This window comes from Ranitomeya imitator, chromosome 2 (genome assembly GCF_032444005.1).
Source record: "Ranitomeya imitator isolate aRanImi1 chromosome 2, aRanImi1.pri, whole genome shotgun sequence".
Lineage (NCBI taxonomy): Eukaryota > Metazoa > Chordata > Amphibia > Anura > Dendrobatidae > Ranitomeya > Ranitomeya imitator.
Window position 1 is genome coordinate 425,858,886 of NC_091283.1, and position 144,179 is coordinate 426,003,064.

The 144,179-nt window shown below is 45.3% G+C and overlaps 1 protein-coding gene across 9 annotated transcripts; it reads left to right on the forward strand.

Annotated features, from left to right (window-relative positions):
• The first annotated feature begins 11,376 nt into the window (after positions 1–11,376).
• Positions 11,377–121,525, forward strand: SULF2 (sulfatase 2). Of its 9 annotated transcripts, XM_069750831.1 has the most exons (24): positions 11,385–11,513; positions 49,501–49,564; positions 56,020–56,207; positions 72,631–72,681; positions 90,046–90,268; positions 93,792–94,031; positions 103,751–103,902; positions 104,651–104,820; positions 104,901–105,051; positions 106,193–106,368; positions 106,539–106,667; positions 108,810–108,866; positions 109,027–109,156; positions 111,248–111,455; positions 113,423–113,675; positions 113,765–113,861; positions 117,447–117,541; positions 117,679–117,741; positions 117,819–117,988; positions 118,144–118,286; positions 119,200–119,323; positions 119,447–119,477; positions 119,768–119,821; positions 120,977–121,525. In XM_069750831.1, the coding sequence occupies exons 5-24, from the start codon at positions 90,088–90,090 to the stop codon at positions 121,005–121,007; spliced, it is 2,655 nt and encodes an 884-aa protein (XP_069606932.1). In that variant the 5' UTR covers positions 11,385–11,513; positions 49,501–49,564; positions 56,020–56,207; positions 72,631–72,681; positions 90,046–90,087; the 3' UTR covers positions 121,008–121,525. The 9 variants fall into 9 exon arrangements, with proteins under 9 accessions (XP_069606931.1, XP_069606937.1, XP_069606932.1 ...); XM_069750830.1 differs by lacking the exon at positions 56,020–56,207 and having other exon boundaries at positions 11,377–11,513; XM_069750836.1 differs by lacking the exons at positions 56,020–56,207; positions 119,768–119,821 and having other exon boundaries at positions 11,377–11,513.
• Positions 121,526–144,179: the final 22,654 nt, after the last annotated feature.

Below are 144,179 nucleotides of genomic sequence, written 5' to 3' on the forward strand. Positions count from 1 at the left end.
GTCAAAAGGTTCCCAATAAAAGCTTCAACTCAACCCAAAAACAAAGCAAGTCCCCACTCAGGTCCATCATCTGTTAATAGAAATTAAGGGGGCTTCCACGTTACTGGTAGCACAGAGGCTTTCGAAAAGCTAAATGGCTCCTCACCCCTCAAAAAAATTCAACAAATTCTATGTTCCCAAATCCAAAATGCCTCTCTCCCTTCTGAGCCCCAGTGTGTCTAACCCACATTTAATCACCCACATGTTTGGCTTTTCTGTAGTGATGAGAGCCTGCCTCATCTCCAGAAGCATGAGCTGGTCATAATGTACTGGTCACTACAACAGCAGTTTGCAATTTTCACTCAGCGACATCCACTACTGCTGGATTCTAGATAACACCCATGGAGTCAAAACCGTCACACCTGTAGATAAATTCCAAAATGGGGTCACATGAGGGGATTCTGCTTTTCTAGAATTTAAGGGCTTTTTTATATGTAGTCCACGAACTACTCTAGCTAAATCTGTGCTCCAGGAGGCAAATAGAGCTCCATAGAGACTCATAGTGTGGCTAAGCAGTACTGTACAGCAGCTGCATATGGGGCATTTCTACATTCAGAAAAATTGTGGGCCACATTTTGGTGCCATTTTTACTAATTTCCCAGTATGAAAATGTAAAATTTGGGTTTAAAACACAATCTTGTTCGTAAAAAATGGAAATTATTTTTTCTTCATTGCCCAATGGTATGAAATTCTGGGACACTACTTTGGAATCAATATGATCACTGCACCCCTAGATGAATTCATTGAGACGTTTAGTTTGTAAAATGGGGTCACTCTTGGGGGTGGGAGGGAGAAATTGTACAACAAATTTTGGGGCCCATTTTCTCCTGTTACCCTTGTGAAAATACAAAATTTGTGTGACAAATGTGATTTTTTTTATTTTAACGGCTCAACGGTATAAACTTCTGTGAAGCACCTGGGGGTTCAAGGTGTTCATGACACATCTAGATAAGTTCCATGAGGGGTCTAGTTTCCAAAATGGCACCACCGGTGGGGGGGGGGGGTCCACTGTTTTGTGGCACATCAGATGTCTGCAAAAGGGACATGGCATCTGCTATTTATTCCAGCCAATTTTGCATTCAAAAAGTCAAATTGCGCTCCTTCCCTTCCAAGCCCTGCACCCAAAAAGTAGTTTTCCTCCACATATCGGGTATCGGCCTGCTCAGGAGAAATTGCACAACAAATTGTATGGTCCATTTTCTCCTGCTACCATTGTGAAAGTAAAAATAATTGGGTCTAAAGAAAAAAAAATTGTGAAAAAAAGTATTTTCTTCCATATATTCATGTGAAGCACCTGAATAATAATAATCTTTATTTTTATATAGCGCTAACATATTCCGCAGCGCTTTACATTTTGCACACATTATCACTGCTGTCCCCAATGGGGCTCACAATCTAAATTCCCTATCAGTATGTCTTTGGAATGTGGGAGGAAACCGGAGTGCCCGGAGGAAACCCACGCAAACACGGAGAGAACATACAAACTCTTTGCAGATGTTGTCTTTGGTGGGGTTTGAACCCAGGACTCCAGCGCTGCAAGGCTGCTGTGCTAACCACTGCGCCACCGTGCCGCCCATGAATGGTTAATAAACTTCTTGAATGTGGTTTTGAGCACCTTGAGGGGTGCAGCTTTAAGAATGGTGTCACTTTCGGGTATTTTCTGTCATATAGTCCCCTCAAAGTCACTTAAAATAAGAAAAAAAACGGTTTCGTAAATTTTGTTGTAAAATGAAAAATCGCTGGTCAACGTTTAACCCTTATAACTTCCTAACAAAATATTTTGTTTCAAAAATTGAGCTGATGTAAAGTGGTCTTGTGGGAAATATTATTTGTCAACCATTTTGTGTGATATGACGCTCTAATTTAAGGGCATAAGAATTCAAAGCTTGAAAATTGCAAACTTTTCTAAATTTTTGACTAATTTTGTTTTTTTGTTTTTTTAGAAATAAACTTAAGTCATATCAGAGAAATTTACTAGTTATGACCTCATAAAGTGACAGTGGTCAGGAAGGTGAAAACAGGCTTCATGGTTAAAGACCTGTGATAGTTGGTGGCCTCGTTGCAGCTTTTGCATTGAGGCCCACAAGCTTTAAGTTATGCAATTGGTAACAGATTCTAATAGGTCCTATACAGTATTGTGACAGCAATACGATGTGATGATCGGGGTCTGGTGTAGATTTTACAGCTATTTAGCAGACTGATAACAGTGGAAAAGTCTTCTGAGAAATAGAAAATTTACAACCACCAACCTGCTTTGTCACTGAACAATCACCACCATTCCATTTATTTTCCATTTAGGGATTTCTCTCTAGTAGAAAGCTGTGTGCCCCTGAAGCACACCCTACATATTAGAGGAACCTGGTGTCTCCGTGAAACAAATGAGATCCATAAATGAATAGCGTGTACTTCATCGGGCGCAGGCGAGGAGGGGGATGGGGAAGGCAGCGCAACAATTTCACAATTTAGTTTTGAAGTGGAACAATTCTGCTTTAGATAGACGATCCTGTTTCCCAGCAGAGGATTCCTGCAACAGACTGAACACGACTAATGAAAAGAGGCTGGAGTGAGCACAGGAAATGAACCCACAGGAGGAGAATAACTGGTGTAGCAGAGCTCAGCTCTTGCAGCACAGACAGAGCATCCCAGCAATGCCCAGGAATGGTATCATTTCTCACTCTCCAGTCATAATTATAGCAAGACTTATTTATACGCCAGTCACATCATCCAAAGCTGAACTCAAATTTACAAATTCTGCGACTGAAAAATCAGTTCCATAAATCTAAAGAGGTCTTCGCAGCAAATCTATGGATTGAGCCATGCCTCCAATCATAGAAGCAAAAGACCTTGATAAGACACGACCCTGTATGACTGGCGTATAATTTGTTGCATGATGGGAGAATTATTGCATAACAAGTTAATGACCGAATTGTAAATGTAGCTCTGGATATCACTGCAATATTTCTCACGTAAAAGCAGAATAGTGATTGCAGCTCTGGAAGCGAGAGGAGTCTATCACACAATTTGTGTATTCATTTGAGGGAAATCTGCTGCATTTTACTGTGTAAGCATAACACAGAAGATTTCTTTTTTCTTTAAATCTTCAGTTTCAGATCTGCAGCAGATGAATTTGTGTTGTGAGTGATGTTTGCAAAAAGTGAGATGTATGGCTTCCTGCTGCTTTTCCCCAATGATATCAACTGTGGTAAATACTTCTGTGGGAGGTCTTCTACAGGAAGTTTACACAAATGACATCAAGAAGATCACATTGTCACATTGCGACATGTCATGTAATGGGGCAGAGTTGCAACCAGTGACCAATTGCAATAATGTCTATCGCAAAAAAAAAATCTATCTCAAGTCAGTTGAATTTTCAACCGCTTGCAAAGTTGCTGACAAGTTGTGAGAGACTGTCACATGCAGTCTTGGCCTAAAGCCAAGGAGTTGCTATCCTGCCAGCAGCTTTGAGCTCTAGATTGAGGAATTTATATTATATGGATACACTGAGCACTTGGGAACATGACGGTACTAATATTCCCACTGGAGCTCCATACCTCCCATCTGCCTGCTGTACGAGTGGCACAGAATGCTGTCCCTGCAGATCTCATGAGCATGCAGATATGTTTTGTGATGCTCAGTAAATCTGCATCTTTTCATTCTAAGCCCAGGCGTGATCCGTTGTATAACAGAGACAACGTTCTGTGGCTTCCCTGGCAGCGCAGCCGCCAACTTCCCAGTAAATACATAAGTCCTTCTGCCTGCGGTGTCTCGTGAATCACTGAGTAGAAGTCGTCTTGTTGGGCTGAAGATAAAGTAATCTGTGCCTTGTAATGTGTCTACAGAGACTCCTGCCAGCGCTGGCGGTATAAATGGCGGTACTTTCCTGTAGATCTCAGGCCTGACATTTATGTGGCGGCTATGGCGGGACATCAACGTTCATCTCCTGCAGGGACATCCATCAGGTCGGATATTTCTGCTCAGCTCTGAAAATAGATTTTTTTTCTCATAAGCAGTTTTCCTGCGCTGGGAGGATTGATGCGACAGCCACGGCTTCCGGAGAACATACAGCGCTTACTGTATTTTTAGTAAGATGATATATAAAAAGGTTGATCACAGATCATGGAGGACGTGGAGCCCGATGAGGATACAAATCATAAAAAACTGCAATTTATACATTGATGGAGAGAATGCAAAACAGACAGAGGGGGCCGGACGGGCAGTTATCCAGAGAGACAGCCTTACGTAGCGCAGTCACATGAGCAATAAGGTGGCAAAAACTTGTGCTCAAAAGCGTGTCAAATCCTCCAGAAGTCTTGTTTCCTGAAAAAAAAAAAAAAAACGTAGTATGAAACATAAGTCAAAGGAGTCTGTCGGCGCTGCAGGTGGCAGTCATACGATAGAGCGGCGCTATGTCATTTCCAGTTTTCTGAAGTGATAATGCAGTTGTTTAAAGGGAACCTGTCACCCCGAAAATCGCGGGTGAGGTAAGCCCACCGGCATCAGGGGCTTATCTGCAGCATTCTGTAATGCTGTAGATAAGCCCCCGATGTTACCTGAAAAAGGAGAAAAAGACGTTAGATTATACTCACCCAGGGCAGGTTGAGGGCAGGCAAAGTACTGCAGTGCGCAGGCGCCGGGCCTCTGACCTTTCCGGCGCCTGCGCACTGCAGTACTATCCTCTGCCCTCAAGAGGGCAGAGCAAAGTACGCCTGCGCCGGAGCCGTGGCTGAAGATCAGAAGAGGACGTCATGGAAAGAAGAGAGGAGGTGCCGCAGCAGACCGGAGACACCCATCCGACCTGACCAGCAGCGGGACCGCCCCTGGGTGAGTATAATCTAACGTCTTTTTCTCCTTTTTCAGGTAACATCGGGGGCTTATCTACAGCATTACAGAAAGCTGCAGATAAGCCCCTGATGCCGGTGGGATTACCTCACCCGCGATTTTCGGGGTGACAGGTTCCCTTTGGATGGAATTACCGAAATTTTGGTGCTATGGAGCATTTTCATTTGTTTGTTTTCAGTATTAATTGTTTTCATCCATTTGTCATCCTTTTTTTCTTGACATGGAAGTTTCACAGGTGTCTTTAAGTAACAGGTAGGTTTCTTTCCGCAGTCCCATTCACTTGCATGGGAAATTCTACCTGCACAACGAATCAAAGTAGAAGACTTGTATCCTAAAAATACTCTGTGCTGCTTGGATACTACAACCCTTTCAATGACTGAAAGTCCCCATACATATTACCGAGACATCACCCAAGCAATGGTTTGCCCTACAGCCATAGCTCCTCCCCACCCCATACAAACGTTCATATATTTTCTATGGATCGAGCTCTAACAGCAACTTATTTCCTGAATGACAAAAGGATCAGTCTTTAGATCACCCAAAAACATATTTTTAGGAAAGAGACAGGAGGCTCCTCTATACACACTAGTGTGTTGGTCTATTATGCTAATATTGGTGAAATTGGCTGACTTTAGTCTCCAAGATCCTATCCCAATATGTAATTAGTGCAATAAGGGTATGTGCACACGATGTGGATTTTGCTGGGGATCCGCAGCGTTTCCGCAGCTGCGGATCCGCAGCAGTTTCCCATGAGTTTATAGTTCACTGTAAACCTATGAGAAACCAAAAACACTGCGCACATGCTACGGAAAAAAAACGCGCGGAAACGTGGCGATTTACATTCCGCAGCATGTCATTTCTTTCTGCGGATTCCGCAGCGGTTTTACAGCTGCTCTAATAAAAATCCACATTTGTAAAACCGCAGTGAAATCCGCAGAAAAACCGCAGAAGTTTTCCTCTGCAGATTTATTAAATCAGCTACAGAAAAATTTGCAGTGGACCTAGAATACGTGTGCACATAGCCTTATAACAGCAAAGACATCCAATTAGAAATGTAGCTCTTCTGATAACACTGCGTAACATATTTCAGGAAAGTTCTTGTCTGCTGAGAAAATGTTATTGTATCTTATAGATTTTGCTATGCTGAACACCAATATGCGCTCCAAAAGTCTGTATCAAGTAAGGTTTTTTTTAACCCTTTCATGACTGGAGCTTTTAAAAAAAATTTTGCTCCTCTTCTTTCAAAAGCCATAACTTTTTTATTTTTCCATCAATATGGCCGTGTGAGGGCTTATTTTTTTGCGGGCCGAGCTGACGTTTTTAATGATATCACTTTTGTGCAGATATGTTCATTTGATTGCCCGTTATTGCATTTAATGCAATATCGCGATGACCAAAAAACATAATTCTGGCATTTTGATTTTTTTATTGCTACGCCGTTTAGCAATCATGTTTTTTTTTTTATTGATAGATCGGGAGATTCTGAACGCGGCGATACTAAATATGTGTAGGTTTGATTTTCTTTTTTTTGTTATATTTTGATTGGGGCGAAAGGGGGGGGATGATTTGAAATTTTATGGTTTTTTTTTTACATTTGGCATGCTTCAATAGCTGCCATAGCGCGATTGACTCTGCTATGTAGAGGTGATGCTCAGATCACCTCTATGCAGCAGAATTACAGGCTTGCTATGAGAGCCGACCACAGGGTGGCGCTCATAACAATCTGCCATTAACAACCATAGAGGTCTCGAGACCTCTTGGTTGTGATGGCAACGCAGCGATGACCCCCAATCATGTGACAGGGTTCGTCGCTGTGCGCATTTCTGGACTGGCGTCTGGAAGTGCATTTAAATGCCCGCTGTCAGTTTGACGGATTGTGACGGGAGCTGAAGGACGGAAGTGTGAAAGAGGCCTAACGGCACCAAGATTGGCTGGAAAAAAGGTCCAAGTGAGAAAGTAGAAAATGCATTTTTAGTGACATATTTCCTTTCATCAAATGATATGCTGTGAGCATGTTGTCCACGAGTTGTTCAAAGTTCAGTGCCCTGCTGTTGCCAAGGACGTGTGGTAAAGGGGTTAAAAACAGTCAGTGAATACCTGACAAAAGAAATCCTCGGTGATCCCCTGCTGTAATGTCAGTATTGTCTTTTGATTCCTCCCCTGCCCAGGAGCTGTGGTATGCTCCGTACACAGTCAGCCGAATGATTCACTGCGCCTGCATAGAATTCGCACAAGGCCGGGATCACACACAGCGAGACACGGCGGAGTCTCGCAGGTTAAAAACAAGCTCTGGCACCGGCACTCCAGAGCGGAGCGTGCGGCTGCACAGCAATACATGGAGCCGCACGCTCCGCTCTGGCCGTATCTTGCAGAAAATATCCGGTTTTCTTCAGGAATTTTCTGCAAGAAATTCTTACGTGTGCACATACCCTAAAAAAGAGAGAATAAAAAGCTGCATGTGAACATACCCTTAGGCGAGGTTCACACAAGTGTATATAAAAAAAAAAAAAATCAGTTTTATCCAGAAAAGTTGGCATTTTTTCCCCCCTCACTTCATCGGTATACAATCCATTTTTTACAGCTGCAGTTATCAATCATTGGATGATACGTTTCCTCAGTTTCTGCGGCAAAATCTAACAAAAAAAAGTTTTTTGGGGGAGATATCTGAAGCAAAAGTTGTTTTTTTAAAATCTTTCCAAGAGGTAACCGCTTAAAGAATGTCTTTAGATTTCCAGAAGAGTTTTTTTTTAAAGAGAATTTAATCTTTTTTCAGCCTATTGGCAAATCTTTTCATCAGATTTTGTTCCCTTCCCCCCCAACAGATTTGAAAACCTTTTAGGCTACGTTTACATTTGCGTTGTGCGGTGCTGCGTCGGCGACACAACGCAAACGCATGCAAAACGCATTGTTTTGTGACGCATGCGTCCTTTTTTGGCATGAATTTGGAAGCCAAAAAAAATGCATCTTGCTGCGTCCTCTGCGCTGACGCGTGCGCCAAAAAAGACGCATGCGTCACAAAACGCAATGCAACGCATGTCCATGCGCCCCCATGTTAAATATAGGGGCGCATGACGCATGCGTCACCGCGGCTGCGCCCGACGCAGCCCGGCAGAACGCAAATGTGAACGTAGCCTAATTAGAACATGACAAACTGTGTTCTCACCCTCCCCCGGTCCACCAATGAGTGACGGGATATAACGCCAATCCATGAGTGCAGCGACTCTGAAGGGGGCGCTCCATCTATGCTCAGCGATTGGCTGCAGCGCTGTCAACGTGACATCAGCGCCCCAGTCAATGACAGAAGGGTAGCGGCACAGACCTAGAGGGGGACCTAAGGATGGTGAAAACAATAGCTCAGGATATTACCTCCTGTAGTCTGGGAGTTGTGGTTCCCTCACAGATGGAGACCCACAGGACTCCTGAAAATACTCTGTGCTGCTGGAACAAGCCCTGCGCCTTCCATTAGGCAAGGACAAGCACACACAGCCTAATGTCGGCCAATAGCACAGGTCAGAGCGTCTCCTGAAACACTCTGTAACGCTGGGAACACCCGGATACTGTCTTAGGCCGGCTTCACACTTGCGAGTTTTACGGACGTAAGAGCGCAGAAACTACGTCCGTAAAACTCGCAAAAAATACGGCACAATTATTCTCTATGCCCCTGCTCCTATCTGCCGTATTTTACTGATCAGTATTATACGGCTTTCTACGGCCGTACAAAATCGCAGCATGCTGCGTTTGTCACCGTACTGCGAAAGAAATACGCCAATGAAAGTCTATGGAAGCGTGAAAAATACGGATTACACACGGACAAGCAGTGTGACTTGCGAGAAATACGCAGCGCTGTTAGAGAGAAAAGCCGGTAATTCAGTGCGGTGTACAGTAAAATCACACTGACAGCTTACAGTCCAATAGGTAGAATAAATGTGTACACATAGAATAGGTATATATATATATATATATATATATATATATATATATATATATATATATGTCAGTGAGACACATATATGTATATATATTAATATTTATTCCAGCGCTATACAGCTTGAAAGCCGGTAATTCAATTACCGGCTTTTTCTTTCTCCTTCCTAAACCCGACATGATTTGAGACATGGTTTACATACAGTAAACCATGTCTTCTCTCCATTTTTTTTGCAGATTCCACACTACTAATGTCAGTAGTGTGTATCTGCAAAATTTGGCCGTTCTAGCTCTTAAAATAAAGGGTTAAATGGTGGAAAAAATTGGCGTGGGCTCCCGCGCAATTTTCTCCGCCAGAGTAGTAAAGCCAGTGACTGAGGGCAGATATTAATAGCCTGGAGAGGGTCCACGGTTATTGGCCCCCCCCGGCTAAAAATATCTGCCCCCAGCCACCCCAGAAAAGGCACATCTGGAAGATGCGCCTATTCTGGCACTTGGCCACTCTCTTCCCATTCCCGTGTAGCGGTGGGATATGGGGTAATGAAGGGTTAATGCCACCTTGCTATTGTAAGATGACATTAAGCCTAATTAATAATGGAGAGGCGTCAATTATGACACCTATCCATTATTAATCCAATTGTAGTAAAGGGTTAAATAAGACACAAACACATTATTTAAAATTATTTTAATGAAATAAAAACAATGGTTGTTGGAGTATTTTATTCTACGCCCAATCCAGTCACTGAAGACCCTCGTTCTGTACGTAAAAAAACATAATAAACCAACAATATACTTACCCTCCGCAGATCTGTAACGTCCAACGATGTAAATCCTTCTGAAGGGGTTAAAACATTTTGCAGCAAGGAGTTCCGCTAATGCAGGCTGCTCCTTGCTGCAAAACCCCGGGGAATGAGGCTAAATATAGATCAATGATCTATATTTAGCTTCATTTGCGGTGAGGCGCCCTCTGCTGGATGTTCATAGATCGTGGGAACTTACCTAGAAAGCTCCCAGGCTTTCTAGGAAAGTTCCCACGATCTATGAACATCCAGCAGAGGGCGCCTCACCGCAAATGAAGCTAAATATAGATCATTGATCTATATTTAGCCTCATTCCCCAGGGTTTTGCAGCAAGGAGCAGCCTGCATTAGCGGAACTCCTTGCTGCAAAATGTTTTAACCCCTTCAGAAGGATTTACATCGTTGGACGTTACAGATCTGCGGAGGGTAAGTATATTGTTGGTTTATTATGTTTTTTTACTTACAGAACGAGGGTCTTCAGTGACTGGATTGGGCGTAGAATAAAATACTCCAACAACCATTGTTTTTATTTCATTAAAATAATGTTTAATAATGTGTTTGTATTTTATTTAACCCTTTACTACAATTGGATTAATAATGGATAGGTGTCATAATTGACGCCTCTCCATTATTAATTAGGCTTAATGTCACCTTACAATAGCAAGGTGGCATTAACCCTTCATTACCCCATATCCCACCGCTACACGGGAATGGGAAGAGAGTGGCCAAGTGCCAGAATAGGCGCATCTTCCAGATGTGCCTTTTCTGGGGTGGCTGGGGGCAGATATTTTTAGCCAGGGGGGGGCAATAACCATGGACCCTCTCCAGGCTATTAATATCTGCCCTCAGTCACTGGCTTTACTACTCTGGCGGAGAAAATTGTGCGGGAGCCCACGCCAATTTTTTCCGCCATTTAACCCTTTATTTTAAGAGCTAGAACGGCCAAATTTTGCAGATACACACTACTGACATTAGTAGTGTGGAATCTGCAAAAAAAATGGAGAGAAGACATGGTTTACTGTATGTAAACCATGTCTCAAATCATGTCGGGTTTTAGGAAGGAGAAAGAAAAAGCCGGTAATTGAATTACCGGCTTTCAAGCTGTATAGCGCTGGAAAAAATATTAATATATATACATATATGTGTCTACTGACATATATATATATATAGACAGTATATATATATATTTTTTTCTTTTTGGGACACATGGATCACTTCTATAGCGGTATGTTGGTTTTGCAAGCCTGCGAGAAAACCACGCAGTACGGATGCCATACGGATTACATACGGAGGATGCCATGCGCAAAAAACAGTGACACACCCTGCCTACGGAGGAGCTACGGACCACTATTTTCGGGACTTTTCAGCGTATTACGGCCGTAATATACGGACCGTATTTTCATACGCTGAGTGTGAAGCCGGCCTTACTACCATGTTTCTTCTCAGGAGTCAGCTCCACTACTGGACAGTCACACATTTCCCTCAGAAAATGACAGAAACGTCGATGGACACCGTTGTAGTCAACTGGGGACTTTTTGGCGCCATTCCAATCACCATGGTGACAGTAACCCCTACGACTCCATAGCATTACCTCACGTATGTGTGAGGCGCCGTGACTGACCTCAGGAACTCCGCTGTCTCTCGCCGCACGCTGTAAGGCGAGGAAAAGCATAGCACCGTGCGGCAGGATCTCCGCTATCACAGGTATGAAGCGCCGGCAGTCCAGCTGTGGGCGGGGCTGCTAGGCTGTAGGCGGTGCCAGGGCGGGGTTAGGCAGGAGGGGCGGAGCTCTAAGCTGTCTGCGCTGACTGCGGATCAGTGGGTGAGGCGGCCGCCGGTGCCACTGCTCGCACCTGCAACCGGGACTGGAGCTTCGGAGTGACCGGGGGGAGCGGCAGCCGGAGCATGACAGGTACGTGAGGACAGGCGGGGTGTCACCAGCGGGATCCCCCATATGTGGAGCGTTTGTCACTGTCCTGAGAGCAGATACACCGGCGGCCCCGGCACCTGCACGGCGCATACACCGGGAGCGAGGCTCGGTGCACAGCCCTGTCATATGTGTAAGGCATACATTGTATACTGTATATACGGTACCTCTATTCCGCAACATTATATCACCAAGAAGGAAAAGTGGCGTCTGGTGGAGACAAGTTACTGGTCTGCAGAGGATGGAACACGTTTTTTTTTTATACATCTAAAATTATTCAATTTTTGGGTCAGAAATCCCGGCATCTACAGCTTTGGCTGCACGCACTTGAGAGATCATCAAAATCCCCTGCTGGCAGCACCATTGTCATTGCCCCTAGATGTTCCTGATAAGTCCGGAGATGCCGCAGGTGGTAACACTAAGGCTAGGTTCACATTGCGCTAGGGGAGTCCGTCTAACGGACACGTTTTTAAGTAGTGAAAATGCAATGTAACGGACATTGTAACGCACCCATAGACTTGCATTGTATGACACATCGTGACGCATGCGTTTGCCACATTCCGTTTTTTTATGACGTACCTTCGAACGCGGCTTGCAGCGGGCAGTAGCGTGAGCAATGTGCAGCCTGGCATCGTCTTATGTAAAAACGGCTTCTGAGACCCTTTCTCGTTCCCTCATGGAGACCTCTTTGTGGGGTTGCACATGTGGTCCACAGCCCAAGCTCCAGCTATTACTGCATCCAAGACAAGAGTGGAACTCGGCTGCAATTTTGTTTCTTAGATCGGACTGAGGAAAAAAAATCACAACATGCTGCGATTGGCCACGTATGTCGGCCGAGGATCACCAAGGCACTCAGACCATGAGTGTGCTGTCTGTTGTTTACGCACCCATGTCCCAGAAAACCCGACATTTCATCAACCAAGTATAGCAAAATTACAACATGACGAGTCAGGATAGAATAGATAGAAAGATGTACGTGTCATATCAGTGCATGTAGTTTAATGTTCAGGTATTTAGCTAATAATTCAATCACCCCCGCAATTTTAATAACCAGCTGGGAGCAGATGTTTATAGCCTGGGAAGGTGATAATAAACATGGAGCTTCCCAGGCTATTAATATCAGCTCATAGCTGTATACTTAGCATTGGCCCCCACCCCCAAAAAAATAAAAATGTGGGGCCCCCTACAATTATAATCAGTACAGAATAGGCAGATGGCTCTCAGTTGCTAACCCCTGGGCTTGATGTCAGCTACCAATACAAAGCTGACATCAACCCCAATACTATTACCCCACTTGTTAACACACTAGGACAAGTGGGAAGAGTGGAGGCTAAACTCCAGAATTGGATGCGCCGTTCCTGGGGTGGCCGAGATCTGATGTTTTTAGTCTGGGAGGGGACCAATATCCATGGCCCCTAACTAGCTTATTAATGTTGGTCCACAGCTGTCTGCCTAGCCTTTGCTGGTTATTAATTATAAGGGCCTCACATCATTTTTTTTTTTTGGGGGGGGTCCCCCATTTAAAAAAAAAACAAACAAACAGTAAAGGCTAAGTATACAGCTGTGAGCTGATATTAATAGCCTCGAAAGATCCATGTTTATTATACCCTCTTCCCAGGCTGTATACATTAGCCACTGCTGTCAGCTTACCCTCAGCTGATTAATAAGATTTGGAGGGACCCCATGCCATTTTTTCTTTTGCGCCATTATTATAAACAACATACGTAAAGCAATGATTATTTATCTCACCCACATTTCTACCTATCCAAATATCTATGTATTGCTGAATATTTTGTTAGAAAACTATCTTTAAACGGCATAGCTTTTATATAGAATAGTTCTCTAATGTTAAAATCGCATTGCATACGGATGCTAGGTGAGAAAAATTGCATTGCACTTGCAAGACACATGTCCGGCTTTTCATGAACAACATCGGACCAATTTTATTAATGCTGATGGATATGAGCTCTTAGTCTCGTTATGAGATGTCTAATGTCACTTGCTGTACAGAATGGATCAATACGGCGCCATTGTCCAAATCTGACAATATCAGGTGGGCAACGCCATGAAGAGGTCTTCACAATGGAACGTCACACTGTTCCTACTCCTAGGATTTTGGTGTACGGTCACAAATTGTACTGTAGCCGGAGCCCTCTTATCTTCATTCCAGGTACACTAAAGGTACGTCACATTAAGCGATGCTGCAGCGATCTAGACAACGATCCCGATCGCTGCAGCGTCGCTGTGTGGTCGCTGGAGAGCTGTCACACAGACAGCTCTCCAGCGACCAACTATGCGAAGTCCCCTGGTAACCAGGGTAAACATCGGGTTACTAAGCGCAGGGCCGCGCTTAGTAACCCGATGTTTACCCTGGTTACCAGCGTAAACGTAAAAAAAACCAAACACTACATACTTACATTCCGGTGTCTGTCCCCCGGCGCTGTGCTTCTCTGCACTGAGCGCCGGCCGGAAAGCAGAGCACAGCGGTGATGTCACCGCTGTGCTTTCCGGCCGCTGCGCTTACACAGTGCAGAGAAGCACAGTTACGGAGAGGACAGACACCGGAATGTAAGTATGTAGTGTTTTTTTTTTCACATTTACGCTGGTAACCAGGGTAAACATCGGGTTACTAAGCGCGGCCCTGCGCTTAGTAACCCGATGTTTACCCTGGTTACCAGTGAAGACATCGCTGAATCGGCGTCACACACGCCGATTCAGCGATGTCTGCGGGAGATCCAGCGACGAAATAAAGTTCTGGACTTTCTGCGCCGACCAACGATGGCACAGCAGGATCCTGATCGCTGCTGCCTGTCAAACTCAACGATATCGCTAGCCAGGACGCTGCAACGTCACGGATCGCTAGCGATATCGTTTAGTGTGAAGGTACCTTAAAGGGAACCTGTCACCTGAATTTGGCGAGACTGGTTTTGGGTCATATGGGCGGAGTTTTCGGGTGTTTGATTCACCCTTTCCTTACCCGCTGGCTGCATGCTGGCTGCAATATTGGATTGAAGTTCATTCTCTGTCCTCCATAGTACACACCTGCACAAGGCAAGATTGCTTTGCGCAGGCGTGTACTATGGAGGACAGAGAATGAACTTCAATCCAATATTGCAGCCAGCATGCAGCCAGCGGGTAAGGAAAGGGTGAATCAAACACCCGAAAACTCCGCCCATCTGACCCAAAACCAGTCCCGCCAAATTCGGGTGACAGAGTCCCTTTAACAGCTCAGTGTCACAATGATTTGGTGGTGGAACCAGTGGTATGGCCATTTCTCTAAAAATGTCCTAGGAGCATGACCATGCAAGGATGTGTGTTCCTGTGTGGCCTAAACTTGCTACCATGTCCTGCAGCATATTCAAACTTGTCTCCTATCGAGCACATCTGGGACGTCATGGGTCGGCAATTGTAAAGGAGCTGCCAGCAGTGGATGTTGCTGATTTGCCAAACTGAATTTCACAAAGTAGAACATTCCTCAGACAACCATTAACCCCTTACCGGCATCGGACGTACTATACCGTCCGATGCCGGCTCCCCTGCTTTGATGCAGGGCTCCGCGGTGAGCCCGCACCAAAGGCGGGACATGTCAGCTGTTTTGAACAGCTGACATGTGCCCGTAATAGGCGCGGGCAGAATCGCGATCTGCCCGCACCTATTAACTAGTTAAATGCCGCTGTCAAACGCAGACAGCGGCATTTAACTACCGCTTCCGGCCGGGCGGCCAGAAATGACGTCATCGCCGACCCCCGTCACATGTCCGGGGGTCGGCGATGCGTCTCCATTGTAGCCATAGAGGTCCTTGAGACCTCTATGGTTACTGATTGCCCGTCGCTGTGAGCGCCACCCTGTGGTCGGCGCTCACAGCACACGTGCAATTCTGCTACATAGCAGCGATCAGCAGATCGCTGCTATGTAGCAGAGCCGATCGTGCTGTCCCTGCTTCTAGCCTCCCATGGAGGCTATTGAAGCATGGCAAAAGTTAAAAAAAAAAGTTTAAAAAAAGTGAAAAAAATAAAAAAAACATAAAAGTTTAAATCACCCCCCTTTCGCCCCAATCAAAATAAATCAATAAAAAAAATATCAAATCTACGCATATTTGGTATCGCCGCGCTCAGAATTGCCCGATCTATCAAATAAAAAAAAGTATTAACCTGATCGCTAAACAGCGTAGCGGGAAAAAAACTCGAAACGCCAGAATTACGTTTTTTTTGGTCGCCGCGACATTGCATTAAAATGCAATAACGGGCGATCAAAAGAACGTATCTGCACCGAAATGCTATCATTAAAAACGTCATCTCGGCACGCAAAAAATAAGCCCTCAACCGACCCCAGATCACGAAAAATGGAGACGCTACGAGTATCGGAAAATGGCGCAATTTTTTTTTTTTTTAGCAAAGTTTGGAATTTTTTTTCACCACTTAGATAAAAAATAACCTAGTCATGTTTGGTGTCTATGAACTCGTAATGACCTGGAGAATCATAATGGCAGGTCATTTTTAGCATTTAGTGAACCTAGCAAAAAAGCCAAACAAAAAACCAATGTGGGATTGCACTTTTTTTGCAATTTCACCGCACTTGGAATTTTTTTCCCGTTTTCTAGTACACGACATGCTAAAACCAATGATGTCGTTCAAAAGTACAACTCGTCCCGCAAAAAATAAGCCCTCACATGGCCAAATTGACGGAAAAATAAAAAAGTTATGGCTCTGGGAAGGAGGGGAGCGAAAAACGAACACGGAAAAACGAAAAATCCCCTGGTCATGAAGGGGTTAATAACCTCACTGATCGCAGCCAAGGCTGTAAGTGCCGGGATTTCATACTCCGTACTGAATAAATCAAGATGTTATAGTAACATAGTAACAGAGTTATTAAGGTTGAAGGAAGACTATAAGTCCATCTAGTTCAACCCATAGCCTAACCTAACATGCCCTAACATGTTGATCCAGAGGAAGGCAAAAAAAAAACATGTGGCAAAGAGTAAGCTCCACATTGGAGAAAAAAAAAAAAAACCTTCCCGACTCCACATACGGCAATCGGACTAGTTCCCTGGATTATCGCCCTATGAAGGAATCTAGTATAATATAACCTGTAACATTATACTTTTCAAGAAAGGTATCCAGTCCCCGCTTAAATTTAAGTAATGAATCACTCATTGCAACATCATACGGCAGAGAGTTCCATAGTCTCACTGCTCTTACAGTAAAGAACCCGGGTCTGTTATTAGGCTGGGTTCACACTGCGTTACAACAGCTCGTTCAACACATACGTTATATGGGCTGCTGAACGCAAGTGCCGACTTTGGCACATCGCTAGCGCAGATAGAGCATCTGCTAGCTCTATCTGCGCTAGCAGTGACGGACCCGGAAACTTTGCAGCCCGCGTCTCAGGGTCCGTCACTCAATGACGGCACATGGCTAGTGGGCGTGCGCTAGCAATGCGTCCGACATTGGAGTCAATGGCGGCGCTAGCGGACTACGTTACACCGCGTTATGCCGCGGTGTAACGTAGTCCGTCTAACGAACTGGGGGAACGCAGTGTGAACCCAGCCTTATGCTTAAACCTTCTTTCCTTCAGACATAGAGGATGCCCCCTTGTCCCTGTCTCAGGTCTATGATTAAAAATATCATCAGAAAGGTCTTTGTACTGTTCCCTCATATATTTATACATTAAAATAAGATCACCCCTTAGCCTACGTTTTTAGAAAATAAATAGCCCCAAGTGTAATAACCTATCTTGGTATTGCAGACCCCCCAGTCCTCTAATAACCTTGGTCGCTCTTCTCTGCACCCGCTCCAGTTCAGCTATGTCTTTCTTATACACCAGAGACCAGAACTGTACACAGTATTCTAACTGTGGTCGAACAAGTGACTTGTATAGAGGTAAAATTATGTTCTCCTCATGAGCATCTATGCCTCTTTTAATGCATCCCATTATTTTATTTGCCTTTGTAGCAGCTGCCTGACACTGGCCACTAAATGTGAGTTTGTCATCCAGCCATACACCCAGGTCTTTTTCATTAACGGTTTTGCCCAGTGTTTTACAATTAAGCACATAATTATACATCTTATTTCTTCTGCCCAAGTGCATGACCTTACATTTATCCCCATTAAAGCTCATTTGCCATTTATCAGCCCAAGCTTCTAGTTTACATAAATCATCCTGTAATATAAAATTGTCCTCCTCTGTATTGATTACCCTGCAGAGTTTAGTGTTATCTGCAAATATTGAAATTCTGCTCTGAATGACCCCTACAAGATCATTAATAAATATGTTAAAAAGAAGAGGGCCCAATACTGACCCCTGTGGTACCCCACTGCTAACCGCGACCCAGTCTGAGTGTGCTCCATTAATAACCACCCTTTGTTTCCTATCCCTGAGCCAGCTCTTAACCCACTTACACATATTTTCCCCTATCCCTATTATTCTCATTTTATGTATCAACCTTTTGTGTGGCACCGTATCAAAAGCTTTTGACAAGTCCATATACACTACATCCACTGGGTTCCCTTGGTCCAATCCGGAACTTACCTCTTCATAGAAGCTGATCAGATTAGTCTGAGATGAACGGTCCTTAGTAAACCCGTGCTGATACTGGGTCATGAGGTTATTCCTCTTCAGATACTCCAGCATAGCATCCCTTAGGCTACGTTCACATTTGCGTTGCGTCGGGCGCAGCCGCGGCGACGCATGCATCATGCGCCCCTATATTTAACATAGGAATCGCATGGACATGCGTTGTGTTGCGTTTTGTGACGCATGCGTCTTTTTTGGCGCAAGCGTCAGGGCACAGAGGACACTGCATGTTGCTTTTTTTTTTGCAACAAAAATCATGCTAAAAATGGACGCATGCGTCACAAAACAATGCGTTTTGCACGACGCAACGCCCAACAACGCAAATGTGAATGTAGCCTTAGAATGCCCTCCAGGATTTTACCCACAGTAGAGGTTAAGCTTACTGGCCTATATATGAAAATTTAGTTTCCATTTTTTTTCATCATCTGCAGATCAATAACCCCATGATTTCCATAATTCCACGTCCTTTTTTTTTTTTTGTCGCAGTTTCAACGTTGAAGAGCATGTAGGTACACTGTGTGATATCCACGCTGATGTGTGTGTAAAAAAAAAAAAAAATCTATATCATACCGACAAGGCGATACACCCCGGGCGATAGCTGTCCTGTCCTGTGTACACCAGGTGATAGTCATCATTTCAACTGATGTCAAGTCGCACATGATGACTCAGCCACCGCTATCTGGAAAACAAACATTCTGCCCACAATGGGGATCATTTATAAAGCAAATATAAAACACATAAAATAAGCTTAAAAAAGGTGCAACTAAAAAAATGTCTAAAACCCCCAAAAACTATAGGAAAAAAAGGTGGAAATAAAACAATGAGTTGAGGCCCTCGGTGCTGTTTTCATCTTTTTGTATATGCACCTTGTTATATCTGTCCTCTCATGTAGACACCTGGTGATGTCTGTCCGTTTGCAAAATAAATAAAAAGGTTATCCAGGACTATTTTTAGGTTACTATTTGACACCATTTTGCTGACACAAAACTGCCTAAAACATCACACATATTTTTGCGCTAATGTTTTGAGATACAATCCCAGCCAGCGCCACCAACTTTTTGAAAAGTGGGTAGAGCTAAGGTGAGGCCTGACCAAATTCATCATATTTTACATATCTTGCTGTAGAAATGTACCCCACTCACCGGCAGGAGTCCATTTCTTGCGGTAGGGAATGGTAGCTCAGGTTACGTCAAATTTATTAAGTGCTCGTCACAATGGATTTGGCGCATTTTACTCCAGAACGCTCTTCATCTAGACTGGTGTCGTAATATATTCGGGATATTCTCCATATAACGTGGATATGGGGCCACGTTGTGATGTATCAGAGGAGATTTCTACATAAGGTTAATTTTCCATGCAGCGTCCTAAAGTTCCAGGAAAGTGGATGGGATTTATAGAAATCTCACGTCCACTGTCCTTTTTTTTTTTTTTTATGTCTGTGTAAGGCTGGTTTCACATTTGCGTTTTTTGGTGCTGCGTTTTAGCGCAAAAAAAGCATGCGTTTTTTTCCCTATATTTAACATTAAAAACGCATGTGTTTTATTGTATGCGTTTTGCCGTGTTTGACGACGCATGCGTCGTTTCTATGCTTGCGTTTTTTTGCGGAAATCCAACATGTAGTAATTTCTAGAGGCGTTTTTTTGCGGCAAAAAAACGTATTGCTGTCTATGTAAACGCATGCGTTTTTAAGCACATGCGTTTGGTTGCGTTTTTAAACGCATGCGTTTCCATAGAAAAAAACAAGTCTACACACTGATAAGCCACCCCCCACCATCAAGGTGATAAAGGGATCCAAACTCTAACCCCCCACCATCAAGGTGATAAAGAGATCCTAACCCTAACCCTAACCCCCCACCATCAAGGTGATAAAGGGATCCAAACCCTAACCCTAACCCTAGGGATCCAAACCATAACCCTAACCCTAGGGATCCAAACCCTAACCCTAGGGATCCAAACCCTAACTCTAGCTATTTCTATTTATAGTGGGTTTTCTAGTTGATTTTGATGATTGGCAGCTGTCACACACTTCTCATCATGTGTTTCAAAAACGCAAACGCAGGAAAAAACGCATGTAAGCCAGCGTTTGCACGCGTTTACATGCGTTTTTTCACCACCTGCGTTTGCGTTTTAAACGCTGCGTTTTTAAACGCAAATGTGAAACTAGCCTAATATGTACTACGGTGCGAGTTTCAAACCCACACCGTGTCAATTTCTCTTTCAAATACAAGAGTTATGTTCGGATTTTCCCCAGAGACTTGCATTAAATGCGGAAAATTTGAAGGTAAAAAACACAAGTAACTCGCACATGACTGTAAGAATAAAGTTTCGTCAAAGCCAAATACCAGGAAATATAAAAAACAAACCAGCTTTATTTTAAAACATGACATGCCAAAAAGAGACAAAAACCGCAAAGTTAAGCACAAACTAAAAATGCCCTCGAATGCAATGAAAAATCACAAGAAACATAAATGAATGCAGCATGTCTATCCTTTTAGCATTTTTGAAGCGTATTTCATCCATAGAAATGAATGGGGGATGCATCAAAAAAGACACTTATTTTGCTCAGCATTTGTGATACCAAGAGATGCGTTTTTAATGCAGAAATGTCTGCTCAATTAACGTGTGCACATATCCTAAAAGCTACAGAAATGCGGCAAAAATGCTACATCAAAACTCATCGTGATAATGTAGCCATAGGTGAATATAAATCTGCAGATTCTGCTGGGATCTTTGTGCTGTATCTGGGAATATTGTTTATATAATGTGGGTATGACTCCGTGTGCCTCATCCTGGGATATTCTGTATATAATGTGGGTATGACTCCGTGTGCCTCATCCTGGGATATTCTGTATATAATGTGGGTATGACTCCGTGTGCCTCATCCTGGGATATTCTGTATATAATGTGGGTATGACTCCGTGTGCCTCATCCTGGGATATTCTGTATATAATGTGGGTATGACTCCGTGTGCCTCATCCTGGGATATTCTGTATATAATGTGGGTATGACTCCGTGTGCCTCATCCTGGGATATTCTGCATATAATGTAGGTATGACTCCGTGTGCCTCATCCTGGGATATTCTGTATATAATGTGGGTATGACTCCGTGTGCCTCATCCTGGGATATTCTGTATATAATGTGGGTATGACACTGTGTGCTTCATCTGGGGATATTCTGCACATAATGTGGGTATGACTTAGTGTGCCTCATCCGGGGATATTCTGTATATAATGTGGGTATGACACCGTGTGCTTCATGTGGGGATATTCTGCACATAATGTGGGTATAAATCTGTGTGCCTCATCCTGGGATATTCCGTATATAATGTGGGTATGACTCCGTGTGCCTCATCCTGGGATATTCTGTATATAATGTGGGTATGACTCCGTGTGCCTCATCCTGGGATATTCTGTATATAATGTGGGTATGACTCTGTGTGCCTCATCCTGGGATATTCTGTATATAATGTGGGTATGACTCCGTGTGCCTCATCCTGGGATATTCTGTATATAATGTGGGTATGACTCCGTGTGCCTCATCCTGGGATATTCCGTATATAATGTGGGTATGACTCCGTGTGCCTCATCCTGGGATATTCTGTATATAATGTGGGTATGACTCCGTGTGCCTCATCCTGGGATATTCTGTATATAATGTGGGTATGACTCCGTGTGCCTCATCCTGGGATATTCTGTGTATAATGTGGGTATGACTCCGTGTGCCTCATCCTGGGATATTCTGTACATAATGTGGGTATGACACAGTGTGCCTCATCCTGGGATATTCTGTACATAATGTGGGTATGACACCGTATGCCTCATCCTGGGATATTCTGTATATAATGTGGGTATGACACCGTGTGCTTCATCCGGGGATATTCTGTATATAATGTGGGTATGACTCCGTGTGCCTCATCCTGGGATATTCTGTATATAATGTGGGTATGACTCCGTGTGCCTCATCCTGGGATATTCTGTATATAATGTGGGTATGACTCCGTGTGCCTCATCCTGGGATATTCTGTATATAATGTGGGTATGACTCCGTGTGCCTCATCCTGGGATATTCTGTATATAATGTGGGTATGACTCCGTGTGCCTCATCCTGGGATATTCTGTATATAATGTGGGTATGACTCCGTGTGCCTCATCCTGGGATATTTTGTATATAATGTGGGTATGACTCCGTGTGCCTCATCCTGGGATATTCTGTATATAATGTGGGTATGACTCCGTGTGCCTCATCCTGGGATATTCTGTATATAATGTGGGTATGACTCTGTGTGCCTCATCCTGGGATATTTTGTATATAATGTGGGTATGACACCGTGTGCTGCATTTGGGGATATTCTGTATGTAATTATATATAATGTGGGTATGACTCCGTGTGCCTCATCCTGGGATATTCTGTATATAATGTGGGTATGACACCGTGTGCTGTATCTGGGGATATTCTATATATAACACGAGTATGATACCGCGTGCTTCATCCAGGGATATTGTGTATAATGAGACTACGACCCTTTGTTATGACAGATCTAGTGATATTTTCTGCATAATGTGGATATGTCTCCGTGATGTGACACATCCGGGAATATTTTCTACGTCTGGACGCTCTGATATATTTAAGGATATTTTCTGTATCAATGAGGTCGTGTGTGGTATATTTAAGGATATTCTCTATGTAATGTGGCTATGATGCCGACTTGTGATGTATCCATGGATTTTTTTTTCTAATGTAATGTGGGAATTTTTAGGTTTTGATCACACAAGGTTTTTGTTTTTACGTGGATCCACTTCAAAAACCCTGTAGCAGGATTGTGGGTTTTTGTTAAGGTCTCCAGAAAGGTATGTTCTGAAACGCGTTGAAGCCGCCAGTGATGGAGCTCCAGTTATGCAGGATTTTTTTTCCTCCGTCTCCACTATAAACGTCTTTTCTCCAGTAATTTCTCTCGTTCAGCAGGAAGGAGTCTGTGAATTGTAGCGCTGCAGCGGGGGCTTATTCTGCGCTGGTTGTCGGGGGGACGCGGTCGGCTCTGAAGATTCTGTTTTGTTTTGCTGATGCTCCAGCAGAGAAGAGCAGAAAGAGCGCGGGATTTCCAATTAACTCCTCGTGTGATCTCTTTTAGGAGGTCGCCGGCGAGGGCTTGTATTATCAGCCTCGCTCCGTGGAAGTCGCCACGCCGCCGCTTGACTTAATTTTAATCGTATAAAACACTTGTTGCGGCCAATATGTAGAGACTGAACCATGTGGAGATAAACCCAACGGGGAGGAGGTCACGTTCTTCTTCATCTCTTACCTCCGAGTTTTACTAAAAACCTTTATAGGGTCGCTGCAGTTCTATGCGAGGACTTTGTAATTCTTGGAAAATAAAAAAGCATGCAACTATCTAAAAGACTATTTTTTTTTTTTCTTTTAGAATTCTAATTTTTCATCATTTTAAGTTCTCAGCTTATGGAAATACAGCTGAGGATTTGTTACAATTATATCCAATATTGGCACAAATGTTTCTCCCATACTGATTGATTGTTACAGTGCATCAGTGTGGTGAATTGTCCCTCATTAAAGGGAGAACCTTAAGGTACCGTCACACTAAGCGACGCTGCAGCGATACCGACAACAATGTCGATCGCTGCAGCGTCGCTGTAGAGCTGTCACACAGACAGCTCTCCAGCGACCAACGATGCCGAAGTCCCTGGGTAACCAGGGTAAACATCGGGTTATTAAGCGCAGGGCCGCGCTTAGTAACCCGATGTTTACCCTGGTTACCAGCGTAAATGTAAAAAAAAAACAAACACTACATACTTACCTTCAGCTGTCTGTCCCCGGCGCTGTGCTTCTCTGCACTCCTCCTGCATCCTGTGTCAGCGCCGGCCAGCCGGAAAGCAGAGCGGTGACGTCACCGCTCTGCTTTCCGGCTGACCGGCGCTGACAGTGCAGAGGAAAGCAGAGCGCCGGAGGACGGACAGCTGAAGGTAAGTATGTAGTGTTTGTTTTTTTAACATTTACGCTGGTAACCATGGTAAACATCGGGTTACAAAGCACGGCCCTGCGCTTAGTAACCCAATGTTTACCATGGTTACCGGGGACCTCGGCATCGTTGGTCGCTGGACCTTCCGTGTCTGTCCTCCAGCGCTCTGCTTTCCTCTGCACTGTCAGCGCCGGCCAGCCGGAAAGCAGAGCGGTGACGTCACCGCTGTGCTTTCCAGCTGGCCGGCGCTCACAGCCATTGCAGGGAAGCACAGCGCCTGGGGACAGACACGGAAGGTAAGTATGTAGTGTTTATTTTTTTTACGTTTACGCTGGTAACCAGGGTAAACATCGGGTTACTAAGCGCGGCCCTGCGCTTAGTAACCCGATGTTTACCCTGGTTACCAGTGAAGACATCGCTGGATCGGCGTCACACACGCCGATTCAGCGATGTCTGCGGGAGATCCAGCGACAAAATAAAGTTCTGAACTTTCCCCAGCGACCAACGATCTCCCAGCAGGGGCCTGATCGTTGGTCGCTGTCACACATAACGGTTTCCTTAACCCCTTCATGACCCAGCCTATTTTGACCTTAAAGACCTTGCCGTTTTTTGCAATTCTGACCAGTGTCCCTTTATGAGGTAATAACTCAGGAACGCTTCAACGGATCCTAGCGGTTCTTAGATTGTTTTTTCGTGACATATTGGGCTTCATGTTAGTGGTAAATTTAGGTCAATAAATTCTGCATTTATTTGTGATAAAAACAGAAATTTGGCGAAAATTTTGAAAATTTCGCAATTTTCACATTTTGAATTTTTATTCTGTTAAACCAGAGAGTTATGTGACACAAAATAGTTAATAAATAACATTTCCCACATGTATACTTTACATCAGCACAATTTTGGAAACAAAATTTTTTTTTGCCAGGAAGTTATAAGGGTTAAAATTTGACCAGCGATTTCTCATTTTTACAACGAAATTTACAAAACCATTTTTTTTAGGGACCACCTCACATTTGAAGTCAGTTTGAGGGGTCTATATGGCTGAAAATACCCAAAAGTGACACCATTCTAAAAACTGCACCCCTCAAGGTACTCAAAACCACATTCAAGAAGTTTATTAACCCTTCAGGTGCTTCACAGCAGCAGAAGCAACATGGAAGGAAAAAATGAACATTTAACTTTTTAGTCACAAAAATTATCTTTTAGCAACAATTTTTTTATTTTCCCAATGGTAAAAGGAGAAACTGAACCACGAAAGTTGTTGTCCAATTTGTCCTGAGTACGCTGATACCTCATATGTGGGGGTAAACCACTGTTTGGGCGCACGGCAGGGCTTGGAAGGGAAGGAGCGCCATTTGACTTTTTGAATGAAAAATTGGCTCCACTCTTTAGCGGACACCATGTCACGTTTGGAGAGCCCCCGTGTGCCTAAAAATTGGAGCTCCCCCACAAGTGACCTCATTTTGGAAACTAGACACCCAAAGGAACTTATCTCGATGCATAGTGAGCACGTTGAACCCCCAGGTGCTTCACAAATTGATCCGTAAGAATGAAAAAGTACTTTTTTTCACAAAAAAATTCTTTAGACTCAATTTTTTCATTTTCACATGGGCAACAGGATAAAATGGATCCTAAAATTTGTTGGGCAAATTCTCTCGAGTACGCCGATACCTCATATGTGGGGGTAAACCACTGTTTGGGCACATGGTAAGGCTCGGAAGGGAAGGAGCGCCATTTGACTTTTTGAATGAAATATTATCTCCATCGTTAGCGGACACCATGTCGCGTTTGGAGAGCCCCTGTGTGCCTAAACATTGGCGCAACCCCACAAGTGACCCCATTTTGGAAACTAGACCCCCCAAGGAACTTATCTAGATGCCTAGTGAGCACTTTAAACCCTCAGGTGCTTCACAAATTGATCTGTAAAAATGAAAAAGTACTTTTTTTCACAAAAAAGTTCTTTTTGCCTCAATTTTTTTCATTTTCACATGGGCAATAGGATAAAATGGATCATAAAATTTGTTGGGCAATTTCTCTCGAGTACGCCGATACCTCATATGTGGGGGTAAACCACTGTTTGGCACTCGGCAGGGCTCGGAAGGGAAGGCGCACCATTTGACTTTTTGAATGGAAAATTAGCTCCAATTGTTAGCGGACACCATGTCGCGTTTGGAGAGCCCCTGTGTGCCTAAACATTGGAGCTCCCCCACAAGTAACCCCATTTTGGAAACTAGACCCCCCCCAAGGAACTTATCTAGATGCATATTGAGCACTTTAAATCCCCAGGTGCTTCACAGAAGTTTATAACGCAGAGCCATGAAAATAAAAAATAATTTTTCTTTCCTCAAAAATGATTTTTTAGCCTGGAATTTCCTATTTTGCCAAGGGTAATAGGAGAAATTGGACCCCAAATTTTGTTGTCCAGTTTGTCCTGAGTACGCTGATACCTCATATGTGGGGGTAAACCACTGTTTGGGCACACGGCAGGGCTCGGAAGGGAAGGCACGCCATTTGGCTTTTTAAATGGAAAATTAGCTCCAATCATTAGCGGACACCATGTCACGTTTGGAGAGCCCCTGTGTGCCTAAACATTGGAGATCCCCCAGAAATGACCCCATTTTGGAAACTAGACCCCCAAAGGAACTAATCTAGATGTGTGGTGAGGACTTTGAACCCCCAAGTGCTTCACAGAAGTTTATAACGCAGAGCCATGAAAATAAAAAAATATATATATTTTCTCAAAAATGATCTTTTAGCCTGCAATTTTCTATTTTCCCAAGGGTAACAGGAGAAATTTGACCCCAAAAGTTGTTGTCCAGTTTCTCCTGAGTACGCTGATACCCCATATGTGGGGGTAAACCACTGTTTGGGCACATGCCGGGGCTCGGAAGTGAAGTAGTGACGTTTTGAAATGCAGACTTTGATGGAATGCTCTGTGGGCGTCACGTTGCGTTTGCAGAGCCCCTGATGTGGCTTAACAGTAGAAACCCCCCACAAGTGACCCCATTTTGGAAACTAGACCCCAAAAGGAACTAATCTAGATGTGTGGTGAGCACTTTGAACCCCCAAGTGCTTCACAGAAGTTTATAATGCAGAGCCGTGAAAATAATAAATACGTTTTCTTTCCTCAAAAATAATTATTTAGCCCAGAATTTTTTAATTTTCCCAAGGGTAACAGGAGAAATTTGACCCCAAAATTTGTTGTCCAGTTTCTCCTGAGTACGGTGATACCCCATATGTGGGGGTAAACTACTGTTTGGGCACATGCCGGGGCTCGGAATTGAAGTAGTGACGTTTTGAAATGCAGACTTTGATGGAATGCTCTGCGGGCGTCACGTTGCGTTTGCAGAGCCCCTGATGTGGCTAAACAGTAGAAACCCCCCACAAGTGACCCCATTTTGGAAACTAGACCCCGAAAGGAACTTATCTAGATGTGTGGTGAGCACTTTGAACCCCCAAGTGCTTCATAGAAGTTTATAATGCAGAGCCGTGAAAATAATAAATACGTTTTCTTTCCTCAAAAATAATTATTTAGCCCAGAATTTTTTATTTTCCCAAGGGTTACAGGAGAAATTGGACCCCAAAAGTTGTTGTCCAGTTTCTCCTGAGTACACTGATACCCCATATGTGGAGGTAAACCACTGTTTGGGCACACGTCGGGGCTCAGAAGGGAAGTAGTGACTTTTGAAATGCAGACTTTGATGGAATGGTCTGCGGGTGTCACGTTGCGTTTGCAGAGCCCCTGGTGTGCCTAAACAGTAGAAACCCCCCACAAGTGACCCCATTTTAGAAACTAGAGCCCCCAAGGGACTTATCTAGATGTGTGGTGAGCACTTTGATCCCCCAAGTGCTTCACAGACGTTTACAACGCAGAGCCGTGAAAATAAAAAATCATTTTTCTTTCCTCAAAAATGATGTTTTAGCAAGCATTTTTTTATTTTCACAAGAGTAACAGGAGATATTGGACCCCAGTAATTGTTGCGCAGTTTATCCTGAGTATGCTGGTACCTCATATGTGGGGGTAGACCACTGTTTGGGCACACGTCGGGGCTCGGAATTGAGGGAGCACCATTTGACTTTTTGAATACGAGATTGGCTGGAATCAATGGTGGCGCCATGTTGCGTTTGGAGACCCCTGATGTGCCTAAACAGTGGAAACCCCTCAATTCTACCTCCAACACTAACCCCAACACACCCCTAACCCTAATCCCAACTGCAGCCATAACCCTAATCACAACCCTAATTCCAACCCTAATTCCAACCCTAACCCTAAGGCTATGTGCCCACATTGCGGATTCCTGTGAGATTTTTTAGCATCATTTTTGAAAAATCCGCGGGTAAAAGGCACTGCGTTTTACCTGCGGATTTTCCGCGGATTTCCAGTGTTTTTTGTGCGGATTTCACCTGCGGATTCCTATTGAGGAACAGGTGTAAAATGCTGCGGAATCCGCACAAAGAATTGACATGCTGCGGAAAATACAACGCAGCGTTTCCGCGCGGTATTTTCCGCAACATGGGCACAGCGGATTTGGTTTTCAATGGTACTGAAAACCTGATGGAACACTGCTGCGAATCCGCACTGGCCAATCCGCTGAGGATCCGCAGCCACATCCGCACCGTGTGCACATGGCCTAATTCTAAAGGTATGTGCAAACGCTGCGGAAAACGCTGCGGATCCGCAGCAGTTTCCCATGAGTTTGCAGTTCAATGTAAACCTATGGGAAACAAAAATCGCTGTACACATGCTGCGGAAAAACTGCACGGAAACGCAACGGTTTACATTCCGCAGCATGTCACTTCTTTGTGCGGATTCCGCAGCGGTTTTACAACTGCTCCAATAGAAAATCGCAGTTGTAAAACCGCAGTGAAATGTGCAGAAAAACGCGGTAAATCCGCCATAAATCCACAGAGGAACAGAATACGTGTGCACATACTGAAACCCTAACCCTAGCTCTAACCCTAGCCGTAACCCTAACCCTACCCCTAACCCTAGCCCTAACCCTAGCCCTACCCCTAACCCTACCCCTAACCCTACCCCTAACCCTATTCTAACATTAGTGGAAAAAAAAAATCTTTATTTTTTTATTGTCCCTACCTATGGGGGTGACAAAGGGGGGGGGGGGGGTCATTTATTATTTTTTTTATTTTGATCACTGAGATAGATTATATCTCAGTGATCAAAATGCACTTTTGAACGAATCTGCCGGCCGGCAGATTCGGCGGGTGCACTGCGCATGCGCCCGCCATTTTGGAAGATGGCAGCGCCCAGGGAGAAGACGGACGGACCCCAGCAGGATCGGTAAGTATGATGGGGTGGGGGGGAGCACCGGGGGGGATCGGAGCATGGGGGGGTGGATCGGAGCGCGGGAGGGGTGGAGCGGAGCACGGGGGGTGGAACGGAGCATGGGGGGGTGGAACGGAGCACGGGGGGTGGAACGGAGCACGGGGGGGTGGATCGGAGTGCGGGGGGGTGATTGGAGCACGGGGAGGGTGATTGGAGCACGGGGGGAGCGGACAAGAGCACGGGGGGAGCGGCACACAGGACGGAGGGGAGCCGGAGCAGTGTACCGGACAGATCGGGGGGCTGGGGGGGCGATGGGTGGGGTGGGGGCACATTAGTGTTTCCAGCCACGGCCGATGATATTGCAGCATCGGCCATGGCTGGATTGTAATATTTCACCAGTTATAATAGGTGAAATATTACAAATCGCTCTGATTGGCAGTTTCACTTTCAACAGCCAATCAGAGCGATCGTAGCCACGGGGGGGTGAAGCCACCCCCCCTGGGCTATACTACCACTCCCCCTGTCCCTGCAGATCGGGTGAAATGGGAGTTAACCCTTTCACCCGATCTGCAGGGACGCGATCTTTCCATGACGCCACATAGGCGTCATGGGTCGGATTGGCACCGACTTTCATGACGCCTACGTGGCGTCATGGGTCGGGAAGGGGTTAATGATATCGTTGCTACGTCACAAAAAGCAACGATATCGTTAACGATATCGTTATGTGTGATGGCACCTTTAGACAAGTAATAAGGCTATGTTCACATGCAGTGTTTTTTTTTCACTCTTAGAAAGCAATGAGAATGTGCAAAAATGCAACAAACAGGTTTTTGCAGCATTTTTGGTGAATAAAACTAGCTTTAATAAACATGTATTGTGGATACATCACACATGTAATCCACACCAAAAAAAAAACCCCTGCATTTTGAACAGAGTTTTTGTTGTCAAGAGAACAGATTTCGGCTGTGGGGAAAAAATGGCGCAAAAAAATGCTGCACGTGACCATAACCCACTTGATGCCGCAGCCCATGCTGACCTTGCATCTCTCCATGTTCACACGCTGCTGCAGAGATCCCATCACTTGACACCACCTGCCATTGTAGCTCTGTCACTGCTGTGGGTTGTCGTCCCCAGGTCCTCTGCGTCTCCCTTTTTTGAACAACCTGGCGAGATTTTCCTATGAGTTATCGGGACAGACTCTCTAGAGAATGACAACACAGTGCTCCGGCTCATCGTGTGATTGACAGCTGAGTCGGCGCTGTCCTCTGTCCCATCTGTCATACAGTCCAATTTCCTTTGCCTGGAGCCATCACCACCAGTGTTTTCCTGTAATGATGTATCATTTTGTTACCAGACAGATTTGCAGGGTAGCTTCCACCTTTGTGGGAACAGTTTGGGGAAGGCCTTTTTCTGTTCCCAATGACTGTACTGTGTACAAGGTCCATAAAGACCTGGTTGGGTTTGGTGTGGAATAAAATCCGCACAGAGCACTGACCTTAACCCATCCGACACCTTTGTGATGAACCGATTAACTAGAACTAAGATGGTAAGCTTGGGCTCTCCTCAACATCATTGTCTGACCTCAGAAATGCTCTACTAGATGAATGGGCAATAATTCCCAGACACCTCCAAAACCTTGTGTAAGACCTTCCCAGAACAATGGAAGTTGTCATAGCTGCAAAGGTTGGACCAACTCCACATTAATGGCTGTGAATTTACAATGGGAAGTCCTAAAAGCCACTTTAGGTGTCCCAATAGTTTTGTCCATACATTGTATGTTTATTATTGCCCAATTTTTAACCGTTCATGGAGTTGAGGTGACTGCTGTGCTATTTGAGTTTGCCGGACTTTTTCTTTGTTTTTACCTTGTTCCCGGGACAGACATCTGGGCAGCTGAAATTCATATAGTGTCCGGGGCGGAGCGACTTCTGCTGGAATTTTGGAAATATTTGTGGTTTTCATGTTGTCGCAGTGAGAAATCATGGAAGGAGGCGGCGACCAGTGCCGGGGAGGAACATGTGGGAAAAGTATGTCTTCTGGAGGTTCATCTCGCATCTGAATCCTATCAGTATTATATCCAGATTTTCTGTTGATGACTGGTGATACGGATAAAGGTCATCAGTGTCTGATCAGCTTTCGTACCTGTTGTGCATCGCTGGGCTCATCCTCCTAGCAGATATTTAGGATCAAATATCTCAAAATTGTGCTCCGATACATTCATCAGATGACGTCACTTTGCCATCCTGCCAACTCTTGTTGTTTGGGATGTGGGTGAGCAGAGGATCCACACTGAGGCCTCCGGTTCACCTCGAGTTCACAGAATTCTTCAGCTCTTAGAATCTGGGTCGACTCGCACTTTATGCTCCACTTTGAACTCCTTCTACTAATGGCGGCTGCTGAAGTCCCTGCAAAAAGGAGCAGAAGTATTAACCCTGAGGCGTGCACCCATTACTGCAGCTCACGGCATCATGAAAGAAAATCGACGGCTCATCTGGGACTATGCACCTGTCCTGAAGTCAGCCATACTTACTTTGTGTTACCTCTGTAGAGAACGAATTCCAACAAATGAACGACGACTCTGCTGGGAGGTAGCAGGGGCTGAGCACATCTAATTTACAGTACTGTCTGGACCCCCCATATCGTTCTGCAGAATGGCAAGATCAGGCCGGCGTAACCCCACATCGTGATGTTGTTCAAACTGTATGGGATCCTGAGTGTCACCTCTAAAAATTGCCATTATGGTCACCTGTGCCATCTCTTATCTGTGGAGGCACCAGACATGGGGAGTTACCTCTGGACTATATGACCCTTTATGATATTCTCTCTGTCTTTTCCAACCAGTCCGAAGGAGAATGTGGTTTTAAGGGAGCAGGGACCACAGAGTCCATAAGATATTTATCGATTTTTACCACATCAAACATGGCCTGTACTATTTCTATTTTGAGATGCAAATAAAAAAATAAGAAAAAAAAAAAACATTGTGGTGGGCGCTGTCACAATGAAGACAAGGATGAGAAGGTGTAGAAAAACAATTAGGGTATGTTCACACGTTCAGGATTTCCATCCTTTTTTTTTCCTGACTGTTTTTTAAAAAACTGCAGCTCTTGGCAGAAAACGCAGGTCCTTTTTTTGGTCCTTTTTTGGTCCGTTTTTGATGCGTTTTTTGATGCGTTTTTTGATGCGTTTTTTTGATGCAGTTTTCTAGCCAGAGTCTGTGTGTTTTCTAGGAATTTTTTTAGGGTTAAAATGGCTGAAAATACCCTAACCCTACCCCTAACCCTACCCCTACCCCTACCCCTACCCCTAACCCTAACCCTACCCTTAACCCTACCCCTAACCCTACCCCTACCCCTAACCCTACCCCTAACCCTACCCCTAACCCTACCCCTACCCCTAACCCTACCCCTAACCCTACCCCTAACCCTAACCCTACCCCTAACCCTACCCCTAACCCTACCCCTAACCCTAACCCTACCCCTAACCCTACCCCTAACCCTACCCCTACCCCTATTCTAACCTTAGTGAAAAAAAAAAAAAAAAAATTCTTTATTTTTTTTATTGTCCCTACCTATGGGGGTGACAAAGGGGGGGGGGGGGTGTCATTTACTATTTTTTTATTTTGATCACTGAGATAGGTTATATCTCAGTGATCAAAATGCACTTTGGAGCGAATCTGCCGGCCGGCAGATTCGGCGGGCGCACTGCGCATGCGCCCGCCATTTTGCAAGATGGCGGCGCCCAGGGAGAAGACGGCCGGACGGACACCGGGACGCCGGGTGAGTATAAGGGGGGGAGATTAGGGCACGGGGGGGGGGCATCAGAGCACTGGGGGGGGCATCGGAGCACTGGGGGGGGGCCATCGGAGCACGGGGGGGCGGGATCGGAACACGGGGGGGGCAGCCACACTCCGCCCACGCACTTCCGCCCGCTCCCCGCACTTCCTGCTGCAGCGGTTCTGCACATCAAACCGCAGTAAAACCCGCAGATATATTTTTGATCTGCGGGTTTTACTGCGGTTTGGACCTCACAATGGAGGTCTATGGGTGCAGAACCGCTGCGGCTCCGGAAAAAGAATTGACATGCTCCTTCTTTTTTCCGGGAGCTATTCAGCGCGTCTTTTTTTTTACAATTTCCGGACCATGTGCACAGTGTGTCCTGTTTTCCATAGGGTACAGTGTACTGTACCCTGCATGGAAAACAGCTGCGGAACCGCAGCGGCAAAACCGCCGCGGTTCCGCGGTAAAAAACGCACTGTGTGAACATGGCCTTAACATTTATTAAGATGGCAAAGCGATTTAAAATCGATCTGATTTCTTCCTCGGGCTATTTAGAGAAGAATATAAAATTAAGAAAAAAAAAAACAAATTCCCCAATTTTTGTGGGGATTTTTTTTTTCTTTCAAAATTTACTCACCGGTACTTTTTCATACAGAGATTGTATATATGATCCTCTATTCCTTTTTTATTTGTATTATGATTATTTAACTATTCGTATGTTTATTGTATGTCCAGGTTTTGATACAGTAAGTAGGTTGGACACGCAATTTCCTTGGATCTCGGCTTCCTTTTATAATTTATTATATAATTCTTTAAATAGTAGCCTGAGGAAGAAATCAGATCGATTTTGAAACGCGTTTGTCTTTTAATTAATATTCATTGTTTTTCTATACCTTCTTATCCTTGTCTTAATTGTGGCAGCGCCCATCGCAATATTTTCTTAGTTTTTTCCTCACATTTGTTTTAATGAGCTGTTTTGTAGGCATCAATTGGTGGAGCAGCAGTCTAGACCAGGAATACCACCTTCCCTACTATCACCAGACTTGTTCCTGACCGGAACAATTCCACCAGGTGAGCAGATTCCATCTACTTTTCTTGGTTTCTTCACCATAGAGCGCTCTAATTTTGTCTTCTACATACCCTTGAGATGGTTGTCAGATGAACGTTCATTGAACAGATCTCTACCGACTTCCTCGTATGAGCGGAGGGCTCTCCCGAGAATATTTTCAGTGACGAAGGGGTAGAGGAGAGAGATTCTTGTGAAAATAAAAGGATCGGGGGTTGAATTCAGCTGTCTGATTTTTCACTTCCCAGATTTTCATCTGTGGGGGAGATTCTAGAAGCCACCATACACATCAGGTCTCATTGAAAGTGTTTTAAAGGGACTGTCCGTCTTCTGCCGAAAAAAAAAAAAAGCTTGACCACCATTTAGAAGATTTAAACTCCGTTTGTTATTCCAAAGTAGTAATTAAATAAGTTTTTACATCAAAAATTTTTTTGTTTTGTTTTTATTGGACCTCCACGTTGGTGCCCATTTGTCTGTAACAATCCAATTCACCTTTTCCTACATTTGTTGGTCACATACAACATACATCTGTTACATGCTCTACCTCTCAAATTTATTCCATCTGAATGGCTCATGCATGGCTTTCATTTAGATATTGATGGTCGCCTGTGTACGCGTCCTTATCAATCATAACACTTGTTCGTGGTAGACTCTGACAAGGACTGATTACGTGTCAGATGACGGCACATTATCCAGTAGGAGATGGGCCAGAAAACAGTATGATTTTCCTTTAAGGAGGTTATATAAGAAAGCACTACGCCTTCAGTCATCGTATAAAGAGCTACAACTTTCTAAAGATGTTTTGTATTTTAATTCCATCTCATTGGGAACTCTGTAGTTTCTGTAGGTGAAGACAGTGTCCTGATCTAGTCTTGCTTGCACAAGTTAGTTTCTTTTTAATGTCTACAGTTGTCTTCTGCCTCAGAAAAAGTAATGGCAAAGGAACAAACATTTCCCCGGATTCAAGGCTGATTCATTACACCTGCATGGATACATTGAAGATTTGGAGTAGTTTTGTGTCGTTGCTGTGTTTAGAGCGATGAATGTGAAAACTGCATGCGGCATCCAGAGCCCCACGATGCTGCACTCTGGAGGCTGAACACTGGTTCCTATGCTTGTGGTTAATTTGCTCTTTTGCGCCTCCTGGCCCTGCCCTTCTGTTTGTTATATCTGCTGCCCCCCTCCTGTTGGGGTAACAAGTCGCAGAGTGGCTTCTTGGCCACCGCCATTGCCTTCGTCTCCCGGATACATCCTTGCTCTAGTAAAAGTCTTGTTTTCCTGCTGTGAGAACCGGCTGCTCGTTTTTGTTCTCGCTTTTTGGTAAAATTGGGATTTAATTAAATGCGCAGTGGACTCCATTGTTTTCCCGCTAATGACCCGTTTAACCCTTGGGTTCAGCCTTTGTGTCCCGGTGTCCTGGGAAAAGGTGCTGAGAGCACCCCCCAAACAACCTTGGCCCCCATTATTATGTGAGGAAAGAGGCAGAGCGCGGCACAGAATGGGAATGAGCCCCTCACCCGCCTCTTGATGCCTTCTAACCATCTCCATGAATGATTTTTTTTGTCACTGTTGATCCTTGCGCTTTGAAAAGAGGAAAAACAGGGAAAAGCGACGCACTGAATGCTTAATGTCCCCGCGTCTCCACCGGGAAAAGACAGAGCAGAGACAGCAAATGTAAGACCCTCTGCCAGAAAGGGTTTTCCGAAATTTTAGGGCAAACTGATAAAGACTTGATACTTAATTATTGGTGCCTTCTGGAACTCAACAGAATGTGTGACACCGACTGCAGAGCCATGGAGCTTCACCCTCAAGGACCATATAACTAAACAGTCTTCGGAGGAGGGTGAAGATTTCTAAAACAAAACTTTTGAATTCTTCCCCATTATGAAGATCTCTCCCTGCAGAATGATATACAGTTCAGAAAAATGGCAACCACCACCCAAAATTGCATTTGAAGGGGTCTTCTCTTAGTGGTGGTTTTCTCAAAGAACACACCCAGTATACATCGTAAATTATGGGAATACACACGACCCTCAGTTGTAAGAGCAAATTGGGTTAAGATTAGTTTCTTAAAAAGCTGCAGACTGTTCTCCGGGGCCGAGCTCCTGTAACCACATATATACTTATAGGTACTCTGTTCTGCCTGGACACTTATCTCCATGGTTCACTGTGAACAATACGATCACTTGTGGTGATACTTTAGGGTTCACGGCCATTTGGATAACCTCAGGTCTGTAGAACAGCGCTTGGGGTGACTCTTAGAGGCAGCAGCTAATCTCGGCAGGAAGGCTTTATATCTAAGAGGATTAGTTCCAGAATGAGCTGCGAGGACCGTCGGGGTGCTTGCTGCGTCCTGCTGCGAAATCCGGATTGTCTTGTCAGGGTCTGTTGGCTTTGGACAGAGTTGGGTGGTCTCCATCAAACCCCCACCTAGAGGTCTTCCAGAAACAAAGCTGAGGGGTCGTCTGTCGCAGAGGCTGAAAACAATGGCAGTGACTGTCACCCTTCGGGGACCCATGGGGGGCTGCACAGGATGTTGTATTGATAGTCACAGATACGTATTTGATACTTCCCATCCCCCATCATCTCTTATATTCACCATGTGATTGGAGTCACTTCTCTCATTATCATTAGAATTGTGCTTTGGAATTGACCAGGGAGATGCGGAGTAGGAATTCAACACCCCCAACAAATAAGTAAAATGACGAAAAGATGAGTGCCCATAATGGAGGTAAAAAATCAGAACTGACCAGTGTGTTATTAGGCATGATGGTGAATGGAAGATGAGCACTGGTGAGGGTTCACATGTGTATCTGCCCCCATATTAATATATTCTGTATATGTCCCATATAATTACAACCTACAACTTGCCATATGCCATCTATTACAACATGCTGTATTATAACCTGACCTATCTGCTGTGCATTATTATAACCTGGAGTAGCTATCCATTATTATACAGCCTAATATATCTGCCCGCATTATTATATTCTAATAATGATGATAATCGTATTTTATATAGCGCTTGCGTATACTGCAGCACTTTACAATTCAGACAGAAATAAATGTACGGTCACGGTTTCACTCCTCAGTGTGTCTACAATGCGGTTACTGTCAGTCCAGCCACCCAGTCTGGTACAGGGGTGTGCTATTGTTGTCAGTACTTTGATTGACAGCTCAGTCGTCCAGTTTGGTTCAGGGGCGTGCTGAGCTGTCAGTGTGTTGATTGATAGGTCACTGGACAATATACTACGTGGCTGGGCAATATACTACGTGGCTGGGCAATATACAGTGGGGCAAAAAAGTATTTAGTCAGTCAGCAATAGTGCAAATTCCACCACTTAAAAAGATGAGAGATGTCTATAATTTACATCATAGGTAGACCTCAACTATGGGAGACAAACTGAGAAAAAAAAATCCAGAAAATCACATTGTCTGTTTTTTTAACAATTTATTTGCATATTATGGTGGAAAATAAGTATTTGGTCAGAAACAAACAATCAAGATTTCTGGCTCTCACAGACCTGTAACTTCTTCTTTAAGAGTCTCCTCTTTCCTCCACTCATTACTTGTAGTAATGGCACCTGTTTAAACTTGTTATCAGTATAAAAAGACACCTGTGCACACCCTCAAACAGTCTGACTCCAAACTCCACTATGGTGAAGACCAAAGAGCTGTCAAAGGACACCAGAAACAAGATTGTAGCCCTGCACCAGGCTGGGAAGACTGAATCTGCAATAGCCAACCAGCTTGGAGTGAAGAAATCAACAGTGGGAGCAATAATTAGAAAATGGAAGACATACAAGACCACTGATAATCTCCCTCGATCTGGGGCTCCACGCAAAATCCCACCCCGTGGGGTCAGAATGATCACAAGAACGGTGAGCAAAAATCCCAGAACCACGCGGGGGGACCTAGTGAATGAACTGCAGAGAGCTGGGACCAATGTAACAAGGCCTACCATAAGTAACACACTACGCCACCATGGACTCAGATCCTGCAGTGCCAGACGTGTCCTACTGCTTAAGCCAGTACATGTCCGGGCCTGTCTGAAGTTTGCTAGAGAGCATTTGGATGATCCAGAGGAGTTTTGGGAGAATGTCCTATGGTCTGATGAAACCAAACTGGAACTGTTTGGTAGAAACACAACTTGTCGTGTTTGGAGGAAAAAGAATACTGAATTGCATCCATCAAACACCATACCTACTGTAAAGCATGGTGGTGGAAACATCATGCTTTGGGGCTGTTTCTCTGCAAAGGGGCCAGGACGACTGATCCGGGTACATGAAAGAATGAATGGGGCCATGTATCGTGAGATTTTGAGTGCAAACCTCCTAACATCAGCAAGGGCATTGAAGATGAAACGTGGCTGGGTCTTTCAACATGACAATGATCCAAAGCACACCGCCAGGGCAACGAAGGAGTGGCTTCGTAAGAAGCATTTCAAGGTCCTGGAGTGGCCTAGCCAGTCTCCAGATCTCAACCTTATAGAAAACCTTTGGAGGGAGTTGAAAGTCCGTGTTGCCAAGCGAAAAGCCAAAAACATCACTGCTCTAGAGGAGATCTGCATGGAGGAATGGGCCAACATACCAACAACAGTGTGTGGCAACCTTGTGAAGACTTACAGAAAACGTTTGACCTCTGTCATTGCCAACAAAGGATATATTACAAAGTATTGAGATGAAATTTTGTTTCTGACCAAATACTTATTTTCCACCATAATATGCAAATAAATTGTTAAAAAAACAGACAATGTGATTTTCTGGATTTTTTTTTCTCAGTTTGTCTCCCTTAGTTGAGGTCTACCTATGATGTAAATTACAGACGCCTCTCATCTTTTTAAGTGGTGGAACTTGCACTATTGCTGACTGACTAAATACTTTTTTGCCCCACTGTACTACGTGACTGGGCACTATACTACGTGGGCTGTGCACTATACTACGTGGGCTGTGCACTATACTACGTGGGCTGTGCACTATACTACGTGGGCTGTGCACTATACTACGTGGGCTGTGCACTATACTACGTGGGCTGTGCACTATACTACGTGGGCTGTGCACTATACTACGTGGGCTGTGCACTATACTACGTGGGCTGTGCAATATACGACGTGGGTTGTGCAATATACGACGTGGACATGCATATTCTAGAATACCCGATGCGTTAGAATCGGGCCACCATCTAGTACTATATAAAAGAGATGACACTACAGGTATATAGAGGAGGAGATGACATACAGTAGGTATATACTATTTACAGGGGAGATGACATACAGTTATATACAGGAGATGACATACAGGTGTATACTATATAAAGGGGAGATGACAAACATGTATATACTGAGGTGAAAATGAGAGGTGTGAGGTGAAAATGAAAAGGTGTGAGTGCAAAATGAGGTGAGGGAAAATAGTGGAGTGATCGGAAAATGACAGATGTGAGGTCGAAATGACAAGTGTTAGGGGGGGAATAAGAGGAGTGAGGGGGGAAATGAGAGGTGTGAGGGAGAAAATGAAAGATGTGATTGGGAAAATGAGAGGCGTGATGGGAAAATAAGAGAAGTGAGGTGCTATAACTAACCATAGATATTTACTATGCCCAGGCAACGCCGGGCTCTTCAGCTAGTTGCTAATATAGTAGATAACAGTTGGTGCTCATAAAGTGCTAACTAGAGGGGAGGGAGGATCTAGAGGCAGAGCTCTTCCCACTTCTTTCACTCTATATGGAATTTTAGAATTTTATTCACTGAATACAGATGTTACCTGTGAACTGAGAATTTTGAGAATTAAAAATCAGTCCTAGGGGAGAAAGAAGTAGATTTCTGTGATAAGATATATTGCAAAGTTTCTTATGTTCACGTGTATTACCAGTTTATGAAGTAAAAATTGAAATGGTCACTCTTTTTAACATCACATTATCAACTCTCGATCCATAAGTATATAGTTACTTGTTTGTGCTAAAATGGCATAGATAAAACAGCATATCTTCGAAAACTCCGCAGCCCGACTTGAGTTTCACCTTTTCGGCTTCTTCTGGGGCTTTTTTTTTTTTTAGGGTATTAAAGTAAAGTTGCATGAGCTGGTCACCAGCCAGCATCTGTATACGCCCTGATACGAAGTGCTACCGAGTGTGCGGTGTGTGACTGAATGCTTTTAGGCCACGCTTAAAACTGGGAATTTAACTTGATTGCCTGCGTTGGTACATTCTAAAGAAATGGCGCAGTACGAAAAAAAGTGTTGGAGTTGGGAGTGTGAGGATCAGATTATAGAATATCTTTCCCTCATCTTTAGATTCTGACTAGAAATGAGTGGATCGATTCTTGGGACTCTGGTCCAGAACAGTAGCAACTGGATGCTAGATGGAAAGCATGCAAATCTTACTTTCTGGGGTCTCCGGTGCGGTATTTGATTTGTCTGGGCTGGTTTGATGTCTTCTTTGCCACATGATACACAGATGACATTGCGCCAGCCCCAGCTAATCAGAAGCAATGCCAAAAGATGTGATTTGCAGGCCTCCCATCTAGCGACCAGATACCATTGACCTGGACCGGAATCCTGTGAATTGACTTGCTACCTCTTTTACTGACGCATATGCCCTGCATCATTATCAGCCGCTGTATCCTTCAGGTAGAGCTATAACCTGATCTTTCCTACCTGTACTATTACAAGTCCCTGTAATTTAGCTTTTCCAGTTTGTGAAATGGAGGCAATAGACGTGATACCAACATAATATAACCCACTATAGCGTTATAAATGGTCTTTTCCGCTGTCGCTCTGGTCCGCTGTAAACTCTGGTTTATCTTGCGACGCTGATCTCGTGTCTGGAGATTGTGGGGAGGATTATTCCTCCTTCTCCACTTGGTGAAACACTTGAGACTCTTGTCATTGCTGCTGTGCCAGGGCAAGGGATTTGTGTCCATCTTTCCCCACTGTGACACCTCCTCTCTGTGATTAAGCCGCTGTGAAATCTCCCCTCAGCCAGTAATTTCACACTCTGGGACACAGCCGCTCGGCTCACTGCAGCACATCGCATCTTATCACAAGCCTCCAAAAGAAAGAAATGACTACATAAATTTCCCAGTCTGCAGCATCTTTACTCCTATATCAAGTCTACAGAAAGGGAAAAAAATATATAAATCCATTAAATCTGCAGGAAAGAGGAAAAATATACAAATCTCCCAATTTCTGTTCCTTTCCCTGCAGCATATAACCTCTTATGATGAGTCTTCAGAATAGAGCAGTATATAACTCCCACCTCCTGCAACATATCTGCTATAGTTACAATATCTATTTCTGGGAAAGTTCGGTAACAATATGGCCGCAGTTAGCCAGATTTTCTACCCTCTTGGACTTTGGCAACTAGATATATTCAAAATGATTATACACACGATGTGAACAAAAGGAACAAGACTTCCTCATCACTACACCTACATGTGCAAAAAGGAATGAGAACTCCTCGTCATTACACCTACATGTGCAAAAGGAATGAGACGCCTCCACGATGCACGTGCAAAAGGAGTGATGTCTCCTCGTTGTTACACCTACATGTGCAAAAGGAATGAGACTCCTTGTCATTACACCTACATTTGCAAAACTGAATGAGACTCCTCGTTGATAAACCTACACAAGCAAAAGGAGTGAGGCCTCCTCGTCATTACACCTACATGTGCAAAAGGAATGAGACCACCTCATCATTACACCTGCACGTGCAAAAGGAATGAGGCCTCCTCGTCATTACACCTACACGTGCAAAAGGAATGAGACTCCTCGTAGTTACACCTACACGTGTAAAAGGAATGAGACGCCTCCACGTTGCACGTGCAAAAGGAATGAGGCCTCCTCGTCACACCTACATGTGCAAAAGGAATGAGACTCGTCATTACACCTACATGTGCAAAAATGAATGAGACTCCTTGTCGTTACACCTACACGAGCAAAAGGAGTGAGGCCTCCTCGTCATTACACCTACACTTGCAAAAGGAATGAGACGCCTCCACGATGCATGTGCAAAAGGAGTGAGGCCTCCTCGTTGTTACACCTACATGTGCAAAAGGAATGAGACTCCTCGTCATTACACCTACATGTGCAAAACTGTATGAGACTCCTCGTTGATAAACCTACACAAGCAAAAGGAGTGAGGCCTCCTCGTCATTACACCTACATGTGCAAAAGGAGTGAGACCTCCTCGTCATTACACCTACATGTGCAAAAAGGAATGAGATTCCTCGTCGTTACACCTACATGCGCAAAAGGAGTGAGGCCTCCTCGTCATTACACCTACATGTGCAAAAGGAGTGAGACCTCCTCGTCATTACACCTACATGTGCAAAAAGGAATGAGATTCCTCGTCGTTACACCTACATGCGCAAAAGGAATGAGACTCCTCGTAGTTACACCTACACGTGTAAAAGGAATGAGACTCCTCGTAGTTACACCTACATGCGCAAAAGGAGTGAGGCCTCCTCGTCATTACACCTACACGTGCAAAAGGAATGAGACTCCTCGTAGTTACACCTACACGTGTAAAAGGAATGAGACTCCTCGTAGTTACACCTACATGCGCAAAAGGAGTGAGGCCTCCTCGTCATTACACCTACACGTGCAAAAGGAATGAGACTCCTCGTAGTTACACCTACACGTGTAAAAGGAATGAGACTCCTCCACGTTATACCTACAGTAGCTTCTTTATATACATTCTACATCTGTTGGCATTTATATGGAGTCGGTCCCTTCATTTAAGCTAAAACGCCATCTAATCTTATGGGAAGGTTTTCTACAAGATTTTGGAGGGTGTCTATTCCAATTTTTGCCTATTATTCCAGAACCCCCATTTGTGAAGTTAGATAGTGATGTTGGATGACATTGCAGGGCTTTCAATCTCTGCTTTAGTTAATCCCAGAGGTGTCAGATGGGGTTGAGGTCCAGGGCTCTGTGAGGTTGTCCATGTTCTTCAACAACAAACTCCGCTAACCATGGCTTTATGGACCTTACTTTGTGCACTGGAGAACAGTCATGGAAAACACAAAAGTGTCTCTCCCACCCCTCACCCCTTCTGAAACTGTACCCACAAGGTTGGTAGTGTACAGTACAATTGTCCAAAATGTTTTGTGCTGAAGCATTAAGATTTCCCTTCACTGGAAATAAGGGTTTGAGGCCGACCCCCTGAAAAACAGTTCATAGCCTTATCCGTCCTCCTCCAAACTTTACAGCCGACATAATGCCGTCAGGCATGTAACGATCTCCTGGCTGTTACCAAAACCAAACTTGTCCATCAGATGCCAGATAGACAAGTGTGATCCATCACTGCATAAAACACTTCTACTGCTGCAGAGTCAGTGCCAGCGGCATTATACCACTCCATCTGATGCTTTTCATTGTGCTTGGTGATGTAAGGCTGCTCGTCCATGGAAATTCAAACTATGATGCTTCCGGCAGGGGCATTTTTTTAATGTGCTGATGTTTGTCTTTGGAGGTTTGAACTCTGCATTTATTGAGTCTGTAGTAAACAAGGGTGAAATCCTATTACAGGACTGCATTCGTATTCGAGGTTGTCGCACGTGCACAGGTGTCTGCTTCAAATATGCAATTTTCTCATACAAGGAGTAGGTTCATCTACTTGTTGGAAATTATGCTGGATGCTCCGTGTGAACTTTGTGAAAATAAGGAGGATTAGTGATTGATTGGATTTGACGTCTCTTGATGTTGATGTGAAAATCTATATAAGACTCTCAATGTGTGAACATTACATTTCACCCCCTGTGGGTGTCCTGGTCCTGAGAGGTTGACTTTACTCCTTGTCATTTGTTGGGGGGTAAAGTCCAGGTCTATTGTCTGCTCCTGAATTATCCTCTATGCCGCCATTTACATTTCAATGGCGCAATCAGTGGGCATATCTTCATTAACCCTGTAATGACATGCTCAGCCAGACTCTCCCCGTAGATTTGCAGCTGCTCGGCGGAAGCATCTGTGCGCACGGTCGGCTCCTCTGTGTTATAAAGAGTCTGTAAAGACATTTTCTGGATGAAGAAAGGGGTCTAATTTGTCAAAAGAGACAAAATGGGATGAGATCATTTGTGGGGCCGCAGCCTTTTGCTGAATACTTGGCAGCGGCATCCGGAGGGGGGATGTGCATCCCTGCATTCCTGGTTCGGTACAGGAGTGTGATACCCAGGAGCTTGTAATCTTCTCCCATCGTCAGAGCCAGGACTGGACCTTCTCTTTTCTTTACATTCAGAATGGCGCAAATTCCTCCAAATTATTGGTACATTGGCGTCGTCAAAAGCTCAATTTGCCCGTAAATTGACAAAAAAGATATCCCTTATGGTGGACCTAGTCTTGTTGATACAGCTGATGGGCTTGGAACGTAATCTCAATGTTGCCAATTACAGTCATGGCCAAAAGTAGTGACACCCCTGCAATTCTGTCAGATAATACTCATTTTCTTTCTGAAAATGATTGCAAACACAAATTCTTTGGTATTATTATCTTCAGTTAATTTGTCTTAAATGAAAAAACACAAAAGAGAATGAAGCAAAAAGCAAAACATTGATAATTTCACAAAAAACTCCAAAAATGGGCCAGACAAAAGTATTGGCACCCTCAGCCTAATACTTGGTTGCACAACCTTTAGCCAAAATAACTGCGACCAACCGCTTCCGGTAACCATCAATGAGTTTGTTACAATGCTCTGCTGGAATTTTAGACCATTCTTCTTTGGCAAACTGCTCCAGGTCCCTGATATTTGAAGGGTGCCTTCTCCAAACTGCCATTTTTAGATCTCTCCACAGGTGTTCTATGGGATTCAGGTCTGGACTCATTGCTGGCCACCTTAGAAGTCTCCAGTGCTTTCTCTCAAACCATTTTCTAGTGCTTTTTGAAGTGTGTTTTGGGTCATTGTCCTGCTGGAAGACCCATGACCTCTGAGGGAGACCCGGCTTTCTCACACTGGGCCCTACATTATGCTGCAAAATTTGTTGGTAGTCTTCAGACTTCATAATGCCATGCACACGGTCAAACAGTCCAGTGCCAGAGGCAGCAAAGCAACCCCAAAACATCAGGGAACCTCCGCCATGTTTGACTGTAGGGACCGTGTTCTTTTCTTTGAATGCCTCTTTTTTTTCTCCTGTAAACTCTATGTTGATGCCTTTGCCCAAAAAGCTCTACTTTTGTCTCATCTGACCAGAGAACATTCTTCCAAAATGTTTTAGGCTTTTTCAGGTAAGTTTTGGCAAACTCCAGCCTGGCTTTTTTATGTCTCTGGGTAAGAAGTGGGGTCTTCCTGGGTCTCCTACCATACAGTCTCTTTTCATTCAGACGCCGACGGATAGTACGGGTTGACACTGTTCTACCTTCGGACTGCAGGGCAGCTTGAACTTGTTTGGATGTTAGTCTAGGTTCTTTATCCAACATCCGCACGATCTTGTGCTGAAATCTCTTGTCAATTTTTCTTTTCCGTCCTCATCTAGGGAGGTTAGCCACAGTGCCATGGGCTTTAAACTTCTTGATGACACTGCGCACGGTAGACACAGCAACATTCAGGTCTTTGGAGATGGACTTGTAGCCTTGAGATTGCTCATGCTTCCTCACAATTTGGTTTCCCAAGTCCTCAGACAGTTCTTTGGTCTTCTTTCTTTTCTCCATGCTCAATGTGGTACACACAAGGACACAGGACAGAGGTTGAGTCAACTTTATTCCATGTCAACTGGCTGCAAGTGTGATTTAGTTATTGCCAACACCTGTTAGGTGCCACAGGTAAGTTACAGGTGCTGTTAATTACACAAATTAGAGAAGCATCACATGATTTTTCGAACAGTGCCAATACTTTTGTCCACCCCCTTTTTTATGTTTGGTGCGGAATTATATCCAATTTGGCTTTAGGACAATTCTTTTTGTGTTTTTTCATTTAAGACAAATTAAATGAAGATAATAATACCAAATAATTTGTGTTTGCAATCATTTTCAGGAAGAAAATGAGTATTATCTGACAGAATTGCAGGGGTGTCAATACGTTTGGCCATGACTGTAGGCTGGACTCTTAGGCTATGTGCACACGTTCAAGATTTTTAGCCTTTTTTTTAGTGTTTTTTCCGGTCGTTTTCCGCTAAAAAAAATGCTTGCATAAGCATCCCATCATTTTTAATGCATTCCGCATTTTTTGTGTACGTGCTGCATTTTTTTTCCGCGGTAGAGTCGCATTCCGAAAAAAAAACGCAGCATGTTCATTCTTTGTGCGGAATCGCAGCGATTCTGCACACATAGGAATGCATTGATCCGCTTACTTCCCGCATGGGGCCATGCCTACCATGCGGGAAGTAAGTGGATCATGTGCGGTTGGTACCCAGGGTGGAGGAGAGGAGACTCTCCTTCGGGCCCTATGAACCATATACCTGTAAAAAAAAAAAAAAAAAAAAAAAGAATTAAAATAAAAAATTGTGATATTCTTACCTTCCGGCGGCCCCCTCAGCCTTCCCGCCCCTCACGATGCTCCCGTTCCCAGTAATGCCTTGCGACAATGACCTGTGATGACGTAGCGGTGTCGCATGATGCTACGTCTTCTGGGGTTATTGCCACAAGGCATTACTGGGAACGGGATGCTGCCGCATCGTGAAGAGCGGGAAGGCTGCGGGGGCCGCCGGAAGGTGAGAATATCACGATTTTTTATTTTTATTTTTTTATTATTTTTAACATTATATCTTTTTACTATTGATGCTGCATAGGCAGCATCAATAGTAAAAAGTTGGTCAAACTTGTCAAGCACTATGTTTGACAAGTGTGACCAACCTGTCAATCCGTTTTCCAGGTGATGCTACAGATCGCTTGGAAAACGCTAGCATTCAACAAGCTAAAAACGCTTGCAAAACGCTAGTGTTTTGCGGGAATACGCATGCCAATTCCGCATGTGTATTTCCCGCGGAAGGGAGTTGCAGAATTGTCGCGGAAATTTCCACGGCAATTCTGCAACGTGTGCACATAGCCTTAGTGGCTGGAATAATGGGAGTGATACATTGGGAGAGGACAGATTGCCAATGACGGGAGTGATACATTGGGAGAGGACAGATTGCCAATGACAGGAGTGATAATGATACATTGGGAGAGGACAGATTGCCAATGACGAGAGTGATATAATGCAGGTTGGATTGTTCTCCCCCCTTGACTCTGGGATGATGGAAGTTGATATATTGTAAGTGTGAATGGGATGTTATATTGTGAGCACCTAGCGGCAGGGATGATGAGGTTAATATCGACCTAGTTTGCCTCCTGTAATCTGGGGCTACATTGTTGAGCAATGTATTGCAACATTCGATGTAGTTATTTTCCATGTTGTCACGTTGCAGCTTGCAACACAATCACACGCTTTTGCTGTCGCTGGTTGCAAGTTGCATACGACACAATAAAATAGTCATGTGACAGTAAGTTGCACAAATGTTCTTGGTCGTTCAGTTGGCCAGAATGCAGATGTCGCCATGTAGCCCCATGATGGTAGAGCCCGGTGGCACTGTACATGGCCAGGTAACGGGTTGGAGCCTTATTCATCCCGAGGCGCCGTTGCTCCTGTTGTCTGTGTCATCTTACAGACCAATTAGAGACGTGATTTTACATTTCTCTTAAGTCTCCCGTGAATCTTTACAGAACTAGGTAAAAACTGGAAGATCAGCGTCTCAAGAAGGAGGAGGGCAAAGCCGCTTATCACCATCGGAACGGATCCTCCTCCAGACCAGTGATCGGTAGTATGATTCTCCTCTTGTGGACCCTAAAGCCGCCAATTCACATTGGATGGCTGTCGAGAGAACGAAGCTTCGACAATAGTTTTAGCCAACACTCCCATACACAGTAGCGCTCGCTCAGCCATCTCAGCTGACTCCACCATACACCGAGCCCTTGCGCGACCGAGCGCTCCTGTGTTTTAGAAATGCTTCGGTAAGGTGGCTTATTTCCTGGAGAACAATGGGATTGGCAGGCCGAAATCGAACATGTCCGATCAACATCTTTCCCGACCATCAGTCAGTCGATACCCCCATACACAGAAGATCCTCATCCGAACCTGTCGATATCGGTGGGATCAGCCGACATTAGTCTAATGTATATGTATGGGGGCCTTAACACCTTTCCAGGAATTATCTTGTTCTCCTGCCAATGTGGTGGGATTTAGAGCAGTCGTCTTTTTCTTCAGCACGTTCCACATTGGCTCTGATACTGCAGGCTAGACTATTTTGTAGCTGGGAACCCCAAAATTATTCGATCTGTGTCCGGATCTTCTTTATCCGTGCCCCCATGACATCACTTCCTGAGCTTTGCTCTCTGACCTTGGTCAGTCATTTCGCAGAGATAGAGTCCCTTCATCATCAACAATTTTAGACCCCCCCGTAGCAATTCAGACTTTTCATGGTGATCTTCTTTTGGTCAAAATACCCATCCACATCAGTATCCACACATGTGAATACCGTCATACTAGGTAGGCACGATGATTTAATCCATACATTGGTTAATAACAAGACTGGAAGGGTTGTCATGGGGACACTGCAATGGAACAGGTACTAAGATAAATACGCCATTAAGATGACATCGCTGCGTTTTATCGCTTGACATTTTGGACCTACATGACATTTTCTGCCAGCAGTTGGTGAGCCGACTATTACCGTGAAACGCTCTTTAAGCGATAGTCCGCCGTGTTCCACCTCGAACCTTCCTCCCTCCTACACCTTCATCATCCTGACAGTTGTGCTGGTGGCAGAAATGGAGCATTTGATTTCCCGCTAATTAAACTCCACGTGGCGGCGGTGCAGACGATGGCCCCGGGCGCTCCAGTTCTCTCCCCTATTTGTAATGAAGCTCATTTGTATTAGCGCTAATGTCCTCTCTCCGCTGACGCCTCGTTATTATTATTATGCCGCTCTTGTCGGCTTCCTGCGGATTGTAATTAAGACTCTGCAGCGAGCAGTAAACACGGGTCAGGCGGCAGCGCCGAGCATTATCCGTGATTTATCCGCATCGCTGCCAGGTCACATAAAGCAGAGCAGAATAAATCGGAGTGAGCGGCAGCGTGAAAACGCACACATTAACTCCGAACTGTCTGTGTTCTCCTGATGTGCCACCGTATTAGAGAGAATTGCCTTTCAGTGGCCGCGGAAAGCTGTGACATAGCCGATGTAACTGTGGCCATAGGGACATCAGCCGACGAATGGAACGGTCGCAGATCCTGGTGACTTCTTAGATACTTCATGATGGATCGTCCATCTATCGTATTCGCCATTTGTGATCTTGGAAGAAGTAAATATTTATGATGTGACTTCCTCTGTGTTTTTCAGAATCGGAGATTTTATGTGATGTCGCGGTCAATGCAGCCGACTCTATGAGCTGCCGCTGACAGCGGTGAGTGGATTTTATTACTGTTCTTGAAGGGGCCAATAACCATTCTGTATTATTATATGAGGAGCCCCTTGTTTCGCAGGTTAGAACGCCATCCTAAGGGTGGCCATAGGCTTATGGCAGGAGAGAATGACTGTATAATGTGTAGTGGACTGTGCAGACTAATCTCCGACTGCAGATGTCAAGATGGCTCTTCACTATCAAGACAGATTGTCTGAGATTATAAAAACATGGCTTTTGTTTCAAAAATAGCGCCACCCTTGATTAAAGGTTGTGTCTCGTATTGCAACTGAGCCCTGTAAAGTGGATGGAGCTGAGCAGCAGTGCCATGGACAACCTACACATATGGGTGGTGCTGTGTCTGAAAGCAAGCAGCCTTGTTTTTTTTCTAATCCCAATAAATCGCCCACACCCTCGTGGAATGGCTGATTTACCGAGACACTATAAATGTTATTCATCTGTCCGTCAGATGGCCATACCGTGCCGAAAATGGCTGATAACATAGAGGAAAAGCAGCAACTAGATAGTCATGCATGCTTATTTATCATGTATTGTCCCCTTTTTTCCCTTTCCCCCCTCGCCCTCCAGCTGTTAGCAATGTGGCTGATAATGGGCAGTAGATTTATGGGTTTCCGGAGATGGATCCTTTCCTGCTTTAGTTTAAGAGCAATTGTCGGTACAGGGATGTCAGTTCACCGACATATGACATCATTAAGGTACAGTAAATGACACCAATAAAACTTAACATTTACTAATTCAAATATTAAAACAATACAACATACACGACCTATAAAAACACATATGGCTGCTAATAAAGATACAGAGTGCACAAAAACCCTATAGGGCCAACTATCTGTACCCTACCTTGCAGCGGAGGTTGGCACCCTATAGAACCTGAGCAATGGCGCCCCCGCTCAACGTAGACTAGCCCAATCTGACCCTAATAAGTCCTATCGTGTGGAAAATAGGGTACCACTCAGCAGACCATACAGACAGACAAGACAAACAAAATAACACTAGGACTAAGAGGAAAAAAAAAAAAAAGATAATATTGCACGTATATTAACCCCTTCATGACCAGGGGATTTTTCGTTTTTCCGTGTTCGTTTTTCGCTCCCCTCCTTCCCAGAGCCATAACTTTTTTATTTTTCCGTCAATTTGGCCACGTGAGGGCTTATTTTTTGCGGGACGAGTTGTACTTTTGAACGACATCATTGGTTTTAGCATGTCGTGTACTAGAAAACGGGAAAAAAATTCCAAGTGCGGTGAAATTGCAAAAAAAGTGCAATCCCACATTGGTTTTTTGTTTGGCTTTTTTGCTAGGTTCACTAAATGCTAAAAATGACCTGCCACTATGATTCTCCAGGTCATTACGAGTTCATAGACACCAAACATGACTAGGTTATTTTTTATCTAAGTGGTGAAAAAAAATTCCAAACTTTGCTAAAAAAAAAAAAAAAAAAAATTGCGCCATTTTCCGATACTCGTAGCGTCTCCATTTTTCGTGATCTGGGGTCGGTTGAGGGCTTATTTTTTGCGTGCCGAGATGACGTTTTTAATGATAGCATTTCGGTGCAGATACGTTCTTTTGATCGCCCGTTATTGCATTTTAATGCAATGTCGCGGCGACCAAAAAAACGTAATTCTGGCGTTTCGAGTTTTTTTCCCGCTACGCTGTTTAGCGATCAGGTTAATACTTTTTTTAATTTGATAGATCGGGCAATTCTGAGCGCGGCGATACCAAATATGCGTAGATTTGATATTTTTTTTATTGATTTATTTTGATTGGGGCGAAAGGGGGGTGATTTAAACTTTTATGTTTTTTTTATTTTTTTCACATTTTTTTAAACTTTTTTTTTTAACTTTTGCCATGCTTCAATAGCCTCCATGGGAGGCTAGAAGCAGGGACAGCACGATCGGCTCTGCTACATAGCAGCGATCTGCTGATCGCTGCTATGTAGCAGAATTGCACGTGTGCTGTGAGCGCCGACCACAGGGTGGCGCTCACAGCGACGGGCAATCAGTAACCATAGAGGTCTCAAGGACCTCTATGGCTACAATGGAGACGCATCGCCGACCCCCGGACATGTGACGGGGGTCGGCGATGACGTCATTTCCGGCCGCCCGGCCGGAAGCGGTAGTTAAATGCCGCTGTCTGCGTTTGACAGCGGCATTTAACTAGTTAATAGGTGCGGGCAGATCGCGATTCTGCCCGCGCCTATTACGGGCACATGTCAGCTGTTCAAAACAGCTGACATGTCCCGGCTTTGGTGCGGGCTCACCGCGGAGCCCTGCATCAAAGCAGGGGAGCCGGCATCGGACGGTATAGTACGTCCGATGCCGGTAAGGGGTTAAAGATACATCTATTGTGCAATTCAAAGGCTGTGCAACAAGTGTATAGTTGAACACTCGTTTATTATATTGCACATATAAGGCCTTACACCAGAAAAAAACTAAACTGTACCTACAGATACGCCCTACCTGCCTGCGGGGGTTGGCACCCTAATATCCTGCGCATATGGCGCCCCCGCTCCCGTCGACTGTCCCTATTAAACCCTAAAATAGAAAAAATAGAAAGGGGGAACAGACCAAAAATTTGTCTATAATGAAAAAATTGCCAAGGCAGGTGAGGCCCATAAGGCACAGACAAAAGTGCAAAAATAGTGCATAAAAAAGGGCAAAAAACTTCCCTGCTGGGGTGCCAGGAGCAGGTGAGTATCGCGCAGCGCTCCCCCTCCCCGTTATACTTACCTGCTCCTGGCACTGTGCAGTCCCTGCTTCCCCGGCGCTGCAGCTTCTTTCTGTAGTGAGCGGTCACCGTTGCCTCTCATTACAGTATCAGTACAGGAGGAAGCTGCCGGCGCCGGGAAGCCAGGGACCTGCAGGGACCGCCCAGGAGCAGGAAAGTATAATTAGACAACCCCCGCTCCCCCTCACCTGCCGACCCCTGGGTATGACTCGAGTATAAGCCGAGAGGGGGACTTTCAGCCAAAAAAAAGTGGGCTGAAAATCTCGGCTTATACTCGAGTATATACGGTATTTGTGCACATGGGGTAAGTGACATAGCTTATCAAAAGAACTATAATACATTTCTAATTGGAGGTATTTGCAAATATTATTATTACATCTACTTAATAATGGGATAGGATTTTGGAAATGGGAATACCCCCTATAATTATAGAGAACTGTGTATAATAATCTACTGTTAGGTGATAAACGTCCACTTGATTTCTACCTTCTTACCCCTTAGACCCCAGTCCAGAGCCTCTCACCTAGCCAAATTAGTGCTCATGATTCGGACTGACGAGGGCCAACAGCCCCAAACACCGTGTCTGCGAATTGAGATACTGATTTGTCTTTTATCCTAAGTCATATTGCACGACTCGTTAAAGAGTTGATTGTGACTTGTAGGATTGCTACTTCCAACAGGTGGCGCTATAGAGTTTAAGTCCTCCTTTTCTCTGAAGAGGCAATTTGCATACCTTATTATGGTGATTAACATGACTTGGTGTTTTAAGGCTCCCATTAATGAAGGGGCAGAGCTCTACAGTGCCACCCACAGTTTATTAGGTTGTAAGTGGTACTGCGTCCTGAATTGTTACACTCCAGTACATGGCACGGAGACATTATTATTATTATTATTATTATTTATTGTTATAGCGCCATTTATTCCATGGCGCTTTACATGTGAGGAGGGGTATACATAATGAAAACAAGTACAATAATCTTAAACAATACAAGTCATAACTGGTACAGGAGGAATGAGGACCCTGGCCACGAAGGCTCACAATCTACAAGGGATGGGTGAGAATACAGTAGGTTAGGGTAGAGATGGTCATGCAGCGGTTTGGTCGATCGGTGGTAGCTGCAGGTTGTAGGCTTGTCTGAAGAGGTGGGTCTTCAGGTTCTTTTTGAAGGTTTCGATGGTAGGCGAGAGTCTGATGTGTTGTGGTGAAGGGTTCCAGAGTAGGGGTGATACGCAAGAGAAATCTTGTATACGATTGTGGGAAGAGGAGATAAGAGGGGAGTAGAGTAGGAGATCTTGTGAGGATCGGAGGTTGCGTGTAGGAAAGTACCGGGAGACGAGGTCACAGATGTATGGAGGAGACAGGTTGTGGATGGCTTTGTACGTCATGGTTGGGGTTTTGTAGTGGAGTCTCTGGGCAATGGGGAGCCAGTGAAGGGATTGACAGAGGGGAGAGGCCGGGGAATAGCAGGGGGACAGGTGGATTAGTCGGGCAGCAGAGTTTAGAATAGATTGGAGGGGTGTGAGAGTGTTAGAGGGGAGGCCACAGAGCAGGAGGTTACAGTAGTCAAGGCGAGAGATGATGAGGGCATGAACTAGGGTTTTTGCAGATTCATGGTTGAGGAATGAACGGATTCGTGAAATATTTTTGAGTTGAAGTCGGCAGGAAGTGGAAAGGGCTTGGATATGTGGTTTGAAGGAGAGATCAGCGTCAAGGATTACCCCGAGGCAGCGAGCGTGTGGGACTGGGGAGAGTGGGCAGCCATTTACTGTAATGGATAGGTTCGTTAGGGGGGGTCGCGTGAGATGGGGGAAAGATGATGAATTCTGTTTTGTCCATGTTAAGTTTCAGAAATCTAGCGGAGAAGAAGGATGAAATAGTGGACAGACATTGAGGGATTCTGGTTAGAAGGGAGGTGATATCTGGTCCAGAGATGTAGATCTGTGTGTCGTCAGCATAGAGGTGATACTGAAAGCCATGAGATTCTATGAGCTGTCCCAGACCAAAGGTGTAAATGGAGAAGAGCAAGGGCCCAAGGACTGAACCTTGTGGGACTCCGACAGATAGAGGGCGAGGTGAGGAGGTGGTGTGTGAATGGGAGACGCTGAATGTCCGGTCTGTTAGGTATGATGAGATCCAGGATAGGGCCAAGTCTGCGATGCCAAGGGATGAGAGGGTTTGTAATAATAGGGAATGGTCCACTGTGTCAAAGGCAGCCGACAGGTGGAGGAGGAGGAGGACAGAGTAGTGTCGCTTGCTCTTGGCGGTTAAGAGGTCATTGGTGACTTTAGTTAGGGCAGTTTCGGTGGAATGGTGTGACCAGAAGCCAGATTGTAGGCGGTCAAAGAGGGAGCAAGAAGAGAGATGGGAGGACAGTTCAAGGTAGACGTGTTGTTCCAGTAGTTTGGAGGCATAGGGGAGAAGTGATATGGGGCGATAGCTAGATACAGAGGATGGGTCAAGAGAGGGCTTTTTGAGGATAGGTGTGATGGAGGCATGTTTAAAGCTTGAGGGGAAAACACCAGTTGTTAGTGATAGGTTTTAGAGATGAGTTAGGGTTGGGATGAAGATTGTGGTGAGGTTTGGGATGAGGTGGGATGGGAGTGGGTCAAGTGCACAGGTGGTGAGATGCGATCTTGAGAGTAGAGTGGAGAGTTGATCTTCTGTAATGGTGGAGAAGTTGGTTTTGGAGGTGGAGGGATGGGAAGTTGGGAGGAAGGGCTCTGGGGGTTGTTGACCAAAACTGTCTCTAATGCTATCAATCTTCTGCTTGAAAAATGAGGCAAAGTCTTCAGCGGAGATAAGTGGGGAGGGAGGAGGTGCTGGGGGAGAGAGGAGAGAGTTTAAGGTGTTGAATAACTGTTTAGGGTTGTGAGAGAGAGAGGATATGAGAGATGAGAAGTAGGTTTGTTTAGCTGTGGCGAGTGTGGTCTTGAAAGTAGTGAGGGACTGTTTGAATGCGATGAAGTGCTCGTTAGAGTGGGATCTTTTCCAGATGGGAGACATGGGGTGCATGTTGTGATCACACTTGTGTAGAAGCTGAGAAGTATTAGTATAAGTGACAGATGTACGCTGTTACCGTCTGTGCAGTGCTGCGTTATCCGCCATCATTTACACCGCCATCGGATTATCCCGCCAGGGTCACGGATTCACAGCATAGGTTAATGGCTGCAGGAAATCTCTCCCATCCCCCCCGCTCCTTCTCCTCGACTGGGCACTTGAGCAGAAATGAGGGGATTATCCGAGTCTGTGTCATCTGAGCTGCCAAATACGTGGTTTAGGTTGTATGAGGGCTGTTATACAATTGTATTAGGCCCCACACCCACCGTCATCCTACCCACAGGTTGTACTGGTGGGTGACCTGATGAATGTAAATTAAAGGGAAACTTGAGGTAAAAATAAAACCTGGTCTCTCGCCCATCTACGTGCCTCCATTACCTGTGCTGCAGTTTGTCGGCTTATCCTTGACACTGATTTTCCCACAAACCAGGAAATGGTTGTCAAGCCCCGCCCCTTTGTCACTTTCCGTTTCTTGCGTATGCGCACCTAGTCATGTGATACCGAAGGATGGAAAACCTTTATAAAGGTAGCTCTGAAGATGGTACTTTGGGGGAAATGAGGGGTCTTATCAGTGTTGTGGGGGTTAAGCGCGGTTGACGTTCTTAGTCATTTCCGTGAACATTTGCGCATTTTCCGTTTTGGTTTTCGCAGTTTTTCTCTGGATTTCTTCTTTGAGAATCCTCATGAAAGAAAGAAAAAAAAAAAGGAAATTGTCTCTGCATCATCTAAGGAAGCGAGCTGCAACAAAGCATCTTGTGTTTTGCCGGAGCCGCAGTGAGGGCCGCCGCCGGGGGATCAGCTTTCCGCTCTTTGATAGAGATGGAGGCCACAAGTTATTGGTAATTCAGGAACGCTGGGCTCTCGCTCGCTCGCTCTGCCCGGGGTTGGTTTTCATTACGAGACGTTTCAAGGGCGGCGGGAGAGCGAGGGGGGTGCACGTTCCTTGTAATAAAACCTCATAATCAATGTTATGTCATGTAGTTAATGTCAGCCGATGCCGGGAGGAAGGGGGGCACGGAATTAACTCAAGTGCTTCTTAAAGATCCTTCGGTTTTATTTTTCTTTCTGGGGACTGGATCCGGCTGGAATTTTGCTGTTAAAGGGAAGGTACCACTACAAGGACACTGCGCCACCAGGCATATCCCGCTGGTCTGAGCAACTCCTATATTTGGCCTACATCCATTTTGCAGGCCATTCATCTGCTAATGGCATCGCGCTCCATAGTAAACCCTTACAACAAATATGGCTTCCACTACTGCTCTCCGATTTCTGAATGACCACCTCTTGTATTCAGGGTTCTGGGAAAGCCGGATGAATCCCCTCTTCTGGATGTGATGCAGGGAGCACACTGAGAGTCCAGGCTGGGGGTCATTAAGCACTGCTGGCACCAGGCTGGGTGTAAATTTCACACATTACGGCAATTAGAATAACATAAGAAGGCCTAATGATGCATTATTAATAGGGCATAAGCAGCAAGTAAACCACGACCTTGCGCTCACAATCCCCCACAACCCGGCCATTACCATTGAGGAATTACAAGGCTGCAAAGATTTCTTCCTCAACGCCCTTTAATTCCGTGGCCTTGGCAGGCGATAGTGTCCTGTACTAAAGGGGAATTCCAGGCTAAAAAAAAGGATTAGCTTTAAACTCCCAGAGGGGGTTAAAGAGAAATGCCTTGATGTTAAAGGGGGCATTAACTTATTCTCCCCAGTGTCCGATGTAGTCCCATAGGACATCAATGGCTGAAGAGGGTAATCTCTACCATCCACTAATGGCTAACCCAGTATGAAGGGTTAATCTGTCTTGATCCCAGTGTGCATAAGCAGTAGTGGCAGGACTAGCCTTCACATTTGATGACCACCCTGGACGTTGTATTATGGGAGGAGGGGATGCGGCTGTGATACTGCTGAGTTACGGCTTTGATCTATTAGTCCCTCTGACACGGCTAATAGTACAATTGTATCGCCAGGACTCGGGTAAGACGAGACCTGCAAGGATTGGAGTGTGCTTATGCACTGCTTTTACCACCATTATTCCTTGTGTTCTCGCTATATTAATGTACTTCATTGTTCCAGGTGTCTCCATCTCTCCAGATCCTGCATTGTTCTCTCGGATTTACCATGGGTGACCTACAGGGAGGAGTGTGCCAATACTATATTATGTTAGTCACTAGATGGTGGCCCGATTCTAACGCATCGGGTATTCTAGAATATGCATGTCCACGTAGTATATTGCCCAGCCACGTAGTATATTGCCAAGCCACGTAGTATATTGCCCAGCCACGTAGCATATTGCCCAGCCACGTAGCATATTGCCCAGCCACGTAGCATATTGCCCAGCCACGTAGCATATTGCCCAGCCACGTAGCATATTGCCCAGCCACATAGCATATTGCCCAGCCACGTAGTATACAGCACAGAGCCACGTAGTATACAGCACAGACACGTAGTATATTGCCCAGACATGTATGTAACAGGTTAAAAAAGACTTAAAATAAAAAATAAACATATACTCACTTTCCGAGGGGCCCCTTGTAGTCCTGGCGCCTGTGGGCGGTGCACGCGGCAGCTTCCGGTCCCAGGGTTGGTATGAGTGCAGGACCTGTGATGACGTCGCGGTCACATGACCGTGACGTTATGGAAGGTCCTTCTCGCATAGCATCCTTGGCACCGGAGCCTGCCACTTGCACTGCCGAGGACACCGCGCACGTCGGAGGGTGAGAATAACGTTTTTTTTTTACTATTATTATTTGTAACATTAGATCTTTTTACTATCGATGCAGCATACGCATCATCAATAGTAAAAAGTTGGTCACACAGGGTTAATGGAGTGCGTTACACTGCGGCATAACTCGGTCCATTAACGCTGCCATTAACCCTGTGTGAGGGCTGACTGGAGGGGAGTATGGAGCAGGCACTGACTGCGGGGAGGAAAGAGCGGCCATGTTGCCGCCGGACTATGCCCGTCGCTGATTGGTCGTGGGCGTTTTGCCACGACCAATCAGCGACTTGGATTTCCATGAGAGACAGAGGCCACGACCAATGAATATCCGTGACAGAAAGAAAGAAAGACAGACAGACGGAAGTGACCCTAAGACAATTATATAGTAGACTAGATGGTGGCCCGATTCTAACGCATCGGATATTCTAGAATATGCATGTCCACGTAGTATATTGCACAGCCCACGTAGTATATTGCCCAGCCACGTAGTATATTGCCCAGCCGCGTAGTATATTGCCCATCCGCGTAGTATATTGCCCAGCCCGCGTAGTATAGTGCCCAGCCCGCGTAGTATAGTGCCCAGCCCGCGTAGTATATTGCCCAGCCCGCGTAGTATATAGCAATGTGGGCATCATATCCCTGTTAAAAAAAAAAAAAAAAAGAATTAAAATAAAAAAATAGTTATACTCACCTTCCGTTGGCCCCTGGATCCAGGAAGCGTTTACCGACGCTCCTCGCGCGCTCTGGTCTCAAGAGTGCATTGCGGTCTCGCGAGATGATGATGTAGCGGTCTCGTGAGACCGCTACGTCATCATTTCGCGAGAACGCAATGCATGGACTGGTCACCGGAGCGTCATGAGGAGCAGGAAAGGCGCCGGAAGGTGAGTATATGATGATTTTTTATTTTTTTTATTATTTTTAACACTAGATCTTTTTACTATTGATGCTGCATAGGCAGCATCAATAGTAAAAAAGTTGGTCACACAGGGTTAATAGCAGCGTTAATGGAGTGCGTTACACCGCGGCATAACGCGGTCCATTAGCGCTGCCATTAACCCTGTGTGAGCGCTGACTGGAGGGGAGTATGGAGCGGGCACTGACTGCGGGGAGGAAGGAGCGGCCATGTTGCTGCCGGACTGCACCCGTCGCTGACTGGTCGTGGCAATGGTCGTGGGCGATTTGCCACGACCAATCAGCGACTTGGATTTCCATGACAGACAGAGGCCGCAACCAATGAATATCTGTGACAGACAGACGGACGGACGGAAGTGACCCTTAAGGTACCGTCATACATAGCGACGCTGCAGCGATACCGACAACGATCCGGATCGCTGCAGCGTCGCTGTTTGGTCGCTGGAGAGCTGTCACACAGACAGCTCTCCAGCGACCAACGATCCCGAGGTCCCCGGTAACCAGGGTAAACATCGGGTTACTAAGCGCAGGGCCGCTCTTAGTAACCCGATGTTTACCCTGGTTACCATCCTAAAAAGTAAAAAAACAAACGCTACATACTTACCTTCCGCTGTCTGTCCTCGGCGCTCTGCTTCTCTGGTCTGGCTGTGAGCGCCGGGCAGCCAGAAAGCAGAGCGGTGACGTCACCGCTCTGCTTTCCGGCTGACCGACGCTCACAGCCAGAGCAGGAGGAGTGCAGAGCACAGCGCCGGGGGACAGACAGCGGTAGGTAAGTATGTAGTGTTTGTTTTTTTACTTTTAGGATGGTAACCAGGGTAGACATCGGGTTACTAAGCGCGGCCCTGCGCTTAGTTACCCGATGTTTACCCTGGTTACCAGCGAAGACATCGCTGAATCGGTGTCACACACGCCGATTCAGCGATGTCTACGGGGAGTCCAGCGACCAAATAAAGTTCTGGACTTTCTTCCCCGACCAGTGATCTCCCAGCAGGGGCCTGATCGCTGCTGCCTGTCACACTGGACGATATCGCTAGCGAGGACGCTGCAACGTCACGGATCGCTAGCGATATCGTCTAGTGTGACAGTACCTTTAGACAATCATGTAGTAGATTATTCAGTTCCCCTTGTATTGAGGTACTCCGCTGCTGACGTGTGTCTCTGTCACTCTAGATCTTGCCCTGTCCTCCCGGCTCTATAGTGAATGACCTGCAGGGAGAGGACTGTACCTATGTGCAGTTGTGTTCCTGGCATTATTCCCAATTTATTTATTTATTTTTTTTCTTCATTCCCGATATTCTCCCTGCAATTATGTAGTCCGCTACTCCGTGTTTCCCAGCCTATGCTATGTTGTCATTATTCACTATGTTTCCCTTGTATAGAGGATCTCCGCTGCTGACTTGTCTCCGTCACTCTAGATCCTGCACTGTCCTCCCAGCTCTATAGTGAATGACCTGCAGGGAGAGGAGTGTGCCTATGTGCAGTTATGTTTCCAGCATTAACCATATTCTCCCTGTATTTATGAAGTCTACTACTCCATGTTTCCCAGTCTCTCCTTATCCTGCACTGTTCTCTTGGGCCTATAGTGAATGACCTGCAGGGAGAGGAGTGTGCCTATGCTATGTTGTCATTATTCACTATGTTTCACTTGTATAGAGGAACTCCGCTGCTGACTTGTGTCTACGTCTCTCTAGATCAGAGGTGGGGAACCTCAGGCCCCAGGGCCATTTACGGCCCTCGATGACATTTTATCAGGCCCCTCGGGCAGATTCTCAGGGACCACATTCTTGGGTAGGGAGGTGTATTTTGATTACAACCAGCTCATTAATTTCTTCTTGCTCTGTTAGCACACATACACAGTGTTCTCTACTGAACACTGAATGGCATGCAATGAAAGATTACGTCCTGACACCAGTGCCAGAGTCAGGATGTACTTTGTGGGCGGAGTTTGTACGGCCCCCAAGGATGGCATAAATATCCAAATGGCCCTTGGCAGAAAGAAGATTCCCCACCCCTGCTCTAGATCCTGCACTGTCCTCTCGGATCTCTAGTGGATGACCTGCAGAGCGAGGAGTGTGCCTATGCTATGTTGTGGTCATTATTCGCTGTGTTTCTCCCTTGTATAGAGGATCTCTGCTGCTGACTTGTGTCTCCGTCTCTCTAGATCCTACACTGTCCTCTCGGATCGCTAGTGGATGACCTGCAGAGCGAGGAGTGTGCCTATGCTATGTTGTGGTCATTATTCGCTATGTTTCTCCCTTGTATAGAGGATCTCCGCTGCTGACTTGTGTCTCCGTCTCTCTAGATCCTGCACTGTCCTCTCGGATCTCTAGTGGATGACCTGCAGGGAGAGGAGTGTGCCTATGCTATGTTGTGGTCATTATTCGCTATGTTTCTCCCTTGTATAGAGGATCTCTGCTGCTGACTTGTGTCTCCGTCTCTCTAGATCCTGCACTGTTCTCTTGGGCCTATAGTGAATGACCTGCAGGGCGAGGAGTGTGCCTATGCTATGTTGTGGTCATTATTCGCTATGTTTCTCCCTTGTATAGAGGATCTCTGCTGCTGACTTGTGTCTCCGTCTCTCTAGATCCTGCACTGTCCTCTCGGATCTCTAGTGGATGACCTGCAGGGCGAGGAGTGTGCCTATGTGCAGTTGTGTTCCCCGCATTATTCCCGGTCTTCTCTCTGCCACTCTTGATGTCTTCCTCTGCTGTCTCCTGTATCTTATCCTATAATCTCATCCTTTCGTGATTCCTCCGAGTCTTGTTCTCTCAGCGCAAAGTTTCAATTGTGCAAAGTTTTTTTTTTTTTTTTGTTTTGTTTTTTATAATCTGCTTTTATTTTCCCCTTGAATATTTGTCCTCTCTGTCTCAATCCCTGAGGTCTGTAATCAGAGAGAAAATGATAAGTAGTGAAGGTAGAAAGAAAACCTGAAAACATCCTTGTTACATTTTCTGCTGTAAATGTATCAAATAATCCCTTATCCATGGCCGTCTGCTAGGCTTTTTTCTTGCTGCACCAGCTCTCTGGAATGCTCTACCCAGGACCTGCTCAATGATATATATGTGTGTTCGCTGGAAAGCCAGCATTGGAAGCCTACAGTGCTAACCACTGAGCCACTGTGCTGCTGTCATTACAATTAGATGCAAAAAGGAAGGTGGTTTCCATCCAGAAAAACAGTAGGAAAAATGACAATATAATTCCTTCTTTTCCACTTCTTAATGGGATAGTCATGTCTGAGGAATGTGCGGGAAGTGACTGCGGCCTCAGCTGGTTTCCCTATGAATGGTCTGCCGGTGCTCATTACCAAAGCACAATATATGGAGAATATACATGTGACATCGTTGTCCATTAAATAAACATGGAGTCCATTAGGCACGGTGTGATCGATGATGGTGCGTCTGCATTGTCCTGGGCGTAGGATCGGTGCAGGGTGACTGACAGATGCCAGTAAGTGGCTCATCCCTGCAGTCAGCGAGCATCGCTGATCAATACTTGTGGGGTCACAGAGGATGAGCAGTCTTAGTGACCACAGTTCTCCATATCACATAGTGTAATCAGACAGTGGTCCTGTTCTCTACAGAACCAGAGCAGAACCTTTTGGATAACACTGGGACTTTTTTCAGACTTTTTTTATATTATGCAAATTGTGCAGCATGCTTGTGGAGCCCCTCATCTTAATAATTACAGCAGTCCTGGACTTAGTGTAGAAAGAGTTAGTCTGCCTCCTTTAACCCCTTTTTTTGAGATGGAGATCTCGGCCTCCTTGAGTAACCAAGGGTGGTCCAGTGGACTTGTATGCAGTCGGGTGTTCTTTCTCCATGGCTGCCTTTTTGCCCCCTCCCTCTTCTCTTCATTTCACAGCCACATTCCCACCATATCTCTGGCTCCTTCTTGGCAGAATCCGGCTCCATGGAACCTTGTCAAAAATGTTTATCGCTTGGCACAATCTATGAGTTCCCTGCCAAGTCCACATGGTGCCAAGATGATGGGCAAGAGCGATTCATTGCTTGGAGGCTCCTAATACAAAGTTTTGGAGTCTCTTGTTACATCCAAATATCACATCATATTAAAGAGAAGTAATACTGAGCAGCACGAAAGACATATTTATAACTGTTCTCATCCTGAGTCTCCTGATTCATGAGTAGAATGTCAGTGCAGTCACATCAAAACAAAGCACAGAGAAAATACTTTTCAGTATCTCATTTTTATATATATTTTACACAGTACCAATTACCTTATGCTGCATATATGGAAACTGCACAGTACCACTACTCCTGTCTCGTATACTGGGTGTAATTCTCAGTATCTGTATTATCCTGTATATATACACTGCACAGTACCACTACTCCTGTCTCGTATACTGGGTGTAATTCTCAGTATCTGTATTATCCTGTATATATACACTGCACAGTACCACTTCTCCTGTCCTGTATACTGGGTGTAATTCTCCGTATCTGTATTATCATGTGTATACACTGCACAGTACCACTTCTCCTGTCCTGTATACTGGGTGTAATTTTCAGTATCTGTATTATCCTGTATATACACTGCACAGTACCACTGCTCCTGTCCTGTATACTGGGTGTAATTCTCAGTATCTGTATTATCCTGTATATACACACTGCACAGTACCACTTCTCCTGTCCTGTATACTGGGCGTAATTCTCAGTATCTGTATTATCCTGTATATATACACTGCACAGTACCACTTCTCCTGTCCTGTATACTGGGTGTAATTCTCCGTATCTGTATTATCATGTGTATATATACACTGCACAGTACCACTTCTCCTGTCCTGTATACTGGGTGTAATTCTCCGTATCTGTATTATCCTGTATATATACACTGCACAGTACCACTTCTGTCCTGTATACTGGGTGTAATTCTCAGTATCTGTATTATCATGTGTATATATACACTGCACAGTACCACTTCTCCTGTCCTGTATACTGGGTGTAATTCTCAGTATCTGTATTATCATGTGTATATATACACTGCACAGTACCACTTCTCCTGTCCTGTATACTGGGTGTAATTCTCCGTATCTGTATTATCCTGTATATATACACTGCACAGTACCACTTCTGTCCTGTATACTGGGTGTAATTCTCAGTATCTGTATTATCCTGTATATACACACTGCACAGTACCACTTTTCCTGTCCTGTATACTGGGTGTAATTCCTCGTATCTGTATTATCCTGTATACACTGCACAGTGCCACTTCTCCTATCCTGTATACTGGGTGTAATTCTCAGTATCTGTATTATCCTGTATACACTGCACAGTGCCACTTCTCCTATCCTGTATACTGGGTGTAATTCTCCGTATCTGTATTATCCTGTATACACTGCACAGTGCCACTTCTCCTGTCCTGTATACTGGGTGTAATTCTCAGTATCTGTATTATCCTGTATATATACACTGCACAGTACCACTTCTGTCCTGTATACTGGGTGTAATTCTCAGTATCTGTATTATCCTGTATATACACACTGCACAGTACCACTTCTCCTGTCCTGTATACTGGGTGTAATTCTCAGTATCTGTATTATCCTGTGTATATTCACTGCACAGTATCACTTCTCCTGTCCTGTATACTGGGTGTAATTCTCAGTATCTGTATTATCCTGTATATACCCACTGTACAGTACCACTTCTCCTGTCCTGTATACTGGGTGTAATTCTCAGTATCTGTATTATCCTGTACATATACACTGCACAGTACCACTTCTCCTGTCCTGTATACTGGGTGTAATTCTCAGTATCTGTATTATCCTGTACATATACACTGCACAGTATCACTTCTCCTGTCCTGTATACTGGGTGTAATTCTCAGTATCTGTATTATCCTGTATATACCCACTGTACAGTACCACTTCTCCTGTCCCGTATACTGGGTGTAATTCTCAGTATCTGTATTATCCTGTACATATACACTGCACAGTACCACTTCTCCTGTCCTGTATACTGGGTGTAATTCTCAGTATCTGTATTATCCTGTATATATATACACTGCACAGTTCCACTTCTGTCCTTTATGCTGGGGGTAATTCTCAGTATTTGTATTGTCCTGTATAGTGGCTTGCAAAAGTATTCACTCCCCTTGGCATTTTTTGCGACCTCATAACCTGGAATTTCACTGTTTGTTTTTTTTTGTTTTTTTTAGGGTTTGCATCGGTTCATGTAAAGAACATGCCTGCAATTGTGAACAGTTTGTTTTCTTTTTATTGTGAAGTAAACAGTAACACATCGAACAAAAAACTTGAAAACTTCAGTGTGCATAACTATTCCGCCCCCTAAAGTCAGTACTTTGGAGAGCCTACTTTTTGCTGCAATTACAGCTGAAAGTTGCTTTGGATAAGTCTATCTGATCTTTCCACTGGGATTTTTTGCTCATTGCTCAATCCAAAACTGCTCCAGCTCCTTCTCGTTAGATGGTTTCCTCTGATGGACAGCAATCTTAACGTCTAACCATAGATTCCCAATTAGATTAAGGTCTGGGCTTTGACTAGTCCACTCCAAAATATGTACACGTTTCTCCTTAAACCACTCGAGTGTTGCTTTAGCAGTATACTTTGGGTCATTGTCTTGTTGGAAGGTGAACCTCCTTCCCAGTCTCAAATCACTGACAAACTGAAACAGGTTTTGCTCAAGGATATGCCTGTATTCCACACCATCCATCTTCCCCTCAACTCGGACCATTTTCCCTGTCCCTGCTGCCAAAAAATATCCCCACTGTATGATGCTGCCACCATCATGTTTCACTGTGGGGATGGTGTTCTTGGGGTGATGAGATGTGTTGGTTTGCTGCCAGACATAGCATTTACCTCGGTGACCGAAAAGTTCAATTTTGGCCTCATCTGACCACAGCACTTTCCTCCATACATTTGGGGAGTCTCCCACATGTCTTTTGGCAAACGCAAAACGAGCTGTACAATTTTTGTTAATAAAGGCTTTTTTTGCCCACTTCCATAAAGGCCACCTCTATGGAGTGTACGGCTTATTATGGTCGTATGGACAGATACTCCAGTCTGTGCTTGGGAACTCTGCAGCTCCTTCAGGGTTACCTTTGGTCACTGTGCTACCCCTCTGATTAATGCTCTCCTTGCTACCGCTGAGAGCTTTGGTGGGTGGCGCGCTCTTGGTAGGTTTGTTGTGGTACCATGGTCTTTCCATCTAATAATAATTAAATTGATGGTGCTAAATGGGATCATCAGAAATTGGGATTTTTTTTTATAACCCAACCCTAATTTGTATAAGGCTAGGTTCACATTGCGTTAGGGCAATCCGTTTAGCGCATACGCTATGTGGACCTAGCCTAACTTTGTCCCTGACTTGTTTGGAGATCTCCTTGGTCTTCATGGTGTTATTTGGTTAGTGGTGCCTCTTGCTTTTATGGTTGTGCAGTCCCTGTGGCCTTTCACAAAAGGTAAAGTGTATATACTACAGACCGTGTGAGACATGGCTTGCTGACAGGTGGACTTCCTTTCACTAAGTATGTAACTTATGAAGATAATCGCTTGCACCAGAAATTTTAGGGGCTTCATAGCAAAAGTGGTGAATAAATATGAGCATGCCAATTTTTAGTTATTTGATCCCATAAATTTAATTTAAGCTTTTATTTTTCTCACATCACTTCAGCAACTTAAGTTATTCAGTGCTGATGCATCACACACAAATAAGATCACAAAAATATTTAGACACAGGTTGTAATGTAATAAATTGGGTAAAAATCCAAGCGAGTGAGTGAATGATTTCGCACACCACAGTGTATGTGTGTATATATATATATATATATATATATATACACACACACACACTGTACCACTTCTCCTGTCCTGTATTCTGTATGTACGGTAATTATCAGTATCTGTGTTATTCTGCATGTACAGTGCCTTAAAAAAGTATTTATATCCTCTGAACTTTTCCACATTTTTTCATGCTACACCCACAAACTTAGTTATTTTATTGGGATTTTATGTGAAATACCAACACAAAGTAGCAGGTCTTTGTGAAGTGTAAAATTGTGACATGCATTTGTATTGAGCCCCATGTAGTCTGATACCCCTCAATAAAATCCTGAGTGACAAATTGTCCCCTGATGTGCCATAATTAATAAATTGAGTCCACCTGTGTGCAATTACTTCTCAGTAGAGCTACATCTGTTCTGTGAAGGCCTCAGAGGTTTGAGAACATTAGGGATCAAACAGCATCATAAAAAAACAAGGGAACACACCAGACTGCTCAGGGATAAAGTTGTGGAGAAAAGTAAAGCAGTGGTAGGTTAAAAAATAGGTTCAGAGCTTGGGCTGTCATAGAGCACTGCTCAATCCATCATCCAAAAATAGGAGTATAGCACAATTGCAAATCTATTAAGACATGGCTGTCCACCTAAACGAACATCCCAAGCAAGTAGAGCATTAATTATAGAAGCAGTCAAGAGGCCCATAGTCACTCTGAAGGACCTGCAGAGAACCACAGCTCAGGTGGGAGAATCTGTCCACAGAACAACTGTTAATCATATTCTCCCCAAATCTGGCCTTTATGTAAGAGTGGCAAGAAGAAAGACATTTTTTAAAGCAAGCCATAAGAAGTCCTGTTTACAGCGAGCATGTGGAAGAAGATTCTCGGGTCAGATGAGACCAAAGTAGAACTTTTTGGGCTCAATGCAAAACGCTATGTGTGGCAAACGAACACTGCACATCGCCCTCAAAACACCATCCCCACCGTCAAACGTGGTGGTGGCAGCTGCATGCTGTGGTAATACTTTTCTTCAGCAGGGACCTAGAAGTTGGTCAGAGTTGATGAGAAGAAGGATGGAGCTAAATATAGAGCAATCCTGGAGGAAAACCTGAGGCTGCAAAATACTTGAGACCGTAGATTCACCTTCCAGGAGGACAACGACCCTAAACATCTTGCTGGAGCTACAATGGATGGTTTAGATAAAATCATATTCATGGCCCAGTCACAGTCCAGACGGAAATCCCATTGAGAACCTGTGACAAGACTTTTAAATTGCTAATCACAGACTCCTCCATCCGTCTTGAGCAAGAGAAAGTGTGCAATGAAGAATGGGCAAATATTTCAGCTTCACGATGTGCAAAGCTGGTAGAGACATCCCCAAAAGACTTCCATCAGTGATTGCCGTAAAAGGTGGTCCTACAGACGAATGACTCAGGAGTGGCTGAATGCAAATGCACATCACAATATTCAGCTTGATATTTTTTATTAATATTTTGATAACCGTGTATCATTTCCTTTACACTTCACAAATACTTGTACTTTGTGTTGGTATATCACTAAAAATCCTAATAAAATACATTTACCTTTTGTGGGTGTAACGTAAAAGAAAAAGGAAAGGTTCACGGGGCATGAATTCTTTTTCAAGGCAGTGTGTATACCCTGTATCTCCTCTAATTCTATAGTTATCAGTTTTACCCTTTATCCACATGACCTCAGGTTCTCATCACTCTTTTTGGTGGAGCGTGTTAGATGCAAAGTGCTGAAGGCACTCTACCTGCAGACATACTGTGGACGTTTCATCCCCTGCTTCCACGATCTCCAAGCATTGTTTCTGTAGAAGTGTCAGTCTTCACTGCACTTCTTGCATTCTGTTCATTAATGGTAAAACCCAGACTGTGTATGGGGCAGTTCTGGGTCATTGTTACTGCACAGTAGAGGGGTGTAAGCTCAGGGGACTCTTCTACCTCCCTTTCTAGGTCCACAGCCCTGCCTCCATTGTGTTGTAATACCAGGACGCCGGTATGTGAGGAATGCACAAGCCTCAAGTAATATGGTATTAAACATTTGTGTGGGATATCCTTGGAGCAGTAATCATTGTGCTGAGGGAACGGGTGCGGTGCAGGAGCTGTCAGCTCCAATACCCACTAATTACAGCTCTGCAGCGGGCGCACCGCTGAGGCGACTTGGCAGCGGAGAGAGTACAGGTGTTACTGCCTCTCTATCGACGTATTTACCGGCTGACACCTGTGTGTTAATAATGGGGCTGCATGTGGACAACACTTAGGACTTTGATGCAAATTACGACCTGAGGTGGGGCAGAGCTCGAGACCCCCCAAACACCTTGTTGGCATCCAATACTGAGGAAGAAAAAGTGAAAAACGGGTAACCTGTCATCTTCAAGTGATCACAGCGGAGAACGTAAGTGAAAAGCGTGAAACCTGTAGTGAATAAAAATTTTTGTCCTGTTATCAGCTTTGTGAAGTATTAACCACCTCTAGCTACTGCCTGTTACCCACTATTTAAAGCCGACTGTAGGATGGATGAGTAATATCTATTCCTCCCTTTATGAGCGATTTCACACTGAGGCTGACTGTAGCCTTTCCTGCCCTTTGCTTCTTAGTACTTTGTCAAGTATCTCCATCGCCATTTCCAACTGTTTGTGTGACTGATATTTGCTCTCCTAAACTGCTCCCACACCGTTATCAGTTATGGACTGTGAGGATTACTAGCCTGTCTTCTGTGGATCTATCATATCATACACATGATTGTTAGTGGAGAAACGCTATAGATTTATAGCTAGGATCCTCGGGGGTGGGTTCAGCTCATCCTCAAGGAAGGCGTTTCACAGGCAAGTGAGAATTTCTGATGTTGATAGCTAGAATCGTTGGAGGTGTGATCAGCTGATCTAAAGGGGAGCAGAGGATTTCTGATATTTATAGCTAGCATCTTCAAGGGTGGAATTAGCTGATCCTCAGTGGAGGAGCTTCAGAGGCGAGTGAGGATTTCTGATATTTATAGCTAGTATCTTCAAGGGTGGAATTAGCCGATCCTCAGTGGAGGAGCTTCAGAGGCGAGTGAGGATTTCTGATATTTATAGCTAGTATCTTCAAGGGTGGAATTAGCCGATCCTCAGTGGAGGAGCTTCAGAGGCGAGTGAGGATTTCTGATATTTATAGCTAGCATCTTCAAGGGTGGAATTAGCTGATCCTCAGTGGAGGAGCTTCAGAGGCGAGTGAGTATTTCTCATATTTATAGCTAGCATCTTCAAGGGTGGAATTAGCTGATCCTCAGTGGAGGAGTTTCAGAGGCGAGTGAGGATTTCTGATATTTATAGCTAGCATCTTCAAGGGTGGAATTAGCCGATCCTCAGTGGAGGAGCTTCAGAGGCGAGTGAGGATTTCTGATATTTATAGCTAGTATCTTCAAGGGTGGAATTAGCCGATCCTCAGTGGAGGAGCTTCAGAGGCGAGTGAGGATTTCTGATATTTATAGCTAGCATCTTCAAGGGTGGAATTAGCTGATCCTCAGTGGAGGAGCTTCAGAGGCGAGTGAGGATTTCTGATATTTATAGCTAGTATCTTCAAGGGTGGAATTAGCTGATCCTCAGTGGAGGAGCTTCAGAGGCGAGTGAGGATTTCTGATATTTATAGCTAGTATCTTCAAGGGTGGAATTAGCCGATCCTCAGTGGAGGAGTTTCAGAGGCGAGTGAGGATTTCTGATATTTATAGCTAGCATCTTCAAGGGTGGAATTAGCTGATCCTCAGTGGAGGAGCTTCAGAGGCGAGTGAGGATTTCTGATATTTATAGCTAGTATCTTCAAGGGTGGAATTAGCTGATCCTCAGTGGAGGAGCTTCAGAGGCGAGTGAGGATTTCTGATATTTATAGCTAGTATCTTTAAGGGTGGAATTAGCTGATCCTCAGTGGAGGAGCTTCAGAGGCGAGTGAGGATTTCTGATATTTATAGCTAGTATCTTCAAGGGTGGAATTAGCTGATCCTCAGTGGAGGAGCTTCAGAGGCGAGTGAGGATTTCTGATATTTATAGCTAGTATCTTCAAGGGTGGAATTAGCTGATCCTCAGTGGAGGAGCTTCAGAGGCGAGTGAGGATTTCTGATATTTATAGCTAGTATCTTCAAGGGTGGAATTAGCCGATCCTCAGTGGAGGAGCTTCAGAGGCGAGTGAGGATTTCTGATATTTATAGCTAGCATCTTCAAGGGTGGAATTAGCCGATCCTCAGTGGAGGAGCTTCAGAGGCGAGTGAGGATTTCTGATATTTATAGCTAGCATCTTCAAGGGTGGAATTAGCCGATCCTCAGTGGAGGAGCTTCAGAGGCGAGTGAGGATTTCTGATATTTATAGCTAGCATCTTCAAGGGTGGAATTAGCCGATCCTCAGTGGAGGAGCTTCTAGAGGCGAGTGAGGATTTCTGATATTTATAGCTAGCATCTTCAAGGGTGGAATTAGCTGATCCTCAGTGGAGGAGCTTCAGAGGCGAGTGAGGATTTCTGATATTTATAGCTAGCATCTTCAAGGGTGGAATTAGCCGATCCTCAGTGGAGGAGCTTCTAGAGGCGAGTGAGGATTTCTGATATTTATAGCTAGCATCTTCAAGGGTGGAATTAGCTGATCCTCAGTGGAGGAGCTTCAGAGGCGAGTGAGGATTTCTGATATTTATAGCTAGTATCTTCAAGGGTGGAATTAGCTGATCCTCAGTGGAGGAGCTTCAGAGGCGAGTGAGGATTTCTGATATTTATAGCTAGCATCTTCAAGGGTGGAATTAGCTGATCCTCAGTGGAGGAGCTTCAGAGGCGAGTGAGGATTTCTGATATTTATAGCTAGTATCTTCAAGGGTGGAATTAGCCGATCCTCAGTGGAGGAGCTTCAGAGGTGAGTGAGGATTTCTGATATTTATAGCTAGCATCTTCAAGGGTGGAATTAGCTGATCCTCAGTGGAGGAGCTTCAGAGGCGAGTGAGGATTTCTGATATTTATAGCTAGTATCTTCAAGGGTGGAATTAGCTGATCCTCAGTGGAGGAGCTTCAGAGGCGAGTGAGGATTTCTGATATTTATAGCTAGCATCTTCAAGGGTGGAATTAGCTGATCCTCAGTGGAGGAGCTTCAGAGGCGAGTGAGGATTTCTGATATTTATAGCTAGTATCTTCAAGGGTGGAATTAACCGATCCTCAGGAGGAATTTCACAGGCGAGTGAGGATTTCTGATATTTATAGCTAGTATCTTCAAGGGTGGAATTAGCCGATCCTCGGGGGGAATTTCACAGGCGAGAGAGGATTTCTGATATTTATAGCTAGCATCTTCAAGGGTGGAATCGGCTGATCCTCAGGGGAGGAGTTTCAGAGGCGAGTGAGGATTTCTAATATTTATAGCTAGTATCTTCATGGATGGAATCGGCTGATCTTCAGGGGAGGCGTTTCAGAGGCGAGTGAGGATTTCTGATATTTATAGCTAGCATCTTCAAGGGTGGAATCGGCTGATCCTCAGGGGAGAAGTTTCAGAGGCGAGTGAGGATTTCTAATATTTATAGCTAGTATCTTCATGGATGGAATCGGCTGATCTTCAGGGGAGGAGTTTCAGAGGCGAGTGAGGATTTCTGATTTTTATGACTAGAATCCTCAGATTGGGATCATCTGATCTTCAGGATAGGAATTACACAGGCAGAGTGAGGCTTTCTGATATTCATAGCTAGGATCTTCGGGGGTGGAATCACCTGGTTTTCAGGGGAGGAGTTTCTCAGGCAGAGTGAGGATTTCCTTTGGAATGTTTATAGCTAGGATCCTCAGGGGTGGAGTCAGCTGTCCCTCTTGGGAGTAGTTTCTCAGGCAGTGTTAGAATTTATTTGTAATGTTTTCTTTCTCTTTGTACAGGAGTTACAGCCGGGCTTGTCACTGAGGATTAGAAGAATCGTACATGACAAGGTAATGCATCCACTGATCTGGATAGTACAACTTATATAAAAATGTGATGTATAATATATGGAATGTTAATAACATGAATCCCTGATGCGAGAGTGCGATGTGTCTCTGCCTTATACCCAACACCATAAACATACAAATCTTGCTTCTGCATTGAGATGAATGCCGTGTTAGTGAGCATCTGGTCTAAATCCCGTCACTCCACTCCTTATGTATTGCAGCGTTATTTATTATTGTACTTGCTGTTCGGATGCTTCAATCAGCATTCAATCGGGCATAATGTAAGGGATCAGTCCCCCCTTCCACAGCTTTGCAGTCTATAACACTCCTGCGGCATTTTCCATAACAAGCTGGGATCTCGCATGCCAAAGCATGAACGCCAACCTCTCTGGCAGAGATGGAAGACAAGCTGGCAGAAGCATCTGCAGGTGGTGCCAGGCTGGTCTCTGCCTTCCTGGATGCTAATTCTCCCTGCTGTTTGTAGATTTACACTTTCCCTCATTATTGATATGTAATGTTGTAATTGTTCAAATATCTGTCAGACAGAAAACAGACTGGGAGGGGGGGCACAAACTTGTAAGAGAGCGTGTCACAGGGCAGGTGTAATTGATCTCACCCACTCCACCCAGATTTTCAGCTCAGATTGGCGCTTTGATGTAGATTGCGATCCTGTGTATAATAAGAAACACTTTATGTGGGATAAGCATGGACCACACTATTGACCATGATGTATACATCTGCCTGGTTTTCCGATGTGGGGGTGACCAGTGTTTTCCCAGGGCCGGAGATCGGGTTTTGGCGATCATCCTTCTTCCAGCTTTTGTTGAATTCCTATAAAACGCAATTGTTTTTCGTGGAGGCAGCGTGTCCCCGGCTCTTATCTTGATTGCGGAGTGAATTGTGACATTCTTTCCGTGGGCGAAGCGGAGACATAAATACAACTAATAGACGATTCGCTCTGAGAGTGGATCCGGTTACACGCAGACATCTCCATGGAAAGCCGCAGCATCTCTAGGTTTCATATCACAGTTTTCTGCTGCAGCAGTAGAGCGCAAGCCTTCAGATGCCACAGCATATTTATCGGCAAAATGGTCCTGGACTTTTGGCGAATGTCAGTTTATGGTGGTGGGTTCATGGTATAGCTCAAATATCTGCAACCTGTGTATCTTCTACTGAAAAAATACAATTCCCAGCATGCCACAACTGTCTTTATAGTTCGTTAGGCCTTGATGGTTCTAGGGCCCCAGGCAAACCAAGTCCGTCCAAATATTTGAGATGGGGAAAAAAACCTTCAATGCATTTGAGCTCCAGCCTGATGTCTCACACATGGAGCCAATGTTCTCGTCACATACCGCAATGTGCTGCTTATCTCTGTGTGATGACCAATCTATGAGCGTGATTATCATTGATCTGTTAATCCATTTGATGTGTCTCAAGGAGGGTGAGCATTACACTATGTCCACATCATGCTTATTTCCTTGTCTGAGGTACATATCTTGGAAATTCCCCACCATGTGTCCGTAGGCCCCTATGAACCTAGCATAAGCCGTTTCGTATACACTGGGTCAGTATGTGTCAACATATAAGAAAGTGGAGTATCCTCTGCTTGGCTAAAGAGAGGGAAACCATAAAAGCAAATATTTGCCACATAGTAAACCTTCTACATCTTTTTGTTTTGCAATGGGAGCTCTTGGGCCTCATATTGTATTGCATGTCATTTCCATACAATACTTACTGCCTTCCAGCAGAGGTACCATTTAGGAGATCCTTCACACCTGCATCTCTGTAGGTTTAAAACAAGATGCCAACAGAGCAGTTGTGGTCCAGGGTATCAGTAACATTACCTATGCTTCACCGTTCCTGACATTTGTACTCAAGGAAATGAAGATTACCCGGTCTCCCTATCTATGCTGTGGTAGATTAGGTTTACTAGGTTGTGAAGTTTACTCAAAGGAATGAGCGTCACTTGGTCTTGATGTCTATACTCCAGAACATGCGACCACCAGGTCTTGATGTCAATAGTCCAAAAGATAGGGTCACCAGTTCTTAATGTCTGTTCTTCAAAAGATGGGCCACCAGGTCTTGATGTTAATATTCCAAAAAATGCGGTCACCAGGTCTTGATGTCTGTTCTCCAGAAGATGGGATCACCAAGTCTTGATGTCTATTCTCCAAAAGATGGGGTCACCAGGTCTTGTTGTCTATACCCCAAAAGATGGGGTCACCAGGTCTTGATGTCTATACCCCAAAAGATGGGGTCACCAGGTCTTGATGTCTATACTCCCAATGATGGGGTCACCAGGTCTTGATGTCTATTCTCCAAAAGATAGGGTCACCAGGTCTTGATGGCTATACTCCAAAAGATGGGTTCACCAGGTCTTGATGTCTATTCTACAAAAGATTGGGTCACCAGGTCTTGAGGGGAAAAAAGCAAGAAATCAGCTCACCCTTGAGAATAATTCAGATAACTTTTTTCAAACTGAAGTACAGGATTACTTTGCTGCTGAACGTCAGGTAAGTATGCAGAAAAAAAGATCCATCTTCAAATAGAGATGCATAGAAGTAAAATTTCTTCTCTTACTAAATAATTAAAAACGTATATATAAAGGCAACACTGTATGGCACCTAGGCATAAGTGCAATTGGGGACGAGGGGTGCAGAGGAGAATAAAAAAAAAACAAATACTCTTCAATCGTGCTATGTGATCTTAAACTTCCTTTATTAACTAAAGGAAGAATAAATTTTACTTCTTTGCATCTCTATTTGAACCTTGATGTCCTCTTTCTGCATAGTCACTAGATCTTGCTGCCTATAATTCAGAACGGGGGGGGGGGGGGGATTTTTTTTTCTGCCAAAGGCCAATTGAATATTTATACCATCCTTCAGGGGCCATACAAATTGTGCATTAATTTCACCCACAAAGTACGTGCTGTTGTCAGGACGTAGTCTATCACTGCACGCACCTCAGTGTTCAGTAATAAACACTGCATGCTCCTGCTTACAGAGCAAAAAGAATTTAATGTGGTCCCCGGGAATCTGAACGGGGGAAGGATAAAAGGTCATCAGGGGCTGTAAACGGCAAGCGGGCCTGAGGTTCTCCACTCCTGCTTTAGAAGATGGGGTCACCAGCCCTTGCTGTATATACTTCAAAAGATGAACCACCAGGTTTTGATGTCTATACTCCAGAATATGCGGGTCACCAGGTCTTGCTGTCTATAGTCCAGAAGATGAAGGTCATTGAGTATTTCTGTCTATTGTTAGGCAGTAGCTTTCATGACAGTGCAGCAAAGAGGTAGTGACCCAGGTTAGTTCAACTTCAATGTCTTTTATTTTGGCAACTTACAAACATAAATCAATTGTTATCCTCTGATTCGCAGCCGGATCGTCCTTATCAAATCTGTTGCGGTGGGCGACTGCACCACCGTATTACTCATAGGTGTGTCAGTGGCTTTGCTTTATCTGGTTCTGACCTACACAGAGCCTCCTGCTCTGATGCTTGCAAACCAAAACTGACACACCCAAGCCTTAACTGATAGTTTAAATGAGAATCGTAGACACAGGCCATTTTCAAGACTTTGAGTAGAAGGATGTGAATACTTTTCTGCCCAATGATGACAAAAGTATTCTCGGAGTGATACCTATATTGGTTGGTTAGCCAATAAAGGTATCACTCTGAGAATACTTTTGTCATCATTGGCCAGAAAAGTATTCACATGGATTTTTCTGGCTGACACAGTTCCACAATATAATTTGTTATTGTACATCATGAGTGGAGGGAGAGATCCGTCCCACTACCATCCTAGAGATCTCTTCAAAAATAAAAGCCCATGTCAGGTTTTCTTAAATCTGACTTGGTCAAATAGTTTGATCAAATCCACACTGTTTTGTTTTGCATTGTAACCACAGCTGTGGCTGTAATTCCAATGCTCTTTAGTGGGTTTAGTATGCTTCTATTCACATTCGGGGGGACACATAATGACCCCCGTATATGATTCCACTCACCGCCTCAGACTATACTCCAGAGTATGAGGCTCACCTGGTCTTGATGTTCTATAGTCATGGCCAGACGGTTTGGAGACCGACAGAAATTTTAGTTTTCGCTTTTAGTCTGATTTACAATTATCATAATTTCATAAGTTTTTACCCTTTTTTTTAGACAAATACATCAAGTTTATGTAAAGACTCAATATTTACAGTGTTGTCCATTATTTTTTAACACTTCTGCTGTTCGCCCTGGCAGCTGGATATCATCTTCTGGGACAAATCCTGACTGATGACCACTGCCCTTTCTTGCCTAATCAGGGTTTGGAGTTTATTACAATTTCTGTGTTTTTGTCCTTCTGCTTTTTGAGGATTCTCAATGGGATAGATAGCAGAGTAGTTTCCTGGCAATGGACCCAAAATGTCATTGATTTGTTAATTATCACTTTCGCCTTGTGACGTGGTCTTCATCTGCTGAAAAAAGAATTGATCATCATCACATTGCTCCTGGATGGTTGGGAGAAGTTGCTCTTGGAGGAGATTTAGTTCACATTCTGTATTCATGACAGCGTTCTTAGTCAAAACTGTGAGTGAGCCCCCTCCACGGATGAAACCCCCCCACAAATCAATGGTCTCAAGATGTTTTAACTCCTGATGTACCAGACAGTATAAAGGGGCTTCATCAGAGAAATTAACTGTCCCGTGGTTTTTAAACATTGTGTCTGTTCATTAATAACTGTTATCACCCCTGGCAACCAGGATGATATGTTGTGTTTGTTACGATTGGAAATCTAGTTGCTACGGGAAACAGTTGATCCCTCCGGATACATGAACCTCAAGCTGTTTCTTCTCACTCCTTCACTATTTGTAAACATGGTAGTTGCTGTCCTGGCACAGCGCCAGCTCTGCTCTCACACTGGTTTGTGCCGACAGATTTGTAGATGATTGGGCCGGGGGAAGTATAAGCGGATCCACCCGGCTTCCTATGTTTGTGTGCGATGTTTTGGAAACGACAAAGCAAAACAAATTTCTACCAAACGTTAATGCGCAGCATGTAAAGCACACCGTCTCTGCCAACATAAGTGTTAACACATCTCCAGTGGGGCATGATTTCTGTACGTGGAGCCCCCACCATTGGTGGTGGGTGGTAATTCCTGTACATTGAGCCTTCAGCTTCGGTGGAATCATGTGTATATATAGCCCCCAAATCCCAACTATGCTGGAATTTCTGTACCTGAAGCACCACCAATGGAGTGATTTTTTTTTTTTTTTTGTACATGAAGCCCCATCGGTAGAGTGCTTTCTGTACGTGGAGACCCCAACAATGAGATTATTTTTGTACATGGTGCCCCCCCCATCGGTGGGGTCCTTTTTGTACATGGTGCCCCCACTAGTGGGATGACTTTTTATACATGTTGCCCCCAACAGTGGGATGATTTTTTTTTATACGTGAAGCCCCCACCAGTAAGATGATTTTTATAAGTGAAGCCCCACCAGTGGGTCCTTTATGTACGTGGAGCGTCCACCAGTGGGATGATTTATATATATATATATATATATATATATATATATATATATATATATATATATATATATATACACACATGGAGCCTCCACCAGTGGGATGATTTGTATACGTGGAGCCCCCACCAGTAGGATGATTTTTTTTTTTTTAAATACACGTGGAGCCCCCACCAGTGGGATGATTTGTATACGTGGAGCCCCCACCAGTAGGATGATTTTTTTTTTTTTAAATACACGTGGAGCCCCCACCAGTAGGATGATTTTTTTTTTTTTAAATACACGTGGAGCCCCCACCAGTGGGATGATTTGTATACGTGGAGCCCCCACCAGTAGGATGATTTTTTTTTTTTTAAATACACGTGGAGCCCCCACAAGTGGGATGATTTGTATACGTGGCGCCCCCACCAGTAGGATGATTTTTTTTAATATACGTGGAGCCCCCACCAGTGGGATGATTTGTATACGTGGAGCCCCCACCAGTGGGATGATTTGTATACGTGGAGCCCCCACCAGTGGGATGATTTTTTTTTTTTTTTTAATACGTGGAGCCACCACCAGTGGGATTGCAGTTGTACGTGGAGCCACCACTGGTGGGATCGTTTTTGATCATAGAGCCCCCACCAGTGGTGTGAGTGTGCCAGCTGTCTGAGAGATCAATTAGTCGTCCTGTCATCTGTGCTGAGTGGATGGGACAGACCGGAGTCATTTTCCCTCCATTAACCTGAGTGTTGGCTTTACCCCGGAGAGCGTGCCAGTCGATCTGTTGTCCCCGACGTGTCATGTACGCAGCATTCTAGTAATTGCACCGTCTTCCGCTGGAGCTGTCGTCTCTTCCCAGCGCGTTTTCGCTTACACACTCTGCCGGGCACTAACGTCGGAGCTTCTCTGAAAGAGTTAATGACACTGCTGTTCACAATGAAGAATATTTAAAGGGACTCTGCCCTTGTTTTGTATCCTCGCTCCTGCTTTTTCTCCTCGCCTTGCACGCACGCAGGGTCTCGCCACCGCAGCTGTCTGGCAGCTTTGAATGATTTGGCTCAGAAGTTTAAACCTGCCGCTGACTCCCTGAGGAATCCCAGCCCATGACATCACTGGGAGGACCTGGGGCGGTGATGCCTCCCTGCTGCCTCGTCTTCCTCAGACTGCTGAAAGGCTTGTGCTGAGACATGGGCTCCTGGACTTGGCCACAGGTTCATTCCACCTCTCTTCTCTTCACACGTCCAAGTAGCCAGATGCCAGCCGCACAGGATCCACTCATGTGTCTTATTGGAGCTGCCATGGATGTGCCAAACTGAAACCTGGGCATCAGCCTCACACAGAGCATAGACGGAGCATCGTCCAGAGCCTGGTAAGTCGTCCGGCAGCGGCATGGGTCATATCCAGGGTCTCGTGAAATATAACCAAATGCCATGTAACCAGCATCATTATATCTCCTGGTAAGTCATCCGGCAGCAGCATGGGTCATATCCAGGGTCTCGTGAAATATAACCAAATGCCATGTAACCAGCATCATTATATCTCCTGGTAAGTCATCTAGCAGCAGCATGGGTCATATCCAGGGTCTCGTGAAATATAACCAAATGCCATGTGACCAGCATCATTATATCTCCTGGTAAGTCATCCGGCAGCAGCATGGGTCATATCCAGGGTCTCGTGAAATATAACCAAATGCCATGTGACCAGCATCATTATATCTCCTGGTAAGTCGTCCGGCAGCGGCGTGGGTCATATCCAGGGTCTCGTGAAATATAACCAAATGCCATGTAACCAGCATCATTATATCTCCTGGTAAGTCATCCGGCAGCAGCATGGGTCATATCCAGGGTCTCGTGAAATATAACCAAATGCCATGTGACCAGCATCATTATATCTCCTGGTAAGTCGTCCGGCAGCGGCGTGGGTCATATCCAGGGTCTCGTGAAATATAACCAAATGCCATGTGACCAGCATCATTATATCTCCTGGTAAGTCGTCCGGCAGCGGCATGGGTCATATCCAGGGTCTCGTGAAATATAACCAAATGCCATGTAACCAGCATCATTATATCTCCTGGTAAGTCATCTAGCAGCAGCATGGGTCATATCCAGGGTCTCGTGAAATATAACCAAATGCCATGTGACCAGCATCATTATATCTCCTGGTAAGTCATCCGGCAGCAGCATGGGTCATATCCAGGGTCTCGTGAAATATAACCAAATGCCATGTGACCAGCATCATTATATCTCCTGGTCAGTCGTCCGGCAGCAGCATGGGTCATATCCAGGGTCTCGTGAAATACAACCAAATTCCATGTGACCAGCATCGTTATATCTCCTGGTAAGTCGTCCGGCAGTGGCGTTGATCATGGGGTCATATCGTGGGTCTTGTGAAATACAACCAAATGCCATGTAACCAGCATCATTATATCTCCTGGTAAGTCATCTAGCAGCAGCATGGGTCATATCCAGGGTCTCGTGAAATATAACCAAATGCCATGTTACCAGCATGATTATTTCAGAAGGATTATCGCTTTTTCGACTTTTCGTTTTCTCTTTTAGTCCGATGTTACTACCTATATACTGTAGGTGGAGAATGGTGCAGGTTTTGGATTTGTGGGATGTACTAAGCCATCACCCCAGTTTCCATCATTTTCAGATTCCCATTGATGTCCGTCTATTCAGCCTATGGGTTTCCAGACGGGCTGGGACTTTTAGTTGAGCTCAGGAGTAACTAAACTGCGGGGTCACGTTAGCTCTTATGGCATTGGACCATCGTCAATCCCTGTACCTAAGATTAGAGGGCTTGTATATGTACAAACATCTAAGCAAAATATGTCTAATCTGACCAAGAATTGGTCTACAAGACCTTTTTCATTTACAGATGAATTGCACAAATGAACTCCGACTCCTCAATTTCCAAGACACCGATCCTGACTACACCAAAATGGGCTCCGACTCCACAGCCCTGCCAGGGCTGTGGAGTTGGTAAGCCAAACCTCCGACGACTCAATTTCCATGACACCGACTCCACGAAAATAGGCTCCAATTCCACAGCCCTGGCTGATGAGGGGACGTGCTGCCGACAATTATTTGAGCATGAAGGCATCTTGCTCATTCTTGCGTATTTACATAGACGGTGATCGGTTACTGTTATTATGAGTCCCCAGTAAAAAGGTCTTCTTTTTGGGGGAGTAAATAGACTATTGGTCTTAGGTGAAGTCTGTATCATCTGCTCGAAAATTCATCTGAATTGCATGAAAGAAACAAACAATCAAAAAAAACTGGCAATCGCCATGATTGTGCCATGATGACTCCATTATAGGGTACTGAAATCCTCTTCCTCAGAATTGATGAGGAAGATGAGAGTTGCCTCTAATCTAAAAATAAATCCGTGGGTGTAGACGGTCAACTCTGACCAATCGGTCTGATTGGAGAGAAATCTGTGTGCGTAAACTCAGCCTAAATATTTTAAGGAGCGCAGATGGAGGAGATGCGGAGCTCCGGGGGGAGATAAGATCACACGTGACGGCTTGCGTTACATGATCATACTTCTGTTTACACTGAGCAGATCCCCTCGGGGTCCTGATGTTGCTGCTTCACATTTTGTCTCTGGAGACTTTGGAGAGTGTAAACAAACACAGAGGGTGACCCCGAAAACAGAAGACAGCCGTGCAGGAGGAATGGCGACTTATCGGTGGACGTTAGGCTCTATCTGCTGTGGTTCCTAGCATGTACCTTGTGGGCTCGGGGTTCTTGTCTGCTTTTGATAAGGCCTGACGCATCTTGTCATCGGTAGACAGGATGTATAAATTCTAAAAGTTTTTACCAGGAAGGATTCTCAACACCAACTGCATTCACTTCATACGTCAGCCTTAATCGAAAGGGAGCTGGAATAAATTTCTACTCCTGAACCAAAATCGGATATGTAAGAGCTGCACAGATTTGTATTGTCTGCTGTATAGTAAGCTGCCTCTCTGTGCTGCACAGGTTAGTATTATATGCTGCTGTGTAGACTTTAATTTTATGCAACCCCTACCTCAAGGACTTGTATAATATGCTGTCAATTCACTGTCTCTTCATTCTACACAGGTTTGTATTATCTGCTGTACAGTAAGCTGTCCCTCTGTGTTGCACAGACTTGTATTATATATATATATATATATATGCTGTACAGCAGGGGTGTCAAACTGCATTCCTCGAGGGCTGCAAACGGGTCATGTTTTCAGGATTTCCTTGTACTGCACAGGTGATAATTTAATCACCAACTCATTATTTGTGTAGGTGATTAAATTATCACCTGTGCAGTAAAAGGAAATCCTGAAAACATGACCTGTTTACAGCCCTCGAGGAATGCAGTTTGACACCCCTGCTGTACAGTATTGTGCCTCTCTCTGCTGCATTGGTTTGTATTATATACTGCAGTGCAGGCTTTCATTTTATGCAACCCCTGCCTCAAGGACTTATATGATCTGTTGTCAATTGACTGTCTATTCATGCTACAAAGGGTTGTATTATCTTCTGTACAGTAAGCTACCCCTTTGTGCTGCACAGGCTTGTATTATATATCTGCTGTACAGTATTGTGCCTCTCTCTGCTGCACAGGCTTCTATTATCTGCTATAATGTAATACTGGTCTATGCAATGGAGAGGCAGGTTACTGTAAAGCAGATAATACAAGTCTGTGCAACAGAGAGAGGCATGCTACTGTATAGCAGATATGTCTGTGCAGCACAGAGAGATGGTTCACTCTACATCAGATGATACAACCCCATGTAGCATGAAGAGACAGATACAAGAATGTATAGCAAGTCAGAGGCACATCATAAAAGTCCTTGAAGCATAAAGCGGCAGGTATTGCATAAAAAAGCCTACACTGCAGTAGCAAATAATACAAATCTGTGCAACAGAGAGGCAATTAACTGTACAGCAGATAATACAAGCCTGTGCAGCAGAGAGGTCATCTGCTGTACGGTAAACTGCCTCTGTGCTGTACCCATTTGTATTATATGCTACTGCAGTGTAGGCTTTTTATGCAATACCTGCCGCTTCAAGGACTTGTATGATGTGGCTCTTACTTGCTATACATTCTTGTATTTTCTGCTGTACTTCAATTTCTCTCTTTATGCTGAACAGTCTAGTATCATCTGCTGTAGAGTAGGATATCTATTTTGTACTGCACAGACTTACATTATCTGCTATACAGTACAGGATTTTGTCACCTGCTATACTGTAACCTGACTGTCTGCTGCACAGGCTTGTATCAGCTACTATACAGTAGCCTGCCTACCTCTGCTGCATAGGCTTGTATTATCTGCTATACAGTAACCTGCTGCTCTCTGTTACACAGTCATGTCTCCTGCTATACAGTAACCTGCCTTTGTTCAGCCTAGGCTTGTATTATCTGCCATACAGTAACCGACCTCTGCTGCACTGGCTTGTATTATCTGCCATACGGTAACCGACCTCTGCTGCACTGGCTTGTATTATCTGCCATACGGTAACCGACCTCTGCTGCACTGGCTTGTATTATCTGCCATACAGTAACCTGCCTCTCTGCTGCACAGGCTTGTATTATCTGCCATACAGTAACCGGCCTCTGCTGCACTGGCTTGTATTATCTGCCATACAGTAACCTGCCTCTCTGCTGCACAGGCTTGTATTATCTGCCATACAGTAACCGGCCTCTGCTGCACTGGCTTGTATTATCTGCCATACAGTAACCTGCCTCTCTGCTGCACAGGCTTGTATTATCTGCCATAAAGTAACCTGCCTCTCTGCTGCACTGGTTTGTATTATCTGCCATACAGTAACCGGCCTCTGCTGCACTGGCTTGTATTATCTGCCATACAGTAACCTGCCTCTCTGCTGCACTGGCTTGTATTATCTGCCATACAGTAACCTGCCTCTCTGCTGCACTGGTTTGTATTATCTGCCATACAGTAACCGGCCTCTGCTGCACTGGCTTGTATTATCTGCCATACAGTAACCTGCCTCTCTGCTGCACTGGTTTGTATTATCTGCCATACAGTAACCGGCCTCTGCTGCACTGGTTTGTATTATCTGCCATACAGTAACCGGCCTCTGCTGCACTGGCTTGTATTATCTGCCATACAGTAACCTGCCTCTCTGCTGCACAGGCTTGTATTATCTGCCATACAGTAACCTGCCTCTCTGCTGCACTGGTTTGTATTATCTGCCATACAGTAACCGGCCTCTGCTGCACTGGCTTGTATTATCTGCCACACAGTAACCTGCCTCTCTGCTGCACAGGCTTGTGCTGTTTACTGATGAATTTACTGTGTTTAATTTTTTCTTTTTTTTAAGTCCCTGATTGATGATAACGTGAATTAGTTGTTGTTGTGGCCGCACTTCACGGTGGACCTATAATTGCTCTGTATTTCGGAGGGCCTAAAGTGGAGTGCGTAATGATCTTGCTCACAGCCTCGGCTGGGGTGGGAGATTGCTGGCTGGTAATAGTGGTTCTGGCTTCTCGTCTCTTCTCTTACAGGAGATGCAGATCATGATCATGGTATTCCCAGTGATCCTAAACCTGATAATATATGATTTATTGCACCCGGGGGGTGCGCTCCACCCTTCACATCCCATTACTGGCCCATGTGCCCGCAGTTATGGAGATGAATGTCTTATTTGGAGCTATGGGGACTCTCATAATGAGCCATAACCTTAATATTAATTAACAGAAGCTTCAGTGGCAGATATCTATTATATCTTCATTATTCCACATAGTTTATTGCCGGGGAGGAATTGCAGCAAAGTCAATCAATCTACTCCTCCGATGCCCTGAGGATCTCCCTAATGTATGTCATTAGGAACGGTGAGCTGGATAGACAAGTGACAGATTTTGAATGCAGCTCTGAAGTATAAGACGTGTAATTAAGCCGTGGAGTGTATGTGGGGTCTCGTCATTCACGTTTAGTCGTTCCTGGTTGAGGTAGACATGTTCCATGATACGTGTGACCCTTTATGTTTGCAGTTAAGCATTTTCATTGACGGAAGTCGTGCTCATTAGCTGCAGAATTGAGAACGTTCTCTGGGCCGCGCACGCTTCCTGTTACCCAGCCAAAGCTCAATTAGTGTTTCCCATATTTACACAGGCTGCACTGCTAGGCAGTAACCAACATGACTTGACGATGTGTGTATCTGTGTGTTCTCAGGCCCCGGGCGTTTTTATGTAGCCCTTATATACCACTATAGTGGTAATATTTGGAAACCATGTAGTGATATTATGTGGGCTTCGTAGGGTTGTTTTGTCACTGTATGTTTGTAATGTTTTGACGCTTTATCGCTGTGCTCTTTAGGTTCTGCGTGGCAGTAGTGTTTCCATTCCTTGTGGCTGTGGTGGTTGCTAGCCTTGTGGCTGTAGTGGTTCTAGCCTTGTGGCAGTAGTGTTTCCTTGCCTTGTGGCTGTGGTGGTTGCTAGACTTGTGGCTGTAGTGGTTGCTTGCCTTGTTGCTGTAGTGGTTGCTAGCCAAGGGCTGTGGTGGTTGCTAGCCTGGTGGCTGTGGTGGTTACTCGCCTTGTGGCTGTGGTGGTTGCTCGCCTTGTGGCTGTGGTGGTTGCTAGCCTTGTGGCTGTGGTGGTTGCTCGCCTTGTGGCTGTGGTGGTTGCTCGCCTTGTGGCTGTGGTGGTTGCTCGCCTTGTGGCTGTGGTGGTTGCTCGCCTTGTGGCTGTGGTGGTTGCTCGCCTTGTGGCTGTAGTGGTTGCTAGCCTTGTGGCTGTAGTGGTGCTAGCTTTGTGGATGTCGTGGTTGCTAGTAGTGATGAGCGAGTGTACTCGTTGATCGGGTTTTCCCGAGCACGCTCGGGTGATCTCCGAATATTTTAGCGTTCAGAGATTTAGTTTGTCACCTCACCTGAATGATTTACTGCTACTAGCCAGGCTGAGTACATGTGGGGGTTGCCTGATTGCTAGGGAATTCCCACATGTGTTCAAGCTGTGTAGCAGCTGTAAATCATTCAGCTCAGGTGACAAACTAAATCTCCGAGCAGTCATAAATACTCGGAGGTCACCCGAGCGTGCTTGGGAAAACCCGAGCGTGCTCGGGAAAACCCGAGCAACGAGTGTACTTCTCTCATCACTAGTTGCTAGCCTTGTGGTTGTTTGCTGTGTGGCTGTGGTGTTTTCAAACCTTGTGGCAGTAGTGGTTGCTAGCCTTGTGGCTATAGTGGTTGCTCAGCCTTGTGGCTGTAGAGGTTCTAGCCTTGTGGCTGTAGTGGTTGCTAGCCTTGTGGCAGTAGTGGTTGTTAGCCTTGTGGCTGTAGTGGTTCTAACCTTGTGGCTGTAGTGGTGCTGGCCTTGTGGCTGTAGTGGTTGCTAGCCTTGTGGCTGTAGTGGTTGCTAGCCTTGTGGCTGTAGTGGTTGCTAGCCTTGTGGCTGTAGTGGTTGCTAGCCTTGTGGCTGTAGTGGTTGCTAGCCTTGTGGCTGTAGTGGTTGCTAGCCTTGTGGCTGTAGTGGTTGCTAGCCTTGTGGCTGTAGTGGTTGCTAGCCTTGTGGCTGTAGTGGTTCTAACCTTGTGGCTGTAGTGGTTGCTAGCCTTGTGGCTGTAGTGGTTGCTAGCCTTGTGGCTGTAGTGGTTGCTAGCCTTGTGGCTGTAGTGATTGCTAGCCTTGTGGCTGTAGTGATTGCTAGCCTTGTGGCCGTAGTGGTTGCTAGCCTTGTGGCTGTAGTGGTTCTAACCTTGTGGCTGTAGTTGTGCTAGCCTTGTTGCTGTAGTGGTTGCTAGCCTTGTGGCTGTAGTGGTTGCTAGCCTTGTGGCTGTAGTGGTTGCTAGCCTTGTGGCTGTAGTGGTTGCTAGCCTTGTGGCTGTAGTGGTTGCTAGCCTTGTGGCTGTAGTGGTTGCTAGCCTTGTGGCTGTAGTGGTTGATAGCCTTGTGGCTGTGGTGGTTGCTAGGCTGTGGCTGTAGTGGTTGCTTGCCTTGTGGATGTAGTGGTTGCTAGCTTTGTGGCTGTAATGGGTGCTTGCCTTGTGGCTGTAGTGGTTGCTAGGCTTGTGGCTGTAGTGGTTGATAGCCTTGTGGCTGTGGTGGTTGCTTGCCTTGTGGCTGTGGTGGTTGCTTGCCTTGTGGCTGTGGTGGTTGCTAACCTTGTGGCTGTAGTGGTTGCTTGCCTTGTGGCTGTAGTAGTTGCTTGCCTTGTGGCTGTAGTGGTTGCTTGCCTTGTGGATGTAGTGGTTGCTAGCTTTGTGGCTGTATTGGGTGCTTGCCTTGTGGCTGTGGGGGGACCATCCAGCTGCACTAGTTGGGTGGCTGTATGATATAATTGGGACGCCATGACTTTATTATTCTGTCACTGTATGTTACCATTTTATGCCTTGTATGGCAGTATTATATTTATGCACTGTATGAGTCATTTTTGGGCGTTGAATAGTTCTGTTACTTTTGTGATTTGTTCTTTGTGATGTTTTATTATACTGTAGTTTTATCATTTCCATCCTTGACCCCTGGCTTGATATCACTGTCACTTCTGTCTAGTTCTGGTTTGAGTTTCTCTGTTTTTGGCTCTCTGGGCGTCTTGGATGAAGGAATTGAGTAAGAGAAGCCTCTGCTCTCAATAATTGCAGCAATCACAGTCACATGAGCCCTCCTCCCCCGTGTGCTGGGACAACGCCACCAATTTTTTCCACCATTTCAGAGGTGTTGTAGTTGTTTTTCTCCTGCAAACAGAATGTCTGTAAACTGTGCTAGAATCCACGGCCTTGTCCTTTTTACATGTATTATTTTTCTAGGCTTTTTTCCAGGCAGACAAAGGCGAGGCCGACATATTAAAATTGTAATTATTTCACTTTTGTGTCCAACTTGGAGCAAATCCAACACTCTCTCATGGTTGAAAAAAACCTAATACCCACCGAGCAGGAGCTTTGTTCCATCCATTCAGCCCCTACAAAGAGTGAGAGCAGCTGTCCCCCATCACCTGACCCATGGCTGGGCAGCCGTCGCCCGACCCATGGCTGGGCAGCCGTCGCCCGACCCATGGCTGGGCAGCCGTCGCCCGACCCATGGCTGGGCAGCCGTCGCCCGACCCATGGCTGGGCAGCCGTCGCCCGACCCATGGCTGGGCAGCCGTCGCCCGACCCATGGCTGGGCAGCCGTCGCCCGACCCATGGCTGGGCAGCCGTCGCCCGACCCATGGCTGGGCAGCCGTCGCCCGACCCATGGCTGGGCAGCCGTCGCCCGACCCATGGCTGGGCAGCCGTCGCCCGACCCATGGCTGGGCAGCCGTCGCCCGACCCATGGCTGGGCAGCCGTCGCCCGACCCATGGCTGGGCAGCCGTCGCCCGACCCATGGCTGGGCAGCCGTCGCCCGACCCATGGCTGGGCAGCCGTCGCCCGACCCATGGCTGGGCAGCCGTCGCCCGACCCATGGCTGGGCAGCCGTCGCCCGACCCATGGCTGGGCAGCCGTCGCCCGACCCATGGCTGGGCAGCCGTCGCCCGACCCATGGCTGGGCAGCCGTCGCCCGACCCATGGCTGGGCAGCCGTCGCCCGACCCATGGCTGGGCAGCCGTCGCCCGACCCATGGCTGGGCAGCCGTCGCCCGACCCATGGCTGGGCAGCCGTCGCCCGACCCATGGCTGGGCAGCCGTCGCCCGACCCATGGCTGGGCAGCCGTCGCCCGACCCATGGCTGGGCAGCCGTCGCCCGCGACTTCATGACCCACATGTACCTCCTCATAGAGGCCAGATCCATTGAATTCAGAAAACCCTAAAAATCAGGAACTAACTGCAAAAAAGTGAGGCTCAACCATCAGCCAAATATGCTGGAGAAAATATTTATTTGAAAACAAAAAATATATGTAAAAAGTAAATAACGCAACAGTGATCTTAAAACCTATAAAGAAAAGCTTTACAAATAAGGAATGAGTTCCGTGGTACAGAGATCCCCGTTGTCAAGTCAGAGGATGTATTGATCTGTTTTAAGATCACTGTCACTTCAACATTTTTTTTTTACATCATATTTGGTTGCACCCTCATTTTTAGACTCATCTGAATCCTTAGGATGTAGCCTTTCTACACATTTTGGCAAATTTCATCCCCAACAACATTGACCAACGATACTTTGGGGACCATAGCGGCATTGGTGATCTCAGTTCGCCTGACACCAGTGGTTTTCATACCACCATCATCATTACATACTATCTGTGGTCTCAGGTGAATGTTTCCAATGTTTCGTTTGCCGTTTTGGCTCTAAAATACATATTCCCCCATTCATGGCATTTTTCTTTTTCTGCCCCAAAGCCTTTTTGATCCTTTGTGAATTCTGGATCTATGGAGTCAGTGCCAGTGTAATTACAGCAGCCCCTCAGCCCCTCCACCCCGTACCTCTGCCCCTTCATCTTCCCCATTTAGGAAGCCCGTGTTTATGTATGGGGGGCTGCCGGTGATTGTAATGTTCAGCTGTCAGATTGTGAGGGATGGCGAGAGCTGCTCCGGCCTCGTGTGACCCCACGGCTCCAGTGAGGATCACAACGTTCCCGATGAGACGGTGAATAACTGAGTATTGAGTGTAGAACCTTGGAATAATGGCGTTTAATAATCCATAGCACGCGGAGGCGGATTCATGCAGCGTCCTCCTAGTGACTGTGAATGAGGCCAATTAATAAGGGATTAGTAGGAAATGGCGTTATTATTCCTCGTTAAATAGACGTCCATTGTGAGCAGAAAAATGCCTCTTACCTCCAGCCATGAAGGGGCGGTCATGTTACTGCCTCCCGACAGTTCCCCCCTGCTTCAGCAAGGTGCCCGCAGTCCCTAGTATACCTGTACTCTCAGGGCTGCGGGCAGCTTGACGACATGTTCAAGCTTTGGATGGAGTGCATAATACAAGTGCAAAATGGCAGTTTTTGACAAGTTGTCCTTTTCTCCACAGAACTTGTGACTCCCTCCGAAGAGAAGACCTCATCGCCCCGCGATGGCGCGGCCAGTTCTCCTGCTCGGCCTGTTGACCGTGTCTGTCCTGTCGGTGATTGAGGGAAGTGGAAGCCTCCCCTTCTTGTCCAAGCAGCGACTGAAGAGCCGATTCCAGAGGGACCGCAGGAATATTCGCCCCAACATCATCCTTGTGCTGACCGACGACCAGGATGTGGAGCTGGGTACGTGCCATGATGGCGGCCTGGTCTGTATGTAAATTGTGAGGAGGGGAGAGATGTGAAGTCCGTTCTAGTAGCATATAGAGAAAGATGGCGACTAATGTCAGACGGGCTACGTGTGTGGCTATAAAGATGGCGTCCGGCGCTGCGGTGCTGGTTGTGCCCTGGTTAGTGGACAGCTGCATCCTGTCCCTGTATACATAGATGAGAAGTAAGAAGGTGCCGGGAGGTGATTGTCGTACGCATTCTTCTCGCCATCATTTCCTGTCACTAATATCCATACAGAGTGACAAATCTCAGGAAATTTGGGGGCTTAGATTTGCAGAGCAGCAGATTATCCCCTGCGCCTGGAATCCATCAGCAGCGCTCGCGCCACCGCATGCATTAACTACGAGTTACCGAGCCAGCAAATCCCCAGACGGCAGCGTCTACAACGACTTGTCAGATCTGCTAACACCAGTGATGGAGCCGCCACGTTCATTACGTGCAGCTGACATTAGGGTAATTTCATTCTTCAATTAGATGGAGATTGTTCAGTCCCTGCCCCGGGGATCATTTATTATTCTGCTCATCCAGAAAATGTAAATAGCCGGCGGCCGAAAATCCTCGATGCATCGATACGAGAGCGCAAAACATGAATACCAATGTATCGGTGAACCCGACAAAGTACATGAGTACAAGTGCAGGAGATGAAGAATAATGTAGCAAGACACTAGGGGACCGGACTACTATAATAATAATAATATATCGATACACAGGAAGGAGAGAATAAAGCTAATATTCCATCATTAAGTAATTATTAATAATAATGTATGAAAAGGAGAGGAAGCAATTGGTAAGAATTGATACATGAGCTAAAGAAATGAATAATATGATAATTTATTGATGCACAGGAGGAAATGAGAATCAATAATAATGTATCAGTAATAATGTATCGATATGAAAGGAATTAATTATTAGCAATGGGAATGTATCTACACAAGAAGAGGTGATTATTAATAGTATATCAATATACCAGAGGAAGTGATGATGATTAATAAATAAAAAAAATTAAAATAATCATCATCACTTCCTCTGGTATATTAATGTATTATTAATGATCGCCTCCTCTCGTGTTTTGCTACATTATTATTATTATTATTTATTTATTGATACTTTATTATTATCAATGCACAGGAGGAAGTGAATATTGATGAGAACAGCTCAATACAAGAGAGAAACTTATTGATAATGTATCGCGACATAGAGATGATGATTAGTAATAACATCAACACGAGGAAGAAACTACGTAACAGTAATGATACTGTATACACAAGATGTGGTCATTAATAATATAGAAATATAGCAGAGGTAGTTAAAATTACATTAACATAGGAGGTATATGATAATATAATCATTTCCGGTCTTGTTTTAATTAATCATATTTTTTATTATTAATATTAATAATTCCTCTCGAGTATGGGTACATTATTATTTATGAAAGAAGTAATTAATAATCATTATAAATTTATATACAAGAGGAAGTGAATAATAACATAACAGTACAAAGGAGGGAGATTATTAATAATAATTATCACCTGTTATATTGATATATAATTAATAATTTCCTCTCGTGTTTGCTACATTATTATTTCCTTTTGTATCTCTACTTTATTAGCGATATAAGAGGAATTGATTAAAAATATATTTTTACACAGGAGGAAGTGATTATTGATAAAGTATTGATACATTGGAGGAAGTGATTACCGTAGTAATAACATATCAATACGAAAGGAAGAAATTATCAATGTTAATGAAAATCTATCCATACATAAGAGGAGGAGGTGATTATTATTAATATATCAATATACCAAAGGATGCCGATTATTATTGCACCTCAGTCATCACCTCCTGTGGTGTAGTGATATATTATTAATAATCACCTCCTCTTGTGTTTTGCTACATTATTACTATTTCTCTTGAGTATGAACACATTAGTATTATTGATACATGGAAGAATTGAATATTGATCACATGGAGAGAAGCAAGAGAGGAAATGATTAATAATAATATATATCGATACAAGGAGGGAAGACATTACTTAACAGTAATGATACTGTATCTCTACACCAGAGGAGTGGTGGTGGCGTTCTTGGCTCCGGTGAGCATGGAGGGGGTTAATGTAACGTTTTGTCTGTTGGGGGTTGTAGTGATTTAAATCTGAAGTTGTTTTGGCTGTAAGTTTAAATATTTATGTTCGCCCTAGTTGTGTGAGCGCTGCTGATGGCGGCCGCCCCTCCGCTGTCATCCTCCATTACCTTCATATTAGATCATGTGTTTCCATATCGGTGGTGGCGGGGTCCTGCGCGCTCCCCGGGGTCGTGCCGCATGTCCGATCGTGCCCGCACAGATGCTCCTGTCACATCCTCACAATCAGCCGGAGAGCCTTAATGGAAGAGCGTTTAGTGTGGCTGTGGAGCCGCCCCGGGATAATGTGTAGGCTGAGCAAATGCAGAATGGGGGGCCGAGCCTCTGAGCCCCTGAAATGTAGCACAGGATGAAGCAAAGGGTGTAATGTGAAAGTGCTGGGACCTCCGATCTACCCAAGAGAACCCCCTGTATTCCTCACCACAGTTATATCAGGCCTTATATACTAGTCACATCCAGAACACATTGTTATAGTAGTATCCTAATATTATTATATATCGTATGTATTATAGTATTATACCACCCGTCCTGTATTATTATAGTGGTATTATACCACCCATCCTGTATTATTATAGCGGTTTTATACCACCCATCCTGTATAATTATAGTGGTATTATACCACCCATTCTGTATTATTATAGCTGTATTATACCACCCGTCCTGTATTATTATAGCTGTATTATACCACCCGTCCTGTATTATTATAGCTGTATTATACCACCCGTCCTGTATTATTATAGCAGTATTATACCACCCGTCCTGTATTATTATAGCAGTATTATACCACCCGTCCTGTATTATTATAGCAGTATTTTACCACCCGTGCTGTATAATTATAGCGGTATTATACGACCCATTCTGTATTATTATAGCGGTATTATACCACCCGTCCTGTATTATTATAGTGGTATTATACCACCCATCCTGTATTATTATAGCGGTTTTATACCACCCATCCTGTATAATTATAGTGGTATTATACCACCCATTCTGTATTATTATAGCTGTATTATACCACCCGTCCTGTATTATTATAGCTGTATTATACCACCCGTCCTGTATTATTATAGCAGTATTATACCACCCGTCCTGTATTATTATAGCAGTATTATACCACCCGTCCTGTATTATTATAGCAGTATTTTACCACCCGTGCTGTATAATTATAGCGGTATTATACGACCCATTCTGTATTATTATAGCGGTATTATACCACCCGTCCTGTATTATTATAGTGGTGTTATACCACCCATCCTGTAGTGTTATGTCGTGTATCCAGACTCCATGTGTTCCCAATGTCTGCGCTTACGATATTTCCTGGTTTCTTATTCTCTTCCAGGTTCCATGTCCGTGATGAACAAGACAAAGCGCATCATGGAGCAGGGAGGGACGCACTTTATTAACGCCTTTGTCACCACCCCCATGTGCTGCCCTTCCCGCTCCTCCATCCTGACGGGAAAGTATGTCCACAACCACAATACCTACACCAACAACGAGAACTGCTCGTCACCGTCGTGGCAGGCGCAGCACGAACCGCACACCTTCTCTGTGTACCTGAACAACACCGGCTACAGGACTGGTGAGTCCGCGGCGTCCTACGCAGTCTACGTCTGTATCTGTGTAGCGTTAGTGTAGGCTGGTGCTCCCGGCATCGTTACGGCAGAGGTAACCATTCTAGAGTACAACGGTTTGAAATGTTGCAAATTTGTTTCACAGCTGATGCTTTGTTGCTATGTATCAGTGTGGACAATCCTCTGTGAGGTGAGCATAGAAGCAGCACAAATCTCTCTCGTACTGAGTTTGTTACAGTGTATCAGTGCAGGTGCAGTCTCCAATGTCTATTGGAAAAGAGCAGACATTTTCCTGATCCGGCCATGAAGCTTGGCTTACATAGGACTGCAGCGGTCGTCCTCATTATCAGCATGTTATCACATCTGGTGATTGTGCTGATCACAGGCGATCGTGTCTTCGCAGTTATCCCCAAGTGAAGATAAATAATAATCAGCGGTGACGGAAACCGTGGCTCTGCAGGTCGGGGGCAGCTTTGTTTTGCCTTTCATATGAATAAATGGCGACAAATTGATGCCTGTAAATGTTCGGGGCGGTGGACGGGATTATTCTAATCGGCTGCAAACAATTCACAGTAATTAGCGGCATCAGCGCCACTTGTCGGCCGGATCTGATCATATCCTCACCCCATAATCGTGGGTTACCCCGTCCAGTGTTATGGCGGACACAGATGCACAACCCCAAGAAGTGAACGGTGTCGCCAGTTGTCGGCTCACAAGCCGCAATTGATCCAGGAAAAATCCCCATACAGATCTGGAGGAGAATTCTGGGACACGTTTGCGTCTCTCCTCCATGTTTTATTGATGAGGCTGCGAGAGAACAATAAAACGTCTCCCCTTCCCCCGCTGCGCCCGCTCCGCCATCTGCGCCCGTTCTGCCTCATCCTCAGTGTGTCACTCTCCTTGCTAATTGGCGTCTGTGAGACCAAAAATTTGTGGGGACAAAAAATAAGTCTCAAAATCGGTAAATAAGATGCTGCGTAGCAGCTCGCGCCGGGGGAGACCCCAAAACCCCAATGTTGAGACTGATGATGTGACTGCATAGGCATCCATGTACATCATATACTTTATAGTGTGGCCCCTGTAAATTTCCCAAGAGCCCCTCTCGGCTGTATCAGACGGCTCCTCCATTGTGGAGGACCTGGCCGTGCTCTGACGGGGGATTAGCGGAGCTCACAATCAAATGATCCGAGGCTTGGATACAGCGCAATCTGCAATGAAGTAATATGATGGCTGATGTAGAGCTGCGTGCTTCCCCAGGATTAGATACAGTGGCTCAGAAGATTGGATCATATGTAATCGGGTTAGATACTGCAGCTCGGCACAAAAGTAAGGCTGGGATATATTTGCTTAAAAGACAGTATAATTCAGAATAGGATTAGATACAGTAGCTGAGCAAATAGTATCACACATGACCTGTTTATCCAATCCTGTGTGAGACTGTCTGCTGAGCTACTGTGCCTAATCCTATTCTGTATCCAGTATCTAATCCTATACAACATGATACTGTCTGCTGAGCTATGTATCTAATGGGCTTGGATACATTGGCTCAGCAGACAGTGTCAGACAGAATAAGACTAGATACAGTATGATACAGAATAGGATTAGATACAGTAGAGTAGCAGACTGTATCACACAGGTTTAGGTATAGTACGGTATCTCTGCAGACAGTATTGCACAGGATAGGATTATATACAGTAGATTAGCAGATTATCACACTTGGGGTTAGATCAGCAGATAGTATCGCACAAGATGGTATTAGATACAGTAGCTCAGCAGACAGTATCGCCCAGGATAGGATTAGATATAGTAGCTCAGCAGAAAGTATCGCCCAGGATAGGATTAGTTATAGTAGCTCAGCAGACAGTATCGCCCAGGATAGGATTAGGTATAGTAGCTCAGCAGACAGTATCGCCCAGGATAGGATTAGGTATAGTAGCTCAGCAGACAGTATCGCCCAGGATAGGATTAGTTATAGTAGCTCAGCAGACAGTATCGCCCAGGATAGGATTAGTTATAGTAGCTCAGCAGACAGTATCGCCCAGGAAAGGATTAGGTATAGTAGCTCAGCAGACAGTATCGCCCAGGATAGGATTAGTTATAGTAGCTCAGCAGACAGTATCGCCCAGGATAGGATTAGGTATAGTAGATCAGCAGATAGTATCGCACAAGATGGTATTAGATACAGTAGCTCAGCAGACAGTATCGCCCAGGATAGGATTAGATATAGTAGCTCAGCAGAAAGTATCGCCCAGGATAGGATTAGACATAGTAGCTCAGCAGACAGTATCGCCCAGGATAGGATTAGATATAGTAGCTCAGCAGACAGTATCGCCCAGGATAGGATTAGGTATAGTAGCTCAGCAGACAGTATCGCCCAGGATAGGATTAGGTATAGTAGCTCAGCAGACAGTATCGCCCAGGATAGGATTAGGTATAGTAGCTCAGCAGACAGTATTGCCCAGGATAGGATTAATAATAATAATAATAATAATAATAATTTTTATTTATATAGCGCCAACATATTCCGCAGCGCTTTACAAATTATAGAGGGGACTTGTACATACAATAGACATTACAGCATAACAGAAATACAGTTCAAAACAGATACCAAGAGGAGTGAGGGCCCTGCTCGTAAGCTTACAAACTATGAGGAAAAGGGGAGACACGAGAGGTGGATGGTAACAATTGCTATAGTTATTCGGACCAGCCATAGTGTAAGGCTTGGGTGTTCATGTAAAGCTGCATGAACCAGTTAATTAATTTTTTTTTTTTTTTAATATAGGCCACACAGGGATCGTTAGGTTAATGCATTGAGGCGGTAGGCCAGTCTGAACAAATGAGTTTTTAGGGCACGCTTAAAACTGTGGGGATTGGGGATTAATCGTATTATCCTAGGTAGTGCATTCCAAAGAATCGGCGCAGCACGTGTAAAGTCTTGGAGACGGGAGTGGGAGGTTCTGATTATTGAGGATGCTAACCTGAGGTCATCAGCGGAGCGGAGGGCACGGGTAGGGTGGTAGACTGAGACCAGAGAGGAGATGTAGGGTGGTGCTGAGCCATGGAGTGCTTTGTGGATGAGGGTAGTAGTTTTGTACTGGATTCTTGAGTGGATGGGTAACCAGTGTAATGACTGGCACAAGGTAGAGGCATCGGTGTAACGGTTGGTGAGGAATATGATCCTGGCAGCAGCATTCAGGACAGATTGGAGCGGGGAGAGTTTGGTAAGAGGGAGGCCGATTAGTAGAGAGTTACAATAGTCCAGACGAGAATGAATAAGTGAAACAGTAAGAGTTTTTGCAGAGTCGAAAGTAAGAAAAGGGCGAATTCTAGAAATGTTTTTGAGATGCAGGTAAGAAGAGCGAGCCAGTGATCGGATGTGGGGGGTGAATGAAAGGTCAGAATCAAGGATGACCCCAAGGCAGCGGGCATGTTGCTTTGGAGTAATGGTGGAACCGCAAACGGAGATGGCAATGTCAGGCAAAGGTAGGTTAGTAGAGGGAGAAAACACGAGGAGTTCAGTTTTTGACAGGTTTAGTTTCAGATAGAGGGAGGACATGATGCTAGAGACAGCGGTAAGACAATCACTGGTGTTTTCTAATAAGGCAGGCGTGAGATCAGGAGAAGAAGTGTATAGTTGGGTGTCGTCAGCATAGAGATGGTACTGGAAGCCAAATCTACTGATTGTTTGTCCAATAGGGGCAGTATACAAAGAGAAGAGGAGGGGGCCTAGGACTGATCCTTGAGGAACCCCAACAGTAAGGGGAAGGTGAGAGGAGGAGGAACCAGCGAAACATACAGTGAAGGATCGGTCAGAGAGATAGGAGGAGAACCAGGAGAGAACGGTGTCCTTGAGGCCGATGGAGCGGAGCATAGTGAGGAGGAGCTGATGATCCACAGTATCAAATGCTGCAGAGAGATCCAAGAGGATTAGCATGGAGTAGTGACCATTAGATTTAGCTGTTAGTAGGTCATTAGAGACTTTAGTGAGGGCAGTTTCAGTAGAGTGTAAAGAGCGGAAACCAGATTGAAGAGGGTCGAGAAGAGAGTTATCTGAGAGATAGCGGGTAAGACGGGAGTGGACCAGGCGTTCGAGGAGTTTAGAGATGAAGGGAAGATTAGAGACAGGTCTATAATTAGCGGCACAGTTTTGGTCGAGGGATGGTTTTTTAAGTAATGGATGTATGATGGCATGCTTAAATGAGGAGGGAAAAATACCGGAAGTGAGGGAAAGGTTGAATATTTTAGTTAGGTGAGAGGTGACAGCCGGGGAAAGGGACTGGAGGAAATGTGACGGAATGGGGTCACTGGTGCAAGTGGTCGGGCGAGAAGATGCAAGGAGCCTGCTTACTTCTTCTTCTGTAACTGGTTCAAAGTCAGAGAGTGAACTAGATGCAGTGGGGGAGGGAGGACAGTGCATGGTATGAAGAGATTGGGAGATGATTTCCTGTCGAATATGGTCAATTTTTTCTTTGAAGTAATTGGCCAGATTGTCAGCACGGAGATCCGTGGTTGGGGCCTGCGCTCTTGGGTTGAGTAGGGACTGGAACGTGTCAAAGAGACGTTTAGGGTTATTGGACAGGGAGGTGATGAGGGTGTTGAAGTAGGTTTGTTTGGAGAGGTGAAGGGCAGAATTGTATGTCTTTAGCATGAACTTATAATGGATGAAATCTTCGGGTAGATTAGATTTTCTCCACAGACGTTCTGCGCACCTGGAGCACCGCTGCAGGAAACGTGTTTGCAGCGTGTGCCACGGTTGTTGCCGTCTGTGCCGAGTTGTTTTATGTATAGGAGGAGCAGCTTCATCCAGGGCACTTTGCAGGGTTTCATTGTAATGCTTCAGAGCAGAATCAGGACATGAGATGGAGGAGATTGGGGCCAATGAGGACTGCAAGTTCTTCATAAGTTCCTGGGTGTTAATGGCCTGTATGTTTCTATAAGTGTGGAAAGTGGGGGTGACCTGAGCGGGATGGCAGTTCTTGATAGAGAATGAAAGAAGGTGGTGGTCAGAGAGTGGGAGAGGGGAGTTTGTGAAATCATCCACTGAGCAAAGCCGGGAGAAGACCAAGTCAAGGGAGTTTCCATCTTCATGTGTTGGCGAGTTAGTATGCTGCGAGAGGCCGAAAGAGGAGGTTAGAGCCAAAAGGTGAGAAGCAGATGGGGAGAGGGGAGAGGCAATAGGGATGTTGAAATCACCCATGATAAGGGTGGGGGTGTCACAGGAAAGAAAGTGTGGAAGCCAGGTGGCAAAATGATCCAGGAACTGATGAGAGGGGCCGGGAGGACGATACACCACCACCACTCGCATGGAGAAGGGGACGTAGAGTCTGACCACATGGACCTCAAAGGAAGGGAAGACAAGTGAGGGTACTTGGGGGATAACTTGGAAAGTACATTTTGGTGAAAGGAGCAGACCAACGCCTCCACCTGCTCTGTTGTCCGATCTTGGGGTATGAGAAAAGTGTAGTGCACCATATGAAAGAGCAGCAGCAGCGGTGGTGTCTGACTGCTGGATCCAGGTTTCAGTAAGAGCCAGGAGGTTAAGAGAATTAGAAAGGAAGAAGTCATGGATGAAGGAGAGTTTATTACACACAGAGCGAGAATTCCAAAGGGCACAATTCAAAGAGACAGAAGGCATGCAGGGAATATTAATAAGGTTAGAGGGGTTTCTGGGTGTAGAAATTGGGAGGTTTGACTGGCTATAACATGGGGGGCCGGGGTTTGGAGAGATGTCTCCAGCAACTAGGAGGAGGAGGATCGAAAGAGTGAGCAGATGGTTAAGTGATTTGTGAGAGCGTCTCTTGTGTTGGATGGTGGAACTGAATGGATCTGCGCTGCTAAGCAATGTGAACAGAGCATGAGTGCTATACATAGGAGAGGCAAGGACAGAGGGGCCGATATGGATGGAGTGTAGAGAGTTAATGCAAGGGCGGTGAATGTGAGTGAATGCAGCAGCCAGGATATAGAATATGCAAATAAATATGGTGAGTATTTGTGTTGTTTCAAGTGAATAGGGAATAGATTTAGTTTTTCTTACCTGTCTCCTGCCCTGTCTAACTGCCATGTTATAACTGCCGAGTACTTAGAAAAAAAAGTACTTTGAATAAAAATACACGAATACAAGTGCACGAATGCACCCCTGCATGAATGCTTCCCCAAGCTAAGTCTACATTTATAGAAGGCTAGCCCTTAGATCTTCCTTTTTTTTTTTTTTTTTTTGTGTTAAAGCTCGTTAGCAATCAATCAAACTCAGTTGAGACAACAGGACACAATAAATGTAGTGATCAGATAAACAAATGTCCAGGTCTACATGGATCATAGACCACTTTGAAACAGTTATGTGATCTCGCTGAGTAAGGACATGCAAAGTCAGATTAAATATCTATAAACACAAAAAATGCATAATAGGATGACTAACATATATAGATATATGCAGGATTCAATGCCGAAGATGGAATGACTCAGATACCATTCAAGCTGCTTGCTGTCAGGGACTGGAGCAATAGACATGCAGGATATTTCAGCTCAGAGAATGAATGATCTGTTTACCATTCAAGCTGCTTGCTGTCAGGGACTGGAGCAATAGACATGCAGGATATTTCAGCTCAGAGAATGAATGATCTGTTTACCATTCAAGCTGCTTGCTGTCAGGGACTGGAGCAATAGACATGCAGGATATTTCAGCTCAGAGAATGAATGATCTGTTTACCATTCAAGCTGCTTGCTGTCAGGGACTGGAGCAATAGACATGCAGGATATTTCAGCTCAGAGAATGAATGATCTGTTTACCATTCAAGCTGCTTGCTGTCAGGGACTGGAGCAATAGACATGCAGGATATTTCAGCTCAGAGAATGAATGATCTGTTTACCATTCAAGCTGCTTGCTGTCAGGGACTGGAGCAATAGACATGCAGGATATTTCAGCTCAGAGAATGAATGATCTGTTTACCATTCAAGCTGCTTGCTGTCAGGGACTGGAGCAATAGACATGCAGGATATTTCAGCTCAGAGAATGAATGATCTGTTTACCATTCAAGCTGCTTGCTGTCAGGGACTGGAGCAATAGACATGCAGGATATTTCAGCTCAGAGAATGAATGATCTGTTTACCATTCAAGCTGCTTGCTGTCAGGGACTGGAGCAATAGACATGCAGGATATTTCAGCTCAGAGAATGAATGATCTGTTTACCATTCAAGCTGCTTGCTGTCAGGGACTGGAGCAATAGACATGCAGGATATTTCAGCTCAGAGAATGAATGATCTGTTTACCATTCAAGCTGCTTGCTGTCAGGGACTGGAGCAATAGACATGCAGGATATTTCAGCTCAGAGAATGAATGATCTGTTTACCTGCTCGCTGCGCCGAGTCCTGCCGTCTGGCCAGCGACTTCCCTGCCTAGGATTAGGTATAGTAGCTCAGCAGACAGTATCGCCCAGGATAGGATTAGGTATAGTAGCTCAGCAGACAGTATCGCCCAGGATAGGATTAGGTATAGTAGCTCAGCAGACAGTATCGCCCAGGATAGGATTAGATATAGTAGCTCAGCAGACAGTATCGCCCAGGATAGGATTAGATATAGTAGCTCAGCAGACAGTATCGCCCAGGATAGGATTAGTTATAGTAGCTCAGCAGACAGTATCGCCCAGGATAGGATTAGATATAGTAGCTCAGCAGACAGTATCGCCCAGGATAGGATTAGGTATAGTAGCTCAGCAGACAGTATCGCCCAGGATAGAATTAGTTATAGTAGCTCAGCAGACAGTATCGCCCAGGATAGGATTAGATATAGTAGCTCAGCAGACAGTATCGCCCAGGATAGGATTAGGTATAGTAGCTCAGCAGACAGTATCGCCCAGGATAGGATTAGACATAGTATCTCAGAAGACAGTATCGCCCAGGATAGGATTAGTTATAGTAGCTCAGCAGACAGTATCGCCCAGGATAGGATTAGACATAGTAGCTCAGCAGACAGTATCGCCCAGGATAGGATTAGTTATAGTAGCTCAGCAGACAGTATCGCCCAGGATAGGATTAGTTATAGTAGCTCAGCAGACAGTATCGCCCAGGATAGGATTAGGTATAGTAGCTCAGCAGACAGTATCGCCCAGGATAGGATTAGGTATAGTAGCTCAGCAGACAGTATCGCCCAGGATAGGATTAGTTATAGTAGCTCAGCAGACAGTATCGCCCAGGATAGGATTAGGTATAGTAGCTCAGCAGACAGTATCGCCCAGGATAGGATTAGATATAGTAGCTCAGCAGACAGTATCGCCCAGGATAGGATTAGATATAGTAGCTCAGCAGACAGTATCGCCCAGGATAGGATTAGGTATAGTAGCTCAGCAGACAGTATCGCCCAGGATAGGATTAGTTATAGTAGCTCAGCAGACAGTATCGCCAAGGATAGGATTAGTTATAGTAGCTCAGCAGACAGTATCGCCCAGGAAAGGATTAGGTATAGTAGCTCAGCAGACAGTATCGCCCAGGATAGGATTAGTTATAGTAGCTCAGCAGACAGTATCGCCCAGGATAGGATTAGGTATAGTAGATCAGCAGATAGTATCGCACAAGATGGTATTAGATACAGTAGCTCAGCAGACAGTATCGCCCAGGATAGGATTAGATATAGTAGCTCAGCAGAAAGTATCGCCCAGGATAGGATTAGATATAGTAGCTCAGCAGACAGTATCGCCCAGGATAGAATTAGTTCTAGTAGCTCAGCAGACAGTATCGCCCAGGATAGGATTAGATATAGTAGCTCAGCAGACAGTATCGCCCAGGATAGGATTAGGTATAGTAGCTCAGCAGACAGTATCGCCCAGGATAGGATTAGACATAGTATCTCAGAAGACAGTATCGCCCAGGATAGGATTAGTTATAGTAGCTCAGCAGACAGTATCGCCCAGGATAGGATTAGACATAGTAGCTCAGCAGACAGTATCGCCCAGGATAGGATTAGTTATAGTAGCTCAGCAGACAGTATCGCCCAGGATAGGATTAGTTATAGTAGCTCAGCAGACAGTATCGCCCAGGATAGGATTAGGTATAGTAGCAAAGCAGACAGTATCGCCCAGGATAGGATTAGGTATAGTAGCTCAGCAGACAGTATCGCCCAGGATAGGATTAGGTATAGTAGCTCAGCAGACAGTATCGCCCAGGATAGGATTAGATATAGTAGCTCAGCAGACAGTATCGCCCAGGATAGGATTAGGTATAGTAGCTCAGCAGACAGTATCGCCCAGGATAGGATTAGTTATAGTAGCTCAGCAGACAGTATCGCCCAGGATAGGATTAGATATAGTAGCTCAGCAGACAGTATCGTCCAGGATAGGATTAGTTATAGTAGCTCAGCAGACAGTATCGCCCAGGATAGGATTAGACATAGTAGCTCAGCAGACAGTATCTCCCAGGATAGGATTAGTTATAGTAGCTCAGCAGACAGTATCGTCCAGGATAGGATTAGATATAGTAGCTCAGCAGACAGTACCACTCGGGTTAGGATTAGATACGGTAGATTATTGCACAGAGGATTAGATACATCAGCAGGCTGTGTAGCACAGGATAGGCTTAGGTACAGGGGCTGCCTCTACACTGTTAACACTTACATGTGACGCTGTGTCTGGTGCCCGGTGTTGGTGACGCTCGGCCACACGCCCCGCAGGGTGAGCAGAACACCGCTGTCCTTGTTCTCGTCTTGTGACTTCATCTTTTCCTCCGTCTTATGTTGCAGCTTTCTTTGGCAAATACCTTAATGAATATAACGGCTCGTACGTCCCCCCGGGCTGGAAGGAATGGGTCGGGCTGGTGAAGAACTCACGCTTCTATAACTACACGCTCTGCCGGAACGGGGTGAAGGAGAAACATGGGTCGGACTACTCCAAGGTGAGCGCCACCCTGTGGCCGGTGCGGGTGGCTCCGGAGGGGTCACACTGGGGTCTGAGTGTGATTCTCATATGGAACCGTCCTAGTGAAGGGCTCGTTACACTGAATACACTGTACCAAACCCTGAGCTGTGGAAGGACTGGGTCAGGAAGGTGTTTTTCTGGTTTCCAATCTCTTCATAAAAACAATTTGTAATTGAGATTTTGGAACAAGCTTCCAGAGTCCTGCAGAAGACTGGACCCCGGCCCTGTTAATAACCCCGGGGTTCGTCCTCTGGGGTGACGTCCTCGCTCCTTCTCTGCAGATTGTCGCTAAGCGAGCAGGATTATTGATCAGACCTGACATGAGCGGAGATGTCTCGGCGTAGGCAACAGAGCCTGTAGGGAGAAATTCTCTGTGTGATCGGGCTGAAGAGGAGAACAATTACACATCATTGATCAGCGGTGCCCTTCTTCTCAGAGGTTAATGATGCGGCAGCCGGAGGAATTGCTGAGCAGGGGCCGAGGTGTAAAACTCTATGCTATAGAAGCTGGTGACAACCAATATGGCCGCCATCGCCTTTTAAGGGTCCCGCATTCAGAGACCTTAGTTAGGTGGCAACTTATATGTGAACTCTACTGGTGGCCATATTGGTCATCACCCGGATTAATAAAAAGGCCTAAGAGATGTTGGGGTGACAGTTCTGCTGGTGCTCCCCGGGTTATGGATCAGGTAGAGGAGTCTCACTTGTCTCCTGTTTTTCTTGTAGGATTATCTGACAGATCTCATCACAAACAACAGCCTCAGCTTCTTCCAAAACTCCAAGAAAATGTACCCCCACCGACCGGTGCTGATGGTGCTGAGCCACGCCGCCCCCCACGGCCCTGAAGACGCTGCGCCCCAGTATTCCCACATGTTCTCCAATGCCTCCCAGCACATGTGAGTATCCAGGCCATGTCACCCACACCTCTCCTGTCTACCCCTGACATTGATCAGCTGGACCCCGATTTGTCTTTCAGAACCCCGAGCTACAACTACGCCCCGAACCCAGACAAGCACTGGATCATGAGGTACACGGGCCCCATGATGCCCATCCACATGGACTTCACCAACATGTTGCAGCGCCGGCGACTACAGACCCTGATGTCCGTGGAGGACTCTATGGAGAAGGTGCGGACAGTGCAGGAAGGATGCCCCCAGCCATCCGGCACCTGTGTGTCAGTGCAGGGAGTCCAGCACAGGATAGAGACTTGTGCTGCTGTATTGTCTGTACTGATACAAACTAACAAACCCTCAGCTGTGAGCATGACTAGGCCTGGACAGTGTTTAGCTCTGATCAGTGGTGATATTTCCACTGACCTCAAGCAGAGTTCTTCAATATGGTGAGAATACCGCCAACCTCTCGTGTGCTTCCAAAATAATCCTGCTATTACAGGACGGTGAGAGGGTGATGTCTCCTGGCGTTACAGCCTCAGACGCCGGAGCTTTCACTGTGATACAGCGCCTGTAATTATTTATCCTGTACTGATCCCAAGGCACACCATGTCTCCAGTGACATCATGTCTTCTACTGGGCCACAGCCAGTGCTGCGCTCACAATTCTGCTTATATCATGCCTTATACTCCAGTCACATCCAGTGCTGTGCACACGATTTCTCTCAGTTTCTCTGCACTTCATTCTCAGTTGTGTGACCTAGGCTCTGACAGTGTAAATATCACCTGAGCTGCCATAATGCACTACTTTTTGGCTCCAAGAAAGCAAATGAATTGTGAGTGCAGCTCTGGATGTGACAGGTGTATAAAACCTAAAAGAACACCAGAATTAGGAGTGGAGCTGTGGATGTGCCTGGAACATAAGATATAATGGGCTAATAGAATTATGACTGCAGCTGTGGATGTACCTGGAATATAAGATAAAATGGGACAATAAAATTGAGTGCAGCTCTGGATGTGCATGGAGTATATTATATAATGGTTAAGCTCTGGATGTACCTGAAATATAAGATATAATGGGACAATAGTATTTGGAGTGCAGCTCTGGATGTGTTTAGAGTAAAATATATAATGGAACAACAGAATTAGGAATGCAGCTCTGGCTGTGACTGAGTCAGTGGAAGATAAGTTACAGTTGCTCAGGATTATTTATATTTACTATATTATTTTATGAGCTTGCGTTCCATATCTGACTTAAGTGTCTCTTTTTCCTTTGCTGCCCTCCTGAAGGAGGATGATGATGGGCGGCCGTATACCGTATATGTGATGGGGTGGAGGGGAGATGTGTGCATTGTGTAACGGTGAATGTGGTCTTCCAGATCTATGACATGCTGGTGGAGCTGGGCGAGCTGGACAACACGTACATCATATACACGGCTGACCACGGCTACCACATCGGCCAGTTCGGTCTGGTGAAGGGAAAGTCCATGCCGTACGAATTTGACATCCGGGTACCATTCTATATCCGTGGACCAAACGTGGATGCTGGCTACTTGTGAGTGCTTCTCGTCTATGTAAACCGCACAACCAAAACGCACCACAGCAAAGACTCAAAAGGCGCTGAACACGACACGATGTAACAGTAGAATTGTGACTGCAGCTCTCGGTGTGAGTGGAGTATTCATCACTAACCCTGTTTTTTTTTTTTTTTGCATCCATCCCCAGGAACCCGCACATTGTGCTCAACATCGACCTCGCCCCGACTATCCTGGACATCGCCGGCCTGGACATTCCCCCGGATATGGACGGGAAGTCAATCCTGAAACTGCTGGACACGGAGAGACCGGTGAATAGGTGAGGGCTCCGTGTGATGCGGGATCATTTATAACATTTAACTCACTGGGACCCCACCGATCGCAAGAGCAGGGATCTTATAAAGTGGTCACACAAGAGCACTGCCACTCTGATAGAAATGAATGGAGCAGAGGTGACACAAGCACTACTACTCTGATAGAAATGAGTAGAATGGAGGTGACACAAGCGCACTGCCACTATGATAGAAATGAGTGAAACGGAGTGTCACGGATCCCAACGTACTGCTACCAATTTGTCACGTACCCACTTCTCAGCACGTGACTTGGGGTTGCGCCTGCAAGGGTTAATCTCTCCTCTCTCAGTCCAGCATTCAGCCTCTGTCCTATGCTGTAATGGGAGCATTACACACACCAACCCAGGCCACACACACCCGCTCATACACGCTGCCACCACTCACCGAATACACGGGCGATGAGTCCCGGAAATATTACTACTACTGTCTACCGCTCATAAGGCTCACACAGTTCTTTAGAACATACAAGGTTCAACTTGCTAAACTTTTGCTTTAATACAAAAAGGTACAGTATTTATAATAAAAAAGGTATAAAAATATGGTAATAAAGAGACATACAAATATGCAAAACAGTTATAAAAATACACAGGAGAAAACTTACAGAAATGTCTAACTTTGTAGTCTGCTTTCTGCTCCCTGGGGGGGGGGGGGTGAATATGTACTGGAACACATCAGCTCGGCTGCCCCCAATATGTGAACAACTTTATAAGTATGCAAGCCTAATTTATAGAGTTACTCTGGAGGTCAAATTTCTTGACCAGCCTCTTAGGTTAATATTATAATTGCTTGTTTTTGATTGGGCCACGGCCGCTCCCCCAATGAATATATTATTTTCCTCTGAGATTCCCTGTGTAAAAGTTTTTCATGGATAGATAGTGTCAGACTGTAATTGACATCTCTCTTCAAAGAGCTAGAAGGTGTGAAATGTTTCCCCTTCTTCCTGGTTCCCAGCCAGACCCCCTGTCAAGATTGGAGACAATAGACTACCTTCCCAAGATACATATGTTGTGACCTTCTCAGGACAGATGTTAAATTACTGCTGGTTACACATATAAACATATACATATTTCACTACATGGAGGTGACACAAGCGCACTGACACTCTGATAGAAATGAGTGGAACGGAGGTGACACATGCGCACTACCACTCTGATAGAAATGAATGGAGCGGAGGTGACACAAGCGCCCTGCCTCTCTGAAGGAAATGAATGGAGCAGAAGTGACACAAGCGCCCTACCGCTCTGATAGAAATTAATGGAGCGGAGGTGACACAAGCGCCCTGCCGCTCTGAAGGAAATTAATGGAGCGGAGGTGACACAAGCGCCCTGCCGCTCTGATAGAAATGAATGGAGCGGAGGTGACACAAGCGCCCTGCCCCTCTGAAGGAAATGAATGGAGCGGAGGTGACACAAGCGCACTGCCCCTCTGATAGAAATCAATGGAGCGGAGGTGACATGTGCACTTCCACTCTGATAGAAATAAATGGAGCAGAGGTGACACATGCGCACTACCACTCTGATAGAAATGAATGGAGCAGAGGTGACACATGCGCACTGCCACTCTGATAGAAATGAATGGAGCAGAGGTGACACATGCGCACTGCCACTCTGATAGAAATGAATGGAGCGGAGGTGACACATGCACTACTGCTGCATTCCCACAGATTGATGGGGCCCTCAGCGATCTTACCCTTTAGTTAGGTAATAAATGTTATTTTTGGAAGAAATAGTAGTGTATGCAATAATCGCGGTTACGTTTAGATGTGTTGTGCGGTGACACAGATCCACCTCGATCAAAGGTCCGTACAAGTCATACAACGTGATGTAACCATGGCAACGGATGTAGGAACCCGCACAGGAGACATTAATTGGCCTCCTTCCTGGCATTGCTGCCACGTCTGATGAGCAACATTCTCTCTCTGCACATTATCAGCATATTTGGGAATCTTCGCATCTTTGCGCTGGCTGTCACCGGATCCTCCACAGTGGCATCCCCATATAAAATAAGGGTGATTGTGTATCAATGGCGCACGCCGTGGCTGTCGCTGTGCCCATCACTGCGCCCGATCATCGCCTTGTTGGGGTGTGATAGATTTCTCTTTATTTCAGGTTTCAAGTTCAGAAAAAAGTGAAAGTCTGGAGAGATTCATTTCTGGTGGAGCGCGGGTAAGTGCTCCTGCGCCTACAAGGGAAGAGTGGGGAACCTGCACCTGCTCTTACGTCACCTCTTGAGACCTGTATGTATGTGCCGTCCTCCGCCATCATTGTATAAATGCTGAACAGTGACCCCGGCTATATTATATTACACAAATATATATAATTATAGAAAATTGCTACATAAGAAGGAGGCAGACAAGATGGATCCACAAGAGGAGAACTTCCTGCCCAAGTATCAGCGCGTCAAAGACTTGTGTCAGCGAGCGGAGTATCAGACGGCCTGCGAGCAGCTGGGGCAGGTGAGGAATATGTGACACCCTACAGGAAAAAGCGCAGGTCAGTAGTGACATCTGGTGGCCTCTGCTGGAGTTACAGCTCAAATGACATTGCTCAGTCGGGATGGAGCCAAATAAGAGAATCAGACATCTCTCGGACCTATTCCCAGCCGCAGAAAAGCGAGAAACTGCAAAATATTACACCGAACAACCAACATAGAATCCGTAAAGGATAATTAACGTACAGTGACTCCACCAGCAGAATAGTGAGTGCAGCTCTGGGGTATAATACAGGATGTAACTCAGGATCAGTACAGGATAAGTAATGTAATGTATGTACACAGTGACTCCACCAGCAGAATAGTGAGTGCAGCTCTGGGGTATAATACAGGATGTAACTCAGGATCAGTACAGGATAAGTAATGTAATGTATGTACACAGTGACTGCACCAGCAGAATAGTGAGTGCAGCTCTGGAGTATAATACAGGATGTAACTCAGGATCAGTACAGGATAAGTAATGTATGTAACCAGTGACTGCACCAGCAGAATATTGAGTACAGCTCTGGGGTATAATACAGGATGTAACTCAGGATCAGTACAGGATCAGTAATGTAATATATGTACACAGTGACTCCACAAGCAGAATAGTGAGTGCAGCTCTGGGGTATAATACAGGATGTAACTCCGGATCAGTACAGGATCAGTAATGTAATGTGTGTACACAGTGACTGCACCAGCAGAATAGTGAGTGCAGCTCTGGGGTATAATACAGGATATAACTCAGGATCAGTACAGGATAAGTAATCTAATGTATGTACATAGTGACTCCACTAGCAGAATAGTGAGCGCAGCTCTGGAGTGTAATACAGGATGTAACTCAGGATCAGTATAGGATAAGTAATGTAATGTATGTACACAGTGACTCCACAAGCAGAATAGTGAGTGCAGCTCTGGGGTGTATAATACAGGATGTAACTCAGGATCAGTACAGGATAAGTAACGTAATGTATGTACACAGTGACTGCACCAGCAGAATAGTGAGTGCAGCTCTGGAGTATAATACAGGATGTAACTCAGGATCAGTACAGGATAAGTAATGTAATGTATGTACACAGTGACTGCACCAGCAGAATAGTGAGTGCAGCTCTGGGGTATAATACAGGATGTAACTCAGGATCAGTACAGGATCAGTAATGTAATGTATGTACACAGTGAGTGCACCAGCAGAATAGTGAGTGCAGCTCTGGGGTATAATACCGGATGTAACTCAGGATCAGTACAGGATCAGTAATGTAATGTATGTACACAGTGACTGCACCAGCAGAATAGTGAGTGCAGCTCTGGGGTATAATACAGGATGTAACACAGGATCAGTACAGGATCAGTAATGTAATGTATGTACACAGTGACTGCACCAGCAGAATAGTGAGTGCAGCTCTGGGGTATAATACAGGATGTAACTCGGGATCAGTACAGGATAAGTAATGTATGTGCACAGTGACTGCACCAGCAGAATAGTGAGTGCAGCTCTGGAGTATAATACAGGATGTAACTCAGGATCAGTACAGGATAAGTAATGTAATGTATGTACACAGTGACTACACCAGCAGAATAGTGAGTGCAGCTCTGGAGTATAACACATGATGTAACTCAGGATCAGTAATGTAATATATGTACACAGTGACTGCACCAGCAGAATAGTGAGTGCAGCTCTGGAGTATAATACAGGAAGTAACTCAGGATCAGTACAGGATAAGCAATGTAATGTATGTACACAGTGACTGCACCAGCAGAATAGTGAGTGCAGCTCTGGAGTATAATACAGGATGTAACTCAGGATCAGTACAGGATAAGTAATGTAATGTATGTACACAGTGAGTCCACCAGCAGAATAGTGAGTGCAGCTCTGGAGTATAATGTTGGAGGTTACTCACTGATGCTAATGTATGTACCCAGTGGCTCTCCTGTCTGTAGTGTATTACTTGTATGATGATTCTGTAGATGAATATTTTGTTAGTCATGTGACACTTTTTAAAGTGACAGTTCCTAGATTCAGCCTCATGCTGTGTAATGCTCTTACCTATCCCTTGTTCTTATTTATTCCTGTCTGCAGAAGTGGCAGTGTGTGGAGGATCCCACAGGAAAGTTACGACTGCACAAGTGTAAGGGGATCTCAAGTCTCTCTGCAGCCCCCGACAGCAAGATGTCCCCCAATCTCATGACCAGTTACTACAACACCAACAGCGATGAATGCAACTGTGACGCCATTGGCTATAAGATGTCTCGACTGGGCCGCACCAAGAAGCTTCTCACCAAGAAAAGTGAGTCCTGGAGAAGCGGCAGTTTGTGTCCCTGAGTGTGTGAATATGTGCGAAGGTCCCGCTAGCAGAGAGTCGCGTGACTGATGGTTCCCCATCCCCCTCATTACATGGGTTTAGTTCTCTGCGTCAAAAGGCGAGGCGGTGTAATGCCATGTGTTTCTTTTCCTTCATGCTTGTTTTTTTGGGAATGAGAGGCTGAAGGTACAGTGGGTACGGAAAGTATTCAGACCCCTTTACATTTTTCACTGTTTCATTGCAGCCATTTGGTAAATTCAAAAAAGTTCATTTTTTTCTCATTAATGTGCACTCTGCACCCCATCTTGACTGAAAAAAAAACAGAAATGTAGAAATTTTTGCAAATTTATTAAAAAAGAAAAACTGAAATATCACATGGTCATAAATATTCAGACCCTTTGTTCAGTATTGAGTAGAAGCACCTTTTGAGCTGGTACAGCCATGTGCCTTCTTGGGAATGATGCAACAAGTTTTTCACACCTGGATCTGGGGATCCTCTGCCATTCTTTCTTGCAGATCCTCTCCAGTTCCATCAGGTTGGATGGTGAACGTTGGTGGACAGCCATTTTCAGGTCTCTCCAGAGATGCTCAATTGGGTTTAGGTCAGGGCTCTGGCTGGGTCAGTCAAGAATGGTCACAAAGATGTTCTGAAGCCACTCCTTTGTTATTTTAGCTGTGTGGTTAGGGTCATTGTCTTGTTGGAAGGTGAACCTTCGGCCAAGTCTGAGGTCCAGAGCACTGTGGAAGAGGCTTTCATCCAGGATATCTCTGTACTTGGCTGCATTCATGTTTTCTTCAATGACAACCAGTCGTCCTGTCCCTGCAGCTGAAAAACACCCCCATAGCATGATGCTGCCACCACCATGTTTCACTGTTGGGATTGTATTGGGCAGGTGATGAGCAGTGCCTGGTTTTCGCCACACATACCGCTTAGAATTATCACCAAAAAGGTCTATCTTTGTCTCATCAGACCAGAGAATCTTATTTCTCATAGTCTCGGAGTCCTTCATGTGTTTTTTTTTTTTAGCAAACTCTATATGGGCTTTCATATGTTTTGCACTGAGGAGAGGCTTCTGTCGGGCCACACTGCCATAAAGGCCCGACTGGTGGAGAGCTGCAGTGATAGTTGACTTTGTGGAACTTTCTCCCATCTCCCTACTGCATCTCTGGATCTTGGGGTTCTTCTTTACCTCTGTCACCAAGGCTCTTCTCCCACGATTGCTCAGTTTGACTGGATGGCCAGGTGTTGCAAGACTTCAGGTGGTCCCAAACTTCTTCCATTTAAGGGTCACTGTTCTCTTAGGAATCTTGAGTACTGCAGAAATTCTGTTGTAACCTTGGCCAGATTTGTGCCTTGCCACAATTCTGTCTCTGAGCTCCTCGGCCAGTTCCTTTGACCTCATGATTCTCATTTGGTCTGACATGCACTGTGAGCTGTGAGGTCTTATATAGATAGGTGTGTGCCTTTCCACATCAAGCCCTATCAGTTTAATTAAACACATCTGGACTCCAATGAAAGAGTAGAACCATCTCAAGGAGGATCACAAGGAAATGGACAGCATGTGACTTAAATATGAGTGTCTGATCAAAGGGACTGAATACTTATGACCATGTGATATTTCAGTTTTTCTTTTTTATTAAATTTGCAAAAATTTCTACATTTCTGTTTTTTTTTTCAGTCAAGATGGGGTGCAGAGTGTACATTAATGTAACAAAAATGAACTTTTTTGAATTTACCAAATGGCTGCAATGAAACAGAGTGAAAAATTTAAAGGGGTCTGAATACTTTCCGTTCCCATTGTGTCTTCTGGGGATAGTGGAACAGATTCCTTCAGGCCTGATTTTCCTCAGCACATACAGTGTAGTCGCAGGAGGCTTTGTGTCTGTGTCATACAAGTGGTGGATGGAGACAGCATTGCAGTGTTGACCTCAGTGCTTTCTTTCTGTTGCAGAGTACAAGGCCAATTACATGAGGAACCGCTCCGTCCGTTCTGTGTCCATTGAAGTGTCAGGGGATGTCATTAATATGGACATAGAGCAGGAATATGAACCTGTGCTGAGGAGGAACTTCACCAAGCGTCAGCTGCCTGAGCCCGAAGACAACGATGAAGATGGGGATGAGGATAAGGACGCCGATGACTTTAGTGGCACTGGAGGAATCATAAATGAACTGGTCGTTCCTAGTGCTGTGAAAGTGACTCACAGGTGAGAGGTCTGGGGTCAGGATCACTGCAGCCATAGGTATGGTCGGGCAGCAGCGTCTCCCTCTACATAATGTCCCATCCCATACACAGGTGCCACATCCTTCCTAATGACACTGTGAAATGCGACCTGGATCTATACAAGTCTCTTCAGGCCTGGAAGGATCACAAGCTGCACATCGACCATGAGGTGAGCGGAGCAATCCTCCATAACTACAGACCCTGCAAAGTTCTAGATCTAAACAAATATATATAAACAATCCGCGCTGGGTTCTGTAGTTTTATGACCCCTAAGTCCCTCCAAGAAAAAAAAAACTGAGTGTTTGCACCTTTTATATGGCTGTAAAAACTATTTAAAAATAAATTTGTGTTTGTTTAAAATAGCTCCGCCAGGGAGCACAACATTGTCCAAATAACAAAAGAGGTTCTGAGCGATGTTAACTGTCCGTTAGAAAAACTTTAGATTTCTACCTGGTGCAGTATAAATGGTAAGGTCCTCAGTTCCCTTTAGTCAATCTTTATACAAGTCCAAATGTGGAAGAATGCGGCTTCAGTGGAGTTTATTTCTTCTTCCGCTTTCCCGTGAGCGGGCTCCGGGCAGTGCCCCGGCCGGCGGCAACCAGCCCTGTGCTCGCCCACTACTAAGAGCGACTAAACGCTGTTGTATAGCTCTTGGTTCTCTGCCTCTGCAGGACCTTGCGTGACGTCACGGTCATGTGATTGCTCACGTGACTTGCTATGGATAGCGTTGTGGACCAATTTCCTACTAGTTTCGGAATAGGACGAATTCCTTCATCAGGGATGGTCCGTTCTGGATGTTCTCCACCTATATAGCCCGCATTAGTCATGTGTCCACATTATATATTGAAAGCAAATAGCTCAATCTCACTATTCAAGCCCTTCGGTGCTAAAGTGTCCAATTGAAATATCATTTTTGTTTCCTCCCTGGACATCTGCTAGATGTAATTTCCTCTCCGCCAACTTTTACTAACGATTTTGAGGCCTGTAATCAAAGTACCCCCAATTGCGCCATTGTGGTGAGCGCAAAAGTGTTTTGACAGCGGATGGCCTTGAAATTTTTTATTAATATTCCTCAAATGCTCATTAATCCTTACTTGCAAAGCTCGTTTAGTTCGACCTATGTATAACTTATTGCAGGGGCATTTGATAGAATAAATAACCCCTGTCGTATTGCAAGATATAAAATCTTTTATTTGCCATTCCGTGCTTCCGTTAGTAAGCGAAAGTTGTTTTTTTGTTTTTAGTACCGTATATACTCGAGTATAAGCCGACCCGAGTATAAGCCGACCCCCCTAATTTTGCCACAAAAAACTGGGAAAACTTATTGACTCGAGTATAAGCCTAGGGTGGAAATGCAGCATTTACCGGTGAATTTCAAAAATAAAAATAGATCATTATTTCCCCATAGCTGTGCCATATAGTGCTCTGCACCGTTCATATTTCCCCATAGGTGTGAACCATATAGTGCTCTGCACCGTTCATTGTGCCCCCTAGCTGTGCCATATACGGTGCTCTGCACCGTTCATTGTGCCCCATAGATGTGCCATATACGGTGCTCTGCACCGTTCACAGTGCCCCATAGCTGTGCCATATACGGTGCTCTGCACCGTTCACTGTGCCCCATAGCTGTGCTGTGCCATATACGGTGCTCTGCACCGTTCACTGTGCCCCATAGCTGTGCCATATACGGTGCTCTGCACCGTTCACTGTGCCCCATAGCTGTGCTGTGCCATATACGGTGCTCTGCACCGTTCACTGTGCCCCATAGCTGTGCTGTGCCATATACGGTGCTCTGCACCGTTCACTGTGCCCCATAGCTGTGCTGTGCCATATACGGTGCTCTGCACCGTTCACTGTGCCCCATACATAGCTGTGCTGTGCCAAATACGGTGCTCTGCACCGTTCACTGTGCCCCATAGCTGTGCTGTGCCATATACGGTGCTCTGCACCGTTCACTGTGCCCCATAGCTGTGCCATATACGGTGCTCTGCACCGTTCACTGTGCCCCATAGCTGTGCCATGCCATATACGGTGCTCTGCACCGTTCACTGTGCCCCATACATAGCTGTGCTGTGCCATATACGGTGCTCTGCACCGTTCACTGTGCCCCATACATAGCTGTGCTGTGCCATATACGGTGCTCTGCACCGTTCATTGTGCCCCATAGCTGTGCTGTGCCATATACGGTGCTCTGCACCGTTCACTGTGCCCCATAGCTGTGCTGTGCCATATACGGTGCTCTGCACCGTTCACTGTGCCCCATAGCTGTGCTGTGCCATATACGGTGCTCTGCACCGTTCACTGTGCCCCATAGCTGTGCTGTGCCATATACGGTGCTCTGCACCGTTCACTGTACCCCATAGCTGTGCTGTGCCATATACGGTGCTCTGCACCGTTCACTGTGCCCCATAGATGTTCCACATAAATTTGTGCCGCCGCTGCCGCAATAAAGAAAAAAAAACACATACTCACCTCCCTTGATTGCAGCTCCCAGCGTCTCGTTCCGGCGCCTCCATCTTCCCGGCGTCTCTGCTCTGACTGATCAGGCAGAGGGCGCCGCGCACACTGTATGCGTCATCGCGCCCTCTGCCTGAACAGTCAGAGAGCAGAGACGCCGGGAAGATGGAGGCGCCGGCCGGGAAGATGGATCGGCGCCCGGCGGCTGGAACGAGGACAGGTGAATATAACATACTCACCTAGTCCTGGCGATCCTCGCGCTGTCCCCTCCTGTCTTCGGCGCTGCAGCTTCTTTCTCTATCAGCGGTCACCGGCACCGCTGATTAGAGAAATGAATAAGCGGCTCCGCCCCTATGGGAGGTGGAGCCGCTTATTCATTTCTGTAATGAGCGGTCCCACGTGACCGCTGAAGAGAGGAAGAAACTGCAGCGCCGAAGCCCGTGGGACGGCAGGGACAGCGCGAGGATCGCTGGGACTAGGTAAGTATGCCTCAGCGCCCTCTTCCCCTCACCCGCCGACCCCACCGCTACCGTGACTCGAGTATAAGCCGAGGGGGGCACTTTCAGCCCAAAAATTTGGGCTGAAAATCTCGGCTTATACTCGAGTATATACGGTAATTTACACGATTTGCACTTCATACAGGGGTAGAACCCATGACCTCTAGACATATGGGGATATTTATTTGCACCATGGACGTGTGGAACCGTAGGGGCTATTTTATTTCCCAAATTATTAGCCTTTCTGTAAATAAACAAAGGGTGCTCAGGAAGTTTATCCCCCATAATTTTGTCTTCTTTAAGAATGTCCCAGTGTCTTTTTACTATCTTCTACTATCTTCCAGACAGATCAGGACCCGTTAAAGCATATACCACGCAAAACAACCGTAGTCCATTAACCTAACCAGTTCTTCTTGCAATTATCCTGCCCTCTGTAACCATGTCCACAGCACGTTGTTAAAATAAAGGACAAAGGTTTTTTTTACTTGAAGACTTGTGTGGTGCTGCTATTTTCTTCCTGTTTGGACATACATTACATTACTTATCCTGTACTGATAAGTAATGTAATGTATGTACACAGTGACTCCACCAGCAGAATAGTGAGTGCAGCTCTGGAGTATAATACAGGATGTAAGTCAGGATCAGTAAAGGATAAGTAATGTAATGTATGTACACAGTGACTCCACCAGCAGAATAGTGAGTGCAGCTCTGAAGTATAATACAGGGTGCTGTTGGGTACAAGTCAGGGTTCCTTCTACCTCACAGCAGAACTGACATTGTCACCCTTCCTTATATTTTAGATTGAGACGTTACAGAATAAGATCAAGAACCTGAGAGAGGTCCGAGGGCACCTGAAGAAGAAGCGTCCGGAGGATTGTGACTGCAGCAAGATCAGGTATCGCCACCTGCACATTCTGTACGACCATGGGGTGAATTAAACCTCCTGGACGTTCTGGGTCATGAGACAGCGTGTAATGCTGAATGTCACAGGTACAGATGATTCTTCATATCTGCCTTTCTCTGTCTCCTCAGCTATCACTTCAAACACAAGAAGGGGAAGCTGACGAGTGGGAGTCCCCTTATGCACCCCTTTAAGTAAGTGCACCCAGAGGCTGCCTGCAGTGCGTGTAAGTGATGACGAGGGGTCCTGATTGTGTGAGGTTTGTACCCAGGAAATCGCTGAAAGAACACGACAAGATCTCGCTCCTGCGGGAACAGAGACGCAAGAAGAAACTGCGCAAACTGCTGAAAAGGCTGAAGAACAACGACACGTGCAGCATGCCTGGCCTCACTTGTTTCACCCACGACAACCAGCACTGGCAGACCGCCCCCTTCTGGACATGTAAGGTCCTAGTACTGGGCTCAAGCTATGACGCCCTATCAGTGTAGATGACAGGCATTCCTTGGGAGGCCATTTACATAGGGCTGTCCTGTATCTGTGGATGGGTGGGTGTCGGCCCCTCTCCTCACTGTTGCCTCTTCTCCCTCCCATCACAGTGGGGCCATTCTGTGCCTGCACCAGCGCCAACAACAACACTTATTGGTGCCTGAGAACCATTAATGAAACCCACAATTTCCTGTTCTGTGAATTTGCCACTGGCTTCCTGGAGTATTTTGACCTCAACACTGATCCGTATCAGGTAATAAGCGCCAATGTAACTGCTAACAGGACAATAGCAGTCACCCTCATGCATCCATCAGAAGGGGCCACCTATTAACCAGAAAAACCAAAGCGAAAAAATAGCACCAAAAAACCAAAAAATCATATAAATATATAAACTTTATTACAGAAAAGACATATAAATCTAGATAAAATAGAGAAATACAGGGAAATGACAAGAAATCACACCTAAAAGGATGACAACGTAGTCCCCAACAAGCAACCATATAATCAATAGATGAAAAAATGAAAATAAGGTAGTAAAACCCGTACTGGTGCTGCAAAAAGTGCAATCTGAAAGAGAGCCCCCGGAAGAAGGCACATTGCCGAAACGCGCGTTGGGGTGGATGGCATCGTGGTCCCATAGGTATCTAGGAGTTTACATTATTATTTGTTTACTACCTTAGTCTGTGTGCTTGCTGCACTTTTCTCTGTTTGAGGCTTCCCTTCTGGCACTTATTATACCGCACATCCATTGGTGCACTATGCTAATATGTGGATGTATTGTTACTTGAGCTCTCTTTCAGATTGCACTTTTTGCAGCACCAGTACGGGTTTTACTACCTTATTTTCATTTTTTCATCTATTGATTATATGGTTGCCTGTTGGGGACTACGTTGTCATCCTTTTAGGTGTGATTTCTTGTCATTTCCCTGTATTTCTCTATTTCATCTAGATTTATATGTCTTTTCTGTAATAAAGTTTATATATTTATATGATTTTTTGGTTTTTTGGTGCTATTTTTTCGCTTTGGTTTTTATGTATTGTGGCACTTAACCACTTACGTATTTCCTGGCACCCTGGGTTATCCTTTGAGGGGTGTATTGTGGTTTGACATTTTGATTGACACCTATTAACCAGGCTGACTCCTCCTGGACACTTATCTTTTGTAGTTGATTAATGCGGTGAACACTTTGGATCGGGACGTCCTTAACCAGTTACACGTCCAGCTGATGGAGCTGCGCAGCTGTAGAGGCTCCCGACAGTGCAACCCCCGCACGCGGAACATGGAGCTCGGTACGTTACCGTTAGAGAACCACAACTCCTAGGATGCTGAGAGGAGTGGTTGTCGTCGTTCTTCCCCCGTCTGCTGCTGTTCTTGGGCTCGAGCTCTGCCTAATCTTCATTTTGTACTTGCAGGTCTGAAGGATGAAAGTTTCGAGCAGTTCAAGTAAGTGTCATCCCGATTACGGGTTAAGGGGAGCGATCAGCCCCTGCTACATCTTACATAGTGTTATCCTGGTCTCCTCCACGGGAAGCTCCTGGCTGCCATTATTGCTCCTAGTTTTGCACATGACCACCTTTTATAGGTGGTCATGTAGCATCTGTTACCTGTGGACAAGGCTTGGAGATCTTTTTGTAGTGTGGTGTGTTCCCACTTTTCTTCTTGGTGATGGGTTACCTTCCTCTTTTTTTTTTTTCTTTTTTTTTTCTTCTTCTTTCTTCCTTGCTTGAAATCAGACAACTTCAGCGTCGAAAGTGGCCAAAAACGAAGAGACCATCATCGAAATCCTTGTGAGTTGTGGGACATCACACAGTATATCTTTCCTGTTTAACTGCATGTATGCCGTATCGGTCACGGGACAGGTTTTTCAGCCTACTCCTTCGCTTTGGGGAGAGTCATGAGCCATGCTTAGATAAAGATAGCGACTGATCTGTTGCAGAAGATGTAAGGCTTCTGTTCTCCGCACATCATGTTCGGACAGCAATATATTCCATAATATCTTCTTCTTCCTGCAGATTCAGAGATTTTTATACACGCATTTATCCAATATATTACTTTCTATTACAGCAGCAATACTAGTTATTAGTCAGAAACATGAATATGATTTCGGGTCCATGATTAATTAGTTTATGGAATGGATCGGTTACTGATAAAAAGCTTCAAACCTGCTTAAAGGGGGTTGTGAAGGCTTGGAGCTCATGTCTGCAGTCACTCTATGTGACTGCAGACTTGTGAATCCTCACATTGTGCGCACTGTCAGGATTCATGTGCATGCAAGTATATGATTTGCGCTTTCGACCACTTTTAGACTAGACGTGTCCGGCTTCGCTCCATGCACTTGTATTAAATGAGACATCACACGTCTATTCGACTGCATGTATGCTTGCACTGGAGAATCCTGACAGTGCACACACTGTGTGCTATGAGGATTTACAAGTCTGCAGTCACATAGAATGACTACAGACTTGAGCTCCAAGCCTGGACAGCCCCTATAACTTTAGACTATAGCTACATAAAGCTCTTCTTGAAGAGACCACTAGGGGGAGCTCACTGCATACAAATCAGATTTTAGGAAGATGTGTATCAATCTGTAGGCACTGAGCTCCCCCTAGTGGTGACTTTACTTAGAATGTCATCATACTTTTATGGCAGAAGGAGGTAATTTGGAGTATTTGGAGCCATGTAATGGGGTAGAGTTTTAGATATCTGAGATATATAAATATATTACAATATTATATAAAAATATATGCGGAATTAATTAATCAATGCCGTATTTTAAGCCTAAAAAGTACCTGAATTCAGGATTGGAAGCTTTATACATCCATGCGCTATCCTTGCCTAAATAAGCCCCTGCCTCATTGCTTTGCTGCCTGTATGCCGATTATGAGGCCGGGGAGGGGATGTGGCGCTCCGGGCTCTGACCCTGTCTGTTCTGTATTCTGCAGAGACCAGTTATGGGAGGGCTGGGAAGGATAACTCTCCTTCTAGAAGACTCTTCCTATGAACTTGAAGCATTGTTAATACGTGGAAGACTTTCTTCAGGATTCCTGGACTGTGAGCCCTGCCAGTAGATAGTCTGTGGAGGACACACGTGACTAATCACCTACCCGAGGTGCAGATTCCTCTATAAAAACTCCACTTTTGCACCAGTAATTTTTTGTTTTTTGCCTCATACATTCCTGTTGCCGGACCTGTTAGAAGATCCTACAAACGCCACTATAATGCCGGGAGCTGTCGAGACGTCCAGGACCGTGCATTCACCAGTGTAGGCGATACCTGACCTCTTCGGCAAAACAACTTGGGTGGTAGGGGGGCAATGATACTACAGCTCGGGATGGGAGCGGACCCCCATAACACAGCCAGACATTATGTAAATAGCCGCCAACGCTTGGCTACAACGAGATACCACAGGATTAAAACGCAAAGAGACTTCACCCGTGATTCAGTGGTTAATTCTTGATACATAATAAAGTTTAATAACTGATTGATTTTTACCTGCTGGTGATCGATGTAGACCACGATCGGCTTTGTCACACCCCACACTGTCCAATAGGAAAGTTGCGCAAAAGTCGTGCCGCAGTTTGGAAATCGCTGCTAATATTTGCAGGGCGAGATTCTATTACAGCAAATTCTGAGATTCTGTTACATGATACCTGCAGTGTAAAGAATGGAGGTCTCTGGGAGAATCCATTTAAAAATACAGCCAAAACAATAATAAGAAAAAAAAATTGTCCACAAATTTTTTTTTTTAATCCCATGAACCTGTGTAAATATGTGTACTGTGAATGCATTAATATACTTACTGATCGACATCCTCCTCAGTTTCCAGCTCCGCTCCTCTTGAGACTGAAATCCTGATGAGCCGGCTCACACTGTGCTCTGCGAGAGTCAGAAGTGGCTTTCCAAGTGTAAGTCTATGGAGCGTCCGAACGGGCTTCCATAGATTTACACTGACAATCCGACTCACTGGATTACATTAGGGCTTGTGTGTGAGCCAGAAGTCGCTCACAGTCATCTGACTCGGGAAAGACTGGGTTTGGACACCAAATAAGACTGGTGATTCGTGAGCATATTACTGCACTCGCACTACATTATTTACATGGGATTAGTGAATAAACAAGGCTGTGGGAGTGTGTCTTTAATGGGAATATGTTGGTAGGTTTTTGCTATGCAATCTGATAGCACCAAGAGGCAGGGATAAAGACCACGATTCAAGCTACGTGCGTGCAGCAGATGTGATTGTCAGTTTTCTCCCTACATGCGACAAGTTGTCCTCTAATGATAATCTCCTGCTGATAAAACACTAACTATTGAAACAGCAAAACGCAGCCTAGTAAGTGACACATCACTGGAATTGGTGCCTTTCCTCCTACATTACGGAGCTTTTAGATTACATAGCAAAAACCTAGTGATAGATTCCCCCCTAAAAGGAACCTAAGAGCAGGTTTGTAGACCCCAACATCAGCAGAGTAAAGTACCTATAATGATGATTACGTACATACCTTTATATTACAAATCTGTGTCTCCGTTCTCACTTGCAGCCCTCTGGCCTCTTTCTCCTCCTCAGGTCATCATCTCGTGTAGGTGCCCTCATTCAGGGGGTAGTGCAGGCCCAGTAACCTCATGATGGCTTTGCGACAGACGAGATACAAGGCCAAATTAAATATACAGCAATATAAAGCTTGATAATTAAAATAAGACACCAACAAATTGTTTGGATAAAAATAGGTTACAATATTTATTAAGGGTTACCAATACCATATAATTTAATAATAACCAATTAAAACCATTAATAATTCATCAATAAATACCGTATTTTTCGGACTAAAAGACGCACTTTTTCCCCCCCAAAAAAGGGGGGAAAATGGGGGGTGCGTCTAATAGTCGCAATGCAGGCTTACCTAGGTGGCAGAGGTGCGGTGGCAGAGGTCCGGTGGCAGAGGTGCGGTTGCGGGGGTGTGGCGGCAGAGGAGGCGCAGTAAGCTGGGTCCCTTTCCCCGGTATGGTGATGCAGCAGGCCCGGTATGCAGCAGAGCCGGGTGAATCCTCTTGTTATCGGTGGTGGCGGCCATTTTCCGGAGGCCGCGCGTGCGCAGATGGAGCGCTCTGCTTCCCGGGGCTTCAGGAAAATGGCCGCCGCGATCTCCATCTGCGCACGCGCGGCCTCCCGCGGCCATTTTCCTGAAGCCCCGGGAGCAGAGCGCTTCATCTGCACACGCGCGGCCTCAGGAAGATGGCCGCGCCCACCGATAACAAGAGGATTCACCCGGCTCTGCTGCATACCGGGCCTGCTGCATCACCATACCGGGGAAAGGGACCCCGCTTCCTGCGCCTCCTCTGCTGCCACACCCCCGCCACCGGACCTCTGCCACCGGACCTCTGCCACCGCACCTCTGCCACCTAGGTAAGCCTGCATGGTACGCCAGGGACCCCTCTCACGCCATACCTCTCACTGCACCTCCTGATCCCAGCACCTCCTGATCCCAGCACCTTCTCATCCCAGCACCTTCTCATCCCAGCACCTCCTGATCCCAGCACCTCCTGATCCCAGCACCTCCTGATCCCAGCACCTTCTCATCCCAGCACCTTCTCATCCCAGCACCTTCTCATCCCAGCACCTTCTCATCCCAGCACCTCCTCATCCCAGCATCACCCCACCTTGCCTCCTGTGACCCTGCTCTGCCACCGCCATAAGATACTGTAAATTCGGACAATAAGACGGACCCCCATGTTATAAAAAATCTTTTTTTCTGCAATTTTCACCCCAAATTTGGGGTGCGTCTTATGGTCCGGTGCGTCTTATAGTCCGAAAAATACGGTAATAATCAAATAGTTTATATGACCTTTAAAAAGAACTAAATCCACCTAGCATTAGCTGGGCAATTATATCTTCTAACAAATATCGCAACAGATTTTTTATTTTAGGGAGGTGCACTTTTCCTTCTTGCTGTACACTGACTGCCTCGAGTGCACAGAACAAGGGCCTTATAAACCTTTGATCTTCCCGCCATTTTAAGTCCTGCACCAAACCTATCAAAGGTACATTGCCGCTCAAACCAATGGCCCCTTTTTCCTGGCAGATACTGGTGACCAATATGGAGGAAAAAGGGGTGGGTGGGGTACAAAAATCATAACCGTAATTAAAATAAAATGACTGGGCCTGTCCCCCCCGTGTGTCCCCTGTAGCCAAGTGCTTCGAGGGGCCTTTCCAGTGTATCCATATGTGCGTGTGCTGTATCCCAGGGTACCTGTGTGAGATGTCCGTGTTGGGCAGCACGTGTAGATGGATCACACAATGTCATCAGGACGTTAAGGCCTTGTGCACACGTTGAGTATTTGGTGAGGTTTTTTACCTCCGTATTTGTAAGCCAAAACCAGGAGTGGAACAATCAGAGGAAAAGTATAATAGAAACATATGCACCACTTCTGTATTTATCACCCACTACTGGTTTTGGCTTACACATACTGAGGTAAAATACTGACCAAATACTGCTAGTGTGAATGGACGCTTGTGCGAAATGTTGGCTAGGGTGACCTATCAATCACTGGCAGGAGACCGGTGTCGGGTGGAGAAAGAGGTCGGAGAGCTGTATGCAGATCAAGCCATGAAATAATTTCCATAAGACTTCACCACTGGCTTACAATACAACGGAGACACAGATTTAGAATATAAAGGTATGGAAGTAACCAGTTTTACAGGTACATTACTGTGATGGGTTACTTTGGAAAACTCTGAAAGGGTTTCTATACCCCAAAGTGTGGCCTTTTTTAACCAATTAAAAAAAAAAAAAATTCCAGGACCATCTGCTTCTTATATTTTACATTAATGGAGCTGTGAGGCCAGAGCTTTTTTTTTATATACTTTTTTGGAGTACAAAATTCACTGAAAAATTGCAATTCCGACATTTCAATTTTGTTTTTGGCTTTACAAAGTTTATCGTAAATGTTATATAATTGTATAGTTTCATAGATTCGACTTTTCTGAAGACATCCATATCCATTATTTTTATGTTCTATTTTTAATGGGAGAAAAAATTCACAACTTTTCTACTTTGTAAAAAAAAAGAAAAGACTTCAACATTACTCTGTAGTACTTGAACCTGTGATCGTCTGGTCGCTTGCTCTGTATATACTGCATTATACCTGTACACCAGTCTAAAGATAAAATCATGGTCTCCTATAAAACTCAGCTTATGGCTTGGTTTCTCAGGCATACTGACATGGGGACCTTCAGCAAACACCTGGCTGCCATGGCTAACCATTGTAACGTGGCACCGTGCAGTAGCCGTGGGCGAGGTACTCTTCTTCCATGCCCCGTTATGCTACATGAAGATGGGGTTCCTGGCGTGGTGTGTGGCCTTGCGCTGTGGGGGCTCTACACCCTTGCAGACCACATGTAAAACTGATGACTTTGGTTGGCCAGTACCAGATATTTGACAGTTCATTGAGGAAGACCACGAGTCAAAATTAAAGTTTCTACTCAATGATAATTTGGGGAGGGGATTGTTTACAGTAGGATAGCGGGTACACAACTTGATGAACGCATCCTTTTGCAATACGGATTTTCCACAAACAGCTTCAAATCCTTCCTCTTAACTTGTTTGTCCTCTACCTTTAACAGTTCTTTCTACTTCACCACAACCCAGCTCAGTACTACAGTCCAGTTAGTAAGTCCTATTCTCAACGTGCTGTTCCGGGTCTTCTTTCCCCTCTAATGAACTATATTGCCAGGATACTAATCATCTTGGTCTCTGACGCTCTGGAACTCCCACCCGGGGCACTCTTTGTTTTGCGTCCTCTGTCCCATCTAGGTGTGTTACCTCTATGAGCTATAAGCTCTGGGTCGTACTGCTAGGCATCCTTTCCCAGGACCCATCTCCGATCGATCACTCTATTCCTTCAGTCACTTCTCTTCCACTAGGATCTTGCCTTTTTTCTCTTGATCTCCTCTCACGTTGGGGACACCCACGTCCTGCAGCACTGCTTACTGATCAGACCTTAGGTCTGCTTTCTACACACACTGGGTCCTTTCTGACATTTGTAAAGGATTGGTCTCTTGCCCCTTCAGCTTATCTCCTCCGACTCTGGGCTAATCCCAAACTCAACTGTAGCACTCCCTGTTAATTACCTGTTGCTGGTCAGAACACAGCTTTGTCACAGTCCATATGGATTGCCCCCAGTAGGGCTATGGGGTACTCGGTACCGGGCCCTTCGGTTCTCATCGGAGATGTCATGGTGGCTGACCCGGTCCGTGGCCCTAGGGGAACATCCGTTGATAAATGGGGGAAAGGTCTTTAAAGGGATAGTGCTCGTGACGCCACCTGTGGTATTCGGTCAGGGTGACCGACGCTGCTTAGGGGTCCGCTGGGGTGATGTGATGGCAGCTAGATGGTATACCTTCCCACAGGTGAAGTATGTCCCCAGGGCTTCCCAGAGTGTAGATGGTGGATGATGTAGGGCGCAGTGAATAACGAGGACAAAAAGTTTGCAGTCTCTTTACCTTTACTGAAGGCTTCAGCATCCACAGTTCAGAGCACCGGATCACGGGGCAGGCGGAGTCCGGCCGGTCTGAAGGCAAATCCAGAGCCCCCTTAGCCAGGTGGAAATCAGTAGCCTTCCTCTAGCGCCTGAGTGTTGTAGTACCTCCCTGCTGAGCTTCTCTGTGAGGTCCTCACAACTGATGCTGGTGTTCTAGATGTTATTTCTCTTTCTCTCTGTCCCCCAGATGGTATGGATAGGACAAACCCGTATGACTGATGGCCTGAGGCTTTTTACAGGGACCCTACGACGCCCCAGCCCCCACAAGTTGCCACCGTGCCTCCTGGGTGTAAGTTCGGGCAGCTAACATGGAATTAACTGTCCTGCCAGTCTCTGAAGTAAAGCATAGAGTTCCTTACTCCCTCGGTGTTCTGGCTACCGGCTTCTGCGCCTCAGAGGGAGGCAGCCTATTTCAGGGCAGAACTCCCTCTGGATTCCTCTTCTTGTGCTATGACTTCATTTCTCACCCTCAGCAACGCAATTCCTTTTGTGTCCTTTTAGGATGTTGCCGCACGTGGGGCAGGCGCAGCTCCGTAACCCTCTGGCTAGGCCTCTGACAGGATCCCACCCCTGTCAGGGACCTCTCTCTCTGCAGCTGTTTGGTGTTCCTCCTTCCCCCTGTCTGCCTGACTCGGTCAATCCCCAGCCAGCTTCTGCCTGGGTCAATGCCCAGTCAGCTTCTGCCTAACTTCCTATCCAGCCCACCAGTTTTACCTAATTGTGAGGAGTGCCCTACTAAATAGGAGCATAGCTCCCCCTGGTGGACTGAAGTGTGTTGTGTGGTTTGTGATACATGGTAAGGTGATCTCCTTTATTGCCATCAGACGTAACATCACTCCCCCTGGTGGAAGAACGACATTACTGCAACGACCAGGACCCCAGGGCGCTGCACATACAGGTTATTACACACACAAACATCATTAACTCATATCACTATTCAAATTACAGAATATAATAATACACGTGTTCTTCAAGGGGGGAAATGCAGGCAATATGTCCATCGCCTTACACCATCAGCACCATATGATCATGTCATGAGGCGGAACAGCACACGACACCCGGGGGTCTTTGCATCTCTCAAGACTGACAGCAGTATTTAAGGGGTCAACGGCAGAGATTGGAGCTTTTGCTATTGCCTGCATAAGCCAGCTATGCTGTGAGCTCAGCTACAAGTATGGCACACATCAGGAAGATGTCAAGGGGACTATGCTAGCACAAAAATATTTTGTAGCACTCAGCGCACCTTTGGTGAAGCCAAAAAGTTGGGGGGAATAGAGAAGATGCAGAGACTCATGGAATACAAATAGGCCACACCAAGGATGCACAGAGCACCTGTGCTTGGTTTGAACAGTCATTTTGTGCTGACAGACTCTTCAGAACTAAACAAACAACTCTGCCAATATCCATTAACCACTGGAGAGAGCATGAGCAGCATGTGGTAAGATCTCATAATACTACTAATACTGTCGTTCCCCATAAACTATATGCACGATTTGTGACAGTTGAAACACATTACATGAAACTGCAGCATTCTAATAGCTGGTCTGCTGTAACCAAAACTTGTTATTGTAGTAGAGGATTCTCACTTCCTCTAGACAAATGTATTATTGTAGTTACCCTTGATACTTGAAAGTACAATTGACTTTTAAATAACTTTTAAGATCAAGCTGTTATGTGTATATGAGTATTAATACTATTTCTGGCAATTACATGACTTGTCTTACATATTCATCAGTATTCCCTTTTGCAGTCTCTGACTCTAGTTTGCAATTCATTGTGAGCTACGGAAAAGAGACATGCTAAATATGGCAGAGATCGGTGCAGTATAAAAAATAAACAAATGCGTAAAAAAAACTGCAGCACAGAGCAAACGATAGAACAAAGCTGAGCTCTCTTGATCTGAATCAAGTTCAGGGAAGAATTGTTAAACATTGTGTAGAGATCTGTCTCCCTCTGCCTGTTTCCTCTCCCCTCCTCTGCCTGTTTCCTCTCTTTGCTCCTCACCAGGGAATAATGGGCTGTGACACATGACTACTCCAGTCCATTGTCTTGTGTGAGCAAGACTGATTTGAGCTGGTTTATCAGAGAGTACAAGTTCAGGAGGTGCATGTATGGGTGTTGTTCGAAAAAGTAGCTCATAAGTGGGAAGAAAGACAATTTTTTTTTCTTATAAGAATATTTGAAGTCACCTGAACTAGTGATTTATGCAAAGTTTATTGAAAGTACAGCTCCATTGTCATCACTAAGCCATGCATGTTGGTGAGTAAAACTAAAGTGAAAAGTAGCCATAGTTTACGGCATGGGCAGGATTTAGACTTAGGCACTTGCATGTTTTTATTTTTTTTAAAGACAAATTCTTTGTCTTGGAAAAAGCCATAAACTTAGCTTACCATTCACAAGTAAATATGAAAGAGTAGTTATTTTGAGAAATATAAGCGCATACATCCACACAGGACTGATTTGGCACAGCTGTCACCATTTACATTGCAAATCTGCAGCACAGGTCAATTTACACTGCAATTTTTCTTAAAGGGAACCTGTCACCCCGTTTTTTCAGTATGAGATAAAAATACTGTTAAATAGGGCCTGAGCTGTGCGTTACTATAGTGTGTTTTGTGTACCCTGATTCCCCACCTATGCTGCCGAAATAACCTAGCAAAGTCGCCGTTTTCGCCTGTCAATCAGGCTGGTCTGGTCAGATGGGCGTGGTGACATCGCTGTTTCTTCCCCCAGATCTTGCATATCTTTCCGTTGGTGGCGTAGTGATTTGCGCGAAGAAACAGCGATGTCACCACGCCCATCTGACCAGACCAGCCTGATTTACAGGCGAAAACGGCGACTTTGGTAAGTTATTTCGGCTGTATAGGTGGGGAATCAGGGTACACAAAATACACTATAGTAACGCACAGCTCAAGCCCTATTTAACAGTATTTTTATCTCATACTGAAAAAACGGGGTGACCGGTTCCCTTTAAGTATGTGGATGAAAATTCCCCTCCAGGTTACAGTATCAGAAAATAAAGTGCACAGATATTTGCAGCCGTCTGATCAACCGATCGGGCAGCCAAGCACATCCAATGTTTGTGTCCTATATCACACAGGGATATGTATGAGGACAGATTCCTCTGGCCGATACATGTATAACAAAAGGAGACTCATTCTAGGTAAACTTCCATCACACTTGTAAACCCTTTTCTTTATAGGTGTTTGGTACTTAGGTCATTGGTATGAGATCAGTGGGGATCCAGTGGCCCCCAAAAATCAACTGATAGCAGCAACAGGCAGATGAGCATTGAATGGGAAAACCTGCAAGTACTCAGCAGTGAGCGCTAAACAGTGTATGGAGCTGCGGCACGTCGCCGACATCAGCTGATGGGTGGGCGTGTTTGATCCATATCAATGTCAATATGAGTGTCCCAGACAACCCCCTACAAGTTCTGAAGTTATAGAAACCCTAAAAAGAATGGACATGTGCACTGCAATAGCTAATCACTGTTCACATGTTCAAGCTTTTGAGTTTCTTTTAACCATGTCAGGTTTCCAAACCCGCAAAGAAGTGACTGGTCCATTCTTCAGAAGGCTTTTGCTTGGAAGCTGTTCACTATTTTATACATACGTAATTTTCAACCATTACTTTGTATATACATATTTCTCCCAGAAAGTTATTGCAATTAAACAAGTTTATTTCCTTTTGTGTGTATTGGAACAACACAAAAAAAAGAAAAAAGGCAAATTGGACATAATTTCACACAAAACACGCAAAATGGGCCGGACAAAATTGTTAGCACCTTTCCAAACTTGTGCGTAAACAACTTTGTTTCAAGCATGTGATGCTCGTTCAAACTCACCGGTGGCAAGTAACCAGTGTGGGTAATATGAAAAATCACACCAGAGACTAGATAAAAAGGAGAGAAGATGACTCAATCTGTGCATTGTTTGTCTTTGTGTGCTCACAAAGCATGGAGAACAAAAGAGAAGAGAACTGTCTGAGGACTTGAGAACCAAAATAGTTGAACAATATTAACAATCTTAAAGGGACACTGTCACCTGAATTTGGAGGGAACAATCTTCAGCCATGGAGAAGGGGTTTTGGGGTTTTTGATTCACCCTTTCCTTACCCGCTGGCTGCATGCTGGCTGCAATATTGGATTGAAGTTCATTCTCTGTCCTCCATAGTACACGCCTGCACAAGGGAAGATTGCCAATGCAAGCCTATGGGTGCAAGAAAAAAATTGAGTGCTGTCCTATTTGTACGTACCGGTGTCCTTTGAAAAGCTGTCAATTCATGTGCATGTACGGTAAAATCACACTGACAGGTTAGAATAGATATATACACATAGGATATATAGATGTCTGTAACACACACATATACAGCTCTGGCAAAAATTAAGAGACCACTGCAAAATTTTCAGTTTGATTTTTCTCTTTATAGGTATATTTTTGAGTAAAATGTAAATTCTTTTATTCTATAAAGTACTGACAACACGTCTCTGAAGTTCCAAGCAATACATTTAGTATTTTCTGAAAATGAGAAATGGTCAAAATAACAAAAAAATGCATTGCTTGCAGACCTCAAAAAATGCAAAAAAAAAAAAAGATTCACAATCATTTAGAAATAACAATACTAATATTTTAACGCAGAAATAGTTCAGAAATCAATATTTTGTGGAATAACCATGATTTTTAATCACAGCTTTCATGCATCTTGGCATGCTTTCCACCAGTCTTTCACACTGTTTTGGGTGACCTTATGCCACTCCTGGTACCAAAATATAAGCAGTTCTTCTTTGTTTGATGGCTTGTGACTAGGGTTGAGCGACTTTTAGTTTTTTAGGGTCGAGTTGGGTTTCGCGAAACCCGACTATCTCAAAGGTCGAGTCAAGTGAAATCGGCCGATTATCGCGAAAAGTTGGGGATCGACCGAAACACGAAACCCAATGCAAGTCAATGGCGAAGCATAGTCGGCAGTGAGTGGAGGCCAGGAAAACACCTACAGTGCCCATTTTAATGGCAAAAACATCCATTCTTGTTACTGAAGCTTGTCAATCTTAATTTACCTTATAACAATAGTAAGGCATTGGAAATTGGGGGTCATTTGGCTAAAGTTGTGGGGGGTAGGGCTGGTTCAAGTATTTAGTGGGCCCAGGAAATCTGGACCACGTCACGGCAGTGGAGCAGGGAGAGGTAAGTATTTAAACTTTGCAAGTGCTGTGATCCTGAGCAAGCAGGGGGGGCCCACTCGTTGGCATTGGCACTGGCACAGGGCCCCTCAAAGTACGGCGGTGTGTTTGCACGGCGGGGGCGCCTCCCACCGGCAGCAACACTTTTGCGTACTATGAGGGGCCCTGTGCCAGTGACATCGCCAACGCGTTCCTCCCCCCACCTGATGAAGGAACCTGCACTTTCATCTGCACCTTTCTCTTTGTCCCCGTGTAAGGTGGTATGGTATGCGGGAAGGGGAACCTGACTTTCAGCAGGGTCACATTCTTGCTGTGTAGCGTGCACGGGGAATGTAGCGTTATGGGTCAATGTACCAGCAGACTCATCTATCACTGGCTGGGCAATGGGCAGGATGAGGAGGAAACACAGATATAGGCCCAAAGAATAAAGTGGGCTAAATGCAGTTCAAAATTGGTAACAGGACTAACCAGGGGGCATTGCTTTGTTCAGTGGAGTACAACTGTATTGAGAGGCTGACACAGTGAGTAGGCCCAAATCAGTAAGTAGACTAAATGCAGTTCAAAATTGGTAACAGAAGTAAACAGGCGGCACTGGTTTGTTCAGTGTAGGAGAACATCAAGGAGCGGCAGACACCGTTAGTAGGGCCAACAAAACAAGTAGGCCAAATGCAGTGTTATATTAAAAACTATTTAACGAGAGCCTGAAGATAGAAGCTAGGGAGAGGCAACCTGGAGAACACCTCGGAGCAGCAGACACCGTCTCTACAACCAAGACCCAACTTGTAGGCTTAATGCAGTGTTGTTTCAACAACTACTTAACGAGAGCCTGAAAATGGAATTTCAGGACAGGAAACCAGGAGAACAGCACGGAGCGGCATACACCGTTAGTAGGCCCCAACCACACTAGTAGGCCAAATTCAGTGTAATATTAACAACTACTTAACGAGAGCCTGAAAATGGAAGTTCAGGACAGGAAACCAGGAGAACAGCAAGGAGCAGCAGACACCGTTAGTAGGCCCCAACCCAACTAGTAGGCCAAATGCTGTTGTTCCATTTAACAACTATTTAACAAGAGCCTGAAGATAGAAGCTCAGGAAAGGCAACCAGGAGAACACTTTTGAGCGGCAGACACTGTTAGTAGGCCCCAACCAAATTAGTAGCCCCACTGCAGTTGTTAAATTCCGATAGGCTGAAAACCTGATAATTGCAGGTAATTTTTTTAAAGAGGACAGCTGTATTGAGTGGCGCTGCCAGACACTGTTAGTAGGCCTTACACCACAAAGTTGGCTCGACGCAGGTTTAAAAAAGGTCACATGGGTACACGGTCTGCATTGGTGTGCTCAGTGGAGGACAATTGGAAGGAGGGACCGCAGAAACACTTAGTAGGCCTAAAATAAAAAAAAGTAGGCTCTATGCACTTTTAAATAGGTTCCAGGGGTACACAGGCAGCATTGGTGTGGTCAGTGGAGGACTATTGGAAGGAGGGACCACAGACAGAATTAGTAGGCCTAAAATAACAAATAGGCTCTATGCAGCTTCGATTATGTGGCAACCTGGAGAACACCTTGGAGCGGAAGACACCGTTTGTAGAACCCAGACCCAACTTGTAGGCCTAATGCAGTGTTGTTTCAACAACTACTTAACAAGAGCTTCAAGATAGAAGCGAAGGAGAGGCAACAGAGAGAACACCTTGGAGCGGAATACTCAGTTTGTAGACCACAACGAAACTTTTGGCTCCAATGCAGTTTTATAATTCTGACAGGCTGAAAACCAGCTTTTTTTTTTTATTTTTTATTTTAAGAGGAAGACAGCTGTATTAAGTGGCGCAGACAAGACACTGCTAGTAGGCCTTACACCACAAAGTAGGCTCACTGCAGGTTGAAAAAAGTTACATGGGTACACGGTCGGCATTGGTGTGCTCAGCGGAGGACAAATGGAAGGAGGGACCGCAGACAGACTTGGTAGGCCTAAAATTTTAAAAGATAGGCTAAAAGCTGTTTGAATTATCTTGCAGGGGTACACAGGCAGCATTGGTGTGGTCAGCGGAGGACAATTGGAAGGAGTGTCTGACACAGTTAGTACTCCCAAAAAATAAATAGATGTTAATGTCTCGCAAAACAACAAAACCCCCCAAAAAGGGTGGCATACTTAGGTACAGGGGTGGGCTCCTCTGCTGAGTTTCAGACATAGTAATTTGGCGCTAAGTATTTACTGGTGTCAATATAGGACACTGACCCTGACTATTTTAACTAGCATCATATATGTCAACAAATTGGTATTGTCAGTGCTAGGCATTGAAGGATGTCAGCGCATAGACTAAACATTGGTAGAGCTGTGAGAGATAATTTTGCAAGTGGTAGAGCACTGTTTGAGCTGGGGGAGTGGGGGGGGAACTCTCTTGTGGCTGGCGGTACAGGCCCAGGGCCCCTCATGTTACAACAGTGTGTCTGACGTTGGGTGCGCGCCACCACCAGAGACACTTTATTGTACTATGAGGGACCCAGTGGCAGTGCCGTCAACCATAAGCAGGCACACCCACCTCTTCAGACAAACGGCACTCTCACGGGTGCTTGCGCCAAGTGGCGAGACCACGGCCCCGTGGGGGGAGTTAGCCCATTTAGAGAGGTGTAAACATGTCATATGCTGGACAAACAGCTGCTGCAAATTAAGAGATTGGAACAGTCAGTAAGACCAGTCCACAAGCAAGACCTTTTTATAGGAAAGCTAGGTGTCAGCCGGGAAAGGTGGGGCAAAATAATTCGAAATCCATGAGTGGTTCATTTTAATGAAGGTTAGATCATCAACATTTTGGGTAGCCAGACGAGTCCTTTTTTTGGTCAATATTGAACCAGCAGCACTGAATACTCTTTCTGATAGCACACTAGCTGCTGGGCAAGCAAGCTACTGCTATGCATATTCTGCCAATTCAGGCCAGGTGTCTATTTTGGATGCCCAGTAATCAAATGGGAATGACGGTTGAGGGAGAACATCGATAAGGGATGAAAAATAGTAACCATACTGGACAAATGTTGTCTCCGGTCACTTTGAATTGATGCTGCAGTACCGGTCCTGTCTGCGGTCATTGCGAAATCACTCCACAACCTGGTCAGAAAACCCCTCTGTCCAACGCCACTTCTGATTTGTGCACCTCTGCCCTGTTGCCCCCTGCAGCTTGTGTGAGAACCATCACCGGCGCTGTGTGCTGGGAATGCCTGAATCAAACGGTCTACAACAGGGGTCCCCAACTCCAGTCCTCAAGGCCCACCAACATGTCATGTTTTCAGGATTTCCTTAGTCTTGCCCAGGTAATAATTGCATCACCTGTGCAATGCAAAGGAAATCCTGAAAACATGACCTGTTGGTGGGCCTTGAGGACTGGAGTTGGGGACCCCTGGTCTACAAGACTTGCTTGTTTGGTTGCTAATATTTGTTGGAGGTTCTCATGTGGCATGATATTTTGCAATTTGCCTTTATAGCGAGGATCAAGGAGGCAGGCCAACCAGTAATCGTCATCGGTCATCATTTTAATAATGCGTGGGTCCCTTTTGAGGATACGTAAGGCATAATCTGCCATGTGGGCCAAAGTTCCAGTTGTCAAATCTGCGCTTGTGCTGGGTTGAGGGGCAGTTTCAGGCAAATCTACGTCACTTGTCTCCCTCAAAAAACCTGAACTCGGGGGCGTGGCCTGTCCACTAATGGAGCAGGTCGCATAGCGCGGGAGCTCCGCTGCCAGATAGAACCAAGCTGCACATAACAACTCACCCTCGGCCCTTCCGGTCCCGCTGCTGCCCGCCCCAGTCCCTCACCCGCCGGTGAGTACATGGGGAAAACGAAGGCTGACTCCCGGGACCCCGCAAGGCGCATTGTGGATTTCTTCGCCGCCTCTCCCCAGCAGCGCCAGAAATCCAAGATGGCGCCGCTGTCACCCAGATCTTCCCGCTCAGCGCGGCGGGGCTCACAATCATCCTCCTCAGGCGCGGCTGCAGCTGACCCCGCCGACGCTCCGATCACAGCGTCCTTGATGAGGGACATGCTGGGAGACCTCCGCACTTCCTTGCAGGTGTCAAGGTGAAAATATATATATTTATATTTTTTGTACTTTATATATTCCTATGCTGTGAAACAATAAGTTTTTCCCCTTCGCTTGCTAATGCATATGTAATTGTAGTTAAGATGGCTGCCAGTATTCACCTTTGCTCCAGATTCGCCCTGCTGAAGAAGCAAGTTACACATTCCAGAAGGACAAGTATCATTTCTCTGGAAATGATACTTAAAGCGATGTGGACAAGATGTGGACAAAGGAAGATTCATCAGATGATGTCAGAGCCAACCAGAAGGACTGAATACTAGATACATTGCTTAACCCCCGCCTATCCCCGCCCTCTGCACACCTTCCCCCAATAGATCATATAATGTTGGGTATTAGAAAATAAAGTTGTTGTTGCTGTGACGTTACACACGAGCATGCAATGAGTTTGAACCAGCATTGTGTCTGACTCATTCTTATCCAGTACCAACATGCTTTTATTCTGATTTGGAATGACTGGTGGATGAAGGGTATTGTCGTGACGACCCCGACAATTTGGCGCAACCAACGTGGGGTGTGGCCGGCGATCCGAGACCCCCTGGACCCATGACTGGACGTCCGTGGATGACACCCGTAGTGGCTGACCTCGAGTACTGATCACCCTCCAAACACGGTAAGTGGAGATCGCATACTATGTATGTGTCACACTTGCTAGTGTTTCAGCCATTATTGGTTAGTCTGTGGTCTCCTTGGGTCTGGGGAGTGACCGGTCGAGTGGTGAGACCGAGCGCGATCCCGTGCCACGCTTCGAACCAGCAACTGAGACGTCGCACTCTGCGCGTCCTCGTGTACACCACACCTCCTCCACCGGTTATTGTACTCCATTCAACCACCCTACCCGTGACTGTTGCCTAGTAGTGATAGAGTGAAAGATTGAGAAGTTTGTGGATTGGGGGCGGCTTAGAGGAAGGGATAGGAGACGTGGCCTCTGTGATATTGCACGCACATACATCGGTAATTAAGACGTCCCAAGAGGGGGACCACCAGAAACACTTGCACACACTTGCACATATCGGTAATTAAGACGTCCCAAGAGGGGGACCACCAGAAACACAGTGGAGGGGTCTCACTAGGATACAGCCTCCCAACGTTTAGAATATCGTGACAGGACAGACTGTAATCACTGGTGTTCAGGTTAGGGAAAAATATTGAGCGCGAGGCTCTTTATTCATAACACGTCGAGCGCGAGGCTCCGTGTTAGGACACAAGTGTTGCTGTCGCTGTCAGCGGCCTGCTGCAGAAGGGCGTAGTATTCTGTGAGTCATGTTGCGTCTCTTGAAGCAGAAGTCCGTGCCCCACGAGTTAAGTGAAGATGCTGTGGAAGTCAAGACAATAGTAGAGTCACGGGAGGGCAAGAAGGCAGTCAAGAATGTCGAGAGGATGTACGAACTAGTAGGATTGCCCTCGACAGGGAGATTGCAGCCGTCTACATGGCACAATTTCATAGAGAACAAAAAGGGCATATTGAAAGATGAAGGACTGTTAGAACAAGCGCAAGCTCATCTGCGAGTTGCGCGAGGTTTAAAGAACGAGGAATGGAAAGAGGTTGATGGAGAGGGAGAATCAGAGGATGCAGAGCCCGTGTTTGGTTATAAAATATCTCAATCATTGGTTTTTCTAAGGTGTTTTGGTATATGAATTGTGTGAAGGTTTTGTAGAAATTAATTAAGTCTGAGAACTGCTGTATTTCGTTGCTCTGTGTGGTTTTCCGAGACACCCGATGGGAGGGGGGAGTCAAATAACTGTGTTGTTGTTTTTCTTCTTTTGTGTTGAGGAATGCTGTAAATTCTTATCTCTGTGTTTATAGCCGATGGGAGGGGTGAACCCCTGTGCGAATTATTATTATTTATTTTTTTTTCCCTCTTTGTGCTGCGGGCCAGAGAAAGGGGTGCCAAAGTTTTCAGAAGAACTTAACCCATTCTGTATCAGCAGCTGCAGCGATCTTTATTCGCTCTCTACTCCCCCTCCCCCCGCCGCAGCTTCAAGGACACAGCTCGCAGCTCGCTTCCTTATCAGTGGCCCAAGAAACAGATTTCAGCTCCAGCCCCCCTCCCTTATACAAATCCAGTGTCATATTCCAATATTCATTTTAACCCTGTGTCTGGAAATCTCTCTCGCCATGTTAATTCTCAGACCAAGACAAGACAGATGGATTTGTAAACATTGCGGTCAGACAAACCCAGACTGGAGAAATACTTGTATAATCTGTGTTGCAACCCAACCTAAGTGAATTACACTGATTCCTGTCCAGATAAGATCACATGCAGTGACATAAGAAGCTGACACAGGATTGTGGATAGTGGGGACATTAACTTTTGGGAGTAAGCTGACAGTAATCCTTTTGGGAAGGAGCTGTAGACCAGCATGTCATGTCACCCCCAACCGGTCATCTAGTCACCCCCACCACCAGAGAACCAACCACATCAGGTAGTGTAGGACAGATACAGGAGTATTATCCCTGGAAGCCCTCTGACTAGCTAGCTACGCTAAAATAATTGGCTGACCCTGAGAACAAACCTTTCCCATTATACAGACAAAGATAATATGATGGATGTATAAGTGCACCTGAGCAGACCTAGAGAGTTGGTGAGCCAAGATGATGGTCAGATGGTCCTTACGCTATATAACCCCTATGCAGATGAATATAATGAGATGTGTATCTTACATGTCCTTTCCCAATCAGTTTGAAAAAAAAAATAAAATAGGGGGGATAGTGTGTTTAACCCTGTCAGTTAGAATATCCCTATGTTATGCTGCTTCAGTATGTGGGTAATTTTTTGTTGTGTGCACAGACAGAGCAGGAAGCCAATGTTGCCACTGTTAGTTTTCGCAAGTATCTGGCAGATCTGAACTGTCGGGTTTCGGCCTCGAAACTTCGGTTCTGCCTTAGTCAAGTGATATTTTTGGGTCACTGTCTCCTTCAGGGTGCCAGACACCTCACAGAAGAAAGAAAAATAGCCGTCAGCTACAAAGGATGAGACTGAACTCCAGCGTTTTCTTGGATTATGTACTTATTGTTGTCAGTGAATACCGGACACATCCCGCATAATGCTACCTCTCTACAAGGCCCTGAAAGACTGTTCAAGATATGCTGATGATTTTGGCAGATTCCACACCGGATAAGCTGTTACTACGGAAGATACTGTAGTGCACGCAGCTGCACTCCCTCCCTCCCTGTCAGCACAAGAAGCAGAACTCTAGGCTCTGTCTACTACTTGTACTTTGGCCAAAGACAGGCGGGCTAATATATACACGGACTCACAGTATGCATTTGGTATTGCTTATGATTTCGGAGCTCTATGGGCCAATCGAGGATTTGTTACTTCTGCCGGGACTCCAGTGGAGAATGCTGAAGCTGTTAAAACCCTCATGGACTCAATCAAATTACCTACTCAGGTGGCCATTATCAAAGTTAAGAAGCACGGTACTATGGAACAGTCCACAGACTGGTGGTAACACCTTTGCGGATATGCAAGCAAAAGCCGCTGCTCTCCTACCCGTTGAACTGACCATACCAGCTATGGTGACCACACGCTCTCAGCGTAAACAGTTACAAGAAACACTGACTCTACAGGAACCTGATGATCTACGACAGACTGAGGTTTTCTGCCGGACCCCGCAAGACCGCTTAATGACGATGCAGAGAATGTCTCCAAAGGAAGAAGTGAAGCAGTGGAAAGCTGATGGAGCACGTATGGACAATGGTCGCTGGAAAAAGGACCAACTTGTGTGTCTCCCTAAGCGGATGTACCCTGCTATTGCCACGTGGGCGCATGGGCCCACACATCGAGGTATCTGTCAGACCTGCAATCCCGGTCAACTTCAACGTGTACCCCCGAAGCACCTTGCTAAGCCCGATTATCCTTTTCAAAAGCTCCAGGTGGACGACAGGACCACATCACGTTGCCTAAGTCTGGAAAGTATGAATATTGTCCGGTGGTTGTCGATATGTTTTCCAGTTGGCCAGAAGCATTCCCCGTTACCAACGTGACTGCCAAGATCACAGCAAAGAAACTGGTGATGGAAGTTATATGCAGATATGGTGTTCCAGAAGTTGCTGAAAGTGACCAAGGCCCGGACTTTCCTTCTCATGTGTATCAGGAGGTTCTGACAATGCTTGGATCCACTGTAGCCCTCCATACTCCGTACCATTCACAATCCAGTGGGAAAGTTAAGAGGCTGAACGGCACACTGAAGGGACAATTGACCAAAGTGATGCAGGAGACTACGGCTCCATGGCCAGGGCTCTTACTCATTCGTACTACCCCTATTTCAAAACATAGCCTGTTCCCATATGAGATATTGTTTGGTGCTAGGTTCTCAGTTGCAAATTTTCAGTCTCAGTAGTTGTCAGAAGAAACTGACCGTGCTGTTCAATATGTTATTCAGCTTAGTAAAAATGTTGCTAACACCCATGTTTTAGTTTCTATTTCCCTTCCAGATTCAGCAGAAACCGATATTGGTCACAATTTGAACCCTGGTGGTCTTATGGTCGTGAAAAGCTATGTCAGTAAAACTTGAAGGAAAGAGCACCTGGATCCACGCTTCACACTGCAAAAGTATCCGGACCAGCGCCTAGTCGCAGCAGTGATTAAAGAAAAATGTTGTTGTTGTTTTTGGTCCTAGGGCCAGGGGTCATCCTCACCCCTACCTCCTCGGCCCCTATTGTAAATAAGAATCCCGGTGCTACTATTCTCTGGGTAAACCTAACGGCCCCGGTAAATATCTGGTGATTTGATTTATGCGATGTAGTCAAGTGCCCCGAGACTCAGCGGGTGGTAGAGGGAATTATCCAGTATTATATATGTGTTACCAGAGATAACAATTGTACTGGGAAGATATTTTCATAATGTGTTTAATAGTGGATACTATGGGAATTTAGGCCATATACAGTTCCAGGATATTAGCTTCAGACCAACCAAGGCCCCCGTTACCAGTACACCTAATACAGGCCTAGGTGAACGTTTGCAAAATATAGTTAACTAAGTAATCCCCATTCCAGGTCTTAGTTGGCAAGAAGTCTTCTCCATAGAAACACAAACAGCCCCAAGGAAAAATTTATGGTTAGAATGGGTAAGATACAATGTACGAGTCCAGAATATCTCTGTAGGATGTATTGCTTGTGCTGCAGCGAATACACATCTATACACATATGCATTGTTTTTTCCTGATGACAATACCACTACCTGTGTTATGAATCTGTTGAAGGGTCTAAAGTCCACTGATTGCTCAGATTATGTCCCACTAATTCATGAAGCACCTAAACTAAAGGTCCCAGGAGGGATAACCGTATTAGCTGATAATTATACCTGCTATAATTCCCACGACACTACAGGTACACCAGTAGGGGTCTTCGAGACAGGTTTCTGCAAAGAGAACAGTTCTCTAGATACTGATTTGCTAGCTAATCATACACAGTATATGTACGACATTTATTGGTTATGTGGAGATGGTAAGCTCCGTCCTAGGTTGCCTAATGCCTGGACAGGTCAATGCACCCTTGTTAAACTAGCTGTGTAGTTCAAGATTTTACCTTGGGATCCGGAGACACCTGATGAATATACCAGAAAGAGGAGAAGTCTCGATCAGCTCCATATGAGTTATGAAGAAGATCCATTAGTATATGTCGATGGCATTGGAGTGCCAAGGGGGGTGCCTGACCAATTAAAGCCCAGAACCAGATCTATGCTGGCTTTGCTTCCATAATCCCACAGGTGCAGATTAATAAAAATGTTGATGGGATCAATTATATATATTAGTGAACAAAGGTTTGTCAATTTTACCTGTGATGCTTTCCAGGGTATAGTTGAGGAATTGGGCCCTAACACTAGAATGACCCTCCAAAACCGACTAGCCCTTGATATGATCTTAGCTGAGCAAGGAGGAGTCTGTGAGATGGTGGGAGAGGAATGTTGTACCTATATCCCTCAGAACTCTGGGGTAAATGGAAAGACCATGATAGCCCTTAAGAAGATAAATGGGTTAGCAGCAGAATTAAAATCTAATACTGGAGTAGACACATCTTTCTTTTCCGGTTGGTTGGGTGGGCTCAAAGGATTCCTCCAACAAGCTTGTCTAGTACTGATTGCTCTCCTTGTAGTTGGATCAATAATTCTCTGTTGTGTTATTCCCCTGTATAAAAAGGTTATCACTGAGGCAACTCCGACTAGCACCTTCCTTAACCAAGAAGTAGACCCACCAGAGTACGATGGCACTGATCCAGGGGAGATCCCCAAGTACGTCCCCCTCAAGATGTTAGACAAAACCCCTTACTCTCAGATGATGCAAAGAGATTTAGTTTAGGGACAGTAGGAGATCTCCATGTGAAGCTAGTAAAGGGTTCAGCTGCCTGGAGGCCTCTCACAAGGGGAGAGCTTCTGAGGTGTCTGGATGAAGAAATCCACCTCCCCTTTCCCCATCACATGGACAGTCTCGAAGGAACTTTCTTTTTAGGGAAAAACTTAGTGTTTAGGGGGGATTGTCAAGGTGAAAATATATATATTTATATTTTTTGTACTTTATATATTCTTATGCTGTGAAACAATAAGTTTTTCCCCTTCGCTTGCTAATGCATATGTAATTGTAGTTAAGATGGCTGCCAGTATTCACCTTTGCTCCAGATTCGCCCTGCTGAAGAAGCAAGTTACACATTCCAGAAGGACAAGTATCATTTCTCTGGAAATGATACTTAAAGCGATGTGGACAAGATGTGGACAAAGGAAGATTCATCAGATGATGTCAGAGCCAACCAGAAGGACTGAATACTAGATACGTTGCTTAACCCCCGCCTATCCCCGCCCTCTGCACACCTTCCCCCAATAGATCATATAATGTTGGGTATTAGAAAATAAAGTTGTTGTTGCTGTGACATTACACACGAGCATGCAATGAGTTTGAACCAGCATTGTGTCTGACTCATTCTTATCCGGTACCAACATGCTTTTATTTTGATTTGGAATGACTGGTGGATGAAGGGTATTGTCGTGACGACCCCGACACAGGAAGATATGCGCGCCATGCTGGCAGACCTTAAAGGGGAGGTGGAGGAGCTGGGAGGTCGCACAGATCACTTAGAGCAAAAAATGACAGAGCTTGTGGCCTCACACAATGAGCTATGGGATGCTCATGAAGAATTATCTTCTCTTGCCACTAAAATGTATTCTAAAACTCTGGATTTGGAGGACAGATCTAGAAGAAACAATGTTAAGCTCAGAGGCATTGATGAAGCAGTGCCTTCAGAAGACCTTAGATCCTTCTTACAAGATTTTATACTGGCAGTCCTCCCTAATGCAACTAAAGAGGGCATTATTATTGATCGCATCCACCGGATCCCCAAGCCTTCAGGACTAGGACCCACCGTTCCCAGAGAAGTGCTGGCTCGTATACATTTCTTCATCATGAAGGAGGAATTTTAACAGGCACTATGGGGCAAACCAACACTCCCGGAACGGTTTGCCAACGTCTCCGTCTTCTCAGACTTGTCCCCCGGAACTCTGGCTCAGCGTAAAGCCTTCTTGCCCTATACCACAGCCCTGAGAGAAAACGGCATTTTATATCGTTGGGGCTTCCCCACCAAACTCTGCATCCGCAAAGATGGCTCAGTCACCACGTGCTCAAGTCCTGCTCAAGCTGCGAAGACCCTAGCCCAATGGGGACTGAATCTCCCCAACCCTCCTCTTACTTCCTCGGCTACTCCTGGGCCTGGAGGTGCTAAGCCTGGAAGACGCCAGATCATCCCTGACTGGAAGGTCGCCTGACTCCACATTCATACTGGTTCCTGGCTGGAATTCTTTTTTCCTCTTCCCGCATAACTTTTGTTTTTCTTTATTCTTCCCATTTTCTTATTTTTTTTTTTTTATTTGCTTCCCATTCCCCTTTTAAACTTTTTTCACTACCGAGAGTAGTTCTCTGCTGGGACTGCCTCAGCGTTTTGCCCCACAGGTGGATTGTTTGTAGATTTTCACCTTTGGATTCAGATTTTGTCTGAATGGACTTATATGTTCTGATGTTTACCCTGTTATTACTCCCTTCCCTCTTTTCCTCCCTACCCACCCTCACCCCACCATTCTATTTGCTGGTAAACTTGGTTGGTCCGCTTTGCTGTCATAAGATTACACACTTCACCAGAGTACAAAACATAATTAGCACCCCTTTGATACTGATAATGAGTATCTCACTCCATTCTATTAATGTCAACGGCCTTAACTCTCCTGGGAAGAGGTCGCTGGTTTGGCGCCAACTTTCTAAAGGTACCGTCACACTAGACGATATCGCTAGCGATCCGTGATGTTGCAGCGTCCTGGCTAGCGATATCGTCCAGTGTGACAGGCAGCAGCGATCAGGC

Coding starts and splice junctions, on each gene's coding strand:
- SULF2 (XM_069750830.1), top strand. CDS start 90,088: ATGGCGCGGCCAGTTCTCCTGCTCGGCCTGTTGACCGTGTCTGTCCTG. Junction 105,052..106,192: donor TGGAGGACTCTATGGAGAAG/GTGCGGACAGTG, acceptor GTGGTCTTCCAG/ATCTATGACATGCTGGTGGA. Junction 118,287..119,199: donor TCAACACTGATCCGTATCAG/GTAATAAGCGCC, acceptor TATCTTTTGTAG/TTGATTAATGCGGTGAACAC.